Source organism: Callithrix jacchus, chromosome 10 (assembly GCF_049354715.1).
Source record: "Callithrix jacchus isolate 240 chromosome 10, calJac240_pri, whole genome shotgun sequence".
In the NCBI taxonomy this organism is placed as follows: Eukaryota; Metazoa; Chordata; class Mammalia; order Primates; family Cebidae; genus Callithrix; species Callithrix jacchus.
The window spans coordinates 42,345,512-42,489,690 of record NC_133511.1 but is presented as its reverse complement, the minus strand read 5'-3'; the positions used below and the strand labels follow the sequence as shown (position 1 = coordinate 42,489,690).

At 35.5% G+C, this 144,179-nt stretch overlaps 1 long non-coding RNA gene across 1 annotated transcript; it reads left to right on the top strand.

Moving 5' to 3' along the window:
- Positions 1-51,012: 51,012 nt before the first annotated feature.
- LOC144577938 (uncharacterized) lies at positions 51,013-125,113 on the top strand. Its single transcript, XR_013522773.1, has 3 exons — positions 51,013-51,083; positions 80,649-80,707; positions 125,038-125,113. It is a non-coding gene; the product is annotated as an uncharacterized LOC144577938 (long non-coding RNA).
- Positions 125,114-144,179: the final 19,066 nt, after the last annotated feature.

The following is a 144,179-nucleotide window of genomic DNA, read 5'->3' as shown; positions in this document are numbered from 1 at the left end:
GCTACCTCCATCCCCCTGTCACCCACATCTGGCATTTCTTCCCATGTTATATCTGCCCACCCCCTACTGTCCCTCCCCTAGCCTGCCCCCAACAGTGTGTGATGTTCCCCTCCCTGTCCCTATGTGTTCTCGTTGTTCAACAACCACCTATGAGTCAGAACATGCGGTGTTTGATTTTCTGTTCTTGTGTCAGTTTGCTGAAAATGATGGCTTCCAGATTCATCCATGTGCCTACAAAGGACACAAACTCATCATTTTTTTTTGTGGCTGCATAGCATTCCATGGTGTATATGTGTCACATTTTCCTTGTTCAGTCTATCATCGATGGGCATTTAGGTCTGTTACAGGTCTTCGCTATTGTAAACAGTGCCACAGTGAACATACGTGTGCATGTGTCTTTGTAACAGAACAATTTATAATCCTTTGGTTATATACCCAGTAATGGGATTGCTGGGTCAAATGGAATTTCTATTTCTAGATCCTTGAGGAATTGCCAAACTGTCTTCCACAATGGTGGAACTAATTTATACTCCCACCAACAATGTAAAAGTGTTCCTATTTCTTCACATCCTCTCCAGCATCTGTTATCTCCACATTTTGTAATCATTGCCATTCTAACTGTTGTGAAGTGGTATCTCAATGTGGTTTTGATTTGCATTTCTCTAATCTTATAAGAAATGTTTAAGGAAGTTCTTCAGACTGAAAGAAAGAGATGCTAAAGTGTAACAAGAAAACATCTGAAAAAATAAAACTCACTGCTGATAGCAGTAAATACATAGGCAAACCCAGAATACTCTAATGCTATAAACATGGATCAAAAACTACTTATAAATTTGGTATGAAGACTGAAATAAAAATTATTAAAAGTCATAGCTACATTAATTTTTTAGGAGCCAGGCAATATAAATATACATAAAAGCTTTAACTTCTGTAATGAAGTTATCCCCCAAAACTACAAAATACAGAGGTATAGTGACAAATTACTAAGAACATCAAGTTGCTGTGGTATCATCAAGTTATGAGAAAACATTTTAAAAGGCAAAATGAATTTAGGCCCTGAAAGTAAGAGAAGCCACAAAACACTTCAATTCAGATACCAACCAGAAAAGACATATAAAAAATTGGGAGGAAAATGCAAATGAAATGAGGTAAGGTTAGACTGTATTTGGGCAATCTGGGTCCTATGAACTGTAAAATTCAACCAAATTTTAAAAGTCAAACACAGAGAAACAGAGAATAAAATAGTCATTAATAAAGGCTGGGGAACTGGGATTGGAGAGATGATAGTCAAGGGGCTTAAAATTTCAGCTAGTTAAGAGGAATACTTTCAAGAGAGCTATTGCAAATCATGATAACTAGAATAGATAATAATATATTGTTATAACTAAAATTTGCTGAGAGTAGATTTTAAGTATTCTTACCACAAAAATGATAATTATGCGAGGTAATAAATGTTAGTTTGATTTACCCATTCCATTACATATATATGTATCAAAATATTATGTTATATAATATATACATAATTTTTATTATTCATTAAAAATAACCAACTTAATCATTTATCTAAAAAGGCTTTATTAAAGAGATCATGATGGGAATAGAATATAAACTTAAAATATAGGAATACTAAATCTAAGGCAAAAGAGTAGTATGTGATATTATGAGGATTAATTAGAAAATAAAGAATATGAAAAATTTTAGGGCAGGCAATCTGGGTTCTCTAATAAATAAATTATAAGGATAAAAGAACTTGTGAAGAGAACTCAATGACCTAACATATATTTCTAATAGCCATATTAGCTACATATCAATTCATGCTTATAATAGTAAGGAATAGAGAAGAACTTGTCTTTTGATAGGAGAAAAGGATTGCACCATGTAATTTTCCACCTTAAGTCTCATTTTCAGTAGGATTTGCCTCACTCAATTTTAGTTCTTGAAGATATATACTATTTTCTCCATCTGGACCAGTTGGCAATGATGATATTCATGCTTATTCATCTTTCTGGTTTTACCTTGTCATTTATTCGACCTTCTAGGCAAAATCAACCCACTGTCATATATATTCATCCTGTAATTCTCCTTAATGTGACAGATAAAAATATTTATTTTCATCATTTGTTTAATGTCTTCTTTCTTAGAAGGTGAGTGACTATATTATTCTTATTCATTGCTGTAGTCTCACTGTTATCTTGGTTTCTGTCATATAATACATCTTCAGTAGCTGGTCAGTAAAGAATGAATGAGTCAGAGGTAATAAATATGTAAATGACAATTTGTGTGTTATATATGCCCATTTCTGTTTATAGCTTTAGATCTATTTCTTCCTTCTTTATATATGCTACCTATCAGTGTTCCTTATGGGCACAACTAGGTGCCTTTATTGCCCTGTCTTGCTTTGTCTTTGACACCTCTAATTTAACAAAAGGACATCTCCCTTGTTGGGTAGTGAGGTCTACTCGAGTTTCAATTGAGGCTTTGGAAGTTTGAGCACAAAAAATATCAAAATAGCACCTAGAAATAAAACTCAAAATGTTCTCTACATGTTTTGCTGTTATTCAATATTACAGTTAATTAGGACTTCTGCAGTAGTGTTTTTTAAGAAAAAAATGCTCTAAATGTCAAATAATTACCTGAAAAAAGGGCTTGAATTGCCTGACATCAAAATCAAGGCTCAATAAAACCATGAAATGCCCATGGAAAGTTGTGATCTCAATGTGAAGAAACCTGACAAGCATCTGAGAAGATCTAAGCAGGCAACATGAGGACACCCAGACATTCACAGGGTGGCATCAACAAAGTAAAATGGTGGCAGAACACAGTTTAGACAGATGGGAGAACACACAATGAGAGGGTTTAAGAAGTAGAATTGACTGAAATTCAGGGAACAGACATTAAGCAGTAGTATTTATTAAGAGGAATGTGTCAGACTGTCAGACAGAGGAAAGCAAGAAACAGGAAACAATACGTAAAACTTGTTTGGTAGTTGAAGGGTAGTGATAAGAAACAAAGCAAAATACTCTAACAAGGACTCAAGAATTCAGTGAAAAGTAAATGGTGACAGTAATGGGGAAAAGTATTATATGGCTATATATATAATTTGAGAACCCACCTCAAAACTGACCTGGACTTATGTTCAAAAGATAGAACACCATAAAACCAATTATTATAAACAGTAGTCTGTGTAAGAAAATGTGCCTAAATATAGACCCTTAAATTTGTTTCATTAACAACCACACACACACACACACACACAAACACACACACACACCTGTATTCATATTTCAGTATCTAATCTGAGGATTCAATAATTCATTAAATATAAATTTACTTTTACTTTACTGATGTTACAGCTAATGGAAGGTTAAATATAGAACTGTATATAAAGGTCATCATGAAACACAGAAAGAAAAGTCAATACTAATGATCACAAAGGACTTCCTGGAAGCAGAAAGACTTAAGTGAATCATAAAGACAGTTTTAAGTAAAAGATTGATATGTGTCACTAACTGGTACCATAAGAAAATCTAATGCCAGAAACAGTACATAGTATCTAAAAAACATAATTTATAAGCTTGAGCTAATGGATGTAGAAAAACCACCCAATAACTGCAGAATATATACTCATCTCAACTGATTTAAATGTCAATAAATCTCAAAGGATTTAATTAAAAATGTGTCATTTTACTACAATCCAATTAATTAAGACATCCACAACTAAAATTCCTTGATGAATGCCAACTTTAAGCTATGATCCATACAGTTCTTATCAAACTAGAAATAGAATATTATTCAGATAAAGTTTATCTATACAGGATCAATAGGAATCATAATTAATGTGAACTATTGAAGCTTACTTTTTACATTAAGAACAAATCAGAACTACTTTTCTTCACCAATTCTATTCAACGTTGCGCTGGAGATCTAATCAGTAAGAGGAGAAAAGAAACAAAAGGCTTAGGAGTTGACCAGGAGAAAAAATAACTGTCATTTTTATTTTCTTAAATCACAGATATAATTGTTTTAGAAAATGTAAAATTACTGATAAAGTATTTCAATCAATATGAGAGCTACCAGTGTTACTGGATATAAAGTCATTTGATATAAAAAAGTAAATTTTTATATACCAAAAAGGAAAATAAAAATTTTATTATTTATAACAATATCAAACTATTAAACAATGCATACAGAAACAGTTATCTTGTAGTGGGCTTGAGGTATCTCTATGTTTATCTTCAGAGAACCTGGAGATGATCATGGCCTTCAGCCAAAATATGGATGAGAATGTCTAGCTAGTGATTTATAATATACTATGTAAAACTGAAGATCTTTTGTAGGAACCATGTTCTAGCTTATATAACTTTTTCAGGGATGTATAGATTAATCGCTTTTACCTGGTTTAATAATTCACAGGGCCTGCTTTTAAATATGTAAGCAGCAGATTATAAAAAAAATTCCTTAAACTTGCCTAGTCTACCCTGGAAATAATCTTACATATAACTTAAAGGTTCATAATTCAAAAGTAAAGTACATCTGTGCAGAGAGAGTATGCTGAGGGTCATATGTACATGCCTGGACTACTCAATGATAGCCAATGTTTTAATTATCTATCTATGCTGTATCATTAGTTATATTAAAGCCTTATGTGAGTGTACTCTGCAGATTCATGAGTCTTTTTCAACTAACTGATTCTGTGTAATTGTACTATTTGGGAGCAAATATAAGATTTAATATTTTCCAGATTCTACAAAGACAAATATAAAACATGTTAAGAAAAAATAAGGTCAACATATATAGAGAGATATACAAATTTTTAACTGAAAGTCTCAATATGCTTATTCTCATGGTACTAATATATAGTTTAAATGTAATCCCTATCAATACCAAAATAGAAAATTTACTTCTGGCTAAGATATGTTACTGGAAAATGACTTATCCTCACATATAAACGACCAACAAAATAACTGTAAAACCTAGTGAAATATACGGAAGAACAACAGGTAGCACGATGATGTGATTTCTAAGAGGAAGAAAACAAACAAGGTGGATCCTACAACTCCTACTGATTTTTGCTTCTCTATAGCATGCAAAAGGGGAATCTAAGAACTTAGTGGTTGCATTTCTTTCAGAAAATAGAGAATAGATTTCAGGAAGTCAAATATAACTAAAAATGCAGGATCAATTAAGAGACAGAGAGAAATTTTATAAATCAGCAGTAAGTTTCCCTTAAGACTGGAAATGATTCTGCATATATATACAAGAAAAATATCCTAGGTTGGAGAATAAACCATGGAACAGTAATAGATTAAACAATTCCCAGAATTCAATAGTTTCATACTAGTGGGAGTATCAATACTTCTTAGTGTACAGACTTACAGATTAGTACCAGAAGAGTAAGCATATTGATAATATTGAGACTTTCAGTTAAAAATGTGTGTATATCTAATGTATGTTGATATTTTCTTAACATGTTTTATAATTTTCTTTGCAGAATCTTAGCTCATAGAACTAAGAACTATTGATATTCCTACTAGTGTTAAAAAAAATTCATATACAGAGTATCAAAATCCTCACCTTACCACCTTAGTAATGGTACTATTAGCTCTACGCTAATCACTGCCCTGAAACCACCATAACAAATGTGAAAATAAAAATTTCAAAGTATTGAATTGATTCCAAGTAACTTAACTCGGGGCCTCAATAAAATTTAGCACAACTAAAAAATACAACAAAAGAAACCAACAATGAAAAACATCACAAAATATATTATCTCATAAAACATTCTGAATCATGTGGAGAAACACCAAAATGACTGAAAATCAGAAGACAAACCCATCAATAGATCTAGAAATTATAGCGATGACAGAGCTTGCTACAAATCAAATGCAAAAATACAGTATCAAAGGACAGAGAGATGAGTAAGACAAAGTACAGAGGAACAAAAGACATGAGAGATTTATCAGGCATTACACAGCAAAAATTAAGTGAAGTGAAACATTTGAAGAACTGAAAGAAAAAAAAAGATAAATCAACTTTGAACTGTTGCCCCATAAAAATATTCTCTAAAACTGAAGGCAAAATAAAGATGTTTTCACACAGAAACTGAGATAATGTACTGCCATAAGATCCTGCACTATAACAAATGTTAAAGTTATTCTCATAGAAGAAAAATGGAATCAGATGGAAACCTGGACCTACCTAAAGGAATAAAGAGTGATAGCAGAGCTAAACGTGTTAGTAAATATGTAAGTTACTTATTGATTTTAAAATATTTCTTAAAAAATAACTGGGAGAATTCTGACTATGGTGATTTAAAGAAGTTGGCAATTCTGCTCTTTCCAAACAAGTATAAAATCTACAAAAGTATAAAGTAAGCATAGAGTATATGTATAAAAATTGACAGATTATAAATGCCAATAATTTATCAACAGAAATAATAAATATTGGAAAATCATACTATTTCTTCCATTTAAAATTGTATATTTATTTAAGGCAATAATTCTACATGGATGCATATAAAGGAAAGGTGCCAAATAGAGTATATGAGCAAATTATATGTTACTATAATTAACATAGTATTAACTTACAATAGTTTTGGTATTTAAGATGAAAATTGTAATCCCAATTATAAAATCAATGTAAAATACATAGGAAAGATGAATTAACTTCAATGTTATGTAAAAAACATTATTTAATAAAAGAAAACAGTGAAGAAGGAACAGATAGATGAGTAACAAGATTTGTGTCAAAAACAAATAGCTAAATGGCAGATACAGTCTAACACTACTGATAATTGCATTAAAAAAGTGAATACACTAAATACCAATCAAAAGGAAGAGAGTTTCATAGTGGATAAGAAAACAAGATGCAACTGTGTAATGTCTAAAAGAGATATAATCGGTTGAAAGCAAAAGGGTAGAAAAATGTATAACATGCTAAAGTAACAATAAAAGAATGACTATATTATCAACAAAAGACAAAATAGAATTAGTTCTAGAGGAAAAGATAATTTATCAGGATACAAGTGTCACTGCTTCTAGAGCCACAAGATCTAGAATATTTATAAAAATGAAAGAATAAAAGGAGAAATAAAAAATAAAAACATACATTTATTATTTAAATACTCAGTAATTTATAGAGCAACCAGACAGAAAATTAGCAAGGATATAGAAGCCTTCAACAATACCATTAAATTAGCAAAATTAACATAACTGACATACAGAACAGTATATTTAACAAAGGCAGAATATGCACCCTTTTGAAGCCCATGAGGAATATTTAGAATGACAGTATGATAGGCCAAACAAAAAGAAGTAGCAAACTGACTTCAATTTACATTTCTCTGAGAGTTTGTGATGCTGAGAATTTTTTCGTATACCTATTTGCCATTTGTATGTCTTCTTTGGAGAAATACCTTTTCTGATTCTTAGCTAATTTTTATAATTAGGTCTTTGTTGTATTGCTATTGAGTTCCCAATATATTTTGGATATTAAGCACTAAAAGATGTATTGTTAGCACATATTATCGCCTTTTCCATGTGTTGATTTTGTACACTGTTTTACTTGCTGTGCATAAGCTTTTTAGATATCACTTTATACATGTTAGTATGGCTATTATCAAAAAGACACTTTAAGACTTGTTGGTGAGGTTGCAGAGAAAAGAGGATTCTTGCACACTGTTGGTGGGAATGTAAATTAGTACAGCCATTATGGAAAACAGTAGAAAATTTTCTCAACCAATTAAAAATTGAACTACCATATCATCTAGCAATCTCACTTCCCTTCTGGATATATATCTAAAGGAAATAACATTGGTATGTTGAAGAAATTTCTGCATGTTCATGATCATTGAAGCATTATCCACAATAGCTAAGAAACAGAATCAACCCATGTCCGTCAACACATGAATGGCAAAAGAAAATGTGGTTTATATATACAATGGAATACTATTTAGCCTTTAAAAAGAAGAAAAACTGGTTATTTGCAACAAAATGGCTAAATCTGGAGGGCATTATGTTAAGTGACATAAGCCAGACACATAAAGTCAAAATACTGCATAATGTCAATTACACGTGGCATATAAAAAGTTAAATTCATAGAAGCAAAGAGTAGAATGGTAGTAGTTATTAGAGGCTGGGAAAGGGTGGAGTGGACACTTGTGGATGTTAGTCAACAGATACAAAATTTTTGTTAGATGTGATGAAAACATCCAAAGACCTATTGTACAGCATAGTGATATAGTTAGGAACAACGTATTATATACTCACAAACTGCTAAGGGAGTAGATTTTAAAAGTTTCATCACAGAAAAAAGAAAAACAGGTATTGAGGTAATTGATATGCCAGTTAGCCTGATTTAGTTATTTTGCACTGCATACACATATCAAACATCATGTTTTATATCATAAATATATACAACTTTTGTCAATTAAAAAGTAATTAAAACAGTCTAAATAAATTTAAAATAATTAAAATTCTACCAATGATGTTCTCAAGATATTATGAAATTAAATTATATAACATTAAAAAGCAACTACAGAAAAAATAGAAATTCACCAAATATTTACATATTAAATAAACACATTTAAATAATCCATTGGTTAAACAAGAATTAAAATAAAAATTTAAAAATATATATCCTGATCTATATCACTAGGGTGATTTTTCAGAAAAGTTAAAAAGAAGCTAGCTAACTAAATCCTTACCAAATATGTCTAAAGGAATGGAACCATAATTACTGGTACAATTGATTTTCTACATTCTTTATGATATTTTACTCACTTAAGCACAATCCAGTTTAAGCTGTATGGCAGCAAATGTGTGTGAGGGGGTGTCATTATGTGTAAAGTATATAAACTGGTATATCACTTGAGACCATCCACTTTTAGAAAACTTTAGGTAGATACCGTTCACAATAATTAGCAAGAAGAAACACAGTTTATTTAAAATTAAGAAATACATGCAGTTAAAATTTGTAATTATTTATGCTAGTTAGCCATTATTGTTTCATAATTAAAAGTTATATGCTCTGCTGTATGCTACTAATTATATCAGTAAATGAGTTAAATAAATATAAATACCAACTTACTATATTTTTAGTTTTTACTTCAAAATTTATTCTGAAGTTATTGTATTGGATATTATGAAATATCTATGTAATATATAACGTGTATTTTTTCAGCATGGATGCAAAGTGCTGCAAAAATATCCTACTTGCAAATAGATTTTGCTAATATCAAGCTTTTTAAATATTTCCTCAAAGACTGAATAGAAACAGCAAGGCATATTAATGATAGTAATGAAAAAGAAAAAACAAAGTGAAACTATTTTAAATATTAGTTAATATTTAAAATCATATATATAGGACAAGGGTAAGATTGTTATTAGTTCTCTCTTATATAAATCTACTTTGTAAATGTGGTAGTATAACATTTTTATGGAAGATCAGTGTGCAATCTGATTTTAAATGCCTTTTCCCTAAAATAAATAAGAACACATGCTAAGAATACACAATTTCATTGATCATAATGTATTTACAATGCTTACAAAATAACTGTAGTATAAAACATGCACTATGCTTTTGGCTATTAACTAAGTGATTCCTGACACTAAACATTAATCTTTTCAATTAAATATATAATAGTTTTATAATAGAAGAGTTTTTCTTACCTGATATTTGATTTGTATGAAGCTAAGGTTATTTTGGATGGCACATGTTTTCATCTCTGAATGTACTAGAAGGAAAAAATTCAATTCAACTATGTGCTATTTGTTATTGCTAATATCTGTATTTGGATCTTCTGTATATTAGAAGCCAATGTGTTCATGGAATAAAAATGTTTTAAAAGTTGGTGAAAAAGAACCATACTTCTCAATGAGGAATTAGCATATTGAACTAGGGATTACATGTTTAGCCCAATTCTGTCTTCTACCTAGTTCTGGCAGGAGAATTTAAGGTATATATGTATTCTATATATTTATACATATGCAAAATTAGACCAATTAGAAAGTAAAATGTATAAGATAGGAGTTCATGGAGTTGTTTTTAATTTTTGTTCCATGATGTAATCCCTATTCTTAAAATAGTGTCTTTCTTCCCACCTTTAACAGTTTATTAAAATTTACTAACTGCCAGATACTATTCTTAGTACTAAAGATATAAAAATAAAACAAACATCCTGGAGAAGATGTCCAACCAGAGGTAACCAAGAAGAGCTTCTCCAAGTATGCTCTGAACATGGTTTCAGAAAGAAGGTATTGAGAGTGAAGAGAAGGGATGCAGACCATTGCTGAAAGAGAAAGTAGCTGGGCATCAGGACTCAATCCTGGCCCTGTGTAGCACCTAGAGGGGAAGTGAGTGAAATAAGGGTGGAGGGGCTCACTCTCACCCCAGACCATCAGGATCCTAGGTGCGTGAGATCCCACAACACTCATGGACATCTGAGCTGGCAAGAAGACTACCTGGAGAGTTGGCAGAGATAGAACTTCAGCCTGTGCAGAGCCCGGAGGTTTTGGCCTGGAAACGCCTTCAGTGAAGCACAGTCATGGGCACCCACACTCCAAGGCTTGCCAAACACCTCTAGGTGGCTTTATAGCATTTATTAGCTTCTGGACTTGGACTGAGCAAACCTGTCTCACCTGTGGGACTAGGCCAGTTTGATCTGAGTACACCCCTGTCAAGTGTCAAAGTACACTTCTGCTAAGGTCCCTGCCTGGCTATACTTGCTTGTAGTTTATCCTCAGCTTGCCCATGGCCACTGCCATAGGTTTTTCACTGGTAGGCCTGGGCTACCCAATGGAGTGCTTTTGCAGACAACCCACAGTAGAGTACACCTGCCCACTGCCTCCCCTGTAGTGTCATGTACCTGCCAGCATCCTTCCCCACCAGTACACTTTAACCTACAGCATACCCCTGCTCCCCTACTGGCAAAAACATGTTTTCAGGGAACCAAGGAAGGGAACATGCATGGACCCACTGCTGGTATTTTCACACGTAAGAAACTGTGCTCACATGGCAGGCTGCACACGCATGAGGAATCGCTATCACACTGCCAGAGCACCTTTGCTGGCAGTCCCCAGTGGAGTGTCAATGGCAGCATACTGAAAACACCTCCGCCCTTCCAGTGGAGCTGGTGCTTAGAGACCAAAGAACAAAGCCACAAGCTGGGCCCAGCACCCCCAGGGTTAGAGCACATAGCCCAGAAGTGCTGAGATTAAGCCCAATTAATACCACAGTCAAATTCTCATAGGCATCAAAGAATATAAAATCAACAAGCCCCATTCTAAAGGTAGCAATTTCAAAGATTAAAGAGACCTCAGCCCACACAGATGAAAAAGAACCAGTGAAATGGGCTGTCTTCAAGAGACCTGTTTTATATGCCGTAACATCCATATGCTCAAAGTAAAGGGAGGGAGAAAGAGTCCTCAAGCAAACAAAAAACAATTAAGAACAGGGGTTGCTATTCTTGTTTCAGACAAAGCAGACTTTAAACCAACAATAATTATAAAGGATAAAGAAGAGCATTAAATAATGACAAAGTGTTCAATTCAACCAGAAGACTTAACTTTCCTAAATATATATGCACCCACTCTGGGGTACCCAGATGCATAAAACAAGTTCTCAGAGACCTGTGAAGAGATGTAAATAAACATACAATAATAGTTGGAGACTTCAACACCCCACTGTGTTAAACCAATCATTGAAGCAGAAAACTAACAAATTTGAGACTTAAACTTGACACTTGAGTAAATGGACCTAGCAGACATCCACAACATACTCCAACCAATAACCAAATATATATTCTTCTCATCTGCACATGGCCTATACTCTAAGACCTACTACATGCTTGGTTATAAAGCGATTCTCAACAAATTCAAAAAACTGAAATTGTATCAATTATACTCAAAAACCATAGTTTGATAAAACTAAAATCAGTATAAAGTAGATCTCTCAAAGCAATAAAATTACATGGAAATTACACAACCTGCTCCTGAATGACTTATGAGTAAAGAATGAAATTCAGGCAGAAAACAAAACAAAAAAAATTGAAACAAATGATAGTAAAGATATAACATACCAGGATCTCTGGGACATAGATAAAAGCAATTTTAAGAGGAATGTTTATAGCACTAAATGGGAGCATAAAGTTAGAAACATCTCAGGTTAACAACCTGATATCACATCTAGAGTAACTGGAAAACAAGAGCAAATCAATCCTAAAGCTAGAAGGAGAAAAACAATAAACAAAATCAGACTGACTTGAACAAAACTGAGACACAGAAATGTATACAAACGATCCATTAAAGCAAAAGTTGATTCTCTGAAAGAACAAAGAAGAGTAATAAACTGCTAACCAGAATAATACAGAAAGAGAGAGAGAAGATTCAAATAAGCACAATCAGAAATAACAAAGGGTGTTCCATTGTTACCATTGAACCCATGGAAATACGAAATATTATGATGAATACCACACTATGTAAACAAACTATAAAACCTAGAAGGAATGGATAAAATCCTGGAAAAAATTAAACCTTCCAAGATTAAACCAGAAAGAAATTGAAATCCTCAACAGACTGACAATGAGTTTCAAAATTAAATCACTAATATAAAATCTACTAACGTGAAGCACTGGCAGAGACTCTTTCATGCCAAAATCTGGTAGATGTTTAAGTAGCGCTAAAACTAATCCTACTGAAATTATTCTAAAAAATCAAGGAAGAGGGACTGCTCCCTAAGTGCTTCTATGAGGTCAGCATGATCCTGTTATCAAAACCTGCCAGAGACACACACACACACAAAAAAAAAACATTGGATTAATATCCCTGATGAACAAAATGCAAAAATTCTCCAATAAAATGCTAGAAATTAAATACAGCAGCACATCAAAAAGCTAATCCAACATGATCAAGTAGACTTTATCCCTGGGATGCAAGGTTGGTTCAACATATGCACTCAGTAAATGTGAGTCATCACATAAACAGTACTAAAAGCAAACCCACATGATCATCTCAATAGAGAAAGAAAAAGCTTGGACCTTTCCAAACCTTTGGAAAGGGTGGAAATTGAACCCCTTCCTTTCACCATACACAAAAGTCTGCTCAAGATGGATTAAAGACTTACATGTAGTATCTGAAACTATAAAAACCCTGGAAGAAAACCTAGGCAATACCATTCTGGACGTAGGTATCAGCAAAAAATGTCATGACAGACTCCAAAAGCATTTGCAACGCAAACAAAACTAGAGAAGTGGGACCAAATTAATTAAAGAGCTTCTTCACAGCAAGAAAAAAATGATCAATAAACAGACAAGCTATTGGATGAAAGAATTTGGAAACTATACAACAGACAAATGTCTAATATCCAGAATCTATAAGGAACTTCAACAGATCAGCAAGCCAAACACAATCTCTTTAAAAAATAGGCAAAGGCACTTTGGGAGGCTGAGGCAGGTGGATCACAAGGTCAAGATATTGAGACCACCCTGGTCAACATGGTGAAACCCTGTCTCTACTAAAAATACAAAAAATTAGCTGGGCATGGTGGTGCGTGCCTGTAATCCCAGCTACTCATGAGGCTGAGGCAAGAGAATTGCCTGAACCCAGGAGGCGGAGGTTGCAGTGGACCAAGATTGCGCAATTGCACTCCAACCTGGGTAACAAGAGTGAAACTCCATCTCAAAAAAACAAAAAAAAAAAATAGGCAAAGGACATGAACAGACACTTCTGAAAAGAAGATACATTCAGAACCAACAAGCATATTTTAAAATGCTCATCACTAATTATTATCAAATGCAAATCGAAACCACAGTCAGATATCATCTCACAGTACTCAGAGTGATTATTGTTAAAAAGTCTGAAAATAACAGATGTTGGTAGGGTTGCAGAGAAAGGGAACACTTATATACTACTGGTGAAAATGTAAGTTAGTGCAACCACTGTAGAAAGTAGCTTAGAGATTCCTCAAAGAACTTAAAACAACTGTTATTTGACCCAGCAATCCCATACTGGGTATATACCAAAAGGAATACAAATTACATTATCAAAAGACACATGCATACCTATGTTTACTGCAGCACTATTCATAAGAGCAAAAATATAGAATCAACATAGATGCCCATTAATAGTTGACTGGATAAAGACATTGTTGTACACATACACCATGCAGCCAAAAAGAGGAGCAGGATCGTATCCTTGGAAACAACATGGTTGGAGCTAGAGAGGGCATTATACTAAGCCAATCAATGCTGGAACAGAAATACCACATGTTCTCACAAGTGAGAGCTAAATATTGAACACACATGGACTCAAAGAGGGAAACAACAGACATCATGGCATACTTGAAGGTGGATTTGTGGGAGTAGGGTGAGAGTCAAAACACTACCTATTGGGTATTATGCTCACCACCTGGGTGACAAAATCATTTGTACACCAAATCTCACAAATATACAATGTACCCCTTGAACTTTAAATAAAAGTTGAAAAAGAAAAAAAACACATCCATCCTGCATCAAGGACTTAAGAAACATACACAGTTAAATGTAATAATTTGTAACAAGTATATGGGTATGAACATAAAAGGCAATCATGAATTATGTACTCATGGAATCAGGGATAAATATCACAAAGGGAGTATAAAGGACCTGACTCAGGGGTGTCCCAGATTTTCTTCAGTCAAGCTAGTTGTCCAAAAGGTATAATTTGGATATCTGTGCAAATACTTTATTTTTACCTAAGATGTTTTAGATGTTTTATGAATAAACACGAGAAAACTCCTACCATAAAATACATTTTCATCTAGCTAAAATAAACACTACCAATTATGTATGAGAAAGTATGGCCCCAAATTGAACCACAAAATAAGTTGGGAGTAGGAAGAAAATCAGACAGAAGATAGAAACAGAAATGACACTTGAGTAATCTGTTAAATTTGAATGAGAAGAGAAAACGTACTTAGTAGGCAAATAAATATTTTAAATTACTTAATTTTTATGGCCCAAGTGCTCATGAAAAGAAAAATAAATCTTTGTGGAATAACCAATAAATAAACACATGAACTTTTAATAGACTTCCTTTTAAAACAGAGGTATCCCACTTAGGGGTGACACATTCAAGTGCCTAACGATATTAGGGTTGAATTGATTAGCATCTTTTTAGCTGGGTTTAGAAGCATGAGAGAGGAAGTTTATCAACAGGAAAAAAATTTGATGCCTAGGAAGCACAGTTGCCGAAGAAGACAAAAGATTCCTGAGGAGAAATATCATGTCCTAATGACATTGCCATAAAAGCAGCCTCAGGTAGCACTTTTACACTAATATGATTTCCATCATTATAGTTTAGTTACAAACTTCCTTTAAAAGAAGTTAAGGCACTAGGCAAAAATCACACAGCCTACAAAATAATATCTTGAATAATATTCTCATTCATAAACTATTTTCATTATATCCAAACTGAGTAATCAAAACTTTCCTGAGAATCTCAGCATGAGAACAAAAGGCTATCTGTCGAATGCTGGAAAGATTCTTATTGTCACAGTTCTGTGAACAATGATGTCCCAGTGAAGTAGGTTAGGAAAATTGAAACTGCAGCAGTCAATGAAGTGGGTTAGGCCTCTGCACTTGAATTTATTCCCAACTTCTTTTTTGCCTCAAACTTCTTATGACACTTCCTCGCTGACTCCCAGCCAATAGTCTGCTGCATAATTCAGTAAAGATAAACAGATTTAAAGAAACTCCCTTATCTTCCCTCTTGTAACAATAAATAAACCGTCCTTGCTTCAAACAAAACCCAAACTTTCCATTATGACTTTTGAATATGTGTTCCATGTTCAAGTGCATATTTCTAAAAATGACCCCTCCTTTTCTTAAGATAATGGTAGCCAATTTCCACCTCATCCACCTCTACTCCTGAACATTTTCCTTGCATCTCATAAGCATCCTCAAACACTAATAAATTTTTTAATCATTTAAAAATCCCTTCGTTAGTTTCCTTTCAGGTACCATCTTTTCTTTAATATTTTGCATTTTGAGAGAAAGAGTCATGCCTTTATCCACATTAAAATAATATATCAATGTCATAAACTAATCAACAATCTAATTATGATGCCACAATTTTTAATTTTGGTAAGAATTTGAGGAAGGAAAATGAAAATTTATTTTTATTTAAGAAGAAAAAACACTAGACCCTTTGAAACCAATTAGAAATTAATAGTCTTGGTATTTCACATGTACACATAGTGAGAGCCTGTTCCATATAAGGCCTACAGATTGTTATAAGTAATTTAGAGCAGATGTCTGATGCTTTTCCTGCTCCATACCTGCAGGCATGATTGTTAACTGGTGTCATGTCTTATTTCTAAAATATTTAACCAAAAACAAAAAAAGAGCAACGTAAGAGTAAGGTGATTATCAGCCCAACAGTTGCCAGAAAATAGATGTCTTGGTGGTTTTTTCTGAAAAGTAAACTGATAGAGAAGGGTCACAAGTGAATACGTACCTCAGTTGGCATTCTTTTTACTTTTTTAAGATGGAATTTTTCTCTGTCATCCAGAGTGGAATGCAGTGGCATGATCTCAGCTCACTGCAACCTCCACCTCTTGGGTTCAAGCAATTTTTGTGCCTCAGCTTCCCAAGTAGCTGAGACTACAGGCATTTGCCACCGCATCTGGCTAATTTGTGTGTGTGTGTGTGTGTGTGTGTGTGTGTGTGTGTGTGTGTGGGTTTAGTAGCGGTGGAGTTACAGCATGTGGACCAGGCTAGTCTCAATCTCCTGGCCTCAAATGATCCACCTGCCTCAGCCTCCCAAAGCACTGAGATTATAGGCATAAGCCCTGTTGCCATTCATTTTTATTCTGACTTGGCATGGCCAGTAGGAGCTGATCAGTGCCAAGACAATCTCCAGTGACTCACCATTCACATTATCACTCTCCTGGGAAGTTAATGTACTAATCAGCCCTTGTTCACAAACTGGCAGGTTGGAATGTGTGTTGTTAGTCGTAGAAATAACAATCTACCCTTTATGTGTTATCTTTCTCAGGGCAACCACTGACTTCATCCAGCTTGCTTTCTCAAGACACCTGTGCTGCAAACCTTTTTTTTTTTTTTTTTTTAGGTTCTATTTTATCTTTTTTCTTTTAGAAAAAGAAAGAAAGAAAGAAAAAGAAAAAGAATGAAGAAGAGGAAGAAAGAGGAAGAGGAAGAGGGAGAGAGAATGGGAGTGTTGCTCCATTGCCCAGACTAGAATGCAGTCCAAAAATGGCTATTGAAAACTCTTTTATATCAATAATTGTGCTTAATAATGGAGACAGGAAAAAATGAGAGAAAAAAATAACAAACAAGTAGCCAACCAATATTTCATTTAAACCTGTTAGTAGGTGTGATGTGGTACTGATAAGAGTGTATATTTTGTGTATTTAAAGAGGATAGTTCTATAAATGTTTATTAAGCTTACTTGTTCCGGATCTGAGTTCAAGTCCTGGATATCCTTGTTAATTTTCTGTCTCATTGATCTATCTAATATTGATATTGAAGTCTCCCACTATTATTGTGTGGGAGTCTAAGTCTCTTTATAAGTCTTTATAAAGTCTAAATCTCTTTATAAGCACCTGTGCTGCAAACGTAGGAACAAATGATATTGTCTTGAATGTTTTGATAAGGAAATTGAGATACTGAGATAACAAGTGACAACCTGAAGGTCATCCAAATGATGAACAAGTAAATGCTTCTTGATTTGAATCCTTTGTGTGTTCAATACAGAGCACCTATTAAAACATACTAAATTATGTTACTCTTTTTAAATGACTTCTCACCTAAGTTCGGAACAGTTCTCCACAAACTACAAGACCTTATATGAACTGGCTTCTATCTACCTCTTCACACTCATCTTGCTCTTCTCATTCATTACTAACTCCATGCTTTCCAAATTTTCCACAATTTTGACACATGGAGAACAAAGGTAATATTTTTGTGGAACACTGGGTAATTTAAAGAGACTACTCATCATCAGCAGATTCTGCTCCAGGAGCTCAGGCCACATATACCATGCCCAGTTGCCTTGAGGACTGAGCGCACGGATATCTCTGCACATCTGTAGGCCATTTGTCTCACACTGCTGTGACTTGGTCAAGTTGAGAAGCTCTGCTCTAGCATCACTGGCCTTCATTTTTTTCCCCCTCATATGGGCTGAGCTTCTTTTCCTGGTCAGTGAATTTGTGCTTACTGTTCTTTCGCATTACATGTTTACACTTCAGGAGTGTTGCATGCAGTTATCTTCTAATTCAAGTCTCAGTTTAAAATACCTGCTTGACAGAGAGCTGTGTCTGACCCTCAATCTAAAAGAACCCTTAGTTTTTTCTGCCAAATCCTGTGCCTTGCTTTATTTCCTTCCTAATATTTATGATCATCTGAGTTCATCCATGTTACTTCATCTGTCATCTTTGTCTCTCCTATAAAATACAAGCTAATGAAAAATACAACTTAAATTTGTCTTGCTCATTGCCTTTTTCCAACACCTATTAAATTTTTTCATATAAAAGGTGCACAATATTTGTCAAATAGATTGTATACACTTCTTAGATTTTCTATTTTGGAATAATATTTCTCATCTTTTCAAAAGAGATTGCCATATAAAATGGTATACACAGCCATAGGACCTTCACTGAGTCCTAATAGGTATACATTATTATATCTCTGCATTGAGATGGATTGTTTACTGTGCCATAGTATCACAGATCATAAAGGTTGCACCAAGAATACACAGGGAGATCCATCTTTCTGTGAGAAATAAATGTTCCAACTCTCCAGGACAAATTTACATTCCCTTCTTCATGACTTAAGCACTTCCAAGACGCTGGAGGCATCATAAACTTCCTCGTTAGGTTACTTGACAATAACATGGGGCCCCATCCTCCCTCAGCATGTCTTACATATTTCCATCATTAAGAAGATATGAAGAATCTGTAGCAGCAAAGTGGATGATAATAGGCAGAATACTACAATGGGAGTCAAGATTCTTATCTACTAATCTTGGCTTCATTCTAAGTAATGCACTGGATAAACAACTTATACCCTACCCAGGTGCTCAGCTTTACATTTATTAATGTATATATAGAAATTATTAATATCTGGACATGAATGTTGTGACTAAAATTGAATGTACAGAAATGAAAGTTTTATAGGTTTAAATAAATGCAATGTTATCCAAGTTCAAACAACGCTTTTCTGAAGTGAAGCAACATAAAAATAAAAAACACATGACACAAAATAAAAAGATACAACACAAAGTACCCTTCTTTTATCCCCTATTATTTTATAGATTCTATCCTCCTCCCTACCATACCATTCCATTTCTAATAGGCAAACAATCTTATATTCTTAATAAAAAATTTGGAGTTATTAATTTTAAGTAATTGATCAAAATTACTTCAATACAAGGTAGTATTAGTATTAAGTAACACCCATACCTCATATTCCAGCTAAAGCATTTACTACCTGAATGATGTTGGGTTTATTATTTAATTTTCCTCTACCTCATCTTATCATCTAAAAATGGAGATAATAATTTTAAACATTTCTTTAATGTGAATAAAATAAGCTAATACATTTAAATTACTTAAAACTGTATAAGTCATCCTGAGCATATCATTGATGGTTCTAATATAATTATTTTTATTAGGAACCCATTAATACCTCCTTTACTTGAAAGCTCATCTTCCCAATAAATATCATCTCACATTTTGGTTAAATTTATTTTATTTAATTTTTTTTTTAATTTTTTATTGCATCTTAGGTTTTGGGGTACATGTGCAGAACATGTAAGGTAGTTGCACAGGTACACACATGGCAGTGTGTTTTGATGCCTTCTGCCCCTTCACCCACATTTGGCATTTCTCCCCAGGCTATTCTTCCTTAGCTCCCCACCACCACCGCTGTCCCTCCCCTATTCCCCCCAATAGACCCCAGTTTGTAGTACTCCCTTCCCTGTGTCCATGTGTTTTCATTGTTCATCACCCGCCTATGAGTGAGAATATGTGGCATTTCATTTTCTGTTCTTGTGTCAGGTTGCTGAGACTGATGTTCTCCAGATTCGACCATGTCCCTACAAAGGACATGAACTCATCGTTTTTGATTGCTGCATAATATTCCGTGGTGTATATATGCCACATTTTCCCAGACCAGTCTATCATCAATGGGCATTTGGGTTGGTTCCAGGTCTTTGCTATTGTAAACAGTGCTGCAATGAACATTCGTGTGCATGTGTTCTTATAGTAGAACGATTTATAGTCCTTTGGATATATACCCAGTAATGGGATTGCTGGGACAAATGGAATTTCTATTTCTAGGTCCTTGAGGACTCGCCACACTGTCTTCCACAATGGTTGAACTAATTTACACTCCCACCAACAGTGTAAAAGTGTTCCTATTTCTCCACATCCTCTCCAGCATCTGTTGTCTCCAGATTTTTTAATGATCGCCATTCTAACTGGCGTGAGATGATATCTCAATGTGGTTTTGATTTGCATCTCTCTAATGACCAGTGATGATGAGCATTTTTTCATATGTTTGTTGGCCTCATGTATGTCTTCTTTTGTAAAGTGTCTGTTCGTATCCTTTGCCCGTTTTTGAATGGGCTTGTTTGTTTTTTTCTTGTAAATCTGTTTGAGTTCTTTGTAAATTCTGGATATCAGCCCTTTGTCAGATGGGTAAACTGCAAAAATTTTTTCCCATTCTGTTGGTTGCCGATTCACTCTAATGACTGTTTCTTTTGCCATGCAGCAGCTGTGGAGTTTGATTAGGTCCTATTTGTCTATTTTGGCTTTTGTTGCCAATGCTTTTGGTGTTTTGGTCATGAGGTCCTTGCCTACTCCTATGTCCTGAATGGTTTTGCCTAGATTTTCTTCTAGGGTTTTTATGGTGCCAGGTCTTATGTTTAAGTCTTTAATCCATCTGGAGTTAATTTTAGTGGAAGGTGTCAGGAAGGGGTCCAGTTTCTGCTTTCTGCACATGACTAGCCAGTTTTCCCAACATCATTTATTAAACAGGGTGTCCTTTCCCCATTGCTTGTTTTTGTCAGCTTTATCAAAGATTGTATAGTTGTAGATATGTTGTGTTGCCTCCAATGCCTCTGTTCTGTTCCATTGGTCTATATCTCTGTTTTGGTACCAGTACCATGCTGTTTTGATTACTGTAGCCTTGTAGTATACTTTGAGGTTCGGTAGTGTGATGCCTCCAGCTGTGTTCTTTTTGCTTAGGATTGACTTGGCTATGTGGGCTCTCTTTTGGTTCCATATGAAGTTCAACGTTGTTTTTTCCAGTTCTGTGAAGAAAGTCAATTGTAGCTTGATGGGGATAGCGTTGATTCTGTAAATTACTTTGGGCAGTATAATCATTTTCACGATATTGATTCTTCCTAACCATGAATATGGAATGATTCTCCATCTGTTTGTGTCCTCTCTTATTTTGCTGAGCAGTGGTTTGTGGCTCTCCTTGAAGAGTTCCCTTACGTTCCTTTTTAGTTGTATTCCTAGGTATTTTATTCTCTTTGTAGCAATTGTGAATGGCAGTTTGTTCTTGATTTGGCTCTCTTTAAGTCTGTTATTGGTGTATAGGAATGCTTGTGATTTCTGCACATTGATTTTATATCCTGAGACTTTGCTGAAGTTGCTTATTGGTTTCAGGAGTTTTTGGGCTGAGACGATGGGGTCTTCTAGATATACTATCATATTGTCTGAAAATACAGACAATTTGGCTTCCTCCTTTCCTATTTGAATACACTTTCTTTCTTTTTCTTGCCTGACTGCTCTGGCTAGAACTTCCAGTACTATATTGAATAGAAGTGGTGAGAGAAGGCATCCTTGTCTAGTGCCCAATTTCAAAGGGACTGCTTCCAGTTTTTGCCCATTCAGTATGATATTGGCTGTTGGTTTGTCGTAAATAGCTTTTATTATTTCGAGATACGTTCCATCAATACAGAGTTTATTGAGAGTTTTTAGCATAAAGGGATGTTGAATTTTGTCAAAGGCCTTCTCTGTGTCAATTGAGATAATCATGTGGTTTTTGTTTTTGGTTCTGTTTATGTGGTGAATTACATTTATAGACTTCTGTATGTTGAACCAGCCTTGCATCCCCGGTATGAATCCTACTTGATCATGATGGATAAGCTTTTTGATGTGCTGTTGCAATCGGCTTACCAATATTTTATTGAAGATTTTTGCATCTATGTTCATCATGAATATTGGCCTGAAATTTTCTTTTCTTGTTGAGTCTCTGCTGGGTTTTGGTATCAGCATGATATTGGTCTCATAAAATGAATTCGGAATGATTCCCTCTTATTGGATTATTTGGAATAGTTTCAGAAGGAATGGTACTAGCTCCTCTTTGTGTGTCTGGTAGAATTCGGCTGTGAACCCATCTGGACCTGGGTTTTTTTTGTGTGGCAGGCTTTTAATTGCTGCCTCGACTTCAGATCTTGTTTTTGGTCTATTCATAGTTTCATCTTCCACCTGGTTTAGGCTTGGGAGGACACAGGTGTCCAGGAATTTATCCATTTCTTCCAGGCTTAAATGTGCATAGAGTTGTTTGTAATATTCTCTGATGATGATTTGAATTTCTGTGGAATCTGTGGTGATTTCCTTTTTATCATTTTTTATTGCATCTATTTGGTTGTTCTCTCTTTTCTTTTTAATCAATCTGCCTAGTGGTCTGTCTATTTTGTTGATCTTTTCAAAAAACACAGCTCTTGGATTTATTGATTTTTTGAAGGGTTTTTCATGTCTCTATCTCCTTCAGCTCTTCTCTGATCTTAGATATTTCTTGTCTTCTGCTGGGTTTTGAGTTTTTTTGATCTTGCTCCTCTAGCTCTTTCAATTTTGATGATAGGGTGTCTATTTTGAATCGCTCCACTCTTCTCATATGGGCACTTATTGCTATATATTTTCCTCTAGAGACTGCTTTAAATGTGTCCCAGAGACTCTGGTATGTTGTGTCTTAGTTCTCGTTGGTTTTGGAGAACTTCTTTATTACTTCCTTCATTTCATTGTTTATCCAATCAACATTCAAGAGCCAGTTGTTCAGTTTCAATGAAGCTGTGCGGTTCTGAGTTAGTTTCTGAATTCTGAGTTCCAACTTGATTGCACTATGGTCTGAGAGACTGTTTGTTATGATTTCAGTTGTTTTGCATTTGCTGAGGAGTGCTTTACTCCCAGTTATGTGGTCAGTTTTAGAGTAGGTATGATGCGGTGCTAAGAGGAATGTGTATTCTATGGATTTGGGGTGGAGAGTTCTGTAAATGTCTATCAGGTTTGCTTGTTCCAGGTCTGAGTTCAAGCCCTGGGTATCCTTGTTGATTTTCTGTCTGGTTGATCTGTCTAATATTGACAGTGGAGTGTTAAAGTCTCTCACTATTACTGTGTGGGAGTCTAAATCTCTTTGTAAGTCATTAAGAACTTGCCTTACATATCTGGGTGCTCCTGTATTGGGTTTATATATATTTAGGATCGTTAGCTCTTCTTGTTGTATCGATCCTTTTACCATTATGTAATGTCCTTCTTTTTCTCTTTTGATCTTTGTTGCTTTAAAGTCTATTTTATCATAGATGAGAATTGCAACTCCTGCTTTTTTTTTTTGCTCTCCATTAGCTTGGTAAATCTTCCTCCATCCCTTTATTTTGAGCCTTTGTGTATCCTTGCATGTGAGATGGGTTTCCTGGATACAGCAATCCAATGGGTTTTGGCTTTTCATTCAATTTGCCAGTCTGTGTCTTTTGATTGGTGCATTTAGCCCATTTACATTTAGGGTTAATATTGTTATGTGTGAATTTGATACTGCCATTTTTATGGTAGCTGGCTGTTTTGCCCGTTAGTTGATGCAGATTCTTCATTTTGTTGATGCCCTTTAGCATTTGATATTTTTTTGGAATGGCTGGTACTGGTTGTTCCTTTTTATGTGTAGTGCCTCTTTCAGGAGCTCTTGTAAATCAGGCCTGGTGGTGACAAAATCTCTGAATATTTCCTTGTTTATTTTTCCTTCACTTATGAAGCTCAGTTTGGCTGGATATGAAATTCTGGGTTGGAAGTTCTTTTCTTTAAGGATGTTGAATATTGGCCCCCACTCTCTTCTGGCTTGTAGAGTTTCTGCCGAGACATCTGCTGGGAGTGTGATGGGCTTCCCTTTGTGGGTGACCTGACCTTTCTCTCTGGCTGCCCTTAGCATTTTCTCCTTCATTTCAACCCTGGTGAATCTGATGATTATGTGCCTTGGGGTTGCTCTTCTTGTGGAGTATCTTTGTGGTGTTCTCTGTATTTCCTGGACTTTAGTATTGGCCTGTCTTGCTAGGTAGGGGAAATTTTTCTGGATAATATCCCAGCTTGGACTCATTGTCTTCGTCACATTCTGGTACACCTATCAAACATAGATTAGGTCTCTTCACATAGTCCCACATTTCTTGGAGACTTTGCTCATTGCTATTTGCACTTTTTTCTCTAATCTCAGCTTCTCATTTTATTTCATTGAGTTAATCTTCAACTTCTGATATCCTTTCTTCTGCTTGTTCAATTTGGCTGTTGAAATTTGTGCATGCTTCGTGAAGTTCTCGTGTTGTGTTTTTCAGCTCTTTCAACTCATTCATATTCTTCTCTAAGTTGTCCATTCTTGTTATCATTTCCTCAAATCTTTTTTCAAGGTTCTTAGTTTCTTTGCATTGATTTAGAACATGTTCTTTTAGCTCACAGAAGTTTCTCATTACCCACCTTCTGAAGTCTTATTCCATCATTTCGTCACAGTCATTCTCTGTCCAGCTCTATTCCCTTGCTTGTGAGGAGTTTTGGTCCTTTGTAGGAGGTGAGGTGTTCTGGTTTCAGCTGTTTTCCTCTTTTTTGCACTGGTTTCTTCCCATCATTGTGGATTTATCCACCTGTCGTCTGAATAGTTGCTTATTTTTTTATTGAGTCTCTGAGTAGAGGCCCTGATTGTTGTTGATGAAGTATTTCTGTTTCTTAGTTTTCCTTCTAACAGTCTAGCCCCTCTGCTGTAAGACTGCTGAGGTCCACTCCAGGCCCTGCTTGCCTGGGGTACACCTGTAGCAGCTGTAGAATAGTGAGGGATGCTACCAGTTTCTTCTTCTGCTATCTTTGTCCCAGAATGATGCCCACCAAATGTCAGTCTGATCAGTCCTTTTTGAGGTACTCTTTGAGTATACGGGTGTCAGGGAGCTGCTTGAGGAGATGGTCTATACTTTATATGAGCTCAAATGCTGATCTGTGAGCTCCATTGTTCATTCAGGGCTGCTAGGCAAGTACATTTAAATCTGTTGCAGCAGAACTCATAAAACCCCTTTTTTTCCTCAAATGCTCTGTCTCAGGGAGTTAGGGCTTTCTTTATGAGTATCCATTGCACTGTCCTGCCCATCTCGGAGGCAGTTTAGTCACTATTTGCCTGCCGAGGCTCTGTCCTTCTGCCGTGGGGTCCGCCCTGTTGCCATGGGCTCTGCCCTGCTGTTGTTGGCTCCGCCCTACTGCTGTGGCTCTGCCCTGCTGTCGTGCACTCTGCCCTCTTGGCAGAGTCTCTCTGTTATGGCATGTTGCCTCGGCATCGTCAGGCTGCATCAACAATGGGAGAGTACCTCTGTAGGAGTGGAATGTCTCAGTAATGGTGGACGCCGTGCCCCCACCGAGCTGCACCATCCTGGGTTCAGCTGTGCCTGCAGTGAATCTCTCAACCTCAAGCATTTCGAATCCCCATTTTGTTTGTCCCTGTGGGGGTGGGACCGGTGAACCTGATTACCTGGCCCCTGCCTCAGAGCCCTTTTGTTTTTTTATTAAGTTAAATGGTTGACTCTCTCTCAGGTGTTTCAGTCACCTGCTGAAAGGGCACAGGGATCTGTGTAATTTCCTGTGCAGTGACCCACTGCACCGGTTCATAGTTCACTTCCCAGGAATCTCCTGGCCTGGCTCACTGTCATCATTGCCAGTTTAACAGGGCACCCAGACAAGTGCATTTTGTGTGGTGTGCTGCTGTGCTGTGGCGCTGGCTGAAAGGGCCACACCAGCTGAAACAGCTGCGCTGGCGTCCCGTGTCTCTCCTACACCTGGGAGTTTCCCCATTCTGTGGGCAACAAAGATTTGTCTGGAAATGCGGCGTGAACTCACCCTCTCCATCTTCACTGAGAGCTGCAATCCTTAGTTGCTTCTACAGCACTGTCTTCCCCCGCTCCTCCTCAAATTTATTTTATTTTTGTTTTATCAAGTAGCAAACTAAATGCTTTTCATTTTTTATATAACTATTTAAGCATTATTTTCTGATTTATCACTCTCTCTTTCCACCCTCCTTTCTCATTTGGTCTAACTATCAAGGAAAGTATAACATGAATATCTAACATAGCTTTTTCTTAACTTTCTATAGCTCTATAAAATAATTACCAACTAAACCACCTATGTTATATCAGTCAAATAATTTCTGATTCATTTGCTTTCTGGGGAATATTCATTCTGGAGCCCTCTAACCTCTGTTCCTGTCTAGCCTGGTGGCTTTAGAGAACTGCTATATGGCTGTTATATTGGCACTTTCTATTGTACTATCATCTCATGAATACTCTTTACCTCATTTTCTCTTCCTGTATCTTACTTCAGTTTCTCAGTTTTCTCCTAATTATACTGAAGCCCATGGTTCAGTAGCTTCTAAGATTAGTTGATTATTAGATTTTCTTTTGAAAAATGCCATTAAAGTTGGGGCCCTTAAGATACTATTATAAGATGGTATTTCCACAGTAGCTATCTTATTTAATCACAAATTGTTCTGTGACTTCAGTTAAGTCCCACTGTATGACTGTATAATTGTTTTTGGTTGTTGGTGGGTAAGTGGAAAAATGGGGAATCTCTTTTCTATAAAGAAAGCTTCAATTCATTATTCTGGTCCGTGTTGTATGTATGTTACGTCTCCTTTTTATTGCATTTGCTATATTCAAATATTCCAGCCCTTTTTGAAGTTTTCCAGGCTACTGTTTTCAACATTTTGCCATCTCGTTCCTTTTATCAGATATTCGCCTATAAAAATATATATGATAGAGTGTGCATGTGCACCTGTGTAAATTTGAACATGGTATTGACAAAATAAAATGTTTTCAAATATTCATATATTTATGTAAGTCATATAGGGAAATGTATAACCATCCTAGCATAAAAGTTTCATTTGACTATGTTTAATTTTTAATAATTTCTTAAATGGGAATAATATACCTTCACTATGTCCTCCCTTCAGCTTCCACCCTTTATGCACAATAAAAAAGAATAAATTTAAATACATGACTTATCCCCTTATCAAAGTGGATTTTGTAAGAGTGGCTGACTGATACTAGAATCACCTAAATAACTTTAAAAATAGAGATTTACTGTATCAACCCACAGATAGTTTAAATTAATTTTTATACTGTAAGGATAAGACATCTGGATTAAAAAAAAAAAAAAAAAAAAAAAAAAAACTTCTGCCCAGGTGCAGTGGCTCAGACCGTAATCCCAGCACTTTGGGAGGCCAAAGCAAGCAGATCACCTGAGGTCAGCAGTTTGAGACCAGCCAGACCAACATGGTGAATCCTCGTCTCTACTAAAAATATAAAAAATTAGCCAGGTTTGGTGGCAGGTGCCTGTAATCCCAGCTACTCAGGAGGCTGAGGCAGGAGAATTGCTTGAACCTGGGAGGTGAAGGTTGCAGTAAGCCAAGATCCACCACTGCACTCCGGCCTGGGCGACAAGAGCAAGACTCCATTTCAAAAATAAAAATAACTCCTATACTTATGCTGTTCAAACACTTTATTAATGTATTATAAGTATCTGTTATTTTGGTCACTAAGCTCCATTGTGGTTTAATGGCCACAGCCTGAATTATTCGGAACTTATTAACTATTTTTAAAATCATAAATACTTCTTACAGAGCTGTATGTCCCTATGGAAGCTTTTGTCCATTACCTTAAAATATGTTCTATTTTTAAATTAATCAAACAGTACTCTTTTAATAAAAATTAAAAGTCACATTGATATCATCTACATCTTTAAACATATGGGTGGCAAAATACATTTTTAACATCTCACTGCCAGGGACTTTCTCTGAAACATATTTGTCGTTTTACCTAGAAAGCAATGGGGAGAGAATGTTTTTAAGGTATCCAGTGTTTATGCAATAACTTATAATTTCCATTTCTTTTTTAATTTGGCTTCATAACATTCCTAAAGGAAAGAAACATTTAATTTGCCACGTGCTACTTCAGGATATTCCTCTGCATGGGTGAACTCATTGGCTTTGTAATTGTAAAGCACCCATTAATAATAGAAAATAAAATATCTCTTTTCATCAAGAATGATTTTGATCTAATTAAAACTTTAAAATCAACATTTGATACTTCTATAGATTATAAGCTGCTTAGAACTAAACACATATGTTCTAGTTACTTATTCTTCCCTTCATGAGTATACAATGCTCATACTGTACAGAGGCAGTATGTGGAATCTTATTCATCATTCAGATATCACAGAACTTTGAGAAGTGGGGCTATCTATTCCATTCAATTTCTATTGTCCTTGCTGGCTATCAGAAAAAAAACCAATAGTAGCTATACTCTAAAAATGCAGTTAAGATTCACAACTTGATTCACAGCTCTAAAGAAAATAAATTTGTTTAAAGAAGAAAGACAGCATCAGCCTAAAAGCTACCAAAATTGCATTGCACAGGAACTAAAGTGATGAAATGATGGAGGCAAATGGTGTTTTCAGAAGACTTGAAAACCCCTAATTCAATCTTCTGTAGTTGTTTTTTTGCTGGAGCAAGGATAATTCTCGGTGGTAAGGATACATATGTGTCTTTTAGGGTACACAATATCTGACAGTGACTTATAGAATACCTGACAGAGTAAACCCTTTAAAATTATAGAATAAATAATTCAAAACATATAAACTCTTCCCCAAGTGAGCTGTAAAATTCTTGCTTATTGTCATTTGTGATTTGGTGGGGAAAAAGGGGGCCATCAATACTCTTCTCCATCTCATGGTCCCTTCTCTAAGAATGCTACACTATAGACCTCACCCTGCTGGTGAGTAAAATTTGATGATTTATCCTTTTGTGAGGGGTGTGTGTGTGTGTGTGTGTGTGTGTGCATGTGCACGTGCACACTGCTGTCTGGTCCAGAGATAATATTTAGTCAATCATATTCAGTATTGTTCTAGCTCTCACAACATTTTATTTTGCTTGATATAGCTGCATTTCAGGTCCTATTACTAAGGTAATAATGTTATTCCCTTTTTCATGGAGAAGTGTATGGGTATGCATGTTTTTAACCCATTTCTCAGATGATACTTCAACAATGAAAATTTACAGTTATTATAATGGAACCAAGCACAATGCACTGTATGAACATGTTACTTTCACAGGTGATGTAAAATATTTTATACTCAGGTCCAACGTTTGAAAATGTGAAGATAAACCAGTTTACTGACAAAGCCCTTCTCTATTCTTAGTTATCTGAGATGAGTACCATTCACTTAATTTCCCTATCACAGTATGGATGGCTGCTACTATCAGATCTCCAGTGTTATAAAAAGAAGACTGTCTGCTCCAATGAAAACACCATAGGCAGTTTGGAAAAGATGTCCTTCAGACGAATTCCCTTGGTGGGAAGAAAGGTTTATCAGGCTTGGACACAGATGCCTTCTCAAGGCAATTTCTCAAGATCACAGCAAATGGAATTCTACCCTCGCAACAAATCTCTGTTCAAGAAGTAGTTGAAGTAATGTTAGTAGAATGCTAAGCAAATTCTATTATTTTTAAAAAACTATTTGCTCACACACTAGAGCATACTCAACAAATAAAATTACATGCAGTTTATTATAAAATTATTGAAACTACAGAGAAGTAACATCTGTGAGGTCACATAAATATAAACTGTTCCTTCCTGCACATTTATACTGCTCAAATTTCCCTAATGTACCCATTGGCAGAAATCATTCCTGATGCTATTTGAATTTTATTCTTTAATATTCTTATATCATCCCCTTACCATTTTTGAAAATTATATATCCTTAAAATTGTATTTTATATTTTGAGAATCTATGTATTTCAATTACTGGAATAAAAAACTGGCATCTCCTATTAACAATTAGCTAAAATATATAACTTATTGTTTTGAAATTGGACCCATAATGAAATTACAGTGTATTCAAATTCATTGTTGCTGTTTCCTTTATGGAAACAACACTGTACTGGTTATCAAGGTCAAAAGATTACAGTCCTGGATTTCTTTAAGTTACAAAACCTTAAAAAAGTAATTCATTCCAGTCTTATACTCAAATTTGAAACGTGTGTGTATGCATGCATGTATATGTCTGACAGAGAGAAAAGAGACATATGAACCAGATAATAGTTCTTGTTCTATTCGGTGCTTTTATTAACTTTTTAATAAAGATTACATACTGTAGAGAGAAATCCAAGATGGCTGATCATTAGCAGCTCGGGATTGTGGCACCCAGTGAAAGCACAGAAAATGAGAGGATGCCACACTTTTAGACAAATTTTTGTTGCTTATGGACCAGGAGATTCCCAGTGGAGGAGCTCCACAGGTCGCCACTGTGACTCTTGTGGCTGGTGCGGCAGTTTTTGGTGCAGTCAGAAAAGCACCATCAATCTTAACACTGCTATTTTAGCTGGCACAGTGGGTTGCTCAGATTTCAGTGCTGGTGAATCAATAAATTGGATGTCCACTCAGAAACCTAATTAGAAAGGCAGTAATTACAAACATAACAGATGGATAAATTTATAATGAAGGGAAGAAACCATCCTAAAAAAGCTGAGAATACCCAAAATCAGAACGCCTCTCCCTCTACAGGGGATTACAGTTCCTCATCAGCAATGGAACAAGGCCTGATGGAGAAAAACTGTGTTCCATTAACAGAGACAGACTTCAGAAGGGGATGATAAGAAACTTCTGGGAGTTAAAGGAACTTGTTTTAACCCAATGCAAAGAAACTAAGAACTTTGAAAAAAGGTTTAATGAAATGCTAACAAGAATAGATAATATAGAGAGGAATATAAGTGAATTAATGGAGTTGAAAAATACAACATGAGAACTTCATGAAGTATGCACAAGTATTAACAGTGGAATTGATCAAGCAGAAGAAAGGATATCAGAGGATGAAGACCAACTTAATGAAATAAAACGAGAAGACAAGATTAGAGAAAAAAGGATAAAAAGGAATGAGCAAAGTCTGCAAGAAATATGGGACTATGTGAAAAGACCTAATCTACATTTGATAGGTGTACCTGAATGTGACGAAGAAAATGAATCCAAGCTGGAAAATACTCTTCAGGATATTATTCAGGAAAACTTTCCTAACCTAGCAAGGCAGGCCAATATTCAACCCCAGGTAATACAGAGAACACCACAAAGATATTCCTCAAGAAGAGCAACCCCAAGGCACATAATCGTCAGATTCACCAGGGTTGAAATGAAGGAGAAAATACTAAGGGCAGCCAGAGAGAAAGGTCAGGTTACCCACAAAGGGAAGCCATCAGACTCACAGCAGATCTCTCAGCAGAAACCCTACAAGCCAGAAGGGAGTGGGGGCCAATATTTAACATTCTTAAAGAAAAGAACTTTCAACCTAGAATTTCACATCCAGCCAAATTAAGCTTTACAATTGAAGGAAAAATAAAATCTTTTGTGAATAAGCAAGTACTCAGAGATTTCATTACCACCAGGCCTGCTTTACAAGAGCTTCTGAAAGAAGCATTACACATAGAAAAATATAACCAGTATTAGCCTTTCTAAAAATATACCAAAAAGTAAAGAGTATCAACATAATGAAGAATTTATATCAACTAAAGGGCAAAATAGCTTGCTAACATCAAATGGAAATAATCTTAAATTTAAATTGACTAAATTCCCCAATCAAAAGATACAGCCAAAACCCATCAGTATGCTGCATCCAGGCCCATCTTACTTGCAAGAATACATAAAGAGTCAAAACAAAGAAATGAAGAAAGAGATGTCAACCAAATGGAGATCAAAAATAAATAAGTAAATAAAAAGTAGAGGTTGCAATTCTCTTCTCTGATGGAATAGATTTGAAAGTAACAAAGATCAAAAGAAGACATAATGGTAAAAGGATCAACACAACAAGAAGAGCTGACGATCCTGGATGTGTACACAGCAAATAGACGATACATAAGACTGGTAAAGAGACTTGGACTCCCACACAGTAGTAGTGGGAGATTTCAACATCAATATTAGATAGATCAATGAGACAGTAAATTAACAAGGATATCCACGACTTGAACTCAGATCCGGAACAAGTAAACTTAATAAACATTTATAGAACTCTCCACTTTAAACACACAAGATATGTACTCATATCAGTACCACATCACACCTACTCACAGATACAAATGAAATATTGGTTGGCCATTATGAAGCACAATTGATGATATAAGGGAGGTTTTCAGTAACTATTTTTAGACTGCATTCTAGCCTGGGCAATTAAGCAACACTCCCGTTCTCTCTCCTTCCTCCTCTTCCTCTTTTTTCCTCTTCTTCATTCCTCTTTCTTTCTTTCTTTCTTTCTTTCTTTCTTTCTCTCTTAAAAAAGAGATTACATACTGTAACACACTGTACAGTATGTATATGTAAATATATGGTGTCCATATGATCTAAAGACATATTTTGGCTCGGTCATTAATAATTATATGTTATATAGAATTACTAATAGTTTCTACTTTCATTCCCCAAAATATCTTAGTTTAAATAATTAATTATATGCTGCCTTAGATTTCAGCACCATGGTGAGCTAACTCCTTTGACATGCAATTCAGGGCAAATAGCAAATAATGTAAAATACTACTGTAAATGGTTTTCAATTGAGCTCCAAGATCATTCTTAGAACTCAGCTATTGGAAATAAGGTGATTTTGAAATTGAAGACACTTTATATGCAATTTACAGCCATGTGACAGTGAGTTATGTCTATATCTTTATTACAGAGAATAATGAAAACAATTAAGTAACCATCTTGAACTCTTCTACAGTTTTTCTAAAAACATATTTAATTGAAAGAGTCTGACACCTATTGTTATTGCCACTGAATTTGAAAGACATATCTTGTGTTTCTTACCTTCCAAACATTATATGCTTATTTTTTCCCTTTTAATGTTTGGTATTAAGAAAAATCTCAACATATATAGAAATGTATTTTATAATAAACTTTCATATATCTGCCACCTCTCTTCAAAAACTATCAAAACTTGCCAAACTTTTTATGTATTTATTTCGCTCTACCATGTTTTTTGTTATGCTAGAACATTTTAAAGAAAAATCTACATAAAATGTAATCTCACCCATAAATACTTTAATATACATTTTTATAACCTCCTTATATTAAATTCAATTAATCAGACTATAAAAATCTTGCAGTGTATTTTGTACAATTTTAATGTGATAGTCTTCCTCTATGAAATATTTGCATATCAAAACCTAGAAAATAGTTCACGACACAGAAACATTTATTCAAACATTTCTACTTTAATCTCTATAATGTGAGCAAGTACTAGATCAATTTTGTTTAATCCTGATTAGAAATAGGAAGAAGTGTATGTGGTCTTGTCACACAGACCCACCATCTAGTAATAAAAATGAAGCTAAATTTTTTTTTAAAAATCACTTAAATTACCTCAAAATTGTCCTAAAGGAATGCAGTAAACATTAAAAATATATATATTTAAGAAAATAAACTGTAACTCAACAAAGAGAACAAGGATCTGTGGCATTTGACCCATAGCTCACTCTCATGCCTTTCCCTGTTGATTTGGGTGGGAGCTACACTATGGTTCTGGATGGATATGGCCAAAGAATGGCCCAAGACTGGCATTCTCTGCAAAGCATCAGTTAAGGCTTCATCTATTTCCCCAGGAGGGCAAGTGCCAATAAATCTCATCCCCACCAAATACACATTGCAGAAATTAAATTCCTGGTGAAGTTAGTTGGGAGGAGCTCCCTCTCTCCACTGAGCCCTTCCCAAGACTCTACCACTGGTGAGGCAAGATGAGAATAGTAAGGCCCTGACAACCTTAACTGTGGTTTGCTCCTAGAGCAGAAGTAGCATCCAGGAGCAGGAAAACCAGAGCTTATTGCCCTGTAAGCAGAATATTGTCAGAGAATGACTCATAAAACTATTTCATGGGAAGAGGAAATCAGGAAGAAAGAGAGCTCCAAAACTACCCCCCAAAAGGACTGACTATATTATAAACAGAATGTGCAGAAGGTGAAATAATCTCTTGAAAACAATAGATTATTATAATTAAAGATAATAAGCCAAAATATAAGCTAACTAATTTACCAGAGAGAATAAGGGAAAGAGAGCCCTAAGATAATACATGATGTGACTACACATTTACATACATATCTATACATATATATATATATATAATCACATATATGTATATATAATAAAAATTTGCCTCAAAATAATAATCAAAATTTAATTATTGAAAAAGAATAATCAAAATATAATGAAAATTTACCTCAAAATATGTCTCTGCCCAAATTTAATTGGATCAAACTGCTGAAAATTTATAATCTTGGGCATTATCAAAAACAATAACACAATAAGCCTGTAATTAGTGGAGCCTGATATATGAGGTCTAATGGCAACCTAAGCAGACAGGTTAACAAGGAGGTTAAGTAGAGAGACAGTCAAGAAGAACTCAATTAAAACCAGTCATTTGAGGACAACTGTGCACATACCAACAAGAAGCCCTCTAATGAGCATTATCAAAGGCTTCACAATGCAGGGGAAATATGCTTCAATAAAATATCCTAGCAATATCATTAATAAGTAAACAAATAAAAACAGGGCCTGGAGAAGGGTGAAGGAAATTCATATCCAGAGAGTCCACTGTATATTACTTAAATGTCCAGTTTTCAATTAAATAAAAAGACAATGAAAAAACAACAAAAAATGTTACCCATATAAAGGGGAGAAGGAGCAAGACAGGCAATAAAACCTCCCCATGAGATGGACTAGATATCAGATTTAATAAAAATGTCAAGGAGTCCTTATAAATACATTTTAAAAAACTAAAGGAAAGCATGCTAAAGAAGTGGAGATAAATACAGTGTTTAATCAAATAGAAAATATTAATAAAAATGCAGAATTTATTAAAAAGAACAAACTTGAAAGTTTAGAGTTGACATGTACAATAAACTAAAAATTAAAAAATTTATAAGAGGGTATAGAGAGTAGTTTTTAAATAGCAGGAGAAAGAACTAGTGGACTTGAAGACTGATCCATGCAGAATGGACTCTAAAGAGCAGCAAGAAAACAGAATGAAGAAATTGTATAAAGCCTTAGAAAAATATGGAATCTCTTTAAGCGCACCAAGATACACATACTGGGAGTGCAAGAGAAGAGAAAAAAGCAGAAAAAAAAATTTTAATAGACAATAGCTGAAAACTCCTCAAATTTGCTAAAAATAAATTAACCTAGCACATCCAAGAATTTTAAGAACCTTCAAGTAAGATGGATAAAAAGCAATCTATTCTGGGACATACATTAAATAAAACTGCTGAAAGTCAAACAGAAAAAAAAAACTTGTAAGAGGCAAGAGAAAAACAACTGACTGTGTATCAGAGAAATCCAGTAAGATTAACTTCTAACATCTCATCAGGAACAATGAAGGCCACAAGCCAATGGGAAGACATATCAGAAAGGCCAAAACCTAATAAGAGAATGTGTGCCTTGCTTAAAGAAATAAATCTGTAAAGATTATAAGAATTAACCCTAAATTTTATTTTTCTAAATCAGTGAATTTAGTAGTATTCAATGGATCTCTGACCTCAATGGACATAAAATTTACTTGAGTTTCTTATTTAAAATGCAGATATCTGGACTACAACCTTAGAAATTCTCATGCTGTATTTGGTATGTGTATCAAGAATCTGCATTTTAATGTGCTCTAGAAGCAATTTATGCAGGTTGTCTGAATTACAGTACAATAGCACAAGGAGAATAGTAAAGAGTGACCATGGCATTAGAGAGATGAGCATTTGAATCCTCATTCATCACTATCTGCCTATTTAACTGGTATAAATATGAGCTTCTTGCATTTCTAGTTGTTATGGTAAGTAAAAACGGCAACTCTAATACCTTGTAGAGTTGTTGTAAGAATTAAATAACATATATGAAGTTGATTACCAAATCTGATAGGCCTTTTTCTTTTATCCCCACTTTCTTGCTCATTCTACTGTCATTCCCATTTTCTGATGCTACCTTCCCCTAAAACCATAATTATTTTCATCTCAAATTGGAACTTAGTTTTCTTCTAGTATGTCTTTTCTCGAGAATAAAAAATAAATTTTAACTGAAATTGTCTAATAATTAAAAGAAGAAAATTAAATTTTGAGCCTGGTTAGAAAATACAAATTTTGGATTGAGGTTTTTTGTTTTTTTTTTTTAATAAAAATCCAAGGTTTTTTTCGTTCTTTTAATAAATGCTATAGTATTTACTAACACTTGTCTCAGGCAATAAATGAATATTGTTATAGAAAACAGAGAACCAAATATCTCTCTTAATTTTTCAATAAATTGAACAGTCCTTTGTTAAAAGAAATATACTCACATATCCACATTTGTGTGTATATGTGAGTATATATACATGGATGCTTAAACACTGTATTTATCATTGTATTTATTATTTTCTTAGGATGATTATATCAGGATATGAAAATCAATGTACTCAAAAGTTCTCTGTTTATTGGGAGGATATCACCATTCATATGTGGTTTTTATTAAAAACTACCTGAGGAAAACATATACTGAACCTCCAAGCCACTCTGTATATGTGGACAGACTCCCTAGTAAGCCACCATGATACCCATACATCCTGGCATGAACACCCTATGTGAGTCCCTCTGCTGTTAGTGTGTCTGCAGTCCTTATGACTCACTTGTAACCAATAAAATACAGCAATGATGATGGGATATAGTGATTACTTGTACCTAGTTGCATTATTACCTTGCAAAATATGTTAGCATTAAGAAAAGAAAAGAGTGACCATGGAACTAGAGAAATGAACATTTCAATCCTCATTCATAACTACCTGCCTGTTTAATTAGGGTAAAATATGGAGCCTCTCAGATTTCTAGTTGATTTTTACTAAAAATGGAAATTAGACCTTGCAGAATCGTTATAAGCAATAATGTATATGAAGCTGACGTTCAAATCTGTTAGGCCCTTTCTTTTCTTATTCCTATTTTCTCGCTTGTTCCACTCTGCTGCCATTCTGTGTATATGGCCCACAGCCAGCAAGAAACTGAGGTCTACATTCATACAACCACAAGGAAATGAATTCTACACAATAGAGTGTGTATGGATTATACCCAGCAAGCAACAAAGGCCTACATTTCTAGAACCACAGGAGACAAATTCTCCCAACACCCTGAGCAATCTTGAGAGATCTTCTCATGAGATGACAACCCCAGCCATCGCTTAGATTGAAGCCTTCTGAGATCTAAGCAGAAGGCTCAGTTAATCAGTGCCATCTCCTGATCCACAGATGCTATGAACAAATCCATGTTTGTTATTTCAAACTGCTAAGTTTTTGGCAATTTATTACTCAGCAATATAAAATAATATACAATATTTTGTTTTGTATTCACTTTCCTTATTTGATTACATATTATTTGGAGACTAGACCATGTCTTATTTGAACTTGTTTTTAAGGGTTTTCAAAGTAAAACACTGAATATAAACATAACCTTTACACATACACAGAACTAATATATAAGTATACATACTAATATATGTCTGCGATTTTTTCCCAAGCATTTTAGTATATATTGTCTAACATGGTAAACATATTCTGTGGTAAAAGCGGAAAGGTATTATGCCTACTTCACAGATGGAGAAACCAAGGTTGAGTGAGTTAAAAGTAGCTCCACTAAACTCACTAGAAAGTGAGCCAAGATGATTACAAAGCCAGGTCAGTCAAGCCAGGTCACAAGCTTGAAACCTAATCAAGGATTGGTTGAAAAGATACCTTACACTATGTCGCTTTGCTTTACCATCAAACTGCCAAACATGCAGTAAAAATACATAAACAGACAAGAAAACAATGAGTGAATAAAATGCTCTGATAGGTCCCTAGTTCCTCAAAAAGGTACACCCAAATTTGTCAGTCAATACAGCATGGACCAATTAAGAAAACCACCATGAGAGAAAAACATGTCTTTGCCCTTTAAACCATTATTGCAGGGGAGTTTCCATATAAGCACTCATGCATTTACTTAAAAATCACATAAATAATTCCTTGCTTTACCATATTACATAGTATTTATTTCAACTTTCTGGATCATCAGGCTAAGTATATAATTTTCTGCATCTAATCATTCACTCAACTTGCAATTTTAAACTATTAAGAAAAATAGCTTAAGATAGAAATATGTCTTAGAAATTTCAAATATGTAATAATTACTTAGTTTCTAGATTTGAAAGATACTTGAGTGAAAGATATTGTAATGTTTTGAGTGTGTCTATCCTGTTGAGGTAATTTAGCATATTTGGTAATTCTATAAATTTGTGCTGTATAATGGGCCACTTCCAGCATTTGTGGCTTATACGTGGCATTCTAAGAGATCCTCATAGGAGACTCTATGCTCCTAAGAGAGGCTGTAGGTCAGTGTGTTGAATCAGCATGATGCCATTTGAAAGAATGTGTGTACAATCTGTGAACTTGATTCAGTTGGGTTAAGAAGTATAGCACACAGTAGGTGAGAATAAATTTCCTTTACTCTGATATAGTTGAAGTTACAGGGCCGTGAGTGAGAGAGAAGGCAGTATCAGAAATGATACGAGTTCTTCCTAACTTTTCTAGGTTTCACTGCCACTTACCTGTGATTTACAATTAAAACAGTTTCAACTTGCTGTCTTTAAATAACCTCATCTGCTTTCGGCAAGGTACTTTAAATAGCCTTTGCTGAATTATATGTGCTATTTCCTAAAACTTGAGTAAACAAAAAGATAGTTATGGTCTAATGTCAATTTTTAACATGTTAAGTAGTTCTTCTAATTTATTGATTCAGTCATTTGGGAGTACCTTTTGACCACTTATTACAAGCCAGATTTGGTACTGGGAACACAACCAAAAAATAAAACAAAATAACAGCATATGGTATTGGGCATCAGATCTTCAGCTCTGGGCCTTCTATATGAGATGTAAGTTTTTTCTCTGTTACACTGCTCTTGCTAAGACATGTTTCTATGCTTAATAAGATGTAGACATGGCTTGCAATGGAAAGTATCATCTCTTGGGATAGTAAAATGTTATAAAAACTGGACTGCAAAATGAAGCATACACTTGGCATGTGTAAACATTATTATATTTCTCTGTCCAGATTCTTTAATCCTCTTCCCTTTTTCAACCACATTTCTTTCTTACTTTGTGTCTTACTTTCCAGAGCAGTCTTAAGGGTCATGAAAAATTGGCATCAAAGGACAAAAATGTCAAATCTTTTTTATTTCAAACTTGTACAAAAGTGAGAAAATTCTGGTACAATATAGCTTAGAAAATGTGCTATTCAACTATTCTGGAAGTTAACAGTCTCCTGTGCTTGAAGATAGGCTTGAGGTTGCTCAGCCATTAAAGAGACGCATGACACTGAGCCAAATTAGAACAAATAATCATTACCCTGCGACTATCACTGTTTTGTTTTTGAGAATTAAACAGTACTGTTTGCAAATGAAGAGTACATACTAAGAGAAAGCTGTGGAAAAGTTTGAGCTGCTTTGAGACATGTTTCAGGCACCTAACCAGACAGAGGACAAAGAAAATAATAACATGAAAAGTGAATGAGATGAATCATGAGAATCTGTTCAAAGAAATAAATATTTAAAGGACAACCTCAGGAAGAGCAGAGCCTAAGCTTCATCACCTTCTACCTGCCACAGCTCAGCTCCAGCCAGAGATATAGTGAGCACTTTGATATGAAGTTTGAGAGCAAAAGAAGAAAAGGAGGAAGAATATTAATAATTCAATAGTACATAGAACTGGAGGAAAAAGAGGAAGTAAAAAGAAACAAAGTTGACAATACTTGTTTTGGCTTCCCTTACAACAAAGACTATCAAAGATACTATATTCTGAAGAATGAGATCTCTTCAAATGAAATATAGTAAAAGAAAAAATCCTATTAGTGAATACTTTCTGCCTGATATAGTTTCATCTATCATTATGCATTACATACATACATTTTATATGTTATTTAATTTTCCAGATAACTCTGAGCTGCAATATTATATATGAAAATTAATGGTCATAAATGTAATTTTGTTTATCCTAGGTCAGACAATAAACTGAATTTCAAATTTGTATTAAAAAAAAGTTAATACTAACACTCACTAAAAAACAAACAAATAAATAAAAAACTGCAGTATTCTGCCCAGATGGCTGGTATTCACATACTATATATTCAACCTGAATCAGTTTATCTACCATCAATAGTAATAGGAAAGGCTGGGCACAGGGACTCACATCTGTAATCCCAGCACTTTAGGAGGCCAAGTCAGGCAGATCACTTGAGATCAGGAGTTCGAGACCAGACATGGTCAAACCCCATCTCTAACAAAAATAAAAAAATAGGAGGTGGGGCTTGTAATCCCAGCTACTTGGGATGCTTAGGCAGGAAAATTGCTTGAACCTGGGAGAAAAAGGTTGCGGGAGAAAAGTGAGCGGAAATCATGCCACTGTACTCCAGCCTGGGTGACACAGCCAGACTGCAACTTAAAAAAAAAAGTAATAGGACATATCTACACACAAAAATAAATGTTTTAAAAATAGCACAGGGTCACGAATACAATGCCCTAAAGTTTTCCTTGGACACTCCATGTGCAATGGCAGGCCAAGGAAGAGGTTAATATGAATGAATATATTGTATTACAAAGGAATTATGAGTAACATGGATAGATAACAGCCTGGACTAGGCCTGAGTCCTCATGTAACTAAAGAGGAAACTGATGAGTCATGTTGGTTTTAAATTTTGGCCAACTGAACACTTATTTTTAAAACCAAGAAATAAACATTTACCAAAGCTAATCAAAGTTGTATGTCTTTTCCTCTTAAAAAATCAGAACTTAGTTTATTCATTCATATATTAAATGTTTATTGAGCATAAATACCTACTATGTGAAAGACCCATGTTAGTCAACTGGAGTGAATCATGATTGAGGACTGAAGCTGACCCTGTTAGTCATCAAAGAGCACATTGCCTAGTGAAGGTGATAGGCACATAAAATATTCTGAGATGAATTAAATAAAGTATTACAAATATCGCACTACCATGAGAAAATCAACTTATTTGTAAAAAGCTAAGGACACTTTTATAGTAAAACGTACATATATATAAACACACACATACATATACACATACTTTTTTGTCTTTTGTCAGTCAAATAAAGACAGTAGGGAAGGGCCTTCTGGGTAAGGAAGATTTTAAGCAGGAAACTGGAACATTTTTGGATAAAAAACACAAATGCAATTTAAATCCTCATTTTTAACACCAAGTATTTTGAAATCTTGGGTACTTTCTTAACTTCTCTGCATGTTAATTTTCTCATCTATTAAATGGTAATAAAAACCCCAAAAGAGTTGTGAAGAATGACTAAGTACTAGGAAATCAGGCCATTATGTCTGATACTTGATGATGATTTTCTGTATACACACTGTCTTCATACATCTAATGTTTTGTGACTGTAACCTTCAAAATTCCGTGAGGAAGGACAAATCCATTTTTCTAAAAGTTTACTTAAAAACTCTTTTGGCTACTCACTGCTATGCTAGATGAATCATAGTTCTGACTTAGCATGACAATTCTTTTGGTTTCCAGCCTATCCTTTTAAATCCCTTAGATTCAAGTAATAGCCTGCGTAAACGTTTTTGCATGTCATATACAAATAGCCACATCACACACCTTGTTTAACTTTAGCATCCCTATATTAAGATATGCAACAACACACCTACTTTGTTCAGAAAAATGTTGTGACAGCTGAGATACATATATTCTGAAAATGAGGAGCTTAGGGTACTAATTCGAATGTCAAAACCCAAATTTCACTTCTTTTTCATTTCTATTGACAATGATTGTGTCTAGTTAATGGGAGTAACCTGAAAGAGTTGTGTATTAGTAAGTTCTCTAAAAGCTTTGCTATAGTAAAGACTGTAAATTAAAAAAAAAATTTTAATCACGTAACAGCCTGCAAGTGCTGGACTAGTAATGATGACGGACCTTTTTATTCTACAAAAGGAGCCTGGACTTCCACAGCAAAAACAAACAAAAAATAAAGAACATATATTTCATTTCTTCACTGGCAGCTTTTATTGAAAGCTTGCGGGGAAAACCTGGAAATCTGCCCAATTTTTCATAGCCAGAGAGTACATTTTAAATTTTATAGTTTTCATATACAATTTAGTCTTGGCAAAAACACATCTTTATAAAACCTTACCTAAATGAGCAGTGCTTCATTTATCATGTAAATTTTAAAGGAACAGTGCTTCATTTATCATGCTAATTTTTAAATTATAGAATGTGGGTATAGATGAAAACTGAATAAGTAAAAAAATACTTGGTGGATAAACCCCAAATCCAACACCCTTTGCTGTTATTTAATACCTTACCAGACATAGATATAGCAGTTTGTGTGTCTCACACTTTGTATATTATATGCTTCAGGAAAATGGTCTTCCTTCCTTGCCTCTGTCACAAATGATCGTGTGATTCAAATGAGCTGACATATATGAAAACGTCTCAAACTTTGTCATGTTATAAAACGTGCAATCTAGTTAATATCCTAAAAGCCAAAATGGATATTTGTTGTAATTTTAAAATATGGTAAATTTAAGCTAATGTAAAAATTTTAACTGTACCAACAGTAATTATAAATGTAAAGGTAAATTATAGATTATTTTTAAAGTCAGATCAGACATCCTCATAGAGGCATTAAAATTTAGGGTCAACAAGTTAAGGTAGTAGATTCTTTTTTTTTTCTTTTTTATTGCATTTTAGGTTTTGGGGTACATGTGCAGAACGTGCAAAATAGTTGCTTAGGTACACACACAGCAGTGTGTTTTGCTGTCTTCCTGCCCTTCACCCACATTTGGCAATTCTCCCCAGGCTATCCCTCCCCAGCTTCCCCCACCCGCTGGCCCTCCCCATTCCCCCCAATAGACCCCGGTGTGTAGTACTCCCTTCCCTGTTTCCATGTGTTCTCATTTTTCCTCGCCCACCTATGAGTGAGAATATGTGGTATTTCATTTTCTGTTCTTGTGTCAGTTTGCTGAGGATGATGTTCTCCAGATTTGACCATGTCCCTACAAAGGACATGAACTCATCATTTTTGATTGCTGCATAGTATTCCATGGTGTATATGTGCCACATTTTTCCAGTCCAGTCTATCATCGATGGGCATCTGGGTTGGTTCCAGGTCTTTGCTATTGTAAGCAGTGCTGCAATGAACATTCGTGTGCATGTGTCCTTATAGTAGAACGATTTATAGTCCTTTGGATATATACCCAGTAATGGGATTGCTGGGTCAAATGGAATTTCTATTTCTAAGGCCTTGAGGAACCGCCACACTGTCTTCCACAATGGTTGAACTAATTTACACTCCCACCAACAGTGTAAAAGTGATCCTATTACTTCACATCCTCTCCAGCATCTGTTGTCTTCAGATTTTTTAGTGATCGCTATTCTAACTGGCGTGAGATGGTATCTCAATGTGGTTTTCATTTGCATCTCTCTAATGACCAGTGATGATGAGCATTTTTTCATAGGTTTGTTGGCCTCATGTATGTGTTCTTTTGTAGAGTGTCTGTTCCTATCCTTTGCCCATTTTTGAATGGCTTTTGTTTTTTTCTTGTAAATCTGTTTGAGTTCTTTGTAAATTCTGGATATCAGCCCTTTGTCAGATGGGTAAACTGAAAAAGGTTTTTCCCATTCTGTTGGTTGCCAATTAACTCTAGTGACTGTTTCTTTTGCCGTGCTGAAGCTGTGGAGTTTGATTAGGTCCCATTTGTCTATTTTGGCTTTTGTTGCCAATGCTTTTGGTGTTTTGGTCATGAGGTCTACTCATATGTCCTGAATGGTTTTGCCTAGATTTTCTTCTAGGGTTTTTATGGTGCCAGATGGATTAAGTCTTTAATCCATCTGGAGTTAATTTTAGTGGAAGGTGTCAGGAAGGGGTCCAGTTTCTGCTTTCTGCACATGGATAGCCAGTTTTCCCAACATCATTTATTAAACAGGGAATCCTTTCCCCATTGCTTGTTTTTGTCAGGTTTATCAAAGATTGTATGGTTGTAGATATGTTGTGTGGCCCCCGATGCCTCTGTTCTGTTCCATTGGTCTACCCTCTGTTTTGGTACCAGTACCATGCTGTTTTGATTACTGAAGCCTTGTAGTATAGTTTGAAGTCCGGTAGTGTGATGCCTCCCGCTGTGTTCTTTTTGCTTAGGATTGACTTGGCTATGCGGGTTCTCTTTTGGTTCCATATGAAGTTCATGGTGGATTTTTCCAGTTCTGTGAAGAAAGTCAATCGTAGCTTGACGGGGATAGCGTTGATTCTGTAAATTACATTGGGCAGTGTAGCCATTTTCACGATATTGATTCTTTCTATCCACGAATATAGAATGTTTCTCCATCTGTTTGTGTCCTCTCTGATTTTGTTGAGCAGTGGTTTGTAGTTTTCCTTGAAGAGGTCTCTTACATTCTTTGTAAGTTGTATTCCTAGGTATTTTATTGTTTTTGTAGCAATTGGGAATTGCAGTTCATTCTTGATTTGGCTCTCTTTAAGTCTGTTATTGGTGTATAGGAATGCTTGTGATTTTTGCACATTGATTTTATATCCCGAGACTTTGCTGAAGTTGCTTATCAGTTTCAGGAGTTTTTGGGCTGAGACAATGGGGTCTTCTAGATATACTATCATGTCATCTGCAAATAGAGAAAAGTTGGCTTCCTCCTTTCCTATTTGAATATCCTTTATTTATTTTTCTTGCTTGATTGCTCTGGCTAGGACTTCCAGTACTATATTGAATACAAGTGGTGAGAGAGGGCATCCTTGTCTAGTGCCGGATTTCAAAGGGAATGCTTCCAGTTTTTGTCCATTCAGTATGATATTGGCTGTTGGTTTGTCATAAATAGCTTTTATTACTTTGAGATATGTTCCATCGATACCGAGTTTATTGAGGGTTTTTAGCATAAAGTGCTGTTGAATTTTGTCAAATGCCTTCTCTTTGTCAATTGAGATAATCATGTGGTTTTTGTTTTTGGTTCTGTTTATGTGGTGAATTACATTTATAGACTTGCCTATGTTGAACCAGCCTTGCATCCCCAGGATGAATCCTTCTTGATCATGATGGAAAAGTGTTTTGATGTGCTGTTGCAATCGGTTTCACAGTATTTTATTGAAGATTTTTGCATCTATGTTCATCATGGATATTGGCCTGAAGTTTTGGTTTCTTGTTGAGTCTCTGCCGGGTTTTGGTGTCAGGATGATGTTGGTCTCATAAAGTGTTTTGGGAAGGATTCCCTCTTTTTGGATTATTTGGAATAGTTTACAAAGGAATGGTACCAGCTCCTCTTTGTGTGTATGGTAGAATTCAGCTGTGAATCCATCTGGACCTGGGCTTTTTTTCTGTGGTAGGCTCTTAATTGCTGCCTTGACTTCAGACCTTGTTATTGGTCTATTCATAGTTTCAGTTTCCTCCTGGTGAAGACTTGGGAGGACACAGATGTCCATGAATTTATCCATTTCTTCCAGGTCTACTAGATTATGTGCATAGAGTTGTTTGTAATATTCTCTGATGATGATTTGAATTTCTGTGGAATCTATGGTGATTTCCCCATTATCATTTTTTATTGCATCTATTTGGTTGTTCTCTCTTTTCTTTTTTATCAGTCTGCCTAGTGGTCTGTCCATTCTGTTGATCTTTTCAAAAAACCAGCTCTTGGATTTACTGATTTTTTTGAAGGGTTTTTCGTGTCTCAATCTCCTTCAGTTCTGCTCTGATCTTAGTTTTATTTCTTGTCTTCTGCTAGGTTTGAGGTTTTTTTGATCTTGCTCCTCTAGCTCTTTCAATTTTGACGATAGGGTGTCAATTTTGGATCTCTCCACTCTTCTCATGTGGGCACTTATTGCTATATATTTTCCTCTAGAGACTGCTTTAAATGTGTCCCAGAGATTCTGGTATGTTTTGTCTTCGTTCTCATTGGTTTTGAAGAACTTCTTTATTTCTGCCTTCATTTCATTGAATCAATATTCAAGAGCCAGGTGTTCAGTTTCCATGATGCTGTGCAGTTCTGAGTTAGTTTCTGAATTCTGAGTTCTAGCTTGATTGCACTATGGTCTGAGAGACTGTTTGTTATAATTTCAGTTGTTTTGCATTTGCTGAGGAGTGCTTTTCTTCCTATTAGGTGGTCAATTTTAGAGTAGGTGTGATGTGTTGCTGAGAAGAATGTGTATTCTGTGGTTTTGGGGTGGAGAGTTCTGTAAATGTCTATCAGATTTGCTTGTTCTATGTCTGAGTTCAAGCCCTGGATATTCTTGTTAATTTTCTATCAGGTTGATCTGTCTATTATTGACAGTGGAGTGTTAAAGTTTCCCACTATTATTGTGTTGGAGTCTAGATCTCTTTGTAAGTCGTTAAGAACTTGCCTTATATATCTGGGTGCTCCTGTATATGCTCCATATATATTTAGGATTGTTGGCTCTTCTTGTTGTGTCGATCCTTTTACCATTATGTAATGACCTTCTTTGTCTCTTTTGTTCTTTGTTGCTTTAAAGTCTATTTTATCATAGATGAGAATTGCAACTCCTGCTTTATTTTGCTCTCCATTTGCTTGGTAAATCTTCCTCCCTCCCTTTATTTTGAGCCTTTTTGTATCCTTGCATGTGAGATGGGTTTCCTGGATAGAGCACACCAATGGGTTTTGGATTTTTATCCATTTTGCCAGTCTGTGTCTTTTGATTGGTGCATTTAGGCCATTTACATTTAGGGTTAATATTGTTATGTGTGAATTTGATACTGCCATTTTGATGGTAGCTGGATGTTTTGCCCGTTAATTGTTGCAGATTCTTCATTTTCTTAATGCTCTTTAGCATTTGGCATGTTTTTAGAATGGCTGGTACTGGGTGTTCCTTTCTATGTATAGTGCCTCTCTCAGAAGCTCTTGTAAATCAGGCCTGGTGGTGACAAAATCTCTGAGTATTTCCTTGTGTGCAAAGGATTTTATTTTTCCTTCACTTATGAAGCTCAATTTGGCTGGATATGAAATTCTGGATTGAAAGTTCTTTTCTTTAAGGATGTTGAATATTGGCCCCCACTCTCTTCTGGCTTGTAGTGTTTCTGCCCAGAGATCTGCTGTGAGTCTGTTGGGCTTCCCTTTGTGATTGACCTGACCTTACTCTCTGGCTGCCATTAGTATTTTCTCCTTCATTCAACCCTGGTGAATCCAACAATTATGTGCCTTGGGGTTGCTCTTCTTGAGGAATATCTCTGTGGTGTTCTCTGTATTTCCTGCATTTGAGTGTTGGCCTGTCTTGCTAGGTTGGGGAAATTTTCCTGGATAATATCCTGAAGAGTATTTTCCAGCTTGGATTCATTCTCTTTGTCACATTCTGGTACACCTATCAAACGTAGGTTAGGTCTCTTCACATAGCCCCACATTTCTTGGAGACTTTGTTCATTGCTTTTTGCACTTTTTTCTCTAATCTTGATTCTTGTTTAATTTCATTAAGTTGATCTTCGACTTCTGATATTCTTTCTTCTGCTTGGTCAATTCAGCTGTTGAAACTTGTGCATGCTTCACGAAGTTCTCGTGTTGTGTTTTTCAGCTCCTTCAATTCATTCATATTCCTCTCTATGTTGTCCATTCCTGTTATCATTTCCTTGAATCTTTTTTCAGATCTTTCTTCAAGGTTCTTAGTTTCTTTGCATTGATTTAGAACATGTTCTTTTAGCTCACAGAAGTTTCTCATTATCCACCTTCTGAAGTCTGATTCCATCATTTCGTCACACTCATTTTCCGTCCAGCTTTGTTCCCTTGCTGGTGAGGAGTTTTGGTCCTTTGTAGGAGATGAGGTGTTTTGGTTTCAGGTGTTTTTATCCTTTTTGTGCTGGTTTCTTCCCATATTTGTGGATTTATCCGCCTGTTGACTTAGTAGTTGCTTATTTTTCGATTGGGTCTCTGAGTGTATGCCCAGATTGTTGATGATGAAGTATTTTCGTTACGTAGTTTTCCTTCTAACAGTCTAGCCCCTCTGCTGTACGACTGCTGAGGTCCACTCCAGTCCCTGCTGCTGTGGGCTCCACCCTGCTGCTGTGGGCTTCGCCCTGCTGCTGTGGACTCCACCCTGCCATCCTGGGCTCTGCCCTGTTGCCCATGTGCTCTTCCCTGCTGTTGTGGGCTCCGCCCTGTTGGCAGAGTCTCTCTGTTATGGCGGGTTGCCTTGGCAATGGCAGGCTGCATCAGCAATGGGCATGTACCTCAGTAGGGGGCGGAATGCCTCCATAGTGGTGGATGCCCCTCCCCCACAGAGCTGCACCGTCCTGTATTTAGCTGTGCCCACAGTGAAACTCTTGACCCCAAGCATTTCCAATCGCTGTTTTGTTTGTCCCTGTGGGGGTGGGACCTGCCAAGCCTGATCACCTGGCTCCCTGCCTCAGAGCCCTTTCTCCCTCTTATTTTTATTTTTTTTTTTTATTTGAACGATTGACTTTCTCCCAGGTGTTTTATTCGCCTGCTGGTAGGGAACCGGGATCTGTGATTTCCCATGCAGGGGCCCACTGCACTGGCTCAAATGTTGCTTCCCGGGAATCTTTTTGTCTGGCTCACTGTCCAAGGCCCATTTAATTAGATGGATATGCTAATCTGCCCTCTCCAATCTCAGATTGCCGATTTAACAGGGCACTCAGATCAGCGCGTTTTGTGTGGGGTGCCGCTGTGCTGCGGCGCCGGCCAAAATGGCCCACGCTAGCTGGGAGGGCTGCGTTGGCTTCCCGTGTCTCTCCTACACCTGGAAATTTTCCCGTTCTGTGGGCAACAAAGATCCGTCTGGAAATGCAGCTAGGACTCACCGTCTGCGCCTTCACTGAGAGCTGCAATCCTGAGTTGTTCCTACCGTGCCATCTTGGAAAACTCCCTCTAAGGTAGTAGATTCTTTAATTGGAGTAGTTTAATGGCACTCATACCTATATGATAATAAGAAAATAAATGGGGGGAGACGGTATCCCAGTAATGTTGATGTGGAACTATTAGTCCCATTTTTATTAAAAAATATTACTGATCAACACATGCCTTTGCTTTGGCTTGAGTCCTGACACTGATGACCCCTGAAGATATGGGGATATTTTCTCAGTCCCTTTGATTTGGATTGCCAAATAGTGTCTACAAGAGTTTTAACAACTGAATTGATCTATTCTTAACCAATTTATAATCTACACTAGTTTAATCTTAGGCTATATTCACTAACATGGATTTATTATTCCATTACTTGTAACAACCTGACTTGACTATTTCAAAAAGCTCTTCAAGAAGATAAAGAATTGCTGATAACTGTTAGCTCCCAAAAGAAATTCCTCCAAAATTTACTCAACAGAAAACTTCAACCTATATGCTATAGACAGTGTTAAATTGTTAGTTATCCTTAAGCCTCTTAGAAGCCTATGTGTCAAAATCCTTGACTTTCTGTGTTTACTAATCCTAAAGTACTCTCTCATGACTGTCTCAGGCCTAATCAAGGCTCCATGAAGGAAGACCCACATTATGGTACAATTCAAAACTACATAAATATACCAATTTTACCCAACCTCCTCTGAGATGCTAGGAACTTATCAAAGTAGTTCTCTGCATAACTGCCCTAAAAAAGTAGCTCAGCTTCACATTATTAGCAAATCATCTTGGAAGAATTTAGTATGAGGCAACATTTGAGAATTTTTGTTACCACAAAAATTTAATTGAAAACTTCTCACAGCTGTTGCCCAAGATCTTATCTCAGAAACAGTACAATCTTCTGGCATTTGTTGAACCCTTGTCCTGGAAAATTTCATAGTTGTGCCTGTAACACATGCATCATATTGGATCCAAGCTCTGATTTGTTTCTTCTCTTTCCTAATTATCATAAGTATTTATATCTATTATGTGAGGGGTCTGAACTAGTCACTGGGATTTTGACTTTATCTCATGACAGTTATCAGAAATAAGATTACTACAGTCTCTCTGTGACCCACCTCTGTATAAAGGTAATAGCTTCAGACTATTCGATATGTCTGCCAACTCGGTTTTAGAACTTCTTGAAGATTCATAGTCCCTTATTTGCTGAACAACCTCTGCTGCTTACTGAAGATACAATTTCTCAACAGATAAGCTTACCTTCAATGAAATTCTTTTCCATTATTTCTCACCCATTTCTGTCCATGACTTTAACACTGTAATTCCTGCATTTCTTCTTCCATTATCTGATTTTAAAAAAAAAATCACAACTAATTTCTGCTTCAAAGCTCTCTATACTTCAAATAAGTTTATTATAAACCCTTTAGTTTATCTAGCTTTATTCATGTTTGCTAATGGATCATATGCCATGACAGAAACAAGAAAATATTAGGCAGGTTAAAATGCAGTGTATCTCACTTTACCCCTAGAAGAATATTTCTTACTGGAGGCAAATATGTCAAGATAATCAACTGGTTGCATTCACCAGAAACATTGACTGGTGTGTCAGTCTGTGTCCAGTCAGAAGAAAGAAACTGCATAGTGATGTACACAGAGGAAATTTAATGAAAATAATTAAATTTAATAAAAGAGTAGCTAAAACTGTAAAGAGATTACCTAGGACTGAGAAAACGTGCTCATGAAGAGATAGAGTTGGAAGTAGGACCATACAAAAATAGGCCACAGGTCAGCTTTAGCATGTGGGCTTCAGTTTGCTGACTTTTGACCCAGTTGGAAATGCAGAAATTGTGTGTTGATCTCACTGGGAGCTGCAGACAGGAGCTGTTCCTATTCACCCATCTTGTCAGCCATCAAGGTCCGTATTTTAAATATTGCTTTCTGTTTCCTTAAAGCCTCCTTGGTTTGAATACAATAGCTGGCTTGTATTTGTTCACAAATAGGTTAACACATACAATCAAACTAACCGGTAGTCATTTGTACGCATTCTTATGGGATTCCTGCAGCTTTTTTTTGTTACAGTATTTTTGAAATGGATTCTTTGGTTTGCTAGGTAACTGAATTAAATTGATAGGTAGTGTTTTAGATGGCAAACATCATGATTAGTCATAAGAGTCAAAAATCTAAAACCATTTTTCCTATGATACCTAGAAAAGGAGGCTCCTTTCTCTACTAAATTAACACAGAGGAAAAACCATTCAAGGGTACAAGCTATTGTAATAAAACTTTCCCAGAAATAGAAACGGGAAGGGAACTAGGGAACAGATTGTGTATATTTGGAGGCTGCGTTAATTTCTTCAAGTCTTAAAAGATGCACAACTTCTTTTTCTTTAAATATACCAAATGATCACAATAGGGCAAATGTTATTGCATGACCACTGGACCAATTTTGCCAAATTATTACAAAACTATTTTACATTCTTCTATGGATAATTTGGCCAAAAACAGATTGTTGGTGGCCCCAAAAGGCTGGTATGCATTAGCAGCACAAAAGCTTCTTGGTTACTACCCAAAACCTAGACATTAACATTTTATCATTGCAAATGGATGTCTGACTTTAGGATAGTACCTGATCTGTTAGTCTGTTTTGTTCTATTAGCTATTCCTTTATGAAAAGGAGGTTGTTACATAACTGTACAGCATCAAAAACTGAAAGGAAAAATTAAATTTGAGAACTAAAACATTAGCCACTCAAGACAAATTCTGGATTATTCTTTCTACCATTAAGACTTTTTACTTCATGCTTTATAAGAGTATCAGAAAGCAGCAAAACAATCTTTTATTCAGAAGATTATGTAACAGACAAGCAGAAAAGTCAGTCAATGACACCAGGGCATTATATTCTTTACCCAATGAAGTTCATGAAATCAGTCACGCAATATTTGAAAACAGAGCCATTTTAGATAGAATACTGGTCTCACAAAGGGGAATATTCAGTATTTCCAATAAATATTGCTGTGTAAAATATCTCTGCAGACTACAGTGGGATCTTCAATATTACTGGCAGAAAGCAAACAAAAGAAAATAAAACTAAATAATTTGTCTAATAATCCCATGTCTGGTTTTCTTGGGTCTTCATATTAAGAATAGGACCTAGTCTCTTTACTTAATATGAGCACTCTTGGATCCTGGCTGAGAATTGGACTACAAATGGTGATAATAATCATTCTGTAAGTTGTTATTTGCATTGCAGTATTTTTATATGTATTAACCTCAAATGCTGCTGTGACAACTTTGTGCCATCAAATGATCTAACAAATTATCACTCAACAAAAGAATACGAACTGCAACATTGTTGAGGTTGAAGTAATCATCCTGTGATATAGCTGGCCTAGAGTTAGAACCTGAACAATGCCATTGTATAAAAGACAAAACTGTTTTTAAAATAAGTTGTAAAGGCTGACTGCGGGCCTTGGCTTCTGTAAATAAAACTGCTAGTTTACTTTGCAGAATACAAAGAGGTAAAGCTGCTTACCTTCTCTTATCAGTAACTGCCAGAGTTGCTAGCCAATAATAACCAGAATAAGCAGCCCAAATTAATTCCATTCTGGCTCCTGTGACTTGTAATAAGTAACTAAAGATCTGTGGATTCTAATACTGCCCAGATAATGTATAAAGTAATGTTTATCTTGACTTCTGTAAACCACTTAAGTAGCAATCAGGATGACAAAAGTCCCCTGGCCCTTGGTATGTCCGGAGCCCCCCTCACCCTCCTCTCAACCCAAGAGGTGATTTACAGCCCTCGAAATGTCTGAAGCCTCTCATCCCCAACCCCACTCCTCACCCCCACTCCCAAGGTGGTTTTACGGGTATAGAAAGGTCTTGTCACCCTTCTTTCTCTGCCACGGGTTGGAGAGACATGAGTCCTCCGTGGTCACTGGCAATAAACCCTGCAATTTGGCATACTGTTGTCTTGGTGTTGACTTTCTATGCTTGGTCCAGTATAACAATCCCTGAAAAAGTGACACTTGACTGTGACATCTTACATAGCAGTGAATATCTGATTTGATCGTGTCTTCAAATATTAGCTTTCTGTTGGCTAAACCTAGAAAATTGATGGCCTTGAACTCCACTAATGTTTCTGCAAAGGACATGATCTTGTTCCTTTTTATGGGTACATAGTATTCCATGATTTATATGTACCACATTTTCTTTATCCAGTATAATACTGATGGGCATTTAGGTTGATTCTGCATCTTTGCTATTGTGAATAATGCTGCAATGTGCATACATATACATGTGTCTCCATAATAGAATTATTTATACTCTTTTGGATATGTATCTACTAATGGTATTTCTGGATTGAGTGTGTTGACTAAAAGAGTTAAACTTCATTAAATAGTTGAAGAGATTTATTCTGAGCCAAATATGCATGGCCATGGCCCATGACACAGCCCTTAGAAGGTCCTGAGAAAATGTGCCCTAGGTGGTCAGGATAACACGTGGGCTTTATGTATTTTAGTGAGGCATGAGACATCAATCAAATATGTTTAAGAAATACATTAGTTTGGTGAGGCGTGGTGGCTCTCACCTATAATCCCAGCACTTTTGGAGGCCAAGGTGGGTTGATCATGAGGTCCAAAGATCAAGACTATCCTGGCTAACACAGTGAAACCTCATCTCTACTAAAAACACCAAAACAAAATTAGGTGTAGTCATACGCACCTGTGGTCCCAGCTACTTGGGAGTCTGAGGGAGGAGAATTGCTTGAACCTGGGAGGCAAAGGTCGCAATGAGCCAAAATCATGCCACTGCACTCCAGCCTGGCAACAGAGCGAGACTCCCTATCAAAAAACCACTTAGGTAGGAATTTGGGCAAGATCAAAAAATCAGAGTTTAGTTCCCAGTCCCCCCTCTTGACCATAAAGTATTCCACAGAATGCATATGCAGGCCAACAAAATAACAATAGGACCCAAAGTGCTAGGAAGCTTATTCCCAGGGTTGTTTGATCTGGTTACTTGGTAAGACCCCATGGCGCTAGGAATGCTTACTCCTAGAGTAGTTTGGTTGGTGGTAATAATTTTAAATATTTGTGATTTGGGTTGCAGGGAGAGGACATGGTCTGACCTCATATAACAGACAATAGTTCAATAGGTGAGATGGAGTCAAGCCTAGGGTTTAGTCTAAAAAAGAAAAACCTCCCAGATCATATATATTCTGTGATCTGTCATGATCCGGGTCTTTAATTGTACCTTCTTTATTTCACTGTATCTGGCATAACATTTACAAGAGATATATAATGCTAATACGGTGACAAATAGCAAATATTAGGCATCCAAGAAGGTTATAGGTAGAGTCGGGGGCAGTAAACAACCTAACTAGCCAAAAACTGATGCATGCATCATCATACACTTTGATTAGACTCATAATATGTTTACCCTATTTATTAAGGGTCATTTGAACATTATGATTAATCTTATTTAAGGATTGTAGGACCAACACTAAATCAGAATCCAACAAATATAATCTCTCTTTTGGCCAATTTATCTGCACAGGTGTAACATCCTGAGGAGGACACAAATTAAATCCAAGGAATGCCTGGTCCTTGATGTCTAAATTGTTATAGGACTTGTTAGAACAGAACAAATCTACTTTTCCCACCACTGTTGCATTTTACCATATACTAGTATTTGGGAGACAAAAGGAGGTTTTGACACAGAAGAAGTTACATAATTCAACAGTATCATTTTGTTGTCCCTCTCAACAGAAGTAGTCCTTCTCCATATATCAGATGCTATGTCCCATGGGGGTCGATAGTAGAGGTCAAGTTTGGAAAAAATCAAGGTTCCAAGTAGTTTGATGGCATAGATATTCTCCTTTTCTGTTTTTACAATCTGAAAGGGAGATGGGATGTCATGTGTTATTACCAGCTAAAGTAGCCCACCTATCTGCCAGGGAGTGTATTCCTGTATTGTTTACAAAAGGCTCAATGCCTGCCAGTGGGAAAAAAGTCTAACTTTGAGCCTTATTTAACTTCAATGTTTCTGGTCTGAGAATACAGTGTTTAATGTCACATTTACCACCCAAAAATGTAAGTTTTGCCATATATTGTTCCACATGTGTTTGGATTGTGCCTCAGCGCCTACTCAGGACTGTAGGCCATTGTTTCATAGCCACCTCAGATTTCATTTTTAATAAAATAGACATGAGCCCCTGTAGGGAAAGAGTACATGCCCATTTTCATCTTTGGGCTTGGAAGTATGTTTTTACGGTTTCTCTGGTTTCTTCTAGCCCTTTGATAAGTGCTGCATTGTCTTTTAAAGCGGCTTCCTACCCTTTTTCTTATTCCTGAAATAGCATTCTTTCTATCTGGCCTTTTTTTTTTATAGGGAATTTTTTTCTAAAGAATGTCTCTCTCACAACTAAAAAAGAAAATTTTAGACCCATATCCACAATGAACACTGATGCAAAAATCCTGAATAAAATACTGGCAAACTGAATAATACAGCACATTAAAAAGCTTATTCATCATGATCAAGTCAGCTTCATAGCTGGGATACAAGGCTGGTTCAACATACGTAAATCAATAAATGTAATCCATCACATAAACAGAACCAGTGACAAAACCCACATGGTTATCTCAATAGATTCAGAGAAGGCCTTCGACAAAATTCAACAACACTTTAGGCTAAAAACTCTCAATAAACTAGGTATTGATGGAAGGTATCTCAAAATAACAAGAGCTATTTATGACAAATCCACAGCCAATATCATACTGAATGGGCAAAAACTGGAAGCATTCCCTTTGAAAATAGACACAAGACAAAGATGCCCTCTCTCACCACTCCTATTCAATACAGTATTGGAAATTCTGGCCAGAGCAATTAGGCAAGAAAAAGTAATAAAGGGTATACAATCAGGAAAAGAGAAAGTCAAATTGTCTCTATTTGCAGATGACATGATTGTGTATTTAGAAGACCCCATCATCTCAGCCTCAAATATCCTTAAGCTAGTAAGCAACTTCAGCAAAGTCTCAGGATACAAAATCAATGTGCAAAAACTACAAGCATTCCTATACACCTATAACAGAAAAACAGAGAGCCAAATCATGAGTGAACTCCAATTCACAATTGCTACAAAGAGAATAAAATACCCAGGATTACAACTAACAAGGGATGTGAAGGATCTCTTCAAGGAGAACTACAAACCACTGCTCAAGGAAATAAGACAGAACACAAAACGATGGAAAAAAAAACTTCATGCTCATGGTTAGGAAGAATCAATATTGTGAAAATGGCCATACTTTCCAAGGTAATTTACAGATTCAAGCTACCCCCACCCCATCAAACTACCATTGATGTTCTTCACAGAATTGGAGAAAAATACCTTAAACGTCACATGGAATCAAAAAAGAGTCCACGTAGCCAAGATGATCCTAAGGAAAAAACAAACAAGGCTGAAGGCATCATGCTACCTAACTTTAAACTACAAGACTACAGTAATCAAAACAGTATGGTACTGGTACCCAAACAGAAATAGAGACCAATGGAACAGAACAGAGACCTCAGAAATAACATCACACATCTACAACCATGTGATATTTGACAAGGCTGACAAAACAAGCAGTGGGGAAAGGATTTCCTATTTAATAAATGGTGTTGGAAAAACTGGCTAGCCATATGCAGAAAGCTGAAACAGGATTCCTTCCTTATAACTTATACAAAAACTAACTCCAGATGGATTAAAGATTTAAACATAATATCTAACACCATAAAAACCCTAGAAGAAAACCTAGGCAATACCATGCAGGACACAGGCATAGGCAAGGAATTCATGACAAAAACACCGAAAGCAATGGCAACAAAAGCCAAAATAGACAAATGGGATCCAATTAAATTTAAGAGCTTCTGCACAGCAAAAGAAACTATCATTAGAGGGAACTGGCAACCAACAGAATGGGAAAAAATGTTTGTAATGTATTCATCTGACAAAGGGCTAATATCCAGAATCTACAAAGAACTTAAATACATTTATAAGAAAAAAAAACAACCCCATCGAAAAGTGGGCGAAGAATATGAACAGACTCTTTTCAAAAGAAGACATTTATACAGCCAACAAACACACGAAAAAGCTCATCATCACTGGTCATTAGAGAAATGTAAATCAAAACCACATTGAGGATATCATCTTACGCCAGTTACAATGGTGATCATTAAAAATCAGGAGAGGATGAAGAGAAATCGGAATGCTTTTACACTGTTGGTGGAAGTGTAAATTAGTTCAACCATTGTGAAAGTGTGGTTATCCCTCAAGGATCTAGATCTGGAAAGAACATTTGACCTAGCAATCCTATTACTGGGTATATACCCAAAGGATTATCAATCATTCTATTATAAAGACACATGCACACGTATGTTTATTGCAGCATTGGTTACAGTAGCAGACTTGGAACCAACCCAAATGCCGATCAGTGATAGGCTGGATAAAGAAAATGTGGCACATACACACCCTGAAATACTATGCAGCCATAAAAAAGGATGAGTTCATGTCCTTTGCAGGGAGATAGATGAACATGGAAATCATCATTCTCAGCATACTGACAGAAGAACAGAAAACCAAACACAGTATGTTCTCACTCATAAATGCGTGTTGAACAGTGAGAACACATGGACACAGGGAAGGGATCATCACACACCTGGGCCTGTCACCGGGTTGGGGGTTAGGGAAGGGATAGTAATGGGTGGGGATGAGAGGAGGGATAGCATTGGGAGAAATATCTAATGTAGATGATGGAGTGATGGATGCAGCAAACCACCATGGCAGGTGTATACCAATTTAACAAACCTGCACATTCTACACATGTACCTCAGAACTTAAAGTATAATAATTAAAAAAAGAAATACTGCAAGAAAAAAAAGATGTTCAGTAATACCCCTAGGTTCCTGGATACATCAGCGAACCAAACAATGGTCTCTACCCTTGTGAAGGTTACAGTCTATAATGAGACATTAGTAAAAATAGTAAGTAAATTATATATTGTTTTTAAAGGTGACAAAACAGAAAAAGGAAAACAGAGTAGCATAAAGAGGATATGTAATTCTTGGAAGGGGAAGGAATTTATTTGGTTTTGTGAAAATGTTTTATAACAGGCATTTTTAAATATTTAAGATTTCATCTAAGAGCAATCAACAGAAGTTATTGCTTCCTCCTAGTATAGAAATTCCTTACAGTCAAGGCCATTTTTGAGACTTCAGAGTTCTCTCCTTTGTGATTAACCTCCTCGAATGAAGATTAGAGCAACATGTAGAACCCAAAACCTGGCTCAAGCCAAGCAAGGTATGCCTCCTTCACATTAAATAGTTCTTTTTACAAAATATAAATGGGTCTCCTCTCTCAGAACCAAGATAGCTATACATGGTAATTAGCCATAGTCCTGTGTAAATATTCAGCCCTATCTGACAACACACAGTAACAGGCCATGGGCAAGAGGAAAATACACAGGACGGCCTCCCAGAAATCTAGGTGGGGGTAGGCATCACAGATGCAATGTACGCATAATTAGGAAGGACGCTATCATTGCATCTTTCTACTAATCACAGTTGCTTTCCAAAAGTTCAAGATGGGTTCAAAGATAAGCTCACCAGCATAGAAGACCAGGCTTCTTGTTCTCAAATTCCTCAGTTCTCAAAGGTCGGCACACACACACACACACACACACACACACACACCAAAAAAAGAATGTCTGTCTTTATTAGTCTTGAACTCAGCTTGCCCAAGTATTCCCAGCTCTGCCCCAGTTCTTCTACTGAGGTCACGCTTCAGCTTTTTGGGTGGCCAGTTTTGGCATGTTCACCAGGAATGCTGTTGCTGTTGTATACTGATGGCATTTGTAGTTTGGATAAATGATGTTAAACCAGAACCACTGGGTATTCCAAACAATTGTTAGGTGAGTAGAGGTTACACCTAATGACTTCCATAAATAGTTCTCTAAGGGCAGTGACAGTGTGGTCGGTGCTGAATAGGAGCATCTAGCCACAAGCACAGGGCTGGAAGTTATTTGGACAGGCCATGCTATGGCTGTTTACTCAGGAGGCAGCTAGATTTTTCCCACTGTAACCAGGCAATTGTCTCAACTGATTATCCCTAATATGTATTGTTATGCAATATTCTACCTGCTCAGACCCCCTCAGTGATTCCTGAGGCATTGTTAGGCAAGTTTTCTTGCAGGGCATCATATTTGCTGGCAAGCCTATAAAAGAGCTACCCTAAAAAGGGGGATTGTGGAGAATGTTTATAGAATGGTGATGTTGCATATAACAGTCTTCATTTCATCCTGGTCTATATCATAACAAATGATGCGTGCTCTGCCTGCAGGAAGATTGTTAGGTTTACAGGGGACCAGCAGAAATTTTCAGTTTTGAAAAAAGAGGGATTGTGAGGTAGGCAAACAGAGAAGAGTGTGGGAAAGTAAATGAACAAGAAAATATTTTCCTGGCTTTAACAAAGGAATATATAGCCACACCCATTTAGAAAGTTACACCAAGGAAGACTGCATGGATTCTGAAGAGCTTCTCAGGGGTTTCAGTTAAAACATTCACGGTTTTAGCAATATTCTCTCTCAAGAAAAGTAAGAATAAGAGTTATTTTAGATTTTATGAGGACTGGCCTGATCTGGTGTCCTCTGGAAATATGTTGACTTTCATTGTAGCCCTAGAGACCAGATGAGCCTCCAGTCTTCTCTTGATTCACAGGTGGGTGTCAGAGACTGGTTCAGAAGTCAAGGCATGGCTAGGAACATGGTTGTTCCCACATTTTAGGTATGAAATGTGAATTCAAGAAGCGACTCCCTTTAATTTTTCAGCAGAAGAGTTGGTTAAAAGCACCTTATAAGATCCTTTCCAGCACAGTTGTAGGAATCCTTCAGTTGGTGTCTTCATTATACAAATTTGCCTGGCTGTAATCTGTGGTCTTTGGGGTTATCAGCCCCCACAAGCTCATTGGGAATGATTCTGTTACCAGCTTTATATTCCTTTTTAAGGTTTTGAGGAGCCCTTAACAATAGTGCACTATGTCCCCTTTGAGTAAGGCCTCACAGGTCTCCCTGTTATGATTTCAAAGTGAGATGTTTTCCAAAAGGAGTGGATCTAAGACCAGCGGAAAGGCTTTTGAACAAGGAAGGTAAAAGCCTCCATCAGCTTAGCTAATTGAGTTTTCATTGTGCCATTTATTCATTCCACCAACCCGGAGGACTGGGATGGTAAGCACAATGGAAATGTATTATGGGCCATATTTTTCAAATGGATTGAACAATTTGTCCAGTAATGAGTCCCGTGATCACTGGACGGTTCAGAAGGAATTCCCCAAACTGGAATGATTCTAACAAAATTTTCCCTACTGCTAAAGCAGTAGCCCTCCAACAAGGAAATGCTTCTGCCCAAAGAGAAATCATAAAAAGACCAGCACATATTTGAAATTTTGGGGTGGTAGCATCTGGATAAATTTTAACTGCCATACTTCCAAAGGTCCTATTGGCAAAGGAAAATGACCTGGGGAGCCATATAAGGGCTGGCCACGGTTCTTCTTGGGGCATATAGTAGATCAAGAGCATACCTTTTAGACTACCATGGAAGATGGTTTCCAAAAATATTGTTTTCCTCATGCTACCATTTATTTCAGGGGTCTGGTTAGTTATTTCATGAAAAACTTAAGGGAAGGCAACTGTGCACCTTTGGGAACTATAGGTTCTTTTGTTAGACCCTTACCATAATTTCTTACTTGGGACAAACCTGCCTTTCTTCTGTTACCAGGTTTCTCTTGAAAGCAGATGCTTGTTGATACTGTACAAGAATATTAGTGAGGTTTTTAGGATGAAAGGTACGCTCCCATACAGGACAGGCCATCTTTCCTAAGGCAGAATCCTTTGCTGCAGCATTAGGTAAATTACTTCCTTTTGCTTCTTCAGTGTTATCCTTTGAGTACCCAGGAATTTATATACCTGCAAGTTGCTTTAGCATCTGAATTGCTTCTCGTACCTTTGAGACTTGGTGCCCATTTCACATGGGCTGTCCAGAGGAAGTAAGAAATCCTGTTTCCATAGTATGCCAAAATTATGAACTGCTCCAAAAGCATATTGACTATCGATACATATATATATTTGCCACTTCTCCTATATCTAAATTTTAAGCTCTAGTTAATGCTATTAATTCAGCCTTCTGGGCTGATTTGACTCCTTATAGCTGGCCACTTTTGATTGTATCTGCTATGGCAAATCCTGTCCGGTGATGCCCCTGATTGTCCCTTAAATAAGAACCATCTGTGAACTGAATTAATTTAGCATTCTCAATGGGAGTTTTCTGTAAATCTCCCCTAGAAGAGAGTTAGATATGAGCTAGTACATTGCAGTCATGTTCCTCTTCCTCCTGTTGTTCACCTGGGAGGGAAAGCACGCTAGGAGGATGAAGTGTTACAGTGCTTCAAAGTGATGTTGAGGATAGAAAGCAGGAGTACTTCATAAGACATGAGGTGGCTAACAGAATAGTGCTGAGTGTGGTGAGATCTTAGAAGAGATTCACAGAGTGGGGGTATAGCTGGTTAGAGGGGACCCTAGGACAAATTATTCACTGTTTTTGCACAAGCTGCTGCAGCTGATACAGCCCTTATACAAGGAGGAGACCCCCTTACAACTGGATCTAACTGTTGACTGAAATAACTAATTGGTCTGTGAGTGCCACCATGTTTTTGAGCTAATACTTCCAGAGGATTTTCATTTATTTCATGTACAAAGATGGAAAATGGAAGACTATAACTGGGGTGACCTAGAGCAGACGCTTGGGCGAGAGCCTGTTTCAGATTTTCTATGTGCTTCCCCCCCACCGCCGCAGTTGATTGGGTTTGGCTGGGCTTGTTTTAGTTTTTTATGGGATTGGGCCATTACAGAGTAGTTTGGACTCCACCTCTTGCTATAGCCCATTAGCCCTAAGAATTCTGTTAATTGCCTTTTAGTTTTGGGCAATTAAGGGGAAAGGTCAGAACAGCAGACTCTCTCAGTGTTCATTAATAGCCCACTTGGAGAAATAGTTATGTCCCATATTTAACCTGGGGGAGGCAAAATTGTAATTTATCTTTTGATAGTTTCTGTCATTTAAAAGAAAGCTGTGTTAACAGGTGGACAGTGTCTTCTCTGTATTTTGGTAGGGAGGATGAACACAAGAATAAATTATCCACATACTGAAGTAGAATAGAGTGAAGTAGAATTTGGAAATTCAATGTCATCTTAATCCACCTTTAGAATTTGAGAAAAATAAGTAGAACTTTTATAGTAGCCTTAGGGTAAGACTGTCCATGTGTATTGGTGATTTTCCCAAGTGAAAGCAAAATGATAGTGGCCATTTTGCTTTACAGGTATGCTGAAAAATGCACACATAAATTAATAACAGGTAAGTGGCTGGTAGTGATAGGAATATTAAACAGTAAAATCTAGGGGTTTAAGAATACCAGGGTGTCTGGGAATTATTACTTTCTTTATAGCTCTTCCGTCTCGAGCAAATCTCCAGCCTTCCCCACTTGGTCTTTTTTTTTTTTTTTCTTGAGATGGAGTCTTGTTCTGTCACCAGGCTGGAGTGCAGTGGAGTGATCTAGGCTCATTGCAATCTCTGCCTCCTGGGTTTAAGCGATTCCCCTGCCTCGGCCTCCCAAGTAGCTGGGACTACAAGTGTGTGCCACCATGCCCTGCTGAGTTTTTGTATTTTAGTAGAGAGGGGTTTCACCAGGTTGGCCAGAATGGTTTCAATCTCCTGATCTCATGATCCACCCACCTCAGCCTCCCAACGTGCTGGGATTACAGGAATGAGCCACCATGCCCAGCCCCTACTTGGCTTTTGAACTGGGAGGAATAGTGTACTGCAAGGGCTGGTGCAGGGTGCTATAAGTCCTTTGCCCAAATAATCCTAAATGATTGGTTTGATCCCTGGTAAGGCTTTATGTCTAAGGGGACATTGCCTTACATTTGGCAGGGGTTTGGATTTATTTATTGTTATCTCTGTGCGGACTGCTGACTTAATTCTCTATCAGAGGAAAAGCTTGCCCGTAAGGAGTCCAGTACCTTAGATAAGAAAGGCTCTAATTCTTTCTGTCCAGAATCTTGATGAATTTTCACAAACACAATAGTACAAGTGGGCTTTTGTAAGTCTTCTATGTCTTCCAAGTTGAGAATTATTTCTCCCTTCTATAAAAATGAGATGCGAGCATTATGGGTCTCTAGGAAATCCCATCCCAGCAAGTATAGGGGGACACTATTTACTATAAGAGAAACATAATGCCCCACTAGTTCATCTAATTGAAATTGTTTTAAAGGCTGTAACAGGAGTCTGAAATCCCTACCATTTGGACTTTTCTTTTACTTCAAGAGAAAGGGTTTTTATTGGTTTTTTTTTGGTTTTTTTTTTTTTTGAGACGGAGTTTTGCTCCTATTACCCAGTCTGGAGTGCAGTGGCTCACCGCAACCTCTGCCTCCTGGGTTTAGGCGATTCTCCTGCCCGGCTTCCCGAGTAGCTGGGATTACAGGCACGCACCACTATGCCCAGCTAATTTTTTATATTTTTTTAGTAGAGACGGGGTTTCACCATGTTGACAAGGATGGTCTCGATCTCTTGACGTCGTGATCCACCCACCTCGGCCTCCCAAAGTGCTGGGATTACAAGCTTGAGCCACCGCGCCCAGCCAAGAAAGGGTTTTTAATCAAGGTAGGGGTGAGGACTGACAGTGCAGTGCCAGTGTTTACAAGGGCTTTGGTATTTTCCTAATTTATGGATGTATCTATTTCACCTAAAGAATTAGTTAGAAGTAGGGGGAAAAACCTCTCTATTCTCTCAGAGGATTCCTATTCCGATTTTTTAAATTGTTCTGGTGCTTTTCTCTGAGGCCCTTTGCCCCTTTTGTGCAAGCAGCCATTTAAGTTATTTGCATTCATTTTGCAAAGTCTCCTTTCTTTCTGCCATGGTGGCAAATTGCTTCCTCTTGGGATCGCTTAGATCTCTGGGACCATGAGACCCTTACAAACTCCCAACTTGGTTCCTAAGTTGTTTTAGTTGTAAACTGATAATTTTAGAGACTGTTTCTTTTTCTTTCTCAGTTACTGTTTGTGACAATCGGTTAGCTAGGGTGACTAGGTGGCTAATGGTCAAGGAAGCCCAAGCCACATTATTCATCTTCATTAAGGTTGCTCTTTATTTAAATCTTGAATAAACCCAGAATTTAGTAAGCTGTCACTTCTACCATGCTCAAAATTTTCACGAGCTATTTCTGAAAACTGTTCGAATGTCTTCTCAAACCTGATATGAAATTCAGGCAGAGTTTTGTTTGGGCATACTTTACACTGTTGCACCTTTGCCCAGTTTATAACCTTGGAGATTATCTGTGGGGTATAGTTTCACAGAGGCGATTACAAAGCTCTCCACATTTCTCTTTTCCAGTTGCATCTACTTTGTTGAAGCCTTTTAAAGACTGTTTCCAATCTGCTACTTTAAACACTGTTCAGCTTTGTTTTGGGGTACCAGTAACTCAATCAGCCAATACAGGTTAGAGAACCCTGGATCATAAGTCTTCAGCATTAATTGGAATTCCTTAGCAAATCCCAAGGGATTTTTCAGTCAACTTGGGGAATTCAGATACCAGGGCTTTTAACTCTGATTTGGTCCAGGGAGTATGCATTATGTTAGAATCCCCTCTGCATGTGGGTGTTCCTCTAAAAGGAACAACTACATTGTTTTCTCCAGCTATTTTTCATCCCCCTGTGACTAGAGGAAAGGGAGTAGGGGAAGGAGGAGTAACAATGAAATCATCCAGACAAGGAAGTTCAGAAAGCAAAGAGTTAGCAGGAGCAAAAGGGAGACAGTTTCTGGAGCCTTTCTGATTTCAGAAGTGGTTTTTACTAATTTCTTTAATTCTGAGACAGTTTCACAATTTTTTTTGTTAACTTCCTGGAAGGAGGCAAGCTTATCATTCCTCTTTTTGAGGATTCTAGGTGCCAGCTAAAGTACAATACTCATTCATTTCTTTGATTTGAGAGCCTAAATTTTCTAATCTAGCGTGCAAGAAAACCACTTTAGGGATATCAAAAGATACCTGTTTTGGAAACCTTAGACCTCTGTTATCTTTAGTAAGATCTTTCCATTTACATAAATACTTGCAAGTAAAGGCACCATAGTCACGAAAAATAAACCCCGCTGAGATGTCCTTAGCAGGCGCTCCCCTTACCTTTCCTTTTTTGAAGGGTTTATTTCCTACTCTCTCTCTTTTCTTTTTCATAAGAGGAACTGACCTGTGACCTAAGGTTTTTGTGTGGTGGATCAGTATGTGTTGCTTGTGGGCGGGACTCCACAGTGTGTCAACAGAGTTGTTTCTACCCTCTTACGTGTCTCAGTTTCTCTCCTCAGAGGTCTGTTACCTCTGAGAGCACTTAAAACACCAGGTGATCAGACTTTATATGCATTTCCTGGACAAGCGTATTTAAACTAATATTTGTTGGGGAGTTTCCTATGGGTCCACTGCAGTGGTTCAACAACCCCCAGACACTCCCATGATGCCCCAACTCACCCAAGGGCACATTTCAGCTGAGAGAAGAAAAATGACCTCTTTGGAGCCGAGGAATTCAGTCTCTTATTTACTTATGAACGATAGCTGTTTAGTTCCTCACACAAAGTGCACACAGACAAGCACTTTCTCCATTGAAATTAATTTTGAGAGAAAAGGCAATGGAGAAAGACCCTTTTGAATGTACCTCTGAAATTAAAATTAAGATTTTAAACAACTTCTTAGGAGAAAAGAGAGGAAAAAAAACAGCTAAGAATAAATCAAGGACAATCAACCAAAACAGGAGGTCTGGGCCCAGGAGGACTTATCGTTTCTACCAGAGGAGAACCTCAAACTTGGTGAGGCTTCAGTGGGCCTCTTCGGGTACATCAGCTCCAGTTTGGGGCATCTTTGGGGATCTGAGTCTTTTCTTAGGCCCCACATTTGGCACCAGATTACTGTCAACAACGAGTCAATCTCTATAAAATATTTGAAGAAATTTATGCTGAGCCAAATATGAGTGGCAATAGCCTGTGACACAGCCCTTAGAAGGTTCTGTGAGCATGTGTGAAAGGTGGTCACGGTACAGATTGGTTTTACAAACATCTGTAAAACCAGGCATGACACATCAATCAAATACATTTAAGAAATACACTCATTTGGTTCAGAAAGGCAGAACAACTAAAATTAGGGGCTTCCAGGCTGTAAGTTTAAACATTTTCTGGCTGACAATTGGTTGAATTTATCAGAAGACCTGGGATTAATAAAATGAAATGTTCAAGTTAAGATAAAAGATTGTGGGGACCAAGTTTCATTGTGCAGAGCAATCTCTCATCAGCCTGCAGAGAGAGAGCAGGTTGTAAAATGATTCCTATTGGAACTGAAAGGGTACCTGGCTCTTCATTGATTATCTTCTGGATCTGGAAAGAAAGGAAGAAAAACAAAGAGGGAAGGAAATTCTTCATAGAATGTAGATTTTTCCTGCAAGAGACTTTGCAAGGCAATTTCAAGGCATGGCAAGGAAATATATTTTGGGGTTAAATATCTTCTTCCTTGTCTCCTAACATTATGCCAGAGTCAGATTGAAAAGCAAGTCATAATACACTGGGTCAAACAAAACCTACCTGATGAGAATCCATGGTTTTGTAGTATATGATTCCCCAGACTCCTTAGGTAAAAAATTGAGCAAGATAAAAAAAAAATCAGAGTTTAGTCCTCAAATGGTATTTGTTTTCATCTCCTTGAGGAATCATCACACTGTCTTCCATAGTTTTTGAATTAATTACACTTCTATTCACACTGTGTAAGCATTCCTTTTTCTCCACAATTTCACCAGCATCTGTTATATTTGTCCTTTTTAATAATAGTCATTTTGACTAGTGCGAGATAGTATCTCACTGTAGTTTTAATTTGCATTTTTCTAATAATAAGTGATGTTAAACTTTTTTCATATGACTACTGGCCACATGCATGTCTTCTTTTGAAAAGTATTTATTCATTTCTTTTCCCACTTTTTAATGAGGTTTGCTTTATTCTTGTAAATTTGTTTAGGTTCCTTCTAGATGCTGGATAGCAGACCTTTGTCAGATGCATAGTTCACAAAAATTTTCTCCCACTCTGTAGGTTATCTGTACACTCTGTTGATAGTTTCCTTTGCTGTGCAGAAGCTCTTTAATTAGATGTCATTTGCCAATTTTTACTTTGTTGTGATCGCTTTTAGTGACATTATCATGAAATCTCTGCCTGTACCTATGTCCAGAATGATATTGCCTATGTTGTCTTTCCAGGGTTTTTATAGTTTTGGGTTGCATGATTTCAGTACTAACTCCTTGCTGTTCTTGCTGCTCTTCCAATTATATTATTAGCCTTAACAAATTCTAATAAAGCCTCTAAGATTTTTTAAACAAGAATCCACAGCTGATAAATATTCTAACTTTGTCTTCCATACACTCATATTTTAATAAGACTATCAAGTAAATGTTCTCCCTTACTGTAGAAAAAATAATCCTTGCTTTGCTTTACCAACAGATTCTATTTTTAGAGAACTGGCATCTTAAGAGTCTCTTATTGCATTTGTTTTTTGAATTAAGTGACCATTTTTAAGGTAGTTGTAGGACTGGTAGTGGACACTAGATTATATGTAATAGTTAGCACAGTCCAGCCTTGAGACATCTTTACTAATCTTTATCAAAGTCTGAAACAGCCTTCTACTCAATTTCCATATGATCAGTTCCTTAGGTCTTTCTCTCTCTCTCCATACACACACACACACACACACACACACACACACACACACACACACATTTTTGTCAGAAAAGGCTCTCACCATTGTTCATGCTACCTCTTTTCCCCCAATTATTGCTCATAGCCTTTATCACTATCTAAAATATTTATTTAATACCTGATTCTCACTATCTTAGCTTTCTGTTACTACAGCAGACGCATATGGGATAACTTATAAAAAACAGAAGCTTATTTGGCTCATGGCAGTAGAGGTTGGAAAGCCCAAGAGTATGGTGCCAGCAGCTGTCAAGGGTTATCCCTTGATGGTGAACAAGCACACAAGACAGAGAAAACTGGGGCCAAACTTATGCTTATATAAGGAAACCACTCCTGGGATAACTAACCCACGCCTGTGATAATACCATTAATCCATTAATGAGAGCAGAACCCTCATAACCTAGTATCCTTATAAAGTCCCCACCTCTCTCTTAATACATCACAATGATACATTTCAATGTGAATTCTGGAGAGGATGTTCAAACCACAGCACACAGCAACAGAATGCAGGCTCTTATAGAATAGAAACTTTATCTACTACTGTAATTCTAGCATGCAATATAGGGACCCATGTTAAGTAAAAGATTAATAAATATATAAAAATTAATGCAAAATAAATTCTGTGGTAGTGGGAAATAATGAAGTGTGTATGTTGTGAAGAGTTAGTACTAAGTAGGTGAAAGGGGAAGATAGGAAATAAAGTAACAGATCAAGAAAAAATTTCTAAGGTTGATAGAAGGTTTTTAAGAATGGGAAATACATCTTCATGGGAAACAGCCAATGAGGAAAACAAGAAGCAATTAACAGAGGACGACAGTTGAGTACTGAAGTACATGGAATTTAGAATAGGGATGAAATATTTTGGTTTCAAGAGGAGAAATAACTCTTCCATTTTCACTGATGGTCTAAGGATAACAGGAAAACAAACAAATGATGACAAAAATGGTTCACCATATAATATCATTTTTTGAAAAACAAATAGGAGTTTTATGTATGTGGAGAAGATTCTATTTTGTCTGTAAAGTTGAAAGTGAGATTACTTGCTACCGTTAAATGCACCTGGTGGTAAGATAAGAAGATTAAACAAATAGGTATTTTAAAATAGTAAATTTTATGAGCAGAAGAGAACTAATTAGGTACATTTTGGAAGAAACTAGGAAGCATGGAGAAACCATTTGATTTTTCAAATCATACATTTTCAGTGTTCTAATAGTTCTCCTGTGTTGCCAACAGGAAAGATATAGGAATATAACACAGCAGTGGAGTAAAAAATAATTGTAATTATGCATATTTTTAAGAAATAATTACTCTGCATATCAACTTAATAATAAGCCTGTCATATTAGAATAATGCTAACTAAATTATTTAAATCCTATGTGCTACCTATAGGAATTCCAAGACTTTTAGCCATCAGGATCCTATTAAATTTTTGTTGGGTCTAAACTTCAATGCTATTTTAACTTTTGCAATTAGAATATTAGTAAAATAACATTATTTATTAAAAGAAAACTGAAAAGGCTTGAAACTTCAAGTATTTAAGAAATTCTACTTCATCCTCAAAACAGATCAAGAAGAAACTTTTTCAGTTAAGATGATTAACAAACTCAGATAATTTTCTAAAGTCATATTTAAATCTTTCTTATTCTATTCATGTCCTTCCTAAGACTAAAATTTATAATTATAAAGAAACAAATATGCCCATTCATCAGGATTTCAGCATAAGGTTAAATTCAAACATGCTAACACATCCTTTTATTTCTTAAAGGGAATTTTCTTCAAAAAGAAAATTTAAGAAATACATGAGTCATTGTGAATGTTAAAAGTGTGCTATAATCCCAGCACTTTGGGAGGCCGGGGCGGGTGGATCACGAGGTCAAGAGATCAAGACCATCCTGGTCAACATGGTGAAATCCCGTATCTATTAAAAATACAAAACTTAGCTGGGCATGGTGGCACATGCCTGTAGTCCCAGCTACTCGGGAAGCTGAGGCAGGAGACTTGCTTGAACCCAGCAGGCAGAGGTTGCGGTGAGCTGGGATCACAGCATTGCACTTCAGCCTGGGTAACAAGAGCGAAACTCTGTCTCAAAAAAAAAAAAAAAAAAAAAAAAAAAAAAAAAAAGTGTGTTGCAGGTCTACTGACATAAATGAGCTTATTATCAGATTGCTTTGGTTTCTGAGACCTTAGCTAGCTTAATTCATCAAACTTGAAAAGGAATTTTTAAATTAGGTGTTTCGCTCCATTAATTGTGATTCATTCTATTTATGTGCTCTTTTATAAGACTTGCAGTTTAATTTTTTACTCCATTAGTGTATAAATCCTTAGAGTTAGAACAAAGTCCTCTTTGTATTTACATAATCAGACCTAGTATATGACTAGCATATTCAGGCATTCAGTAAATGTTTCAACTTAAGAGTTGGATTAAGGAAGAAAATTACAAGGATTGAACTGTAGCAAGAAAACTTTCTAATGAAGATATACATTATATACTAGGCAAAGCCCCATCGGTTTTTACCCACTGGAATAAGAAAGGGTTGAAACATTTCTAGGAGTGATCATAAAATAAATTGTAAAGTTTAGTTATCAACAAACCATTCAGAGTTGTTTACTGAGACAGTGCTATTATTACTGTAGCAAAATTGAGCAATTATTATTCCCAAGGAGAAAAATGTGACATCTCATTGTCACAAGCAGTTGTAACACAAAAAAACTGTGTGATAATAAACATGACTATTTAAATAGGTACATGAATTTTGACACATGAAAATTTTAATTTTAAAATGACAGATCAGAAAAGACATTTTTAAAATCTGTTTTATTCACATATATATGTACACATATATATATATGTACACACACAGTTTAACACAAATTAGAAATTGTTATGGGTCAATTATTTTTTGTTATAAAAATTATTGGTTAGTTATTTTTGGTTGCATAGAAATAAAAAATTATTTTTAAATGGTAAGCTTGGTAACCTCAGAACTTAATGGACTCAGAACTTATATTTGTAAATGTGACAATCGCAGGCTAACTGTTCTACTGAAAACAGAAAATATTTTGCCATTGCAGAAATATTAAGAAATACGTATTGGCATGATCATTTAAAGTGACACCTAGAATTATGATTATTGTTTTCCTAATATTTCAGACTTATTCTTCTAAAATAGATCTTACACAGAGCTACACAGATGTAAAAAACTTACGTTTTGAGGTTCAAATGGATTTGAGTTTATATTATTAAGCAGACTAATTTTTCTGTCAAAATAACTCCCAATAAGTCTTAAGGAAATTGCCTATTTTCAAGTAAAATCTTTATAAGTTTTAGCTATTTTGTAGTCTTTTTCATAAGCTTTATTCCCTCCTATTCTATTATCAGGTATGGAACCCCAGATATGAAATAAGTTCAAGCAACTGAGGAGATTCAATGAGATGAGACATGTATTGACATTAAAACTAGTTTGACTTAATATGCAGCAATATTTCCAAATTTTGCAGCAAACCACTGGAAAGCATAGTAATTTCCTTTTTCAATAATCTGTATTAAGTCAAGTCTCATCACTTTTCAAGATTGTTTTTGCTAAATTTGAAACGCTTATATAGAGGTGAAAAGCATGTTTAAGACTAAATGAATGAGCTATATAGAGAGAAAATGGAATTCTACATTAAAAAATTAGAATAATGTAAGTATTACAAAATTGAAAATGGAAACCTTTCATATATTTGTATGTTTCTGAAAAGCAGTACAGAGACATGTTATTCACAGGCTGACTATGTGCCTTATACATGGCAGAATAGACATATTTTTCAAATGATTTCATACTGCACAGCTGTAGTAGCTTTTGATTACCTTGAAAAACATAACACTTCCTAATCACTAATATTTCTGACTTAAAAATGAATTAGGTTGTTAAAATCTAGCTCTGGCTGAACAGCATAAGCCTAAATCAACGTTATGGAGTCTCCCAGTTTTTAAAATACAGACTTTATATTTTAGACCAGTTTAGGTTCATAGCAAAATTGAGTGCAAAGTTCAGGAAGCTCCCAAATGCCTCTTTATCCCCATATGCACAGCCTTCTCCACCATGACCATCCTCTCCCAGAGTGGTACACTTATTACAATTGATGAAGCTACATTGACACATCATCACCTCAAGTCCATAGTTTACATTAGGCTTCACTTTTGGTGTAGTGCATCCCACTGGTTTTGAAACATGTGTAATGACATGTATCCAACATTACAGTATAATACATGATTTTTTCACTGCCTCAAAAATCCCCTGCACTCCACCTATTACCCCCAACTCCTGGAAACCATTGATCATTTATTTCCAAAGTTTTGCTCTTTCCAGAATGGTATATATTTGGAAACATACAGTATATAGCCTTTTCATATTTGCTCATTCACTTAATAATATATATTTAAGTTTCCTCATTTTTCTGACTTGATAGCTGATTTTTAAAATTGCCGAATAACATTCCACTGCATGAATATAACACTGTTTATCCATTCTTCTACTGAAGGAGATCATGATTGTGTCTAAGTTTTGGCAATTGTTGATAAAGCTGCTAAAAACATCCATGAGCAGGTTTTTTAATGTGAATGTAAGTTTTCAACTTTTTGGCGTAAATACCAAGGATGACAGTTGCTGGATTGTACAGTAAGAGTATGTTTACTTGGGTAAGAATCTGCTAAACTGCCTTCCCAAGTGGCTGTAACATTATGCATTCCCACCATCAGTGAGTGGGATTTCCTATTGCTCCAGGGTCTTCCACTTTTAAATTGAGAAGCCTATCAAAATATACTGAATATACAAGTATATTAATTATGTATTTTTGAGTTTTATGTTTTTTTCAGCACTCTATATACATATTGAAATTCACAATGAAGAGACTATTACAACACACTAGATTAATAAATAATAATTAAGGAATTGATGTAATGCACCAGCATAGCTGAATTAGGTGAAGGGAAAATGTTTCACAAAGGAAGCCATGCAACTTTATCTAATTATAGCAGCTACATGCTATCATGTTTTGAGCTCTTTAGTAGATCAAGAACAGTGTTTTCCAGAGATAAATCACCATCCTTTGATACTTTTCTGTATATTTACTCTAAGGAAAACTTCACGGGAAATATGAACACAGGAACATCACATTGTACATCTCATATGCCAATTAACATATGCCTTGAAAGTAAAATAGAACCAAATCTCAGTTACTCTAATCCCCTCCTCAACAGAGACGGTTTGGCTTTGGATTCAGTGCTATTTCTCTGTCACTTGCTCACACAATTATTAAATGGATGTCATTCCAGACATTTTCTTAATTGCCTTACTTAGGCAATTAACTATTTACTAATGGTATATCTACTTTAATCCTCACACCACACCACCACTGTAGAATGGTATAATTATTAAAATTATATAAATGATGAAACTGAAGTGTGCAGAAAAATAAAAATATACATATACATTATATTCTTTGAAAAAATGCTTTTAAAAGTAAATTATACAAAGTAAGTTATAGGAAGTGTAAAAGTTACAGAAATAATAGGCAGCATATATTAAAAGAAATTAAAGATGTATGTGAATCCAGAATAAGAATTATGACATTCAGCAACCTACCTTATGTGATCGTTGGGAGAATAAATTGGAATACTTGAGTGTTAAATGATCAATATATTCATTGAACCAAAGTATTTATTTTGGTTATTACTGTTGTTACTATTTCATCTATTTATTCAGCAAACATTGAGTGGCTTCTGTATTTCTGATATTGTATGCTTTCTGGACTCTGGGTTTGCTTATCACCGTCACAGTCCTTTAAGCAATGCTTAAAGTTGGCGAAGCATTGCTCTAGAAGACAGGCAAATAAGCAAGGCTTAAGGGTAGGGTCAAGACTGGAGGTTTATATAGTTGAGACAGTTGATGTGAAAGATATAAGAGGTAAAGGCATAGTCACACTATATACATATTTGCATATATAGATAAAAGTATAATATATATGTATATGTATGTATATATGTATATGTGTATATATATGTATATGGGTGTGTATATGTGTGTGTGTGTGTGTGTGTGTGTGTGTGTGTAGAGAGAGAGAGAGGTATAGATATACACTTATCCATGTATTTATACTGTGGTTTAAGATTTAACATTCATTATCATCAGTGTTTGTGTCTAATAATGCTGAGAAAATCATTCTGATATTTATACCAATTCTTTATTATTTGTAACTAAGATTAAGGTAAAAATGCAACTTATCTTATTGAATGAGGACTAATACATGATATGATATGATATTCATTTTAGTCAATGTTCCGACTCCTGTTGAGTGTACCAGACAATATATTGCTGCTTTGGATTGTCTCTACAACATTCAAAAAAATTTAAAGCTGTAAGGCAATTTTAACTTTCTAATTAGAAATTAGATAATATCACATGGGATTCTACACAAATTATATAAAAAGGAAATATAGACTTTCTACAATTAATAAACTCACAAATGAATAATTTGAAATTTGAACCAATGAGATAGTTGCATTCACTTGTACCAAATATGAAGGGTTAAATATTTGAGGAAGAAACCAGTTCATTTAAATTCTATTACCATGGTATTTCCTGTTGTTTGATGCTCTAAATCTTGACATGCAACAAAAGCTTTTACATAGCTGTACTAAATAAGAGAAAGAACCAGAGATTATTCTCCTTAAAACAGATGTAAAAATTTTGGATTAAGATACATTGAGGTAGATATAGAAATTGACTTCTGTCTTTAAAATTTTGTGTTGAAAGATGTTTTCATGCAATGAGGAAAGAAAAAACATTCACTTTTTATCTAAAAGTTAATATAGATATTCTAAGTCAAGATAATGTATGTAACAAATATTAAATTTTCTATCCTCCAACTAGAGATCTTGAAGATAAAATGTGAATATAATAATTAAACATGTACCTGAACTTAAAAAAATTAATACAGACAAGAAACAGAAAATACAGAAAGCATGGGTTGAAGTACTACAGAAATGGCTTGTGGGAGTTGAAGACGGGCGGGGAGTCCATCAGTTAGAGGATGGAGTCAAATTAAATCTCCATATGGTGTGAGACTGGGCTGCATGTGCAATCAGAACTGATTCATTAATGTAAGCTGATTTACATCAATACTAGCATCTTTTGAAATCATCTCCCAGAGATAATACTTATATATTTAAATCAGAACCTCATTAACAAGAACTACAAAGCTATGATAAAACTAATAAATATAATCTAAAGACAAAAAATTAAAATAAAGAATTGGACAAATGTCACAATTTGAAAATTTTTGATTAATTGTCTTTAAATTTTATAAGAGGTAAATTTGGAATTAGCAACAGTGATTTCAAAATAAGAGCTTATAAAACAAAATCTGCTTGGTTATACAAACTGAAAACTATCTGAACAACTACCAATAGCACAACAGATACATACATTGTGACATATTCATATTTTCACTCTGTCATACTATTCACTGATGAGCTATTATCCAATGCACGAAATAAAAGGGAGCTTCTGGGTCCTGATAATATTGTACTTCTTGATTTGAATACATATTATATGAGTTTTTATTTTGGGCAAATTCATCAATATTTCCAATTGTAATATGTACATATTTGTGGATTTATATAACACTTCCAATCTTTTAAACACGTAGTTGATCATCAGAAAAACAACATACTGAAAATAAAAAATGTAGTCACTGAAATTGTAAAGGCAATAGTTGGGTTAGTTGGCAGACGTGAAACATGTAAATAGGGAATTAACAGATTAGTAGTCAATACCTATAAAGCTCTATTTGCCAGGCAGTGTTTTGACCACATAACACATTGATTATTTAGTCATCACAACACTGTCCCCTTTTTGCAAATGAGAAGATTAAAGGACATAAGAGTTAAACAGTGTTCCCCAAAATACTTGGTAGTTTTCAATTAAGAGATGATCCTAGATTCTGACCAAGGTGTTCTGGTTCCAGAGTCCAAGTCTTAACTGCATATCTGTATTTATTGCTTTACATTTCCAAGACTGTAACTGAGAAATTCACCAACAACACAGTGATGATTATATGTCATTTCATTTAACAAATATGAATTGAGTACCTGCAGTGAGTCAACCACTGTTCTAGGCATTTGGGATGCATTAGTTGTTGTGGTGGGGGAGAAAAGAAACAGACAAATACCTCTGTTTATATGGATCCTGTATCATTTGCTAGAAGGTAAAAAAGATATAGAAAGGGATTGAATCATTTTGTTAGGTGAGAAATCAAAATTCAGCTGTTGTACCAATAGTCCAATAACATTTTCAGAAAAAGGATACAGGGCATGGTGCAGAGGCAAAATTCTAAACCATATGGTTGAAGAATTTCCTGTAACTTTATAAAATTTATAAGGAAAATTTTAAATCCTTAATTTGACCATAACATTCAATGAAAGTTTTATATCTTATCATTTATACTTTTTCCCTAAAGTTCTTGCAAATTTTAAAAAATGTATTTACTTTTAACTGACACAATTAATTATGTATATTTGTAGGATACCCTATGATGTTCTGACATATGTATATATTGCAGAAAAATTTAATAAAGCTAATTAACATATCTATCACCTCACCAATTTATCTTTTTCATGGTTAGAATGTTAAAAACCTATTATTTTTGCAATTTTAAAACATATGCCATTACATAGATTTACCTCTACATAACTTTAACTTTGGGGGCCAATTGTGAGTGGAACTGTTTTCCAAATTGTATCTAATTATTTACGATAAATGAGAATTATTTCAAATTATGTTTCTCATGTCAAATCAAAAGTAACTGTTAGATCTAAACTACTAAAACATAATCTACAGATCTTGTGCTTACTATATAGACTATCAAAACTCTTAAAGAACAATTGCGTTTGTTTCTCAGAAGTCATGCCTGTTGCATTCATGTATAATAGATACTTACACTTTTTGCCTACCAAGAATCTTTGAACACTTCAGTTTTGTTTGGATAATATTTCACATTTCATCCTTCCTATTGAATATACATATTAATCATTGATTTTCCTAGCATAACTCTCAGCTGGAGCTAAAAAACACAAATTATGCTTTTAAAATCTGATAGAATTTTCTTAGATATTTAAATACATTGCAGCACAATTTATGTATAGTAACATGCATCAATTTTAAGTGTAGAGGTAATGATTTTGGACAAAAGTTTAAAGCCATGTGTCCACCATCCCAATCAAAATGCTTTCCTACACCAAAAAGTTTCATCATAAATTCACCCAACTTCCACTTCAGGAACAAAATTATCTGATCAATATTCAATATAGGTTAATTTTTTTTGACAGTACTCAAACTTCATAACAATGGAAAATATACTATGCAATAATTGATATCTTGGTTTCTTTTACCAACATAATACAGTCACATGACATTTAATGATGGGGATATGTTCTGAAAATTGCATGGTTAAGTGAATTTTTCATCATACAAACTTTATAGACTGTACTTGCACAAACTTAGATGGTATAGCTTACCATACACATAGTATGAAAAGCCTATTGCTCCTAGGGTACATACCTATATAGCATGTTACTATAAAATGGGTAGAGTAAAATTACACTATAAAAAGTAAAAACTGATACACCTGTATAAGGCAGCATAATTATCTATCTTTTGAGACCACCACTGACAAAATGTTACATGGTGCATGACTATATTTCAGACATTTATCTATGTTGTTGATTGTATTAATACATTCTTTTTCATTGCTGAACAATGTTCACTATATGGATATATCACAATTTGTTTATCCATGTGTTATTTTGCTGGACATTTATGTTGTTTCAAATATTTGCCTATTACTAACTAGTAGAGGCAAAGCTCTGTGAACATTTTTATGCAAGTACTTTTTAAACATATCTAAAAATTGACCTTGGATGTAGAATTTATGTAGGAGCAGAATCACTTGTTCATGTGTTAAGTGTAGACTTAACTTTATAAGAAACTGCCAAGGTGTTTTCTACAGTAATTATATTACTTGACACTCACACTAGCCATATATGACTTTCAGTAACTTTACGTCTTCGTCAACACTTAATATTATCTGTCTTTTAACTTTCAGGCATTCTAGCTACCATATAGTAAAATGTATGGTTTCAATTTGTATTTCCTGATGACTAAAGATGGTGAGCCTTTTTCTAGTACTTATCTTTTCTGTATCTTCATATGTATAGTGCTATTCAAGTTTTTGCCATTATTTTTGTTGCTGTTGTTTTTAATATTGTCTGAAAATTATGATCTATATTCTGAGCACAAGTCTTTTGTGATATATATGAAATGCAAATATGCCCTCATAGTCTGTGGCTTGCCTTTTCATTTTCTCAACCCTGTATTCTGATGAATTACAACTTTAACAGCTGCTGAAGTTCATTTTACCAAAGTTTTCTTTTAAATGTAGTGTTTTGTGTTTCCTGTCTAAGAAATCTGTGCATAGTTGAGAAATTTTCCTCTGCTTTTCTTAGAAAAGAAGCTTAATAAGTTTACCTTTGAAATTCAGGCCTATGACTGTTATCCATTTTAAGTTAACTTTCATACATTGTGTATGGTAGGGTTCTAGGTTTTTGTTTGTTTCCAAAGGAATTTTTTTTGGAGAAAAATTTAATAAAGCTAAGACTTTATTAAATACTCAGATATTTCACTTTAACTGAATGAAAAGACTTCTCATTTACACCTAACTCCTACCCTGTAATTACTTTAACCCTATTGTTAAAAAGCCTTGACCATATATGTATAGCTTTATTTCTGAACTCAGTTCAATTACACTGAAATTAAATATATTTACAGTGAGTCTTGATATCCAAAATATGTCTTCACCTTCACTTTTGTTTACGGAATTATTTGGGCAATGATAAACATTTTGCATTACTGAATAATTTTCAAATGTGTGGAGTCTCTTTCTCCCAGGCTGGAGTGCAGTGGCGTGATCTTGGCTCACTGCAACCTCTGTGCCTCCCTGGTTCAAGTGATTCTCCTGCCTCAGCCTCCCAATTAGTTGGGATTACAAGCACGCCCTGTCATGCCCAACTAATTTTTGTATTTTTAGTAGAGACAGGTTTCACCATATTGGTCAGGCTACCCTTGAACTCCTGACCTCATGTTCCACCCACCTCAGCATCCCAAAGTGTTGGGATTACAGGTGTGAACCACTGAGCCTGGCCAAGTTATACAAAAATTTTCTTGGATTTTGACTGGACTAGTGCTACATCAATTTTCAGTTAATTCACATCCAAACAATATTTTCTTCCAATCAAAGAATGTGCTGTCTCTAAATCTACATAGACATTCTATTATTTCTCTAAGAAGAGTTTTATAGTTTTCAATGAATAAGTCTAGTATATATATTACATTCCCTTTGCATATCTTATGTTTCCTGATATTATATAACTAGTTTTAAGTTACATTATCTAAAAATTTTGGATATGCATGTTTGTGTGGTGACCTTGGTTCTTATGGCCTTACTAAATTCACATACACATTTTTGTAAGTTTATTTTTTTGTGTGTATAAATTGTATAGTTAACATTTTTCTAAATAAAAACAATTGTACTTCTCCTGGATGCTTTTTGATAATAGAGTGTTGGAGAATGACATAGGGACGCCTTATTATCTTACTCAAATCTCTACCTGTCGAATAGGAGTGGGAAGAGCCAACATATTTGCTTTGTTTTGTATTAGCAAGGAAAGCGCCCAACATTTCAAATCTAAATATGATGTTGTAGGCTTTTGCTTAAAAGTGCTCTTGTTAAGCAAGAAGGAATTCCTTTATATTCCTATAATTCTGATTTATTTTTTGTGAATGATGTTAGTTTTGATAAATATTTTTCTGGCTCTATTGAGAGCCTTATGGGATTTTTCTTTTATTCTGTTGTGATAAATTTTACTAATAAATTTTCTAATGTTAATAAAGCTTTACATTGGTGGTATAAACCCTAGCTGATTGTGATATACAGCAATAACATGTTACTATATTTAATTTGATATTATTTTATTAAATATTTTTGCAACTTAAAAGCTATTACTCTGAAGTGTTATTTTTTAGTAAGACCTTTCTCTGGATTTGGCCTCAGGGAGGCTGGCTCTCTAAAATAAGTTGAAAAATATTTGTTCTTTATGAGAAAAATCATAAGATTATATAATTGGTATTAAACCATTCTTAGTATAATTTTAAATGATTTTTTACATAAATTTATGATAGTGGCAGGAGGCAGACAAATTCCTAGGCAGATAAGGGTGAATCCCTGGTGAAACTCAACCTTCAAGCCAAAGGCAGCCAGAAGACTGAAAACCAGGCTTTCAGTTCCAAGCAGAATCCATGACCCAGAGTGAGAACTTCCTTGATGCCTTTCAGCTAGTCAATTGGTGCTTTTCCAGGGCTGCCAAAGGACTGACCAGAAAGCACTTTGTCCATTCTGAGCTCATAAAAACCCTGAACTCAGTCACATGTCAGGACTACCCACCTGTTGGTAGAAAATACCCATTTTGAATCTCCTCTCTGCTGAGAGCTGTTCTGGCACTCACTAACACTCTTCTCTGCCTTTCTCACCCTCCAGGTGTCTGTGTAACCTCATTCTTCCTGAATGCAGGACAAGAACTTGGGACCCATTGTAGGGTGAGTGTAAAACAGACTGTAACACATTCCTGGCCAGCTCACTGAGCTGTGGGTTATGACAAGATTACATTTCTCAGATTTTGGCAGGAAGAGCAGTGACCCTTCTAGGGGCTCAGTTCTCATGATTTCCTGAGCCAGAGCTATAACACTATAGCCCTCCTGCCTTCTGCTTGCATAAGGTGTCCACCCCATGTGATGCAAAGTGGTGGTGGGATCAAGCCAGCCTGGAAACCATGGGCCTGAGCAAGGTATCAGGACTAATTGAGTTGAAAACATACCCCTGACTCCCACTTGCCAAGCTGGTAGCAGTGGGAAAGACAGAGCTTAGTATCCCCCCAACCAGTCCCTTGGGGATCTGTGATTGTCGGCATCTCCAAGTTTTTATGAGCCACCATGCTCCCCTCATCCAGATGCTAGCACCTGCAGTGGAAGCCACTTGTAGTATGCCTGATTCAACTGCAGCTTTGCGCAAAGCCAGTGCCTGGAGCAGCCTGTCCCACTGCAATGGTTGACTCCTAGGCTGTACACAGTGGCCAAACCCCATGCTCACTTGCTTACACACCCCTCACTGCTCTATGGCTGGCTTACCCTTGACAGGCATGAGATCTGGGCTGGTAGCAATAGAGGAACACAGCCTGCTGAACTCAGTGGATGGAACAAGCCCAGTGGGCATGAGTGAAACTCAAGTCACAGAGGTTTTGGCTGGTGAAACATTACCAAGTGAAACTCAAGTCACAGAGGTTTTGGCTGGTGAAACATTACCAAAGGATCATAGGACATTTATACAATAATGCAAAAATGATAAAACAGTATAATCTATTTTTACTTCACAAATAACTTGTGCTCACTTATATTACTCTCGTTTTAATTGTAGAGTTTATTGCTACTAGTCTTAAAGATTCAAGTGTGATTTACAGATATTTAAAAACTAAGAATTTAACCTTTGTATTATCTACACATTTACCATTTCCAGCATTCTTTAATCCTTTGTGTTGATCTAACTTATAATCTATTATCATTCTCCTATTTGCTGAACCCTATGAAATTTCTTTTATGCATATGGTCTGCCTATAAATTCTTTCACCCCTTTCTGTGTTCTTACTTCACCATCACTTCACTTCTTAAAATTGTTGATATGCCAGTAAAAGCAGTGCTCATAAGGAAATTTACTGAATTAAGTTCATACATTAGAAAAACAGAAAGACCTACAAATAGCCAAATCTTCTACCTTGAAACATCAGAAAAAGAAGATAAATTTAAGCCAAATATCAGCAGGATGACAAAAATTTAAAAACTAGAGCACAAACCAATCATTTAAAAACAGGAAATCAACAATAAAAGACACCAAGAAAACCAAAAACTGGATAAAATATAGCCTACTAAACAAAAAAGGGAAAGCATCATTACAAGGTTCAGAAACGAAAGAGTTATTCCTATTCTCATAGATATTAAAATTTTAGATAAAAGAATATTGTGAGTAACTTCATGACCACAAATTTGAAAACTTTAAGTGGACACTTTCTTTGAAAGACTTTATAATAAAAACCCCATACAGCAGTAGATAATCGTAATAGGACTTTATTTATTAAAGTAATAGGACCAAAAACTTATCATTTTGAAAAAAATAAAAACATCAAACCAGACAGATTCACCGCTAATTTCCACCAAATTTTTAAGCAATAAACTATACCAGTACAGCAATGTCTATTTCAGAGAATAGAAGGATGGGTAAAGCTTCTGCACTCATCCTGTGAGATCTGTGTTACCTCAATACTAAAAACAAATAACCAGCAAGCATCATGATGACAGCATCAAATTCACACATAAAAATATTAACCTTAAATGTAAATGAGCTAAATTCCCAGCTAAAAGACATAGACTGGCAAAGTGGATAGAGTCAAGGCCCATCATTGTGCTATATTCAGGAGACCCATCTCACATGCAAAGACAGACATGGGCTCAAAATAAAGGGATGGAGGAATATTTACCAAAGAAATGGAAAGCCAAAGAAAAAAAAGCAGGGTTTGCAATCCTAGCCTCTAATAAAACAGACTTTAAACCAAAGAAGATCAAAAAAGACAAAGAAGGGCATTACATAATGGTAAAGGTACCAATGCAACAAGAAAAGCTAACAATCCTAAATATATAATGTACCCAATACAGGAGCAGCCAGATTCATAAAACAAGTTCTTAGAGACTCGCAAAGAGACTTGGACTCCCACACAATAACAGTGGGAGACTTTAACACCTTACTGTCAATATTACACAGATCCACAAGACAGAAAATTAACAAGGATATTCAGGACTTGAATTCAGCTCTGGACCAAGCAGACCTAATAGACATCTACAGAACTCTCCATCTCAAATTAATGGAATATACATTCTTCTCAGTGCCACATAGCATGTATTATAAAATTGGCTGCATAATTGGAAATAAAACACTCCTCTGCAAATGCCAAATAATGGAAATCATAATAGTTTGTCAGACTACAGTGCAATCAAAGTAGAACTCAGAATTAAGAAACTCACTCAAAACCACACAACTACATGGAAATTGAACAACCTGCTCCTGAATGACTACTGGGTAAATAACAAAATTAAGGCAGAAATAAAGAAGTTCTTTGAAACCAAAGAACAAAGAGACAGTATAATACAATCTCTGGGACACAGCTAAAGCACTGCTAAGAGGGAAATTTATGGCAATAAATGTTCACATTAGAAAGCTGGAAAAGATCTGAAATCGATTCCTTAACATCACAATTAAAAAAAAAAAAACTAGAGAAGAGCAAACAAATTCAAAAACTAAAAGATGACAAGAAATAATTAAGATCAGAGCAGAACTGAAGGAGATAGAGACAGAAAAAAAAAAAAAAAAAACCTTCAAAAATTCGGTGAATCCAGGAGCTGGTTTTTTGAAAAGATTAAGAAAATAGATCACTAGCCAGACTAATAAAGAAAAAAAGAGAGAAGAAACAGACACAATAAAAATAATAAAACATATACCACCACTGATCCCACAGAAATACAAACTTCCATCATATAATACTATAAACACTTCTGTGCAAATAAACTGGAAAATCTGGAAGATATGGATAAATTCCTGCACACAAACACCCTCCCAAGACTAAATCAGGAAGAAGTCAAATCTCTGACTAGCTCAGTAACAAATTCTGAAATTGAGGTAGCAATTAATAGCCCACCAACCAAAAAACACCCAGGACCAGATGGATTCACAGCCAAATTACACCAGAGGTAGAAAGAGGAGCTGGTACCATTCCTTCAGAAACTATTCCAAACAACAGAAAAAGAGGGACTCCTCTTTACTTCATTTTATGAGTCCAGCATCATCCTGATTCCAAAACCTGGCAGAGACACAACAAAAAAAGAAAATTTCAGGCCAACATCCCTGATAAACATCAATGCAAAAATCTTCAATAAAATACTGGCAAATTGAATCCAGCAGCACATTAAAAAGCTTATCTAGCACAATCAAGTCAGCTTCATCTTTGGGATGCAAACCTAGTTCAACAAACATAAATAGATAAACATAATCCATCACATAAACAGAACCATTGACAAAAACCACGATTATCTCAATAGATGCAAAAAAATACTTTAATAATATTCAACATCCTTTAATGCTAAAAACTGTCAAAAAACTAGGTATCAATGGAACGTGTCTGAAAATAATAAGACCTATTTATGATGAACCCATAGTCAATATCATACTGAATGGGGAAAAGCTGGAGGCATTCCCTTTGAAAATCTGCACAAGACAAGTGCATCCTGTCTCACCACTCCTATTCAACACAGTATTGGAAGTTCCTGCTAAGGCAATTAGGCAAAAGAAAGAAATAAATGGTATTCAAATGAAAGAGAGGAAGTCATTGTCTCTGGTTGCACATAACATGATCCTGTATCTAGAAAACCCCATTATCTCAGCCCCAAAACTCCGTAAGCTGATAAGCAACTTCAGCAGTCTCAGGATACAAAATCAATGTACAAAAATCACAAGCATTCCTAACAACAAACAAACAGAGAGTCAAATCATGAGTGAACTCCCATTCACAATTGCTACAAAGAGCATAAAATACCTAGGATTACAACTTACAAGAAACATGAAGGACCTCTTCAAGAAGAACTACAAACAATTGTTCGAGGAAGTGAGAAAGGACAGAAGCAAATGGAAAAACAGTTCCATGCTAATGGAAAGGAAGAATCGATATCATGAAAATGGTGATAGCGCTCAAAGTAATTTATAGATTCAATGCTATTCCCACCAAGCTACCATTGACTTTCTTCACAAAATTAGATAAAACTAATTTAAATTTCATATGGATCCAAAAAGAGCCCATATAACCAAGACAATCCTAAGTAAAAAGAACAAAGCCAGAGGCAGCATGAAATCTGACTTATATTACAAGCCTACAATAACCAAAACAGCATTGTACTGATACCAAAGCAGATATATAGACCAATGGAACACAACAGAGACCTCAGAAATAACACCACACATCTCCATCCATCTGCTCTTTGACAAACCTGACAAAAACAAGCAATGGGGAAAGGATTCCCTATTTAATAAATGGTGCTAGGAAAACTGGCTAGGCATGTGCAGAAAACAGAAACTCGATGCCTTCCTTAACCTTATACAAAAATTAACTCAAGATGGATTAAGACTGAAATGTAAAACCCCAGACCATGAACACCCTGGAAGAAAACCTAGGCAATACCATTCAGGACATAGGCATGAACAAAGACTTCATTACTAAAACACCAAATAAAGTGGCAACAAAAGCAAAAATTGACAAATGGCATCTAATTAAACTAAAGAGCTTCTGAACAGCAAAAGAAACTAACATCAGAGTGAACAGGCAACCTGCAGAATGGGAGAAAATTTTTGCAATCTACTCATCTGACAAATGTCTAATATCCAGAATCTGCAAGGAACTTAAATTTACAAGAACAAAACAAACAAACTCATCAAAAGGTGGGCAAATCATATGAACAAACACTTCTCAAAAGAAGACATTTATGAGTCCAACAAATAAATGAAAAAAAAATGCATCGCTGGTCATTAGAAAAATGCAAATCAAAACCACAATGAGATAGTATCTCATGCCAGTTAGAATGGCGATCATTAAAAAGTCAAGAAATGACAGATGCTGGTGAGGCTATGGAGAAGTAGAAATGCTTGTACACTGTTGTTGGGAATGTAACTTAGTTCAACCATTGTGGAAGACAGCAGGTCAATTCTTCAAAGATCTCCAATCAGAAGTATCATTTGACCCAGCAATCTCATCATCACTGGGTATATACCCAAAATATTATAAATCATTCTACTATAAAGACACATGCACACATATGTTATATGCAGCACTATTAATAATACCAAAGTCTTGGAACCAGCCCAATGGCCATCAATGATAGACTGGATAAAGACAATGTGGCACATAAACACCATGGAATATGATGCAGCCATAAAAAAGGATGACTTCATGTCCTTTGCAGGGACATAGATGAATCTGGAAACCATCATTCTCAGCAAACTAACACAGGAACAGAAAACTAAACACCACATGTTCTCACTCAGAAGTGGGAGATGAACAATGAGAGTACATGAACACAGGAAGGGGAACATCACACTGGGTCCTGTTGTGGGGTACAGGGGCGAAGGGAGGGAGAGCATTCAGACAAGAATGCATGCAGGGCTTAAAACCTAGACGATGGGTTGATAGATGCAGCAAAAAAGTACCACGGCACATGAATCCTATGTAACAAACCTTCACGTTCTACGCAAGCATCACAGAACTTAAAGTAAAATAAAAATAAATAAAAACAAATCAGGACATAACAAAGACAAACTACAGCCCAATATCTCTCACAAATATATATGCAAAACAATCAACAAAATATTAGCAAATCAAATATAACAATGTATTAAAAGAATTATACACCATGTATTTCAGGTATTCACATTCATGAAACACAGTTTCAGCCATTAGAAATAGAGAAGAACATTCCCAGCTTTACAAAGAACATCTACAAAAATTGTATAGGTAGCATCATCTTCAATGGTAGGAAATCTCCTGGTGACAATTTACCCTAGGATCAGGAACGGGAAATCCTCTCTCAACACTCCTATTCAGCAAGGAACTAAAATTCCTACATAGTGAAATAGGACACTGAAAGGAAATAAAATATAAATGTTTGGGGGAAAAAGTATACTGACATGATTGTCTCTGTAGAAAATCCCAAAGAATTCACCAGAAACTTCTGAAATTTCTAAGTGAGTATGTCATGGACACAGACACAAGATTCATATATAAAAGTGAATTGCTTTCCTAATCAAAAATAAACAACTGAAATTTGAAATTAAAAACTGTAATACCATTTTGCAATAGTACCAAAACTTTTAAATAACTACAAATCTAACAAAATGTGTGCAATACATGTATGTAAAAAACTCCAAAAAGTTAAAAAATTTAAAAAAAAACACAGAACTAAGTGAATGGAGAGATGTACTATGCTTGTTGCCTGGATAATTCAACATTTTAAGGTGTTAATTTTTCACAGATTACCTATAGATTCAATGTGTAACTACAACCCAAAGCCCAGAAAGCCATTTTATAAATAAATTGATGCTATAGTTTTATAGGAAAGTAAAATATCTGGAATAGCCAACATGATTCTAAAGAGGAAGGACAAAGTTAGAGGTCGCATATTACCCGACTGAAAGCTTAATGCATAGGTACAGTAATCAGGACACAATGTTATTGCCAAAAGAACAGAAACAGACATAAATAAAACAGAATAGTCAATTTAAAATATACCTGTGCAAACATAGTTAATTGGTATTTTACCAATGATCAAAGGCAAATTGAATGGAGAAAGGGTAATCTTTTCAGTAAATGGTGCTGGAACGCTGAATATATACATAAAAAAATGATTCTAGACTCATATCTACAACCTTCACAAAAATTCATAAAAAGTAGATGACAGACCTAAATATAATATGCAAAATTATAAAACTCTTAGAAAATAAAACTGGGTAATATCTTTGTGAATTTGGATTTGACGGTACTTTTTAGATACAGGAAAAAGTCATAATACATGAAAACAAGTAATAATTTGGACTTCCTTAAAATTAAGCACTTTTGCTCTGAGAAAGACAATGTCAAGAAAATGAGAGGGTGAGTCACAAACTGGGTGAAAATATTTGTAAAATATATGTCTTATGAAGGAATCCTACCCAAAATAAACATGTAACTCCTGAAACTCAATAATATGAAAATAAACCACCTGATTACAAAATAGAAAATAGATCTGGTACCTCATCAAAAAAGATATACAATTGGCCCATAAGCATATAAAGTGATGTTTATTTGATCTTAATACATATCACACTTATTAAAAAGGATAAAATCCAAATATGCCAGCAATATCAATTTTTGGCTAGGAGATAGAGCAATAGGAATTCTCTTTCATTGCTGGTGATGATGTCAAATGTTACATTCACTTTGGAGGACAGATAGGAAACATATTCCTGTCATATGGTCCAATATTTGTATTCCTTGGTACCTACCTAATTGATTTAAAACAGGAAGAAATGTTCATAGCAAGCTTATTCTTAATTGCCTAAACTTGGAAATCACCAAGATGTAAATGAATTAGCAAATTGCTATACATTCATACAATGCAGTACTATTTATGATAAATAGAAATGAGCTATCAAGGCATGAAATGGATAAAACAAATGCATATTTCTAGGAGAAAGAAAACAGTCTGAGAGGCTACATACTCTATGATTCAAGTTATATGACATTCTGGAGAAAGCAAACTTATAAAGACGCTAAAAAGATTAATTGCTACCAAGTATCCTGATGAAGAAGGTAAAGCACAGGGGAATTTTTAGGGTAGTGAAAATCTTCAGTATGATAGTTGTATGATGGATACCTGACTTTACATACAAAACAAAACTCATATAACTTCACAGAACAAACAGTGAGCCTTAATGTGGAGGTAGAAAAAAAGACAAACATTTTGTTAGTTGAGGGTCCCCATAATAGAATGCTAGCTTTAACCAAAGATTCTAACCATACTCTGGTTATGAATAACTAATGTACAAAATAAGCTTATTGGGATAAGGATGGGGGGGATACATATTAACCCAAATAATTTTGAAGATGAATGCAATATCAGAATAGTATTCTGATACTGCTATATGTGTATACTAGAATTCATCAATTAAGTAAATGGAAGATGGTTGGAGTCAGCCTACTTCATACAGGAGTGGGAGTTTACATATAAGCAAGAGAAAAATGCCAGAATAACCCATATACTAATGGATGATATTCAGGTACATGAATATGAACTTACTAATATAGACACAGATGGTTACATATAGAAATATGTATGTATGTGTGTATATATACTGGTTAGGATATACACACACATTTCTTTTCCATTGATGGAGAATGTCTAGAAGCAGTGAAATCTCTGCTATGTAGCAATGGTCACACAGAACCTAGACCTTCGTTTCTAATACTATTCTTCAGTGGAAAGAACCAGGATTCCTTGGATTAAAATAATTGATTCTAGGACTGGGTCAGAAAATACACAAGAGTCTGAAGTATCTCACAGTGCCAGAAAGTAATGAAGTCAGGCTACTTCATATCACACTGGAAGTTTACATATAAGAGAAGAATGTCCTTTAACAAAAATAACATGCCCTTGGCTAGAGGTATATTAAAAAACACACAGGAGCAAAATGAAAGAGATCCCACTCAAAGCAAGAACAATTTGAATAAAGTAGTACTAGATTATAACCCAAAGTATAAGATTAAATACCTATGAGTCCATATTAAGATAGATAAATGAGTACATAAAAGGGTAGAAGAGGAAAATCTACCATACAGAAAAATTCCAAATGATTTATGTAGATATTTCATGCTCAGGAAGGGAGCAGAACTCTTATTCTTTAGTGTGGACTGCTCATTGTCACTTCATTACAAAGAATAGAGCATGGAAAGAGGAAAAATCACATTACAGTGGACAAAGCTGATGAGTACTACCTGTGCCAGATAAGAAATATTAACAACAACAGCAATAGGTCATGTGATAATGTATACTCTTGATTTGATGTGATGAAAAGAGCACTTTACTTACCATCTTTCTCCCTCAAACCCATAGTCCTACTTTAATTACACAAAAAAATTAGACAAATCCTAATATAGGAACATTCTACAAATTACCTGACCAGTAAAATCGGGAAATGTCAAAGTCATCAAAATAAGGGAAATCTAATAAACTGTCACAGCCAAGATGAGCCAAAGGTGATGTGACACAAAAATGTAATATGGTATCCTAAATGGAATCTCAAAACAGAAAAAAAAGTGAAAACTAGTGAAGTCTGAATAAAATATAAATGAGTTATTAATAATGAATCAATATTAGATCACTGGTTCATTACTATTCACAAATATACTTGTCATATTAACATATGTAAATTTAATAGAAAGGAAACTGAGCACAGGGTATATATGAACTCTCTACACTAACTTCACAAGTTTTCTCTATACATCATAAACCATTATAAAAAATAGATTTTATTTTAGAAATGTTATTTTGTTAACTGTTATAAATGCATTAAAATGTAAATGCATGTAACATTTGTTATCTCCAGGTGGTGATATTATAAATGTTTTGCAATTTTTGTGCATGTCCATTTTTGGCATTGAGGCTACTTTTTAATTTTAAAAAGTTACTTTACACATTAAAAAGTGTTACTATACACACTAAAAAGTAGATATTCAAGCAAAATGAACTAAAAATATATGTGTAAGTATATGTGTGTAGACAAGTAAAATATGTATTTTGTGTGCATTATATTTAATTATATATGCATATATATGTATGCACATAATATTGGCCTTAATTTAGTAAATACAAGTGCATATTAATAATATTTTATTTATAATCTTCAGTCTGGAGATAATTACTTAAGCCTTAATAGAGCAAAAGAAAAGTTAAAAAGCATTCCTTAATACATTGTATTAACATTGAAGAAATTAAATATGAATTTGAATATAGAAATATAAATTAATATATTACATTAATATTTAAATGTGAATATATATATTTATTAATATAATAAACTAGTACTTCAAACAATAAGACTATTCAAACTAATATGCTTTTTATCCAATTCATTACAATTTTTCTGAGAACAATGAAAGTTTGATTATATATTTTATGATGATTAGAAATACCATTTTTATTATAGTCACCTCCACATTTTAGCTGATTGAACCAAGAATCTTATTAACAATGAGAAACTGGAAACAAATGGTAATATTTTAATCTTATCAAAATATTTGTTTTTACAATTGTGTCACTGTAATTAAAATGACTAAAAATAAAAATAAACATTACTCATTTGGCTTTATATGTCTCTAAAATAGTACTCCAGTACTAATTTCATATAAAATTAAGTATTTCTAGGATACTCTATCTCTAGGAGATTTACTGATAATTTAATCAAAAGACATTTGTGGAAGGAGCATTTAAACCAGCTCTAAGCACAGAGGAATTGCTTAGCATTTTAATGTGCAGACAGACATCTACAAGTATCAAGACATCCAGAAAAACATATTCTCATGAAATAACCTGAATAAGGCACTAGGGCCCAATTCTGGAGCAACAGAGATAAATGACTTTTAGACAGATAATTCAAAATAGCAGTGTTAAGAAAACTCAAACAAGTTCAAAATAACACAGAGAAGGAATTCAGAATGCTAGCAAATAAATTTAACAAAGAGTTTTAAATAATTTTAAAAAAATAAAACAGAAGTTTCAGAGCTGAAAAATGCAATTAGCATACTGAAGAATGCATCAGAGTCCCTTAACAGCAAAACTGATCAAGCAGAAGAAAGAATTCGTGGGGCTGAAGATAGAATATTTGAAAATACATAGTAAGGAGACAGAAGAAATAATAAATGAAGCATACCTATATGATTTAGAAAACAGCCTAAGAAGGGTAAATCTAAGAGTTACTGGACTTAAAGAGGAGGTAGATAAAGAGATACAAATAGAAAGTTTATTCAAAGGGACAATAACAGAGAACTTCCCAAACCTAGAGAAAGTACCTACAGACAAGTTAAAGAAGGTTATCAAATGCTAAGCAGATTTAACCCAAAGAAGACTACCTCAACACATTTAATAAGCAAACTCCTGAAGGTCAAGGATACCAAAAGAATTCTAAAAGCAGCCAGAGAAAAGAAACAACATATAATGGAGCTCCAGTATATCTGGTAGCATACTTTTTAGTGGAAACTATACAGGCAGACAGAGCAGCATGACATATTTAACATCGTGAAGGAAATAATAATAATAAACTTTCTACCCTAGAATAGTAGATCCAACAAAAGTATCCTTCAAACATAAAGGAGAAAGATTTTTCCAGACAAAATAAAAGCTCATGGATTTCGTCAACACCAGACTTGTCCTATAAGTAATGCTAAAGGGAGTACTTCAATTAGAAAGAAAAGGATGTTAATGAGCAACAAGTAATAACCTAAAGATACAGAACTTACATGTAATAGTAAGTACAAAGAAAACACAGAATGTGCTAACATTTTAACTGTGGTATATAAACTACAGTTTTCTTAAGTAGAAAGACTAAATGATGAACCAATGAAAAATAATAACCACAACATTTCAAGACATAATACAATAAGAAATAAATAGAAATGACAAAAAGTTAAAAGGGGAAGGAAATACGTTAAAGCATAGGTTTTTTATTAGTTTTATCCTTGCTTTTTTGTTTATGGAAATAGTGTTAAGTTGTTATAAGATTAAAATAAGGGCTTATAAAACAGCATTTGCAATCCTCATGGTAAACTAAAACTGAAACATTCGACAGATACACACAAAAAAATAAAAACAAGAAACTAAATCATATCACCAGAGAAAATTCCTTCACTAAAGGAATACAGGAACAACAACAACAACAACAAAAAAGGAACAGAAGACCACAAAACAACCAGAAAACAAATAAGAAAATGCCAGGAACAGTTCTTTAGATATTAATAACATTAAATGTAAATGGACTAAACTCTTCAATAAAAGACACAGAGTGGCAGAATGAATTAAAAAACTAGACTTACTGATTTGTTGCCTACAGGAAACACACTTGACCTATAAACACAGACATGTGAAACTGAAGTCATAGAAAAAGATATTTCATGTAAACAAAACCAACAAAGATCATAAGTGGCTATACTGATATTAGACAAAATCAATTTCAAGATCAAAACTATAAGAAGACACAAAAAAGGTCACTATATGATGACAAATGGGTCAATTAACTAAAAAGATATAATAATTTTAGATATATGTATATATGCAGCCAACACTGGAGCATTCACATATATAAAGGAAATACTTGAGCTAAAGAGAGAGATGGGCTTCAATACAATAGTAGCTGGAGACTTCAAGACTCCACTTTCAGCATTGGTCAGATCTCCCAGATAGAAAAATCAACAAAGAAACATCAGACTTAATCTGCACTGTAGATTAAATGGCTCTAGTAGATATTTAAGGAATATGTCACCCAAGGGCTGCAGAATACACATTATTTTCCACAGCATCTGGGTCATTTCCTAGGGTTGAACATATGTTAAGTCACAAAACAAGTCTTAACACATTCGAAAAACCTGAGATAATTTCAAACATTGTATCTGACCACAATGGAATGAAACTAAAAATGAATAATGAGAAATTTTGGACACTACACAAATACATGGAACTTAAAGCATATGCTCCTGAATGACCAGTTAATGAAAACAGTGGAGATTCAAAAATGTTTTATAAGAAATGCGAATGGAAATAAAACATGTCAAAACCTGTGGGATACAGCAGAAGCAGTGCTAAGAGGCAAGTTAATAGCTATAAATGCCAAGGGAAAAAAAATTCAAATATACAAGCTAACAGTGCATCTTAAAGAACTAGAAAAGCAAGAGCAAATAAAACCCAAAATTAATAGAGGAAAATATATAAAGATCAGAGCAGAAATAAATGAAATTGAAATGAAGAAAATACAAAAGATCAATAAAACAGTTGTTTTTTAAAAAATGTAAAACTGACAAATCTTTAGACTATAAAGAAAAATAGAGAAGATCCAAATAAATAAAATTAGAGATGAAAAAGAAGACATAACTGATGTTGCAAAATGTAAAGAATCATTAGTGACTATTATGAGAAATTATCTGCCAAGAAACTAAAAAACCTCAAGTAAATAGACAAATTTCTAGACACAAATAACCTACAAATATCTGAACCGGGAAGAAATCCAAAACCTGTACAGACCAATAACAACTAAGTACTATTCATCCATTTTAAAAAAAATGATATTCTGTAATTTGCAACAACATGGATGGAATTGGAGGTCATCATGTTAAGTGAAATAAACCAGGCACAGAAAGACAAACTTCACATGTTCTTATTTGTGGGATCTAAAAATCTAAACAATTGAACTCACAGACATAGAGACTGTTATCAGATGCTGAGAAGGTAGTGAGTGGGTAGGAGAGAAGTGAGTATGGTTAACAGGTACAAAAAAAAAATAGAAAAAATGAGTAAGACCTACTATTTTATAGCACAACAGGGAGGCTATAGTTAATAATTGAACATTTTAAAATAACTAAAAGAGTATAACTGTATTTGAAGACAGAATAAACAAACACTTGAGGGAATGGCTACCCCATTTTCTATGTTGTATTATACACTGCATGCCTTTATCAAAACATCCCATGTATTTCATATATACAGATACTGTACTCACAACAATTTAAAATAAAAATGTATTTTTAAAGGCTGTCTAAACTGCCAAAGTTATTCATCATATAGCTAAATTACTGACATTTAAATTATTATTGCATTAGACATCTGTATTTATTTTTCTCAACATCAGTTCCATATTTCTATTTATATAGCAAGTATATGCCTCATTTTATTAAGTAATTTTTAAATTAAAAAGACCTTTACTGTTCTAAATATTCAGGGTAAGGAATCACATTAAAATACTAATTTTTAAGATTATTATTTGAGAAATAAAAATAATTTCTCAGTACATGAAACATTTACAGTGCTAATGCTCATGGTTAATCTGAAATTTTTTTTAACTAGGGTGTAGTGTTCTAATAATTTGGTAAGAAACACATGAATAGTGAGAATACTGATTCCAAAATTTCTTAGAAACTTCATTTTGCTGTAAATAAAGCTAACTTTCATGTTGACTTACTTTCCCTATTGGGATGGATAAACCAGTTCCATAATACTATAATTATCTTGAATCATTGCCAGAATTCAAATTTAAGTACTGCTAAAATTTTTTTAAACCCTCATTAAATGTCTTCTCTAAACTCTTCTGTTTAGCAGATATATTTTTGCCGTATCAAAATTAGATCAGGCTACTAAATTTAAACACTTGTATATATATTTTTGTATGAGTCTTTGTGGATATATATATTCATATTATTTATACATCATATATTATTTATTATATATTTATTTTTGTCTTCCATCTATACCCATCTATACCTAGGGTTGGAAATGTTGACTCATAGGGCAGAAAAATTCTTGGCTTTAGTATGCTATACTAAACAATTTTCCAAATGGTTTGTATCAATTCAGACCCTTCAGCAACATATGAAATAAGTTTCTCAAGTGGTAATGTCACTTTTTATTTTTGTTTTCGACTATCCTGGTGGAGGTGTAGTGGTTTTAATTTTCATTTCCCTAAAAATGAATGTCACATATATTTTACATAATATTTGCCATTTGGATAACCTCTTTTCATGAGGTCTCTACTCAATCTACAGCCTATTTGTTTATATTGTCTTTTTATTACTGCTTTGAAGTTCTTCATGTATCCTGTATAAGAGTTCTCTACCATATATGTATGTCATATATGTTTATCTACCTATCTGTCCTTCCATCCATTCATAACAACATATGGTCATTCTTCTGTCTGTACCTTGATTAGACACTTTGTTACTGCTGTACTTTAATACTTATTTTTTTCTTTTAACTTAAAAGAAATTATTTTTTATTTTATGGTTAATACTGTTGAGTTCAATCTAAGAAATCCTTGCCTGTCCCAAGGTCTAGAAGAAATTCCATGAATTCTTCCTGGAATTCATTTTTTGCTAAAACCAGGTGTGTGGTGTTTCTTTCTGAACACAAATCTGATTTATTTTCTCACCTTGCCCTAATAACCACGCTGCCTTAATTATTTTATCTTTGTAAGTCTGAATTTCTGGTAGAGAATCACTTAGTAATTCTCTATCTATTGAGACTTGGGTTTATATTACATTAAATCTTTATAGAGTTTAGGGAAAAAAAGGTAACAATGTTGAGTTTTCAAATATGGACATAGTCTACAATTTCTGCTGGTGTGTCTTAAATATTTCAACCATGTTTTGTACTTTTAAGCATGGAAACTTGAACTTCTTTTGATGGATTTTTTTCTCTCATGAAGCTTATTTTTAATGCTTTTGTGGTATTTTAAGTTTACTATTTTTAGTTGCAAGTACATAGAAATAAATTGAATTTTCTATATTAAATTATATTCAGTGACTATTATTTCTAATTTTTGGTAGGCACTTTTGCATTTACTCTACAAACATACTTGGGAATAAAAATGTTTATTTTTTCTTTCCAGTATGTATGCCTTTTATTTATTTTTCTTTATTACACTGGTGGAAACTGAAGTAAATGTTTAATAAAAATAATGAGTAGACATTTTTCTTCCCCCTACACTGAGAGGGAAAGCTATTACTATTTCACCATTAATTCTTATGTTAGCGATTTTTTGTTTCAGAGCTACCTTTCAGTAGGGTCACATAATGTCTCTTCTCCTATAGTATATTATATATATGTGTGTATATATATATATATATATATATATATATGTGTATGTGTGTGTATATATATATATATACTTAAAGCTGATATCAAAATATGTTGAGAAAGACAAGAATAATAATAGTGAATAGAAATGTTCAGTTGTATTCAAAGTGATAGTTGATCACATACTATTTGCCATTTTCTATTTGTTTTAAAGTATGAAAACATGACTCAGGGAAATTATCATATAGAAAATTTAATATCTTTCCAAAAGACAGATTCATATTTGGTCCCACAGAGGTACTTAACACCTCTGCAACAAGGTCCATTGCATTGGATCCTGACATTTTCCAGTCCCTCACTCCTTCCTCTGTTCTTTAAAGTGTACCATCTTCCTGGGTTTGGGTTTTTTGTGGAAAAGTACCTATAAAGCCAAGGGAAGTTTTCACCAGGAGCTTACCACTAGATCAAATCAGCATTATGCAGGTACATCAAGTTTACAAGATTTCTTTTCTGGTTAACACATGGGGAGGTTCTGTTTATTTTATTTGACATCTTTTGTTTTGTCTTGATATTATTCTCCAAACCTCAAAATCTTGCTTTCAAAAGGTTAATTCTACATTGTTTATTTGGCTTTTATTCTAACTCTGATAATCTGTGACCATTTAGCTGGTTGACATTTACATAAATTTATTTTTTTCCCCCACAGCATTTAGGCTAATATCAGACCTTTTTCTATTCTGGTGTCACTGCTTCCTACTAAAAGAGATGGTACACTTGCCATGAAGTCATGACAGTACTCCCATGTGTTCCATACTGATTTATGGACATTGTTATTCTGTGTCATTTTTGTTCTAGATACCATTCAATAGGCATGTATGGTAGGATACCATGGGATTGTTTATCATTAAATTTTCGTTCTCAAGTCTTTTTATTATTCTATGGTGCTCTTTTCATTGAAACTTTTTTAGCTTTCACTAATTCCCCTCTAATGAGTTATCTTATGCCTGTTTGCAACTGTCCATATTCTTGTTTTATTCACAGCTTTATTTGTTCTATCAGGAAATATATTTAGGAATTTGACAGCAAATTTACTTAAATATAAACATTACTGTCTAAATCTAGTTTCTCTAGATAAATATATCTAGTTATCCCTTCTTCTAGGTTACTTGTAGATAATATGGATATGGCAATTAAAAAAAAAACAATGATTGAGAGATTCTTGATTTGAAGATAAGCATGAAACATGACAGTTAAGGATTAAACCAAGTAATCAACCACAATAATTTTACACCAAGATTATAAAACTAAGAAATATGAATAAATCTTTACAACAGCTATAGCTATTATGAAAAGAATATTAAGTAATAACAATGCTTCTAATGTCAGACCCCACACCAGACTGATGTCCAAAAAGCTCTTAGTATCCTCAACATAGTGGGGATTAGTCACCGTCAATCTAAAACTACATATCACACTAAAAGATTATTCAAGAATGAGGGTTAAATAATGACAAGTTAAAACATAGGAAAACAGAGTGTTAATCATGGCTAATTGTTTAAGGAAATACAAGAAACAATGTACCACAATAAGGACACGGAATCCAGGTGGAAAGACTGGACAGTAATTGTTGAAGGAAAATAAAGAAATTAAACTACATGACAACAGTTCAATAGAATGCTTCATTAATTACTGTTAATAATTTTAATTGTTTTGAATGATTATATTTTAATAAATCAATAGTTCAAACAAAAACAAAAAATAACTTTTTTTCCTCCTACTTCCAATTCTCTCATGCATTTACTTTATGCTACGGTATAATAAAAACTTATGTATAAAGGCAGAGCTGGCATTTTTTTCCCTTATCCTGAAAGAGTGAGGATTATATGAGTAGTACATACATAGAGCAATATGATTAATATGGAGTTTCCTGAAACTTTGCTCAGGACACATGTAGAATATATTCAGTAACTTGAAAAACATAAGATTGTAATCCTTATTTACAATAAAATAAAATCTCCTATGAAGGTAAAAAAAAGTTGTTAGTTGACTAGGTGTAGTGGCTCACACCTGTAATCCCAGCACTTTGGGAGGCCGAGGCATGCAGATTACCTGAGGTTAGGGGTTTGAGACCAGTGTGCACAACATGGTGACATCCTGTCTCTAATAAAATACAAAAGTTAACTGAACATAGTGGCGGGTGCCTGTAATACCAGCTACTCGGGAGACTGAGGCAGGAGAATTGCTTGAGCCTACAAGGCAAAGTTTGCAGTGAGCTGAGATCATTCCACTGCACTCCAGCCTGGGCAACAGAGCAAGACTCCGTATCAAGAAAAAACAAGCCGTTAGTGTATTAAAAATGGAAAAAGTAAGCATATCTGATGGTTTTTATGGATGTGGATGTGTTGTAAGTGTAAAAGAGTTTGCCAGATTTTCCTTTGTCAAATTACCTTCACTATCATGTGTTCTACAAAATGATTCAGTATGTATAGTCACCTGATTCTCCCTCACAGAATTCATTTGATGATCACTATCATTTTACTTTTACTTCCAATATACTGATTTCTTGATATATTTCTAATATCTATTATGTACACCATTGTATTTTGTTAGAGATTTTTTTAAATATTTTTCACCTAAGTTTAGAGTTAAGAATATCTGGCCAATAATAGTAAGAATATTTGGGGGGCTTAAACTAATTACCTTGTTTCCCATTTGGGTTAAAGAGAATGGTATCACATGAAAAAACAGATGCACCAATATAAAAGTGTATCTTGTAAATATTTTACTTTGATTCTAAAACATCTAGAATTTTATTTGGCACCTGCTATTTTTTCTGGAGTACAAACAGTTGTGTTTTATAGTGGCACTAAATCAACATGCATCTTCCCTTGAGTTTGTCTGCCACTCTTTAATACTTAGATGTTTGAATGTCTGTTGTCAGTAAAACAGATAATGCTAAACACTCTGGGGGACAAGATTGTTGAGAGAAGCAGCAAAGGAGAAAGGACTTACAGAGTACCTACTTAAATTGGTTATGAGTAATATATAAACTTGGAACAACAAACTGCAGCAAACTGCAGGAGGCCACTGTGGAGGCAAATTTCATGCCTCATGTTCTGTTGCAGGGTGACTTAGGCTCTGTTACCATAAACATTGTGTTCAAGCATGTAAAACCCCTTCGTAGCACTATGACATAGCCAGATTTGCAGGTGCCCTGTAAGGCCTGCATTCTACCTGCTACACATGGATAATAAGCTAAAGATATCTACATGTTCTTGTTTTCTAAAACTTCTAAACCATCACTGTTACCAATCTTTAGAATGACACACCACTCCAACTCACTGATTCACTCCACCATCACGTCATCCTCTCCCCACCATCACTCCACCCCTATCCTATAGATCAAAGTGATTGTAACCAATAAATAGTGTGGATTATCAAAGTTCGGAGCATTCACTGTCTCCTCTAGTAATAAGTGATGGCCCCCTGGTCCCACTTTCTCTCTTAATCTGCCTTTTTCTGATTCCTTTGTCGCTACCTAACTCAGGGTATCTATGGGTGTAATGTGAGGCTGGTTCCCTATACAACATGAATCTATAAGGTTAGTGTTTCAATAACATCAGCCACTGTTTGCAAGAAAATATTGCCAGTTGCTATGGGCATATAATTAGTGGTGACTGCAAATGCATACAGATAAAAGCACTTCTCTCGCCAAAAAGTTGACACTATTTTGTCATGTAATTTAAAAGGAAATGTGGAGGATGATCAATAAGCTCAACTGAATATGGAAAAGCTGTTTAAAATGTTGAAATACTGACAGTTACTGTAAAAAAACAGATTTCTTAATATTTTTGCAAAAAAAAAACACCAAAAGTATAAGAAACTAATACGGCTAGCATATCACACTTGTGGGCCAGGGAAGATGAATGCATTAAATACAAGTAGGATGTTCTTTTAATTGATGCTATGGCTATTTGAGTATTTCCACTCTAAACACATATGCTCCAGAAGAGAACTTTATATTAAATTTATATGATATAAAAGGACTAGATAATATTAAAGCTTTACAACATAACTGACTCATTATAATAAACAATGCAAGTATTTGAGAGTTTCTTTAGGTGTGTGTATGTCTCCAACATTGAATAAAAATATGATAACCACTATGAGTTTTTTGTTTCTGAAATACTACAAAAAAGATGTTTCCTTCTACTTTTTCCACTTTCTTTCTACTTTTTTTTTACTCTTATGTAAGTACTCTCAAAGGAGTCCAATTTATAGCTATTATGAAATGGCAACATTTCAAAATCATAAAGCTTTGTTGTTCTAGGGTTATATATTATCCTCTAAATAATAGAATTCCAGTGAGCTGGAACAATCTGCTGCAGCTGATGTTTTAGCAAACAGACTATTCCCTGAAGCACAGTTGGAATTGCATCCAACTGTCAAGGAGATCCACAGAGAGTATACCTAAGTATCTATATTGCCTGTGCCAAGGTAAAATGGTAACAAACAATCATTCCTAATATTTTCTTGTTGTTCACGGGACCTCTTCCCTGTGGTTGAAAAAAGAGAAATTTGTTAATGAGTTTGTTAGATATGAGTTTATTATGCTATGTAAATGTGCATTTAATTGAATTGAATTATTTCTGGATTCAGTAAATGAGGCTTAGAAATCAATGTGCCAATGGGCTTCTTTGAATACTGAATTTCCTGAAACTTCAGATGTTTAATCACAGAATAGGTGACCTTTAAAGAGATGTTATAGAGGAGATCGAAGCACTGGAAGTAGAGCTAGACAAACTTTAAGTATGTTTTCAACCCCAACATTTTATTTGTACTTTAACTATAACTTAATAACTTAACAGTCCCATGAAGCAGAAAGTTAGAAGAGAGACCAATGAGTGCATATGAGAGGTAACATTTCTCTACTTGGTTATCCCACATATAATTGCTTTATTAATGTTTTCAACAAATGTTTATTGAGCTTCCATTATGTCCAGTATCAGATAAGGTACTGGGCTTATATCTGTAAATGTAACAAATAATATCCCTGACTTTGTGGAACTTAAAATCTAATGAATATTATTGATTTTAAACACTAATTTAATCATCACACTTGTGATCACTCAAGTGATAAAAATAGGATCTATAAGTATATATTACAAGGGTACCTGACTTCATTTCTTGAGAATTGAAAATGGCTTTTCCTGAGTAAATGTTTAAGTTGGGTACTGAAATAGGAGTTACAAAGTAGCCAGGTAAACACAAAGCCAATTTAATTCATGTTAGAAGGAAAAGACAGCCAAAGACAGTGTTTTGGTAAGAAAGAAAGGAATTAGGGTGACTGGGCCAGAGTGGGGGGATAACAGACGTGATACTAAAGAAAAGTAAGGCATCACGGTTAACTCTCCCACATATGTTCGTTATGTCTCATTATCATCAGAAGAATAAGAAATGCAGCATCATGAAAAGAGAAACAGCTTTGAAATTCGACAGATACATATTTGAATGCATTCTGTTCCTTTTACTGACTTTGGGAAACTGTTATCCTCTCTTACCCTTATTAAGGTTAAATAGACTAAATAATAATAGACTGTTTGCAGAGTTGTCACAAAAATTAGAGATCATTGGAATAGGGCTGTTTGAAAGACCAAAAATGCTCAGTAAGAGCTGACATAATGATGCTGCTATTAATGTTATTATTCAATGTTAAGATGGCATCGTCTGAGTATGGTGGCTCATGCCTGTAATCCCAGTACTTTGGGAAGCCAAGGCGGACGGATCACTTGAGGTCAGGAGTTCAAGAGCAGCCTGGCCAACATGGCAAAACTCTGTCTCTACTAAAAATACAAAAAATTAGCCAGGCCTGGTGGCAGGCACTTGTAGCATCAGCTGCTCAGGAGGCTGAGGGAGGAGAATCACTTGAATCTGGGAAGCAGGGGTTGCAGTGAGCCAAGATTGTGCACCACTGACACCAGCCCAGGCAATACAGACTGGGCCACAATGCCATACTCCATCTAAAAAAATAATAATAATAATAATAAAAAGTCCTCATACTTTTCAGTAGTTCCACAAACAGAACAGGGAAGATATAGCTTGCTGTTACTTTATTATTGGGGAACTTTCAATAGTTATTTTTGCATATTTAAAATCCTTTCCCATACACCTCTTTATGTAGTATTTATGTTGTCATGTTTTTCTGGACTCTTTTTCTTGTTACTGAAGGCATTGCTCTTTCTATTCCAGACAGGAAATGTATTCCTCCTCCTTGACAGATGTATAGGCAGGAAAAAGTTCTGGTATTCCAAATCATGAGTGATTTTTAAATATTTTATTGTTTTGTTCATCTGTTGTCCAGTGATTCATTTTGGAGAATGCAAGTCTGCTTTTCAAAATGCACATACGTAATGGACCACTGGAGTACATAGGACACCTCTGTGAACAAACAGATGCATACCAGTAATGACCTTAATCGACAAGCAAACATTTATAGTAATAGCCAGAGCAAATGAGTTTTTCAGGGAAGGTTACAAATTTAGAAGAAGAGAAATGAAATATTACACGTTGTTTTCCATATTTAAGATTTTCTATGGAAATAACTTTATAATTTAATGGTAAAGTATAAAAAATAGCTAAAGCATGGATTGCTGATAGATACTGTTTTTCTTATGAGGCATGAAGAGATTTTTGAATTTCTTGTCATCACAGAGTAAGTTAAAATGAGTAATACATTTGTATTCAGCCTTCAATGACTAGACCATGAAACAAATTGTTTTAAAGAATATAACTAGTTATAAGACAAATAGATTCAGGTATTGGGAGAAGTAACACTTTTTGCCAACCTTACTTGTGTGTCTGAATTTTTGTTACGTTTCAAAAGAAATTCTCATAAAATGAAAACGTGTCTGAACATGATATTGTGCAAATATATGCAAATGCAATATATGCAAAAATAATAAAAATGTTTAATCGTACATTTCTAATTTTAACTTTTGAGTCTCAAAATCTTAAATTTTTCTCAGAAGTACCTGGTTTTCAAATCTTCAAATTAAATATATGCTTTTATCATGTTGATTGTTTACAATTCAAAATGGCATTGTATTGACCAATGAATCTCTCTTAAGAACCGCAGAGAAGTCTATTGATAAAATTTGAATTCATTAAATTTACTGCAGCAAGGGAAAACATAATATAATAGTGTCTCGGAAGTAGGTTGAAAAAGGCTATTTATAGGTTTTTGTGTATCTAGGCTTATGTGATTTAAGGAAGGTGTTTTGGAGAGAGGAGCTTATATGGACTGGACAAAGTTTATGGCATAATTGTTATAAAGACAGTACTAAAAACAAAAGTAAAATTTTTTTGAAAAATGTACAAAAAATGTGTTGTCTAATGAGCAGACTATTTGCCCATGTCAGCAATCTATTGTTTCAATAAGGGAAATGTCTGTCCAGAGGAGCAAATTATTTGGACAAAGTGGTTTGTGAGAACTTCCTAAAGCAAACAGTGAATTTCTTTGGTTTAAATTCATATTTTCTTTGGTAAGAATTTCGTGAAACAGCTTTATTAACACAGTTACTGAACTGAGTTATATTTATGACGATTCTATCAATTCTCAGGATTCCCATATCCACCCTCCAGCTGTATGTTATTCTCTAGCCTAAAGTGGAAGATGTACCTCTACTCTCTGGGAATGTGATCAGATCAGATTTTCACCTTATTATTACTATTATTTTCAAACACAGACAAAGTCTCACTGTATCACCTAAGCTTGTCTGGAACTCCTAGGCTCAAGCAATCCTCCTGATACAGTCTCCTGAGTACTTGGGATTTATAGATATGAGCCACGATGACTGACTCAGATCTCAGTCTTTATATGAAAGCATCTGTATTGAATTGTCTTGGCTGATATTTTGTTATATTTACATCATACATTCCTGAGAATTATCAGTCTAGTTTTAGATATCAGTGTTATGCGTGCTTTATAGATGGGCTTGGAAAGATCTTCTGCCTTTTCAATATCTCAAATAATTTACATAATATTTGGGTTATTTACTCTATAAATATTTGGCAGAATTATTTTGAGGTCTTATAGGTCTGATGATATTTCATGGGGTAGTATCTTAACTACCAAGATCTTATTTATTTATTTATTTATTTTGGAATATTCAAACTTTCAATAGGACCAACTTTTGTAGTCTATTTTCTTAGAAAATTAACCATTACCCATAAATGTTCATATTTATTTGTACAGAGTGTGCATGTTAGTGTTACGATTTTTGAGTTACTTATTTTCAATGTTTATTTCCCCTTCACATTTCTTGTCTAGTTTTGAGGTATGATATTAACTTTTTCATTCTTTCTATATTATTACTAAACTTTTTAGTGACACGAATTTCCATCTAATTCTTATTTAAGTGTACCATGCATTGTGACGTGTAGTGATTTCCTTATCATTAACTTATTTGTTTGAGATAGGCTCTTGCTCTCTCTCCCAGGCTGCAGTGCAATGGCACCATTGTATCTCACTTCAGCCTCAAATTCCCGGGATCAGGTGAACTTCCTACCTCAGCCTCCCCAAATCCTGAAATTACAAGCGTCATCTATCACACCTGGACAAAATTTAAATTGTTTAAAGTATCTTTCCACCCTTGTCTTTTTATTTGTTTTGAACTTACATGTGTATGGAAACGTTTTCAAATACTCATCATTATGACTTCTGCTGATGTTTTCTCAGACATCAAGGGATAATGGATGCAGGATTTCCTAGTTTATGCTGTTTTTCTTTATAGCCCTGTTATTTTGAAGACTGAATGGCTTGATATAAAATATTTCACCTCTGTTCACTTAATTAAAATAAAAAGAATGTTGCTTCATTGTTACCTTGCTTTGGATGCTGGTTTTGAAAGGCTAATGCTAGCCTAGTTCTTTTGCCTTGAAAGTTGTAACGTATTTGCTGTGTGGATTTTATCTTCACTTTTCAAATCTGAGTATTTTGCTTGGCTATTTCTCAGAGTGGGTAATTCCTCCCCATCTCCAGTCTCCCTATTCCCTATGCCCTCCACCCAGTGTCTTCCCAGGTAGTCAGTGTACCCTTCCAAATTTCAGACATTTTCTGAAAATATTTCTTATACTTTGAAAGTATGAATATTATTCTTTCTTTGCCAGTTTTCCATGTCTCTTGTTTTCCTCTAACCTGGAAAGAGTCTTCCTTATGTCATTTCCTTTCTCTTTGTGATTGTTTCCTTGCCTTTGATTATTGCCGCTTATTAATTTTTGAGGCTACTGTGTATCAGATAATTTTTGAGATAATCTTGAGTTAACTATTTAACTCCATTTCTTCCCAATTTTTGTACACTTTTTAATTTTTGTAATTCTGATTCCTAGTTTTTCATACCATTACATACTTGTCTGAATATATATGCTTTTCTTTGGTGAACTAGTTATAGATTTCTTCTGGTTCATGGTTGTTATTCAAAGAGAGAAGGTTTTCTTCAGTTAATATATGTAAAATTAATGGCACATACTGTCAGTGTATGAAAATCTAGGTTGTTTGGTAGGCTTTGTTTCACGATGGTTGGGAGAAATGTTAGTGCTCCAATTTTATGGTTTGCTTTTGCATTTTAGAACTATAATATTCACACGTCTTTTTTTTTTTAACCTTCATACCTGAAATTCCAGTGGGTGCTTTTTAACTTTTTCTCTTTTAAAATATATTTTATTAATTAACACATAATAGTTGTGTGTATACATATGTTAGGAGGTACATAGTGATGTTCTGATACATACAATTTAGTGATCACATAAGAGTATTCTCTTATCAGTCCTCTCAAACATATATAATTTCTTTCTTTTGGGAACATTCAATATCCTCCTTCTACCTATTTCAAACTGTATAATATATTAATCTCAACTATAGTCATCTTACAGTGCTATAGAGTGCTGGAACTTATTCGTCTATCTAGCTATAATCAATATATGGTATGGCATAAAAACAAACAGCCCAATGCAACAGAATAGCAAGTTCAGAAATGAATCCTCATGTCTACAGCTAACTGATTTTTGACAAAGATTCCAAGCACATACACTGGGGAAAGGACACTCTCCTCAATAAACAGTGCTGAAAAAACTGTATATTCAAAGAAGAATAATACTAGACTGTATCTCTCAGCCTACAAAAAAATAAAATGAAATGGATTAAATTTTGTGCTTATTTCTGGTAGACAGTTAAGTTGCTTGGGAACAGTTAAATTTTTTTGTCATATTTCTTTTAACCAATATTTGGTAGAACTAGAGAAGTGCTTGGTCTAGAGATAAGTGTGTGCTACTATTTTGCCAAAATATCTTTAAATATTTTGTTCAGCATTATGTTGTTTATGAGGATTTGGGCCATTTTGGGTGAGAACAGCATTTTTTTCCCATTCCTATATGACTTCAGGGGATCCTTTCCTTTAATTCTTTTGGATGTTTCTTTCTCCTTCTCTATGTAACTTTATTATCCACTTCACTGACTAGTACTCAGCTGTAGACTCGATAGGGTTCCTCTGCACATTTCGGGAGCCGCTTCCCTTTGGAGCTCTCTCTGAAACACTGATTTATAAATTAATTAACTGGCTTTTAGTTTTTTCCCCCTAAACTGTTTTGTCTATTATCTACTCCAAAAGGTCATTCTGGTTTCTACATTCACAATCATTATGAATTCACTTTTCTCAACTTAAAGTGAAATTTAATTCAACTCAGCATATAAAAAGTATTACTTCTCCTATGTATAAAACATTATCAGAAAATGTCCTCCCTATCTCATACTCAATGTCCTCCCTATCTCATACTCAATGTCCTCCCTATCTCATACTCAAATGGTATGCATGATCTAAGACCCAAAACTAGTAAAGCCTTAACTAATCATTTCCATTCTACTCTAATCCATACTTTTTATTTTCTGAATTCCAGTAGTTGCCAGCAACCATCACAAAATAATTAATGAATTTCTTTGCCCAGGTTTTAAAAGAAACGTGCAATTGGCTCCCTGAGTCTATTTCTTCTAATCAGCAGCTTCTCTATAGTATGTATTGTACAGAGCTTAGAAAGCTAAAATTTATATTTACTAGACAATCTTTAAAGATAGCATTCAAATTAGCTACTCTAATTTCGGAATTGAGTTGATACAGAAAAGGTGAAAAAATTGAGTAATGTACTTGATAACATAACCCTTAGTAGATATAAGAACACCTTAACAATTTTCAATTTTAAAAGTTCTTATTTTTTATCTTTTGTATCATACCAAGACAGTTCACTTGAATGTTTTATCTGTTTAATTTTTTTGAATTATATTTTAATTTTTTGTGTAGTCTTCCCAATGAATACATAAACCATTAATAGGTATTTCCCAAAATTAACAATCACTCCTAAGAGCAAATATTTTTATACTATTTAACTCTGCAGTTGAACACGCTGACTTTCCCCTGCAACACTAGACATGTACTGAAGTTCTGTAATAAGAAAACTATTATTTTACTTAAAAAATGTATCTGCTAACACCAATTATGTAAACTTGAAAAAATAGCTTAAATTCTCCAATTTTCTGTACCTTCTCCCCAGCCCCCTTTTTTGAGACAGAGTCTTGTTCTGGAGTGCAGTAGAGCAGTATTGGCTCAATGCAGCCTCAGCCTCCTTGGTTCAAGTGATTCTCATGTCTCAGCCTCACAAGTAGCTGGGACTACGGGCACACACCACCACACCCAGCTAATTTTCTGTATTTTTAGTAGAGACAGGGTTTCACTACATTGGCCAGACTGGTCTTGAACTCTTTCCCTCAAGTGATCTGCTCACCTTGGCCTCCCAAAGTGCTTCTGGGATGATAGGCATGAGCCACTGCACCAAGCCCATTTTTTCTTGTGTAAAAATGTATTTCTTGTATAAGCCTTACTTGCTTATATATGCTAGCATACTGAAACAGTACTGCAGTACGATGTACATGGAAGTCACAGAAAAATTACTTGCTGCAAACATTAAATAAATGCTTTCTTTTCTTTTTTTTTTTTTTTTTTTTTTTTTTTTTTTTTTTTTTTTTTTGAGAGGGAGTTTCGCTCTTGTTACCCAGGCTGGAGTGCAATGGTGCGATCTCGGCTCACTGCAATCTCCACCTCCTGGGTTCAGGCAATTCTCCTGCCTCAGCCTCCTGAGTAGCTGGGATTACAGGCATGTGCCACCATGCCCAGCTAATTTTTGGATTTTTAGTAGAGACAGTGTTTCACCTTGTTGACCAGGATGGTCTCTTTCTCTTGACCTCTTGATCCACCCACCTCGGCCTCCCAAAGTGCTGGTATTTCAGGCGTGAGCCACCATGCCTGGCCTAAATAAATGCTTTCTAAGCAGTAACAGAAGGTGACATAGGGCCTGCTGTTTTCTTACTTTGAACCTAGCAAAAACAAAAGGATGGGCAGCCAATGTAGCCTCAATCTTCCTCCGATAAAAGAATGTGGTAATAATACCAGTCCAAAATTTTCATACCACATCTAAAGAGGGTTACTTTGTGCTAAATAGTTTAATAGAACCCAGATACCTCTTGTGTTATAGAAGAAATGTCCAGGATCTGGTTTTTAAAAATAATAGCAAGCACCAGGCACCACAACTTGAATAAGAAAATCAAATGACATGAACACTAAGACAAACCAACTGATGGCATTATTTTACAAGGATTTTAAGGTACCATCAGAAAATGCTTCAGTTACAAATTATCTTCAAACAAAATAATAGAAATTTCAACAAAGAAATAGAAATTATTAAGAAGAACCAAATAACATTATAGAGTTTTTTTTAAAAAAACGTAAATTTTAAAATGTGCTGAGTAGGCTCAAATTAGAGTGGCAATAATTAACATGAGACTAGATCAATAGAATTTTAGAAATCTAAACAACACTGGAAAAAAACACTAAAAATATATTAAAAGGTAGAAATATACAGTTTGAAGATACTGAACAAGAATCAAAACCACAGTCAAATATGGCAGGCCAGGCACAATGGCTCATGCCTGTAATCCCAGAACTTTGGGAGGTTGAGTCAAGTGAATCACCTGAGGTCAGGAGTTCAAGACAACATGGAGAAATCCCATCTCTATTAAAAAAAAAATACAAAAGTTAGCTAGTCATGGTGGTGGTCACCTGTAATCCCAGCTTCTTGGGAGCCTGAGACATGAGAATTGCTTGAACCCAGGCAATGGAGGTTGCAGTGTGCCTAGGTCATGTCACTGCACTCCAGTCTGGGTGACAGGGTGAGACTCTGTGCCAGAAAAAAAGAAAAAAAAACCAAGGCGGAAATGTTGGAATCATCAGATTAAGTTTTTAAAAAAACTTTAATATTCTTACTGCTTTAATAGCAAAAGTAGACAACTTATAGAATAACTGGATAATGTAAGCAAAAAGGTACAAATTCTAAGAAAGAATACAAAAGAAATGATAGAGAACAAAAATAATCTAACATAAAAAAGCCTCTGGTGGGTTTATTATGACTATCTATACATGGGTGAAGAAAGAATCGCTCAGCTTGAGATTAGGATATTAGAAACTTCAAACAGTTAAAAAGTGAAAAACAAGACTGCAAAAAACAGAACACTCAATGACAGTGGGACAACTACACATGTTCTAATTATGTATAATGAGAATACCAGAAGGAGATGAAAGAGACAGTAAGAAAAAAAAACTGAGCAATAATGACTAAAAATTTCACCAAATTAATGCCAGAAACCTAATGAGACCCAGGAAACTCAGAGAACACCAAGCAAGATAAATGCCAAAAATAAATTATGCTCAGGCGTGTATGTCATATTCAAACTTGAGAAAAATTAAAGGTAAGGAAAAAAATATGTGAAAGCAGCCAGAGGAAACCAAACCTACAGAGGAGCGAAAATAAGAATTCCATCTGACATTTCAGAAAGCATGGAAGCAAGAAGACAAGCATGGAGCGAAGTATTTACAGTGTTGAGAGAGAAGAAACAAACGAAGAAAAAAACCTGCCACTCCTGTAATGCCAGCACTTTGTGAGGCTGCGGCAGGCGATCACGTGAGCCCAGGAATTTGAGACCAGACTGGGCAATGTGGCAAAACCCCATCTCCACTAGCAATATAAAAATTAGCTGGTGTGGGGACACATGCCGGTATTCCCAGCTACTCAGAAGGCCAGGGTGGGAAGATCACTTGAGCCTGGAAGGCAGATGTTGCAGTGATGCCATAAGCCAAGATCATGTAACTGCATTCCACCTGGGCCACAGAGCAAGATGTCCTCAACAAAGAAATGAAAACAAAAGAAAAAAAAAATGAATATAATATAAACAACAAAAATCCCACTGAATTAGTCTATTCTCTTACTGCTATAAAAATACTACCTGAGACTGGGAAATTTATAAACAAAAGAGGTTTAGTTAACTCACAGTTCCATATATCTTCAGAGGCCTCAGGAAATGTACAATCATGGAGCAGGAGAACAGGAAGCAAGGCAGTCTTACATGGTGGCAGGAGAAAGATAGAGTGCTCAGGGGAAAACTGCCACTTGTAAAACCATCAGATCTCATGATAGCTCCTTGCTATCATGAAAACAGCATGGGGGAAACTGCCCCCATGATTCAATCACCTCCCACCAAGTCCCTCCCTCAACACACGGGGATTACAATTTAAGATGAGATTTGAGTGGAGACACAGAGCCAAACCATTATCATTCCACCCTTGCCCCTCCAAAATCTCATGTCCTCTTCACATTTCAGAACCCATCATGTCTTCTCAACAGTCCTCCAAAGTCTTAACTCATTCCAGCATTAGCCCAAAAGTCCAAGTCCAAAGTCTCATCTAAGAAAGTCCCTTACACATACGGACTTGTAAAATCAGAAGCAAGTTAGTTACTTTCATGATACAATGGGGGTACAGGCACGGGGTAAATGTTCCTACTCCGAATAGGAGAGATTGGCAAAAACAGAGGAGCCACAGGCCCCAGGCAAGTCTAAAACCCAGCCAGGCAGTCATTAAATTTTGAAGCTCTGAAATCTCCTTTGACTCCATGTCTCACATGCAGGTCTCTCACTGTCTTGGGGAGCTCCACCCCTGTGGCTCTTCAGAAAACATCACCCCTGGCTGCTTTCATGGTTGGCATTGAATGCCTGTGGCTTTTCTAGGTATATGGTGCAAGCTGTCAGTGGATCTGTCTTTCGGCAGTCTGGAGGACAGTGGCCCTCTTCTCCCAGCTCTACTAGGCAGTGCCCTAGTGGGAGCTGTGTGTGGGGACTCCAACCCCACATGTCCCCTCTGCACTGCCCTAGCAGAGGTTCTTCAACCCATGTCTTCTGCCTACCCAGAGGCACAGCAACACATGGAAACTTCCAAGGCCTGGGGCTTACACTCTCTGAAGCAATGGCCAAATCTATACCTTGGCCCTTTTTAGCCATGGCTAGAGCAAGAGCAGTTGAGTTGCAGGGTGCCATTTCCCAGGGCTGCACAGAGCAGCAGGGCCCTCAGCCAGTCCCATGAAACCATTTTTTTCCTCCTTTGCCTCCAGGCCTGTGATGGGAGGGGTTGCCTCAGAGATCACTGTCATGCCCTGAAGACATTTTCCCCATTGTCTCAGCAATTAACATTTTGCTCCTTATTACTTATGCAACTTTATGCAGCAGCCCTGAATTCCTCCCCCAAAAATGGGTTTTTCTTTTTACTACATGGTCAGGCCGCAAATGTTCCAGACTTTTAGTCTGCTTCCTCTTTACATTCCAGTTTCACATCATCTCTTTGTGAGCGCATATAATGGCATAAAACTAGGTCACCTTTTGAATTCTTTGCTGCTTAGAAATTTCTTCTACTATATACCCTAAATCTTCTCTCAAGTTCAAAGATCTATAGATCTCTACAGAAGAGACAAAATGCCACCAGTCTCTTTGCCAAAACATAGCAAGAGTGACCTTTGCTCCAATTTCCAATAAGTTCCTCATCTCCATCTGAGACCACCTTGGACTGGACTTCATTTTCCATATCACTATCAGCATATTGGTCAAAACAATTCATGCAACAAGTCTCTAGGAAGTTCCAAACTTTTGCACATCTTCCTGTTTTCTTCTGAGCCCTCCAAACTGTTCAAACCTCTCCCAGTTCCAAAGCTGATTACGCATTTTCGGGTTATTGTTATGACAGTACCAACCTCTACCAGTAGTAATTCTGTTAGTTCTCACAGTGCTATAAAGTATAAAGATATTACCTGACACTGGGTAATTTATAAACAAAAGAGGTTAGTTAGACTCACAGTTCTACATGGCTGGGGGAGCCTCAGGAAACTTACAATCATGGAGTTAGGAAATGGTAAGCAAGGCAATCTTACATGGAAACAGGAGAGAGAGGGAGTACACAGGGAAAACCTGCCACTTTTAAAATCATCAGATCTTGTGAGAGCTTCCTCACTGTCATAAGAGCACCATGGGGAAACTGCCCCCATAATCCAATAACCACCCACCAATTACCAGATGGCAGAATCAGTGTTTTCAGCCCTTCTCCCCTGAATCACCTCCCTCACCACATGGGGACTACAATTTGAAATGAGATTTGGGTTAGCACAGAGAGCAAAACCATATCAACCATCAACCTCCAGTTCTATACCCTGCAAAATTATCCTTTGAAAGTCAGAGAAAAAAAAACTAGGTCACCTCTTGAATTCTTTGCTGAAATTCTTGAAAGCTTTCTCAAACAAAAATTGAGAATCTGTTGTTAGTTGACTTGTTTTTCAGGAAATGTTAAAAGTTCTTTAGAGAGACAGAATTTTATGCAGGTCAGAAATTCAGATCAACATAAAGGAAGAGCACTGGAGAAAGGAAAATATAAGGAAATGTTTTTCTTACTGCTAATTGATCTAACAGATAACAGTTGGTTCAAGATAATAATTATAGCCATCTTTTCAACTATGAAAAATTATAGTTTCTTTGGTGATGACATGTTTTCTTGATTTCTTGTGTGTTTGAAAAAGCAGTCATCCAACTCCTCCAGTCTTTACTTACTGGCTTCAGGAAAGAAAGGCCTTCACCAGTATGCCTGCCTATGGATTTTAGGAGTGTATCAGAATTTTGTTAGGAATGCACCTGTTCTACTCCTCCTGTTTTCTCTTGGGAAAGTGGGGTGGGGTAAGGAGTGTTAGGATTATACCTCTTTTCCCTAAAAGCCAGGCTGAGTGCTGAGAGCCTCCCATTTATTAGTGCAGTGTCCTAAAACACTCAATGTTAAACTACCTCTGCCAATCCAGCAGAGTCTACCTGTCTCTGTGTGTGCTAATACATGACTTGTGGAGACAGTGTGAACCACTTGTATAGGGATACCCAGGGTGGTAGCTACAGAATAGGATGGGAGGAGTTCTATAGGTATTCATGGGCTAAATGCAGGAGTCCACTGGGGATGCTTACTAAGAGGTTAATGGGTGTGTTCTCGTAGTGGAACCAGCAAGGGAGTATTAACTGTGGCTCACTGCTGAGTTTTGTGCTCTAGTTGCTGTGCCCTTCTACCCTGTTTTCCTGCTCCTAGCTGCCTCAGGCTATTCAGACATACCAACCCCCTCAGTGCTCTGATTAAGGTGTGAAGAGGTCCTCTCGGGCACTGTCCAGCAAGCCTGGGGAAAGGTGCTTATTGCCCTTTCACTTTCCTCAGTGACATAAATCCTGAGCTGAGGGGATTCTTTCTTGGCACTGAGCTATGCTGCCTTAGGGGAGGGATTATTAAGGTAATGTGCAACCATTCTTACCCTCCCTCTTCAGTGCATCTATTCACAGACTATTCTGCTCAAACAATGCATTGAAGAGGGTAAGTCTTCAATGGTACTCTCACTCATGGGTGGTTATCAAAATGGTTTTTTTCTGTGAGGGAGAAGGGCTGAAAATACTGATTCTGCCATCCTGTTGATGTCACTTTCAATATTTTTACATTTTTCCCCCAACTATCCATGAAATATCCCCCATGGTAGATCATATTGTAGGCAATAAAATGAAACTCGATGAATTTAAAATAATTCAAACTATACAGAAAATTTATAGTAGAATGAAAATGGAAATCAGTAACAATAGTACAAAGTAAAATAAAATCCCAGGGCTCTTCAAACCAGTTCTGCCAATGGGAAAGTTAAACCTGTGAACTGAGTTATGCAGCACTGCCATTCCCCTTTTCCAGATGGCTGTGACTTCACAACCCAGTGTCATAATATTAGAAGCAAACCAGTTTTTCACAAAGTCAAAAGGCCTCATGCCTCTCTGGATGACTGTCTGTATACATTGCTCACAAGGTAATTCCTTGGTGGCCCCTAACCTTTCAGAATATGTGTCCTCCTATATAACAAGCACATACCAATTGTAACCTTAGGTCTGCAATCTAAGCTTGACTCCTAAAATAGAATTCTGTTAAAACTTCCACTGACAAGGTTGATTGTAAGGTATCCTCCCAGGTATATGATGCAGACAAGATGAGATCAATCACTCCTCCACTCACACAGAGATTGCTACCTAATGGACACTTTTCTCCCTCTTCTTCAAACATTCACCTTACCTTCTGTAAAAGGTGGATTTACAGAGCTCTAATTAGAGCTTTATAAGAATGTAATCATTTGCCTCAATGCCTGTCACCACTCCTGTCCACCCCCTAATTTTTCCTGCATGCTTCTCCCCTTAAATACCAAGCTTCCCAAACCTTCTTTGCAAAACACAGGAAACAGGTGCTTCTGTGACATGTTCTTCCCCAGGCAGGTCCTCAAATTTTGACTCAATGAACCTTGACCAATTGACACTCTAGCCTCAGTTACTCATTATGGGTTATGTAAGAAATTGAGGAAAGTTCTAATATTAGTAAAGTAAGTTTTTACCCCAAGACCCAAATAAGTAGAGCAATACAAACCTAAAGTGAACAGAAGAAAAGAAATAATTATAATAGTGCAAATCAATAAAATTTAAAGCAGGAAAATAAAAAAACAAAAATCTGGTCAACTAATAAACCTCTTGTAAGAATGACAGAAGAAAATAATTAGCAATGTCAAGAATGAAATATAAGCTATCACTACAAGTCCTACAGACATTAAAAGGACAATAAGTGAGTACTATTAACACCTTTATGCTTCTAAAATCAACAGCTTAGATGAAATAAACCAATATCATAAAAACATCAAAAGATAAAATCTGAACAAAGATAAAATATATAATCAAACTTGCCCTTTACCAAAGCAATTGAACTTATATTTAAAACATGCCTTAAAAAATGTCCAGGCCCAGATAATTTTACTTGGGAATGCTATCAAATATTTTAAGAACTAACTTCAATTTTGCAAAATCTCCTCCCAAGAACAGAAGAAAAAACTTCCTGAAAAATTTAATGAGAACAGAATTACTCATATCAAAATCAAACAGCACAAAATGCATATGAGTAAACACTTATAAATTTACACAAAAAATACATACCAATACACACAAAAAATGTTTCAAAATAACATTTTAAGAATGACACACCATCACCAAGTGAGGTTTATTACAGAGACCCAGGCTTGACTATTAGAATATCAATGCCATTCACCATACTAACAAATTAAAGAAGAAAAATCATATTATATATAAATTGATTCATAAAAAGCATTTGACAAAATTCAGTCGTGATAAATGATAAAACATTTGGCAAAGTCAGAAGAGAAAGAAATTTTCGAAAGTGGATACTGTCAAAAAACCCAACAGTTAATGCCATCCTATGAATAAAGACCATTGTTTTCTGTCCCATCCTTTGCCAAGATCAGGATTAAGGAAAGGATGTCCATTTACATCAATCTTTGTTTTTATTTTTTATTTATTTATTTTTTTAAATTGCATTTTAGGTTTTGGGGTACATGTGCAGAGCATGCAATACAGTTGCATAGGTACACACATGGCAGTGTGTTTTGTTTGCTCTCTCCCCTTCACCCACATTTGGAATTTCTCCCCAGGCTATCCCTCCCCAACTCCCTCTCCCACTCGCCCTCCCCTTTTCCCCCCAATTGACCCCAGTGTTTAGTACTCCCCTCTCTGTGTCCATGTGTTCTCATTTTTCAACACCCGCCTATGAGTGAGAATATGCGGTGTTTCATTTTCTGTTCTTGTGTCAGTTTGCTGAGAATGATGTTCTCCAGATTCATCCATGTCCCTACAAATGACACAAACTCATCATTTCTGATTGCTGCATAATATTCCATGGTGTATATGTGCCACATTTTCCCAATCCAGTCTATCATCAATGGGCATTTGGGTTGATTCCAGGTCTTTGCTATTGTAAACAGTGCTGCAATGAACATTCGTGTGCATGTGTCCTTATAGTAGAACGATTTATAGTCCTTTGGATATATACCCAGTAATGGGATTGCTGGGTCAAATGGAATTTCTTTTTTTTTTTTTTTTTATTAAATTTTTTATTGGATTATAGGTTTTGGGGTACATGAGCAGAGCATGCAAGACAGTTGCATAGGTACACACATGGCAGTGTGCTTTGCTTTTCTTCTCCCCTTCACCCACGTTTGGCATTTCTCCCCAGGCTATCCCTCCCCACCTCCCCCTCCCACTGGCCCTCCCCTTTTCCCCCCAATAGACCCCAGTGTTTAGTACTCCCCTTTCTGTGTCCATGTGTTCTCATTTTCCATCACCCACCTATGAGTGAGAACATGCGGTGTTTCATCCTCTGTTCTTGTGTCAGTTTGCTGAGGATGATGTTCTCCAGATTCATCCATGTCCCTACAAACGACACGAACTCATCATTTCTGATTGCTGCATAATATTCCATGGTGTATATGTGCCACATTTTTCCAATCCAGTCTATTATCAATGGGCATTTGGGTGGATTCCAGGTCTTTGCTATTGTAAACAGTGCTGCAATGAACATTCGTGTACATGTGTCCTTATAGTAGAAGGATTTATAGTCTTTTGGATATATACCCAGTAATGGGATTGCTGGGTCAAAAGGAATTTCTATTTCTAAGGCCTTGAGGAATCGCCACACCGTCTTCCACAATGGTTGAACTAATTTACACTCCCACCAACAGTGTAAAAGTGTTCCTTTTTCTCCACATCCTCTCCAGCATCTGTTGTCTCCAGATTTTTTAATGATCGCCATTCTAACTGGCATGAGATGGTATCTCAATGTGGTTTTGATTTGCATCTCTCTGATGACCAGTGACGATGAGCAGTTTTTCATATGATTGTTGGCCTCATATATGTCTTCTTTCGTAAAGTATCTGTTCATATCCTTTGCCCACTTTTGAATGGGCTTGTTTGTTTTTTTCCTGTAAATCTGCTTGAGTTCTTTGTAAATTCTGGATATCAGCCCTTTGTCAGATGGGTAGACTGCGAAAATTTTTTCCCATTCTGTTTGTTGCCGATCCACTCTAGTGACTGTTTCTTTTGCCATGCAGAAGTTGTGGAGTTTGATTAGGTCCCATTTGTCTATTTTGGCTTTTGTTGCCAATGCTTTTGGTGTTTTGTTCATGAAGTCCTTGCCTACTCCTATGTCCTGGATAGTTTTGCCTAGATTTCCTTCTAGGGTTTTTATGGTGCCAGGTCTTATGTTTAAGTCTTTAATCCATCTGGAGTTAATTTTAGTGTAAGCTGTCAAGAAGGGGTCCAGTTTCTGCTTTCTGCACATGGCTAGCCAGTTTTCCCAACACCATTTGTTAAACATGGAATCCTTGCCCCATTGCTTGTTTTTGTCAGGTTTATCAAAGATTGTATAGTTGTATGTATGTTGTGTTGCCTCCGGTGCCTCTGTTTTGTTCCATTGGTCTATATCTCTGTTTTGGTACCAGTACCATGCTGTTTTGATTACTGTAGCCTTGTAGTATAGTTTGAAATCCGGTAGTGTGATGCCCCCCGCTGTGTTCTTTTTCCTTAGAATTGGCTTGGCTATGTGGGCTCTTTTTTGGTTCCATATGAAGTTCATGGTGGTTTTTTCCAGTTCTGTGAAGAAAGTCAATGGTAGCTTGATGGGTATAGCATTGATTCTGTAAATTACTTTTGGCAGTATAGCCATTTTTACGATATTAATTCTTCCTAACCATGAACATGGAATGTTTCTCCATCTGTTTGTGTCCTCTCTGATTTCGTTGAGCAGTGCTTTGTAGTTCTCCTTGAAGAGGTCCCTTACGTTCCTTGTGAGTTGTATTCCAAGGTATTTTATTCTTTTTGTAGCAATTATGAATGGCAGTTCGTTCTTGATTTGGCTTTCTTTAAGTCTGTTATTGGTGTAGAGAAAGGCTTGTGATATTTTGCACATTGATTTTGTATCCTGAGACTTTGCTGAAGTTGCTTATCAGTTTCAGGAGTTTTTGGGCTGAGGCAATGGGGTCTTCTAGGTATGCTATCATGTCGTCTGCAAATAGAGACAATTTGGCTTCCACCTTTCCTATTTGAATACCCTTTATTTCTTTTTCTTGCCTGATTGCTCTGGCTAGAACTTCCAGTACTATATTGAATAGGAGTGGTGAGAGAGGGCATCCTTGTCTAGTGCCAGATTTTAAAGGGAATGCTTCCAGTTTTTGCCCATTCAGTATGATATTGGCTGTTGGTTTGTCATAAATAGCTTTTATTACTTTGAGATACGTTCCATTGATACCGAGTTTATTGAGGGTTTTTAGCATAAAGGGCTGTTGAATTTTGTCAAATGCCTTCTCTGCATCAATTGAGATAATCATTTGTTTTTGTTTTTGGTTCTGTTTATGTGGTGAATTACGTTGATAGACTTGCGTATGTTGAACCAGCCTTGCATCCCCGGGATGAATCCTACTTGATCATGATGAATAAGTTTTTTGATTTACTGTTGCATTCGGCTTGCCAATATTTTATTGAAGATGTTTGCATCTATGTTCATCATGGATATTGGCCTGAAGTTTTCTTTTCTTGTTGGGTCTCTGCCGGGTTTTGGTATCAGGATGATATTGGTCTCATAGAATGATTTGGGAAGGATTCCCTCTTTTTGGATTATTTGGAATAGTTTTAGAAGAAATGGTACCAGCTCCTCTTTGTGTGTCTGGTAGAATTTGGCTGTGAACCCATCTGGACCTGGGCTTTTTTTGTGTGGTAGGCTCTTAATTGCTGCCTCGACTTCTGACCTTGTTATTGGTCTATTCATAGTTTCAGCTTCCTCCTGGTTTAGGCTTGGTAGGACACAGGAGTCCAGGAATTTATCCATTTCTTCCAGGTTTACTAGTTTATGTGCATAGGGTTGTTTGTAATATTCTCTGGTGATGGTTTGAATTTCTGTGGAATCTGGGGTGATTTCCCCTTTATCATTTTTTATTGCATCTATTTGGTTGTTCTCTCTTTTCTTTTTAATCAATCTCGCTATTGGTCTGTCTATTTTGTTGATCTTTTCAAAAAACCAGCTCTTGGATTTATTGATTTTTTGGAGGGATTTTCGTGACTCAGTCTCCTTCAGTTCAGCTCTGATCTTAGTTATTTCTTGTCTTCTGCTGGGTTTTCAGTTTTTTTGATCTTGCTCCTGTGGCTCTTTCACTTTTGATGATAGGGTGTCAATTTTGGATCTCTCCATTCTCCTCCTATGGGCACTTATTGCTATATACTTTCCTCTAGAGACTGCTTTAAATGTGTCCCTGAGATTCTGGCATGTTGTGTCTTCGTTCTCATTGGTTTCAAAGAACTTCTTTATTTCTGCCTTCATTTCGTTGTTTATCCAGTCAACATTCAAGAGCCAGTTGTTCAGTTTCCATGAAGCTGTGCAGTTATGAGTTGGTTTCTGGATTCTGAGTTCTAACTTGATTGCACTATGGTCTGATAGACTGTTTGTTATGATTTCAGTTGTTTTGCATTTGCTGAGGAGTGCTTTACTTCTAATTATGTGGTCAATTTTAGAGTAGGTGTGACGTGGTGCTGAGTAGAATGTGTATTCTGTGGATTTGGGGTGGAGAGTTCTGTAAATGTCTATCAGGTTTGCTTGCTTCAGGTCTGAGTTCAAGCCCTAGATATCCTTGTTGATTTTCTGTCTGGTTGATCTGTCTAATATTGACAGTGGAGTGTTAAAGTCTCCCACTATTATTGTGTGGGAGTCTAAGTCTCTTTGTAAGTCGTTAAGAACTTGCCTTATGTATCTCGGTGATCCTGTATTGGGTCCATATATGTTTAGGATCGTTAGCTCTTCTTGTTGTATCGATCCTTTTACCATTATGTAATGGCCTTCTTTGTCTCCTTTGATCTTTGTTGCTTTAAAGTCTATTTTATCAGAGATGAGAATTGCAACTCCTGCTTTCTTTTGCTCTCTGTTTGCTTGGTAAATCTTCCTCCACCCCTTTATTTTGAGCCTTTGTGTATCCTTGCCTGTGAGATGGGTTTCCTGGATACAGCACACTGTTGGGTTTTGGCTTTTTATCCAATTTGCCAGTCTGTGTCTTTTGATTGGTGCATTTAGTCCATTTACATTTAGGGTTAATATTGTTATGTGTGAATTTGATACTGCCAGTTTGATGCTAGCTGGCTGTTTTGCCTGTTAGTTGTTGTAGATTCTTCATTATGTTGATGCTCTTTAGCATGTAGTGTGATTTTGGAATGGCTGGTACTGGTTGTTTCTTTCTATTTGTAGTGCCTCTTTCAGGAGCTCTTATAAAGCAGGCCTGGTGGTGACAAAATCTCTGAGTACTTGCTTGTTTGCAAAGAATTTTATTTTTCCTTCACTTCTGAAGCTCAGTTTGGCTGGATATAAAATTCTGGGTTGAAAGTTCTTTTCTTTAGGGATGTTGAATATTGGCCCCCACTCTCTTCTGGCTGGTAGAGTTTCTGCCGAGAGATCTGCTGTGAGTCTGATGGCCTTCCCTTTGTGGGTGACCCGACATTTCTCCCTGGCTGCCCTTAGTATTTTCTCCTTTATTTCAACCTTGTTGAATCTGACGATTATGTGCCTTGGGGTTGCTCTTCTTGCGGAATATCTTTGTGGTGTTCTCTGTATTTCCTGCAATTGAGTGTTGGCCTGTCTTGCTAGGTGGGGGAAATTTTCCTGGATAATGTCCTGAAGAGTATTTTCCAGCTTGGATTCATTCTCTTCATCACATTCTGGTATGCCTATCAAACGTAGGTTAGGTCTCTTCACATAGTCCCACATTTCTTGGAGACTTTGTTCATTCCTTTTTGCGCTTTTTTCTCTGATCTTGGTTTCTCGTTTTATTTTATTGAGTTGATCTTCGACTTCTGATATTCTTTCTTCTGCTTGGTCAATTCAGCTATTGAAACTTGTGCATGCTTCGCGAAGTTCGCGTATTGTGTTTTTCAGCTCCTTTAATTCATTCATATTCCTCTCTAAGTTATCCATTTTTGTTATCATTTCCTCAAATCTTTTTTCAAGGTTCTTAGTTTCTTTGCATTGATTTAAAACATGTTCTTTTAGCTCACAGAAGTTTCTCATTATCCACCTTCTGAAGTCTAATTCCGTCATTTCATCACAGTCATTCTCCATCCGGCTTTGTTCTCTTGCTGGTGAGGAGTTTTGGTCCTTTCTAGGAGGTGAGGTGTCTGGTTTGGGTGTTTTCCTCCTTTTTGCGCTGGTTTCTTCCCATCTTTGTGGATTTATCCACCTATCGTCTGTGTAGTTGTTGACTTTTCCATTGGGTCTCTGAGTGGACACCCAGATTGTTGGTGATGAAGTATTTCTGTTACTTGGTTTTCCTTCTACCAGTCTAGCCCTTCGCTGTACGACTGCTGAGGTCCACTCCAGGCCCTGCTTCTCTGGGGTGCACCTATAGCAGCTGCGGAACAGCGAGGGATACTACCAGTTTCTTTTTCTGCTATCTTTGTCCCAGAATGATGCCTGCCAAATGTCAGTCTTTTGGATATAGAGGGGTCAGGGAGCTGCTTGAGGAGACAGTCTGTACTTTGTCAGAACTCAAGTGCTGAGCTGTGAGTTCTGTTGTTCATTCAGGGCTGTTAGGCTGCTATGTTTAATTCTGCTGCAACGTAACTCATAAAAACAACCCTTTTTTTCTCAGATGCTCTGTCTGGGGGGGGTTGGGGCTTTCCTTGTGAGTGTCCACCTTGCTGTCCTGCCCAGCTAGGAGGCAGTCTAGTCACTATTTGCCTGCCGAGGCTCTGCCCTGCTGGTGTGAGGTTCGCCCTGTTGCTGCAGGCTCTGCCCTTCTGCTGCAGTCTCCGCCCTGTTGCCACAGGCTACGCCCTGTGGCAGAGTCTGTCTGTTGTACCAGGTTGCCTCGGCAACAGCAGGCTGTGTCACCAATGGGCGTGTACCTCAGTTGGGGCTGATTGCCTCAGTAATGGCGGACGCCCCTCCCCCACCGAGCTGCGCTTTTAGAAAACCTCCTCACCGGGAGCTTTTGGCATTGCCGTTTTGTTTGTCGCACTGCGCTACCCCAAATGCTGTGTCCCTGGGATTTCCTGGGTTGGCTCACAGTCCACGTCCCATTCAGTCTCAAGTTCAGCCCTCTCAGGTCTCAGTTTGCCAGTTCAACAGGACACCCGTAACAGTGCACTCCGGCGCAGGCCGGAGGAGCCACACCGGCTGCCGGCTACACCAGCCAAGACCTCTGCCTGGCGTCCTGCATCTTTTTTATACCTGGGAATTTCCCCGTTCTGTGGGCAACTAAGATCCGTCTGGAAATGCATCCCCTACTCATCCTCTCCACGCATCCAGCAAGAGCTTCAATCCTGGGTTGTTCTCACAGTGCCATCTTGAGTCCTCCCTCACATCAATCTTACTTACATAATTTCTAGCCACTACAATAAAACAGGGAAAAGGCATACATACTAGTAATAAATTTACATGCATAATATGTGCATATATAATAATTTTATGCATAGTATACACATATATGATAGTTGTATGCATAAAATCCAAAGACATTTAGATTTTTAAAAACTCATGAGTTTAACAATGCAAAGGCTCATCAACACACCAAAATCAATGTTACTTATAGTTTTAGATATGAACAACAAATATGCAGACTAAAAACACAATGTCCAAACTAAACACAAAGTCCAAACTAAACATACAATGCAATTTATAATCACTCCAAATGAAATGGAATTCTTAGCGAAGTATATAAGATATATTTTTAATAAAATGTATGCAAGACGTATATACTGAATTTCATAAAATTCTGAAGAAGCAATTCAGACACTAAGATGAATGGATACATTTTGTTCATTGATTGAAAGACTCATAATAAAGATATGAATTATCCCCAAATAATTCTACAAGCCTAATTCAATTTCTATTAAAATTCCAGCATATTTGTGGGCATAGACAATCATTTACAATTTGTAAAAAATAGCACAGGGCCCTGAATTTAAGGAAAAAGAAAATATTGACATATTAGATGGTAAGAATTTCTCTTCCCAGGTTTCAGGCTTACTAAATACCTACCTAAGCATAACCAAGAAAGTATGGCTTTGGCAGGACAGACACATAGGTCAAAAGAATAGAAAACTCAAATAGACCCACATGAATGCATTCAAGTGATTTTTTAATACAGGAACAAAAGCAATTTGAAAGAAAGTTATAGACTTTTCAAATGGTACTAGAGCAATTGGACGTGCATAGGCCAAAAAAATGAACTTTAATGCAAACTGCATGCGTTAATAAAAAATTAACTCATATCAAATATGAAACAAAAGTTAGGAGGCATTGTTTTTGATCTAGAAATAAAATTCTTAGAATTGATACCATAAACAGTTCATAGGAGAAATAGTTGATGAACTGTACTTCTTAAACACCCACACACATACATACCCCTTTCTATATACAAGACTAGGTGAAGAGCATGGAAAGACAAGCTACATTTAGAAATGAATGACAAAAAAGTGGTATACAAGAGTTAAAGATGACTGAAGGGGAGAAAGGGAAAAGAATTGGGAGAATCAGTTGTGGTTATAAAAGGGCAAAATGAGGGACCAACATGATGATGAAACTGTTATGTATCTTGAATATGATAATGTATATACAAATCCATGCAAGTGACAATTGTGTAGAATTAAACACACACTAATACTGTACACGAGGGATACTGAAACCTTAATATTGGTTTATATTAATGTCAATATCCTGATTGTGATATTAAATTAGTTTTTAAAGTTATTACCATTGGTGAAAACTGGGTAGAGTTTTTAAAGATCTGTTTGTATTATTTCTTATAATTCATGTTACTCTACAATTATCACAATAAATTTTTCATTAAAATTAAGTACATGGATATAAATACAAAAACTGTTACGTCCAACAAAATGCAATTCTGTGAACAATCTTACTATCAAACACATAAAAGTACCTAGTAAAATATACTAACACCATAATTTTGGTTCAAGAAAAGGACAATACTTAGGGACAAATATTGATGAGAAAGGATAGAATTATCATGTCACACTGATGGTGATGAGCAAATATACAAATTTCTCTACTATACAGGATTGGTAGCAGCCACAAAAGTCAAAGAAGTGAAAGAATCAATAACGAAGATGGAGAGAAAAGTGGAACATAAAGGTAAGAACCACAAATATATCTGCCATAATTCAAAGGATGAACTAAAATAAATCATTCCTAAACCAAAAAAAAAAAAAAAAAAGGAAAATGAGGAACTCGTACGATGTACGTTTCTTTTAAATGATAAGATGCAGCTTCTCAGATTTTTTAACCACAGGTCTTTCCTTACCTTCATTGGAAGTTAAATCTACACTACTTACATGATTTGGAAACCACAAGCTACTACCACCCCCAGTTACCTTGAAGTCATTCTGGCTTGACAGACTCTAGTATAAATGAAAAGCCCATGCCCAAGCATTATAAAGGCAGACTATAAAAAATGTAAAGAGGGTCTTTTGAGGTGGCTCACGCCTATATTCCCAGCAGTTTGGGAGGCCAAGGCAGGAGGACTGTTTAAACCCAGGAGTTCAAGACCAGCCTAGGCAACATAGGGAGAATGCCTTCTCTATGAAAAATTACAAAATTAGCTAGGTGTGGTGTCACACACCTGTAGTCCTGGCTACTCTGAAGGCTGAGGCTGGAGGATCGCTTGAGTCCAGGAGTTCAAAGCTACAGTGAGTCATGATCACTCCAATGTATTCCTGCCTGGGTGACAGAAAGGGACCCCCTCTCAAAAAACAAAAACAGTAACAGAAGATTTTTAATTTAAACAAAAAAAAGACTACTTACAAAGAAACTATTACAACTGAAAGTACATTTGTAACAGTACCAAGGAAAGCCAGAAGACGATGGAATGTATCAAAGTACTGAAAAGCAAGGAAAATTTTAAAAATTAGTCCAGTACACTTTACAGACATATAATCTGAACAAATTTAACTTTATTGATGTTAGAAAGTTTTCTTCAAATAAAAATGGTATTTTACACATTAAGAGGTAGAACTTTCTGAATACACACTGAAAGCATTAATATCAAGTCTTTAAAAATACTCATATAAACCACTAAGAAAGAGAGGCAACAAAAATTATTTAGTAAAAATGAAGATGTTAATATGAAATTGGTAATTGCTTTCTTAGTTGTAATACCACAAATTTTAGACACTTACGTGTACATCATGCTACCATTTATGTAAAGTTTCAAATGTGATGACATATATCTTCTGAGATACATAATTATAAACTATTTTTTAAGAAGACATCTGATGATAGAAACTACCTTCAGGTATACCATTACCTCTACGCAGGAGAGGGGAAAATGCTGCAGAGAAGAAAACATTTCTACTTATTAGTAATGTTTTCTCCTCTGTGTTTGTCACTGGTACTCTATTCCTGATATATATACATATATATACACAGAGAGAGAGAGAGAGGTTTTAAATATTTTATACATTTAAAATTTTCAATTTTTCTAACTACAGCTGCCTTATTTCTATTTAAAGACATCAATGATAACAAGCTGCTGTTTACCTTCTCTAAATATGAGGAATAAGATTATGAATACATAAACTGTTATATAAACACAAATTAAAATTTATAATACGTATATTTTATAAACATAGCTGTTCAACTCAAAAATTACAAATTACCTCAAAAATAATGTGACTAACTTTGTATATGATTTATTTACCTTTCATGTTTTGATTTTTACTTTCTAAAGTATTGAATACTTTCATGTTATGATTTTTACTTTCTAAAATACCTGAAACTTTAGGCAATTAATAGTCATAATGAAAATGTCCACTTCACATTTTTGAATGATTTATCTAAATTCTTACATTCCTTCAAATGTATTTTATTTACCTTGAGATATCAATGATGTCTTGGTGGGTATAGATTTTTGACCCTTTCTCTCATTGGCATGCAGATGGCTTTCTAGTGATTTTAGTATTCAAGATTTCAGGTGAGAAGTCAGATACTTATAAGATCATTTTTTGTAAGTAGCTTTTCCTTCTATTTGGACCCTTGTAATAGTCTGTATTAACTTTGGAGTTCCAGAATTTCACCAGAATATTCTAGGTCTGAGTCTTTCAAGTCCTTTTAATCCACACAGTTCAAGGGAACATTTTTCTATTCTTAATAGTTTAAAAGTAACATAAATTATGTGAATATGTTGAAAGAGGACATAATGCTTAAAGTATATAATCTATAGGAATATTCCTAATAAGTACAAATATTAATAAGTATTATGTTAACAAATTTCAACATTCTTTTCTGTTTTAAGTGTTCTTTTTCAAGTCATATTATAGATTATTGCTCTTATCTAATTATGGAATATTTTTAAAAAGGAATCATTACACAGCTTAAAATGGGGAATATATTTTAAGTCGTGGAAAATTATTATTACAAAATAGTTTTGAATGTAGATGACATCTTATAGGCTGTGATTAGTCTTGCCTCTTCCATAGCCCAATTTTATCACTAAATATATGTTGATTCTACCTTTCTGCTTCTCTCATTATACCTATATAGTTCATATCCCATCAAAAGGCTGATATTTCCACAATACACACTAATCCTTAGAGAAGCCACATATTTAATAAGGTATAATGTGAATTATTTTTCCTGAAGCTCTCTATGTGGCTGAGACATGGCATTAACCACTTTTAAATCTTCTTGAAAAAAAATACACTACATATTTTCTAGATGTAATTACAGAAAAAAACTTAATATGAATACTAAATAAAGAATTTAAATGACTGGTTTACATCATTCATAGGCAATTGCTCAGGAAGACTTGGAATGGAGTACTAATGTCATTCATATATCTACTACAGGTCCTAGAGGCAAAAGTAAAGAGAGGAAAACACAATGAATGAGCTTTGGGTAATTTGAGGTGTGATCTGGTATGAATGTCAAGAAAATACATATGTCTGTCTTTTAATAAAATGTCTCTATTTGAGTCATTCAAGGAAACAGATTCATCTAGTTGTCTATCTTCATGGTAAAAATAAAATTGACACAAGTGAATTCAGCAAAGGAAATATGAGCATCATATTCATATAAATGTATAATTATAGATTTATTTCTGATCTGAGAAAGGTAAGAGGAGATTTCACATACACTATATTGATGCTTCTGAATTCTAGCTTCAGTCAAAGTATTATTGGCCCCTGCTGAATGTGCTACACTATATTATATATTACAGCAAGATTTAACATACTTATGTGAATACTGTAAGTCGTTATTAATGTCAGAAAAAATGACAAGTAAACACAGAAAACATATTAAACTAATATTTTAAAGCTCAAGCCAGTTGAGAAAGCTCAGGTAATCAAAGTGCCAATCATGTTTTAATAAAAGACCTCTCCACCACATACGTAATTGCTTAGTGTAACATCAATATTTTCGATTCCCTGATAACTTGGAATAATAGCTCAGTTTTATTTTGAGAATTTCTAATTAAAAATCCCTGGACATAGCTTAGACTCAGCCACATATGTGAGAACAAAAACCACAGACTGCTTGGGCCAAAGCTACTTTAACTAAATTGACCAGATGCATTTAATAAGTTCTTCCCCCCCCCACCCCACCCCTTGCGTCTAGTTGGTAGTGAAACAAGAAGTCCCCAGTGAGTTTAGGGAGGTCAGCTGTGGTAGGAGATTTAATTTGAGAACAACTGATTCTACTTTAAGGGCAATGATAAAAATCAATGCAAGATTTCACCAAGAAAAACTGTATTTTGAGGATTTACCCTGGACAAATCAGTTGACCAAACATCCTGAGTGACACAAATATGGCTCTGTGTCATAATTTCTAAATTCTAGGAGATTAAACTATTCAATGTTGTGGACAGTGTTTTAAGGTGTACTGTCTTGATCTAACAACAAGGAAAGAACAATGATCTCGAAGAGATTCTTCAAGATGTTGCATGGATATATCTGACAGGATCTGATGGGATAGATCTGAAGGGCAAATATTTTAGAGCAAGCTTAGAGGGAAAGTTATGGCTACAAAAGACACTTGCTCAGGTGGCTATTTTGGGAGTTTGAAGATGAAAGAGCAACCGAAAAGACTAAAGAGGTACAAGAAACACCTAAACTGCACCATAATCTGTGGATCTGACAGGTGAATTTGAAGATTTTGACTCATTAAGGCTTTCTTTTCATAATATATTTAGAAGCACACCAAGGATAAATGACTGGAAAGAAGTGACCTATAGAAGTATGAAGGAAGGAAGAAATTATCATCATCACTATCCCAATTTAGGAGAAGGAATAACGAACATAGAGAGGTGAATTTTTAAATTAAGCAGTTAGCAAGCAGTAACTGGGATGTAATCCTGGGTCTCTAAATAAAAACTCATGTTTTTTCTACCTTATCCAGCCGTTTTGAGGGAACTTGGTCAAACAACTTTTGTACGACCTACCACTACATCTTTTTTTCTTAAGTTTGGATAACTGAATTCACATCACAAGGTGCTACTTCTAAAAAGTCAAATACAATGGGCATGCAGATGCCTCCCTCCCTCACACACACACACACACACACTCCCATTGGAAGAATGGGTCCTAAGACAAACTTCTGTTGGGGCCCAGGGGATACTACCTCATCATTCACATTCTAAAAAGTGCTATTGAGAACCTAAAAATTGTCTACTTTCCTGTTCTTCTAAGTATTCTGTGCTTAGAGAGGCAAAATTTATTCTATAAAGTTTATACTTACTTTATAAAACACAGCAGTTCCTATTGTGAAAAATTATTGTATATAATATATAAAATACTGTATATAATATATAATATATTGTATGTAATACATAAAATACTGTATATAATATATAAAATTATTGTATATAAAAGTATATAAAATACTTTTTATAAAATTCATGAAATTACCTAAAAATTCAGCCTCCCAGAGAAACCCCCAATTAATCTGTTGATGTATTTGGTCATTTATATTGTTCAATGTACATATAAGAACAATGAGTAATATATTTGAAAGCATTTGCCTAGTTCTACTATTTCCATGAAATTTTCATTAGTCAAAGACTCCAAGAATCCCACAAAGTTCTCACAGTAAAGGGCCAAAAAACTTTCCACCAAGGCTCTAGCAAGGTAAGAGGAAGAGGGTCAGCTTGAAATACTTCTAGAGGCTTCCTCATCACAAAGATTTACTCTTCAGGTGATAAGACTTTCAGAGAGCTTTATCACACCTGGAGAGAAGGGCCTTTATCCACTGATCGCTACTCTAGAGCCTCCTGTCTAAATGAGGGGTGGGAAGGAGATTAGAAACATTCCTGAAGTGCTCATTGCAGCCCAGGAGTAAAAGCATTAAAATAACGTGATTTAATTTAAGATTATAAACACCTTTCTCCCTCACACCTTAGTATCATATCAATAGGGATCTAGTACAATGACAGTGGAATGCAGCTAAAAGAGACTTTTCAGGAAAAGTTCTTAGACAAAGACAACAGAAGGAAACTGGACCTATAGATGAAGCAATCCCACAAAACTCACCTCCTGGCAATTAACCTGTTAACCTCAATTAGGCTCAAACAACTTGAATTATCCTCAGATTACAAGCCTTTCCTTTTGTCTCTACTACCTGGTGAGACAAAGGGAAAGGCCTAGCTTTTAGCAGGCAAAACAAACAAAAACAAGAAATGCTACGTAAGACAAAGCACATTGTGAAGATAAAACAACAGAACCAGACTAAAAAATGACACAGATGTTATTATAGAAATAAGAAAGGGAGTTGAAATAACTATGATTTATCAAGATATTTACTCAGAAAAGTAGACAATATTTAAGAGCAGATGTGTAATGTAAACAAAGAAATAAAAACTCTTAAGAATTAACTGAAAGAAAATGCTAGGAAGAAAAACAAAACTAAGCACAGTGAATGTCTTTGAGATGCTCATTCATAGCTTGGCTATGGCTGAAAATGCATCAGTGAGCTAAAGAGATGCCAATAGAAATTTCCAATACTGAAACGCAGGGATAAAAAGTAACGAGAAATGCAAAACAACACAAAAACAGACAACCCAATAACTGTGGAACAATTTCAAAAGATATAAAAATGTGTAATTGAAATATCAGAAGAAGAAAGAGAATGGAATAGAAAAATTATTTTTAATAATATTCAACAATTTTCCAAAATTAATAACAGATAGTAAACTACAGATCCAGGAAGAGAACTGAGGAGAATGAATACACCAAAGAAAATCTACGGGAAGGCATACCACACTCAAACTGCATAAAACCAAATGCAAACAATCCTGAAAGAAGCAGGGATGGGGTAGAAGGAGATGGAGAAAACATCTTACCCAAAGGGTAACAAGCAGTAAAAATTGCGGCAGTTTTCTCATCAAAAACCATGCAAAGATGAAGAAATTGAAGTGAAATAAATATTGTTGAAAGAAAGAAAAAAATGTAACCTAGTATTTTATATTCATGAAAATTTTCTTTCAAAAGTGAGGGTGAAATAAAGACAGCAAATAATTCAGCAAATCAAAAGACAGTGCAGCCATTTGAAACTTATTTTCTTTGAAGCCTGGATCTCTAGATATGGTTAGCAGTCACTTCTGAAATAATTGTTTATTTAAATTTTCCTGGGTTCATACAATAAACACCTCATAAATTGACATTCTTTTAGTTTCTAAAATCATTTTTCCACCTACAGCGTAGAAAAGGTATGTATATCAATGTGCTATATAGATGGGTTGGCTAGATAAAACATAGTTAACAGAGTTGACTTGTAATTTATTATAAATAACAAAAATATTTTAAGTAGATCCCATGAATTTGAGATCTCCTTATATACAAATATTTTTTGTTGTTTATATGTAACTCAAATTTAATTGAATATTTTATGTTTTTGTTGGCTAAATATGGTAAGCTTACATACAGGTAAAACAAACCACGGCCTCAGTTATACCCAACTCATCACCAAAGTTGCCCAAAACACTAGTCCCAATAAGGTAGCTTTAATTAGAATAATCAGATGTCTCTAGCAGTTCATCGCGCCTTACATCTTAATAAATATCAGTTGCACCAATAACAAACATCTGTTAAAACTCAGTCTATTTGTTGAACAAAATACTCTATAATGTCAATTTTTGCTTATTTTTAAAAATAATAATTATGACTTTTTTGGACTCTAAAACTTTTCAAAGTCTCCTGATTTTAACTTAAGTAGTCATCATTTAGTGGTAGCTGTTATTTTTCTCTCCCATGCCAATTAATGTAGGGATTATAGTTGCTTCTTGCTTCTTCTGCTTCTGGCTGCTTCTTGGAAATTTCAGACTGTAGTGTCTGTCACATCTCTAACGTCCTGAGCGCCTTTAAAGCAAATGCTATTAACTAAACCACTTTTACTGTTACCAGCTGGGTGGGTTGTTGACTCTCAGTAAATAGAAATAAACCAAGAGTCTGAGATGGGTTTGAGCAAGGCACTTTACTGGGGCTTTCAGCACCAGCAGAAAGGGAAACAGCAAAAGAAAGAGACTTGAAGCTGGCTTCATTTCCTTTGGACCTCCTCCAGGTGACATCATTGCATATTTGGGGTGGTCTGTCATTTTCACCTGTGCAGTTTCTCCTTATGCTTCTTCATTGGATACCTGTCTCATTAGCAACTTAAATCTCCACCTAGGAGAGTGATTTTTACTATTAAAATGAAGTAAAGGTCAGGATAGGACAGGATCAGACATTACTGGGCATGCACATTTGGGGAGGGTCTTTTGGAAAGTGCCTGCACTTGTTAACTAGGATGTTTGTTGTTTCCAGTGTGCTGTGTTCCTTTCTGTTCTGGACTGGTTTACTTTGTGAAAGAAAGTGTTCACAGTTGCCAGGCTGCAAGGCTGAACAAAGCTAGCACAGTCAACTGCACACAAGGAAAAGTGGGCAGGGGTCCCTTCCAGTTTTCCCTATCTGTCTTAGTACTTTACAGACTATCAAATCCAAGATTTCTTTCTTCTTTAGTTGAACATTTTAATACCTTTACCATCTTCATTGCCATCACTATTTAGAGCATCAATCCTCATATTTCAACATCCATGTAGAGGATCCATCCAATGCTCTAAACTCTCAATTGCTTTATCTCATGCCAACAGAATTTACCTTTTCTCCTTCACCTTAGCCACCGTAGTCACTATGTGTCAAGTCTGACCAGCAGACTCAATGGAGCAATGGTTGAAAGATGTACACTTACACAGGCTTGCCAGTCAGCATGTCCAGGGGACCTTTGCCAGAGTCAGCAGCAGCCTAGCTAAGCCAGCAATGCCCACATTTATTTAGTACAGATTAAATGACAAAGGTCTCAAGTAAACACCATTAGAGTGTAATCAACATTTCCAACTCCTTGAGCAGAAAGCAGTCATGCACCCAAGGATGATCAAAGGTCAGTCTTAGAACTGTAATCAAGCTATCTAGATAAACTCCTCTACATTCCCTTGTTATTTGCTTTTTGGTATTAGTTCAAGGTAAGAGGATCAGGCTGCCTTCAGCCATGATCTTGGAACTCTCTTCCAAGGCTTTTGCAAAATCTTCCAGCCTTCCAACACAGTTTGTGTTTTCTATAATTTCTCCCACCATTCTGACTGATCTCCTACATCTGTGGTCTTAGGTTAGGCCAGAGTCTCATCATCTTGCTGTGGCATGCATTTGTGTCATTATTAAAATACATGTGTATTCCAGGTATTCACTTCAGTCACAAGGGCAGCTGTGTGGGGACTGCTGAGCCTAGTGCCTTACTGGTCCTGGATCAGAGCCTGGTGCCTTGCTGGCCCTGAATGAGAGGCACCCTGTTTACCTCAGCTTGCCATGTACATATTTTCATTTTGTATCTGTGCCCTGAAGAGAAAACATTTGTGAAGCTTCTTAGTTTAATATTCATTACTGCACAACATCTTAATACTAACTTCTGGAATCCACCTTCAACCAAATTTCTCACACTTCCTGCTCATATCTTCTAAATAACCTCTCAAACAATTTTGAATTTCAACTGAGGCCACCTACCAAGTGACTCCACCATACTTACATTTTCAATTGTTCTTCTATCCTGACCAGATTAGATTGTAGGGTCTGTGACCATTATCACATCCTTAAATATACACAGTGGTTTAGTCAAACTCTCCTCATTATCCCTTGACAGATATTTATCCCTGATTCAAAGTAGTTAAGCATGCCTAAAAAAATAAAGTATAAAAGCAAGCACATATGTTCCACCTTAAATAGGTTGCCACAAGTTACATCTGGTCTCTCAACACTGTTTATCTTATATTATTTCCCACTTAATTTCCCATTTAATTAAACACCTTCTAAGTTGACTATACCTCACCTTGTCTTCTCTACTCAAACTTTCAAACTACCTTCCTTTAAATTGTTTGTAGTTTTATGTAGCTTCTTAATTTACTGAGGGATCAAAAGTTTGCAAAAGATATTTTTATACCACCAACTCTGCTAACCATTCAGGACCCATGTAATTTACTTTTCCTTCTTCTAATGAGGAGTGATTTTGACTTCTGTATTAGTTACCTTGTGGTGTCATAACAAAGTTTAAGCAACCAAAAACTGGGTGGCTTAAAATAACAGAAATTCATTATCATATAGTTCTAGAAACTAAAAGTTTGAAATCAATTGTGTCGTGGGGCCATGCTTCCTCTGAAACCTATAAGGAACAACCCTTCTTTCCCTTTCTAGCTTGTAATAGAGGCTGTCAGTCTTTGGCAACCCTTGGCTTGCAGCTTGATGTAGTTTGGATGTTTGTCCCCTCCAAATTTCATGTTGAAATTTGATTTCCAATATTGGAGCTGGGGCCTGGTCAGAGGTGATTAGATCATGGAAGTGGATCCCTGATGAATGGTTTAAGCACCATCCCCTTTATGGTAAGTGATAACTCATTCAGATGGCTGACACAAGATCTGGTTGTTGAAAAGCCTGGAACCTCATTCCCCAACTTCTGTCATGTCCACTATCACCATGTGATGTGCCTCTTTCTGCTTTACCTTCAGCCATGAGTAAAAGCTCCCAGAGGCTTCACCAGAAGCTAAGCAAATGCCAGCAGCATGCTTCCTGTACAGCAAAAGACAGATACTCTTGAGACCTTTATGGCTTCACCATTGCCTGAGAAATCAGAATAGTTACCCTAGCCAACTCAGGGCAAGCTCAGATCCCCCTACTACTACCACAGTTGGTACTCTCTAGAATACATAAGTCAGTTGGCTGGAGGCCAAGCAACTAAGGCAACTGCAGCAACTCATGACAGAATAACCCTGCTCCCAGGAAGGAGAACACAACAGCTAATTCCATTGCCTAAAACATCCTGGCTAACCAGAGGTCCTGTCCACATGACAACTTCCCTGCTAGCATAACAAGCATTTGAGAAAGCCAGCACACTAAACATATCTAAAACCAAGGACTCTCACAGAGCGTACTTCACTCCCTTGCTACCTCCACCAGAGCAGGTAAGTACTGGTTTCCATTGCTGGGAGACCTGAAGATGAACCACATCACAGGACTCGTTGCATACATTCCCCAGTACTGACCCAGAACCCAGTAGCTCCACTGGGTGGCTAGACCAAGAAGAGCAGTAATAATCACTGCAGTCTGACTCTCAGGAAGACCTAGCCCTCGGGGAAGGAGGAGGGTACCACATTAATGTATTACCCTAGGGAATGAAAGAATCTGAAGAACAGGACGTGAGTTCCAGATTGTTCCACTGAAACAGCATACCCAAATGAGAGGGAACCATAAAAGCAATATTAGCAAAATAATAAAACAGGGTTTGGTAATGTCCCGAAAAGATTACAATAGCTCCCCAGCAATGGATCCAAACCAAGATGAAACTCAGAATTGTCAGATAAATAATTCAGAAAGCAGATTATTAAGCTACTTAAGAAGATACCAGAGAAAAGTAAAAAACAAAGAATATTTTTTAAAAAAATACAGGATAGGAATAAAAAATTTTTCAGAGAAATAGATATCGTAAAGAAAGAACAGTCACATCTTCTGGAAATGAAAGATACAATTAGAGAAATGCAAAATGAACTGGAAACGTTCAGCAATAGAGTAGAACAACTAGAATAAAACTTCAAAGCACGAAGACAAGACTTCTGAATTAACCCAATCAGACAAAGACAACAAAAAATAATAATAAAAACATAAACCTTTAAAAAATAGAATTTTATTAACTGGTCAGACCTAAGAATAATTGGCATTCCTCAAGTAAGAAGAAAAATTTAAAAGCTTGGAAAACTTTTTTGAGGAAATAAAGGAAGAAAACTTCCTTGGCTTTGCTAGTGATCTATACATTCAAATACAAAAAGCTAAACACACAGACACACACACCCCAGGGGCATTCATTGCAAAAACATTGTCACCTAGGCATATTGTTTTCAGGATCTCTAGAGTCGTGATAAGGAAAATAATCTTAAGAACTGTGAGACCAAAGTACCAGGTAACCTATAAAGACAAACCTCAGATTGACAGCAGATTTCTCAGCAGAAGCCTTACATGCAGAAGGGATTGAGATCTCATCTTTGGCCTCCTAAAACAAAATAATTTTCAGCCAAGAATTATATGTCCAGAAAATCTAAGCCTCATAAATGAAGAAGAGATAAAGTCTTTTTCAGATCAACAAATGCTGAGATAATTTGCCACTACCAAGCTAGCACTATAAGAATTGCTAAAGAGGAGCTCTAAATTTTGAAACAAAACCTCAAAATACACCAAAATAGAACCTTCTTAAAGCATAAATATCACAGGGCCCATAAAACAATAACATAATGAGAAAAAAAAGGTATTAAGGCAACAACTAGAATAATTAAAAGAAGAGTAATTTATATCTCAATAAATGGTATAAAGAGTAATTTATGTCTCAATAAATAAATGTAAATGCCCTAAATGCTCCACTTAAAAGATGCACAATGGCAGAATGAATAAAATTTACCAACCCAAGTATCTGCTGGCTCCAAGAGACTCATATAACACATAAGGACTCATAGAAATTTCAGGTAAAGGGGTAGAAAAGAAACCCCACACAAATGGAAACTAAAAGTGAGCAGGAATAGCTATTCTTATATCAGAAAAACAGATTTTGAAGCAGCAACAGTAAATTAAGACAAAGAAGGACATTATTTAATAAAAACTAGGGGCCGGGTGCAGTGGTTCACGCCTGTAATCCCAGCACCTTGGGACGCCGAGGCAGGTGGATCACGAGGTCAAGAGATCGAGACCATCCTGGTCAACATGGTGAAACCCCGTCTCTACTAAAAATACAAAAAATTAGCTGGGCACGGTGGCGTGTGCCTGTAATCCCAACTACTCAGGAGACTGAGGCAGGAGAATTGCCTGAACCCAGGAGGCGGAGGTTGCGGTGACCTGAGATTGCACCATTGCACTCCAGCCTGGGTAACAAGAGCAAAACTCCATCTCAAAAAAAATAAAAATTGGTACAGAAGGAAAATATCATTATCCTAAATATATATAAAACCAATGCTGGTGCTTCCAAATTCATAAAACTATTGCTACTGGACCTAAGAAATGAGATAGATGGCAACAAAATAATAGCGGGGGACTTCAATGCGCCACTCACAGCATTAGACTGGTCATCAAAACAGAAACTCAATAAAGAAACAATGGACTTAAACTATTTTTTAGAACAAATGCACTTAATAGATATTTATAGAACATTCTACTCAATAGTTTTAGAATACACAATCTTTTCATCAGCGCATAGAACGTACTCCAAGATAGACTGTATGGTAGGTCACCAAACAGGTCTCAATAAATTTAAGGAAATCTAAATTATATTGATCATCCTCTTAGACCTCAGTGAAACAAAGCTAAAAATTAACTTTAAAAGAAGCCCTCAAAACTATACAAATACATCTAAATTCAATAATATTCACTTGAATGATCTTTGAGTCAACAATAAAATCAAGATAGAAATTTTAAAATTTTTGAATGGATCAATAGTGAAACATCTTATCAAAACTTCTGAGTTACAGAAAAAGCACTGCTAAGAGAAAAGTTCATAGCATTAAATTCCTACATCAAAAGTCTCAAAGAATGCAAATAGACAATATATGATCATACCTCAAGGAACTAGAGAAATAAGTACAAACCAAATCCAAAGACTGCAGAAAACAAGAAATAACAAATTTCAAAGCAGAATTAAATGAAATTGAAACAAAAAATACAAAATATAAATAAAACAAAAAGCTGCTTCTTTGAAAAGGTAGACAAATTTGATAGATTATTAGCAAGATTATCCAAGAAAAGAAGAAATAAGAACAAAATAAGCTCAATTAGGAACAAAACAATACAACAGAAATGCAAAAGACCATTCAAGTCTACTATTACATAACCAACTGGAAAATCCAGGGGAGATGGATAAATTCCTGGAAGTACATAACCCTCCCAAATTAAATCATGAAGAAATAGAAATTCTGAACAGACCAACAAGTAGCGAGATTAAAATAGTAATAAATAAATTGCCCAAAAATGTCCAGAACCAGATGGATTTACAGATGAATTCTATGAGACAGTCAAAAAAGAATTGGTACCGATACTGCTGAAACTATTACAAAAGATAAAGAAAATGTGAATCCTTCCTAAATCATTCTATGAAACCAATAATATCCTAATACCAAAACAAGGGAATGACATAACATAACAACTACAGACCAGTATCCCTGATGAACATAGATACAAAAATTCTCAACAAAATACTAGCTAACCAAAGCCAACAGCAAATCAGAAAGATAATTCACCATGATCAAGTGGCGCAGAGATGATTTAACATACACACGTCAATAAACATGATATATCACATAAACAGAATTGAAAATTAAAATCTTATGATTATCTAATAGACATAGAAAAAGAATTTGGGAAAATTCATGATTGCTTTATGATTAAAACCTCAGCAAAAATTGGCATAAAAGGTACATACCTTCAGGTAATAAAAGTCATCTATGACAAACCCACAGCCAACATTATACTGAACAAGGAAAAGTTAAAAGCATTTCCCCTGAGGGCTGGAAGAAGACAGGATGCCCATTTTCACCACTGCTATTCAACATACTACTAGAAGTCCAAGCCAGAGAAATTGGCCAAGAGAAAGAAATACAGGGTATCCAAATCAGTAAAGAAGTCAAACCATTGCTGTTCACTAATGATATGATTGTATACTTAGGAAATCCTAACCCTAAAGACTCATTAAAAAAGCTCCTAAATCTAACAGATGAATTCAATACAGTTACAGGATACAAAATTGGTATACAATATCAGTAACATTGCTATACACCAACAATTACCAAGCTGAGAATAAAATCAAGAACACAACCTTATTTACAACACCTGCAAAACATAAAATAAAATTGTGTTCCCCAACTTCAAACTATACTACAAGGCTGTAGCTATCAAAACAGCCTGGGACTGGTATAAAAATTGGCAAGTAGACCAATGGAAAAGAATAGGGAACCCAGAAATAAAGCCAAGTGCTTTCATCCAACTGATCTTCACAAATGAACAAAAACGTAAATTGAAGAAATAATACCCTATTTAACAAATGGTGCTGGGATAATTTGCAAACCACATGTAGAAGAGTGAAACTGGATCCCATCTTTTATCTTATACAAAAATCAACTCAAGATCAAAGATGTAAATCTAAGAGCTGTAACTATAAAAATTCTTGAAGATAACATTGGAAAAACCCTTCTAGACATTGGCTTAGGCAAAGAGTTCATGACTAAGAAAACAAAAGCAAATGCTACCAAAACAAAAATAAAAAGATGGGACCTTATTTTTTATTTATTTATTTATTTTTTTGCTGTAATTTTTTTTTTAATTTTTTATTGCATTTTAGGTTTTGGGGTACATGTGCAGAACATGCAAGACAGTTGCATAGGTACACACATGGCAGTGTGTTTTGCTTCCTTTCTCCCCTTCACCCATATTTGGCATTTCTCCCCAGGCTATCCCTCCCCAGCTCCCCCCCCGCTGGCCCTCCCCTTTTCCCCCCAATAGACACCAGTGTTTCGTACTCCCCTCCCTGTGTTCATGTGTTCTCATTTTTCATCACCCACCTATGAGTGAGAACATGTGGTATTTCATTTTCTGCTCTTGTGTCAGTTTGCTGAGAATGATGTTCTCCAGATTCATCCATGTCCCTACAAATGCCACAAACTCATCATTTCTGATTGCTGCATAATATTCCATGGTGTATATGTGCCACATTTTCCCAATCCAGTCTATCATCGATGGGCATTTGGGTTGATTCCAGGTCTTTGCTATTGTAAGCAGTGCTGCAATGAACATTCGTGTGCATGTGTCCTTATAGTAGAACGATTTATAGTCCTTTGGATATATACCCAGTAATGGGATTGCTGGGCCAAATGGAATTTAACTTCTGCATATCAAAAGAAATAATAAGAAGAGTAAATAGACAACCCACAGAGTAGGAGAAAATATTCACAAACTATGCATCTAACAAAGGACTAATATCCAGAATCTTCAAGGAGCTCAAACAAATCAGCAAGAAGAAAACAAATAATTCCATCAAAAAGTTGAAATGAAAGCAAATAGACAATTCTGAGAAGAAGATATACAAATGACCAACAGACATGTGAAAAATACTCAACATCTCTAATTATCAGGGAAATACAAATTAAAACGACAATGAGATATCACCTTACACTATAAGAATGGCCATAATTAATCAATTTAAAAAATAGATGTTGGCATGGATGTGGTGAAAAGGAAACACTTCACTACTGGTGAAAATGTAAACTAGTATAATCATTATGGAAAACAGTATGGGGATTCCTTAAAGAATTAAAAGGTAATCTACCATTTGATCCAGCAATACTACTACTACTTATTTACCCAAATTAAAATACATCATTATATGAAAAAGACACTTGCATGTGAATGCTAATAGCAGCACAATTCACTGTTGCAAAAAATATGGATCCTACCTAAATGTCCATCAACCAACAAGTAAAAATAATATATATATATATATGTGTGTGTGTGTGTGTGTGTGTGTGTGTATATATATATATATATATATATATATATAAAATACATATATATACAGACACAGCATAGAATACTACTCAGCCATAAGAAGAAATGAAATAATGGCATTTGAAGCAACCCAAACATGGTTAAACACCATTATTCTAAGTGAAGTAACTCAGAAATCTAAACCAAACATTGTATGTTCTTACTTAAAAGCAAGAGCTAAACTATGAGGATGCAAAGGTATAAGAATCATAATTACATAATAAACTCTGGGGACTTTGGGGGAGGGTGAGAGAAGAGTGAGGGATAAAAGACTACACATTGGGTACGTTGTACACAGCTCAGTTCATGGGTGCTCCGGAATCTCAGAAATCACCGCTAAAGCCCTTATCCATGTAACCAAAAACTACTGAAATAATACAAAAGAATATAAAATCACCCCCTAAATATATACCTATATATGTGTATATATATATACATATATGTATGTATATATATACGTATATATATGTACATATACATATAAGTGTTTGTGTGTGTGTGTGTGTGTGTATATATCAGGCAAAGGAGTCATGCAGAATACAGAACTTATAAAGATTAATATGGAAAAGCAGACTAGTAGACAAACAGTGAGGATGGCTTATATCATTACTCAGGAGTCCAGTAAAGAAAATTGTATAAGCCATTGCCCTACAAACATATTTCGCTGCCTTTGAGAAAATAGCGTTTTCCTAACAAGGGTTGACACTGAGTCAAGTATGCTTGTTTTATAATGGCAATGTTAGCTTTGATTTTAAATCCCTGAAGATGTTTTAAATTGTGAGTATACAAGTCCTAAAAAAATATATGTTGCAAAAGTAAATACTTTTACAAAAATTAGTTTTTTACAGCCTTATTGTAGAACATATATATATATTCTACACTATATATATATATATATATATATAATCAGTACTCCTGCTATTAGTAATAGCCAATTTTATTAAATGCTTACTATTCAGTAGACTCTGCTTAAGGAGATTTATTCATATTATTTTTATCAAATTAGTACAACAAGGCTAGAAGATACTAATATTGTTCCTGTTTTAGAGACAAGGAAAATAAAGCCTGGAGAGGTGTAATAGCTTACTCATAGCCATGCAGTTTGTAAATAGTAGCTAGGATTCAAACTCTGGAAGTCTAAATCCAAACTCAATTTCATTAAATATGTTTGTTTCTGTATAAACACAAACATATGGTACAGATAAAATAGCCATATATACTAAATGAGAATAAAAGTAACCCAAAACACAGAATTACATAATTTGTCATTCCAGAGATATTATGAAATGATAAAGTAGACATTAATAAGTTGCATTAATAAATTTGGAAAGTTGTTAATAACGTTTCAAAATGTCTCCAAAATCAAAGATGACAAATAATATGAAGTTAGTTATGATGGACAAAATATCCACTTTATAATAAACAGGGAGCTCCTAAATGTGTGCTTTCTAAAAGACTGGGCTCTCACATAGACTTTATAATTGTATATGAAAGACATATGAAAAGGAAATCTTTTAATATATATTAGTTAGGAGAGAGGCATATGTTCCAATGGATGCCCTTCATGTGAAAATATGGAAAGAAAAAACATGTTGAAAGGGGTCATATTCAAAAGTCAAGGCTTTAAAATTGTGTTATATTTTTCTTCAAATTATGCACATGAAATACATATTACTCATATAGTCTCAAAAACAAATAGTTACAGGAATCAATAATACATACTTCCTATATAATTTTACATTTCTAACTTTCTTATCTGGTTTTTTACAATAAAAATAAATTCTTTTTTGGGAATTCTCTCTTCACTGTAATTACATTGAAACTTTACTGTAGATGGTACATTTTACAAGTTGAAAGTAGACAGAATACATTTCCTCTTTCCATTTCTAAACCTTCTAGTGTTTCTATTCATGTGGTAAAATAAATTTTCAAAGCAAAATTTGCCTATCAGTCCCTGTTAAGAGGATTCTATGGAAGTGAGAGAGACAGAGGACCATGTGGGAAAAAAGAATATGCTAATATTCGCCTTTATCTTTGAAAATAACTTGAAAGCATGTTAATACTAAAATATCAACTTTAGGAATATTGTTAAAGGATAAAGAAAATATTTATATTAAAAATCATAGGTGATAACATATTTGGTTTTGGATAACAGAACATTTTCATATGGAAATCAGTGGTGACTTGGTGAGGTGTAGAGTCTATGGCCCATGCCTTCTATCTATTCCACGGGACTAGATCACTTTACTCTTTATTGACTAGGTTTCCTGTTGGGTCACTAAATCAGACAATGCCCTTTAGACATCTTTCTTTTATACGATGAAGATTAACGTCTCTCTTTGCAACTACTCCAGGCTAGTCAGTAAGTTTACTTGCTCCTTTTTTTAATATAATAAATTATATAAAAAATAATATTAAGGGCCAGCACAGTGGCTAATTGCCCTTAATCCCAGCAATTTGAGAGGCCTAGGCAAGTGGGTCACTCGAGGTCAGGAGTTTAAGAGCAGTCTGGAAAACATGGCAAAACCATGAAACCCATCTCTACAAAATATCTAAAAATTAGGCAGATGTGGTGGGTCTCACCTATAGTCCCAGCTACTCAGAGGCTGAAGTTGGAGGATTGCTTGAGCCTGGGAGACAGAGGTTGCATGCAGAGAGCCAAGATTGTACTCCAGCCTGGGCAACAGAGCAAGAATCTGTTTCAAAATACTAAAAATAACAATTATTATTAATAATAGTAACAAGTGTATAAAGTACAACACAGCCTATCCAAATTAGGGTTCAAAGAGACTATAATAATTCATCTAGTTGGCACTAGATGAATTTAGATGATTTAGATATCATCTGAAAACAGGATTACATTTACTGTTAGGACAACTTTTTCTTCAATACATGGTTACATTGAACTTAGGAAATAATTGTTTATACCAACATATTCCTAAAAGCAAAAGATGCCTCAAATGTATTTTTCATACCAGACTTTTATCCTTTAAAATATTGCTCTACAATAGTATGCTAATTATACATATGAGAAAACTGAGGCACAAAAATGGCATGGCTACTCATTAGATGATTTTTCACTAGTGATACTTATTATTTATTATTCATCAAATGCAGTGCTGT